This window comes from Liolophura sinensis, chromosome 1 (assembly GCF_032854445.1).
Source record: "Liolophura sinensis isolate JHLJ2023 chromosome 1, CUHK_Ljap_v2, whole genome shotgun sequence".
Lineage (NCBI taxonomy): Eukaryota > Metazoa > Mollusca > Polyplacophora > Chitonida > Chitonidae > Liolophura > Liolophura sinensis.
The window spans coordinates 45,419,435-45,563,613 of record NC_088295.1 but is presented as its reverse complement, the minus strand read 5'-3'; the positions used below and the strand labels follow the sequence as shown (position 1 = coordinate 45,563,613).

The 144,179-nt window shown below is 39.1% G+C and overlaps 3 protein-coding genes across 6 annotated transcripts in view; 1 reads left to right on the top strand and 2 right to left on the bottom strand.

Annotated features, from left to right (window-relative positions):
- The first annotated feature begins 674 nt into the window (after window positions 1–674).
- LOC135479320 (polyubiquitin-C) lies at window positions 675–3,997 on the top strand. Of its 2 annotated transcripts, none has more exons than XM_064759144.1 (2): window positions 675–777; window positions 1,873–3,997. In XM_064759144.1, the coding sequence occupies exon 2, from the start codon at window positions 1,881–1,883 to the stop codon at window positions 3,708–3,710; it is 1,830 nt and encodes a 609-aa protein (XP_064615214.1). In that variant the 5' UTR covers window positions 675–777; window positions 1,873–1,880; the 3' UTR covers window positions 3,711–3,997. The 2 variants fall into 2 exon arrangements, with proteins under 2 accessions (XP_064615214.1, XP_064615221.1); XM_064759151.1 differs by lacking the exon at window positions 675–777 and adding an exon at window positions 887–908.
- A 38,864-nt stretch (window positions 3,998–42,861) lies between these two features.
- On the bottom strand, window positions 42,862–125,806 carry LOC135476497 (SAM and SH3 domain-containing protein 1-like). Of its 3 annotated transcripts, none has more exons than XM_064756536.1 (16): window positions 124,987–125,806; window positions 67,907–68,044; window positions 66,437–66,538; window positions 61,692–61,762; window positions 58,768–58,817; window positions 57,557–57,595; window positions 55,421–55,531; window positions 54,483–54,586; window positions 53,844–53,906; window positions 50,762–50,861; window positions 49,468–50,084; window positions 48,940–49,015; window positions 48,097–48,230; window positions 47,174–47,389; window positions 46,579–46,729; window positions 42,862–46,143 (listed from the first exon to the last, which is right to left on the bottom strand). In XM_064756536.1, the coding sequence occupies exons 1-16, from the start codon at window positions 125,485–125,487 to the stop codon at window positions 45,065–45,067; spliced, it is 3,552 nt and encodes a 1,183-aa protein (XP_064612606.1). In that variant the 5' UTR covers window positions 125,488–125,806; the 3' UTR covers window positions 42,862–45,064. The 3 variants fall into 3 exon arrangements, with proteins under 3 accessions (XP_064612606.1, XP_064612622.1, XP_064612613.1); XM_064756552.1 differs by having other exon boundaries at window positions 49,537–50,084; XM_064756543.1 differs by lacking the exon at window positions 57,557–57,595.
- Window positions 125,807–144,143: 18,337 nt separating this feature from the next.
- LOC135478150 (general transcription factor IIE subunit 1-like) overlaps window positions 144,144–144,179 on the bottom strand; it is a 6,604-nt gene continuing 6,568 nt past the window's right edge. The window contains exon 5 of the mRNA XM_064758425.1: window positions 144,144–144,179. This exon is cut by the window's right edge and continues 2,194 nt beyond it. The gene's annotated coding sequence lies outside the window, so the exon portion shown is untranslated.

Sequence of the window (144,179 nt, the reverse complement as noted above, 5' to 3'; positions counted from 1 at the left end):
TCCTCTCCATGGAAGCCAGTCGTTAAGAATAAATACAGCAGAAACAATTAATATCCTATGTTCAGTTATTATGGAAAATCTATAAAACTGCTTGGGCCTACCAGTGTGTAGAAGCCTGCTAGCATATGGATCTATATACCTGTGAGAATACATTTTCGACTTGAGAGTGGGTTTACAAAGAGATACAAGCTTAGCTTACTAGGCCTACTGTAAGGTTAATTTGGTTATATTCGAACTGATAACATGATATCAAATCCACATACCGGTATGCATACATACATGTATCAAATACACACACTAATTTCTAAGTCAATCGTATCTCTCCAGTTAGAAAATTACCACAAAAAATAAATGGTAAAAGGTCATGTCGTTACATATATATTCCGTAATCTTATGCGATTAGCCTAAAAACTAGCTTAGGCTGAGTTGTGTATGTTATGCTATATATGTCATGTTTGAATTGGTGTGGGGCAGGCTTTCATAAGCATGTGAAAGTCCGGTTCACTGTTAACCGTTGCTAGACTTTGATCATACAGCTTGAACGCAATTGCCTTGGGTGGTGTATATAACAACTGGTAACGGCTTGGCAAACGTGTGAGGACGTGTTCAAACTTGTACATTTCGCAACGTCATAGGTGTAAATATGGAGCTGACAGCTGTTCTGGAAGTTTCCTCCAATCACAACCCGGATTAGTGTCACATGACTCTGGCTATATAACGCACCACACTGCTTTGTCGTGCATGATCCCTGTAGCTGCGGAAGCCAACGGACGAACGGTAAGCTCTTTGTTTGAATTACTTAGTATCTGGGATATATGTTTGTAGTTATCAAGGGTTAGTAGTGCCTCAGACACAAATTTTAAACCACAGATAGCGATAAATTTATGATACTGAAGATACAACTTCAAGTAAGTATGTTGTAACTTGTTCTTCTAGCCTGCACGTTTAGAGGCCTTTGTACTGGATATATGGATTGAATCTAGAATCAAAGCCATGGTTTAAATGTTACCTAGTATTGAAGAAAGAAAAATTTCTCTAGCCGTACACCGGATTATAACTTCAAAATTTAGATATGTGCGTCCGAAAGTTTAACGCGAATGACTTACCACAACCGCGACGTAGTACCACTTGTCACAATGTATGAAAATCTACCAATGAAAATCTATCTATGTACTAGATCAGTTTGGACGGATATGTCGACATTTCCTCCATTTTCTGGATGGAGAATTTTTCTCATTTTTTACGGGTTGTACATATTATAGTCTCGATGTGCTTACACAAAGCGCATTTTTTCATGATCGTGACTAGGCCAGTTTGCTAGTTTTCAAGATGGCGGTTACTGGCTTGCTCAATTGATCATGTGACCTTGTCATGTGATCGGTAATATATCCGCCCGGATACGATTTGCTGTCACGACACACGTCATGCATTAACATGTCCAGTTTATGATTTATCTAACATACAAGACGGTTACTCACCATTCTTGTGTCCTTGAAAAACATCCTTGTTTGAGTCAGTTAATTTTATATATCTTTTAAGAAAAACAAACCGGATGCAACGCAAACCGAACATTAAAAAGATACTCAGTTTTCTGACTCTTCACAAATTGAAATGAATTGTAAAATTTTCATAATTCAGGTCAAGTACTTGGATGAGTTAATTATGGCTGAATGTGAGACATGAATATACACCTGTGTGGCTGTAGATTTCATTTTTGGGGATTTCACTGGCTGTCCAAGAACCATGATGGATGATTGCTTCGCTATTCCCACATTTTAGAATTTTAGATGTTATAATATATCTATAGTTGTAATCGGTCAATACTGTACTGGAGAATGGGTTGACAGAAGCCATGCACTTTTCTTGTTTCAGATACAATCATGCAGATCTTTGTCAAAACACTGACAGGCAAGACCATCACTCTTGAAGTGGAGGCATCAGACACTATTGAAAATGTGAAAGCCAAAATCCAGGACAAGGAAGGTATCCCACCAGATCAGCAGAGATTGATCTTTGCAGGCAAACAGCTTGAAGATGGCCGCACCCTGTCTGACTACAACATCCAGAAAGAATCTACGCTCCATTTAGTGCTCCGCCTGAGAGGAGGAATGCAGATTTTCGTCAAAACACTAACTGGAAAGACCATCACACTGGAGGTCGAGGCTTCAGACACCATTGAAAATGTTAAAGCCAAGATTCAGGACAAGGAAGGTATCCCCCCAGATCAACAGAGATTGATCTTTGCTGGTAAACAGCTTGAAGATGGCCGCACCCTGTCTGACTACAACATCCAGAAAGAATCTACACTCCATTTAGTGCTCCGCCTGAGAGGAGGAATGCAGATTTTCGTCAAAACACTAACCGGAAAGACCATCACACTGGAGGTCGAGGCTTCAGACACCATTGAAAATGTGAAAGCCAAAATCCAGGACAAGGAAGGTATCCCCCCAGATCAACAGAGATTGATCTTTGCTGGTAAACAGTTGGAAGATGGCCGCACCCTGTCTGATTACAACATCCAGAAAGAATCTACGCTCCATTTAGTGCTCCGCCTGAGAGGAGGAATGCAGATTTTCGTCAAAACACTAACTGGAAAGACCATCACACTGGAGGTCGAGGCTTCAGACACCATTGAAAATGTTAAAGCCAAGATCCAGGACAAGGAAGGTATCCCCCCAGACCAGCAGAGATTGATCTTCGCGGGCAAACAGTTGGAAGATGGCCGCACTTTGTCAGACTACAACATCCAGAAAGAATCTACGCTCCATTTAGTGCTCCGCCTGAGAGGAGGAATGCAGATTTTCGTCAAAACACTAACTGGAAAGACCATCACACTGGAGGTTGAGGCTTCAGACACCATTGAAAATGTTAAAGCCAAGATCCAGGACAAGGAAGGTATCCCCCCAGATCAACAGAGATTGATCTTTGCTGGTAAACAGTTGGAAGATGGCCGCACCCTGTCTGATTACAACATCCAGAAAGAATCTACGCTCCATTTAGTGCTCCGCCTGAGAGGAGGAATGCAGATTTTCGTCAAAACACTAACTGGAAAGACCATCACACTGGAGGTTGAGGCTTCAGACACCATTGAAAATGTGAAAGCCAAAATCCAGGACAAGGAAGGTATCCCCCCAGACCAGCAGAGATTGATCTTCGCGGGCAAACAGTTGGAAGATGGCCGCACTTTGTCAGACTACAACATCCAGAAAGAATCTACACTCCATTTAGTGCTCCGCCTGAGAGGAGGAATGCAGATTTTCGTCAAAACACTAACCGGAAAGACCATCACACTGGAGGTCGAGGCTTCAGACACCATTGAAAATGTTAAAGCCAAGATCCAGGACAAGGAAGGTATCCCACCAGATCAACAGAGATTGATCTTTGCTGGTAAACAGTTGGAAGATGGCCGCACTTTGTCGGACTACAACATCCAGAAAGAATCTACACTCCATTTAGTGCTGCGCCTGAGAGGTGGAATGCAGATATTTGTCAAGACCTTGACAGGCAAGACCATCACACTGGAGGTTGAGGCATCAGACACCATTGAAAATGTAAAGGCCAAGATCCAGGACAAAGAAGGTATTCCCCCAGATCAGCAGAGATTGATCTTTGCTGGTAAACAGTTGGAAGATGGTAGAACCCTGTCTGATTACAACATCCAGAAAGAATCTACCCTTCATTTAGTGCTTCGTCTGAGAGGAGGAAACTAAATTCATCCTAAATAACAATCTACAATTTGTTCTGGGCATTCTGTGTTTTCTGTGCTCTATAACTTTGTCATTTGGCTAAAGTAAAGTGCATTCCAGTCCAATCATTGGTTTTAAGAAATAATTATGTGCTTGAGAAACTGTAAAACTAAAATCATTGACCATGTGAGTTAGTGAAAGTCATAATTTATGGGATTTAAGTTTTGGTTGAACAAATAAGGGTCTAAATCAGTAAAAGGAAACATGCTGTTTTATGGATGAAAGATTCTATTAAAAGTCTGTTAACTGTATACCTGACGTCTTTACATGTTACCTTTCATAGTGTTTAGATGCATTTTCTGAATTGTTAAAATTTTACCACTGATTCTGAAAGTTTGCTGCTGGATAAGCAGATATTTGTATTTGTTAAAGGTATAATGGTCAGTTATAACCAAGTTCATTGAAGCTTGAAATACTTCAAAGTAGCGGACTCATTCAACTTAAGAATTTGCTACACCTATCAGTCTCTATCGAATGAAGTTGTATTTTCGGCTATGGCCTGGTTCTGCGAAACTATCGGGTTCATAAATTGCTCAAGTCGTCCTCGCTAGTTCAGATCCATGTGAAAGATAGGTTTATTCAGAGCAGCTTAAGGGCGAGGGTGTACGCCAGTTACTCACTGACCTCTGTCGTGTGAAAAAATTAAATAATTTTGGTCCAGTCCAGCGGGAATATTTGTGTTATGGTAGGTAAATTGCTTCAAAATGTAATTCGGTGGATTTTAGAGTGATAAATCTTTTCTTGCTGCCAGCCAGCCGTTTTTGGTGTACAGGTGCATGCTTGGTATCAAAATGATGGAAATTTCCGAAGTTTTGGGCAGGTATGAGTTTTACTGATGAAAATTTGAAATTCTGGGCGAGAGGAGACAGACGGTGATGAGGCTGCGAGTGCCCCCATTAAAGGGGGTCTGTGGCCAAATAAAATGCAAACCAGTGCGTTGGTTTGACATTACCTCCCTTTATTGGTAACTGTAGATGATAGATGTAGAGTTGTCACGTTATGGTTTTCTGTTTACACCAGTAACAATTTCTAACGTTCAACCCGCACGTAGATACCGTAGAAATTAAATCCATCCCACTAGGTGAAGGAGCGGCGTCTGGATTCGAACATGCGAAGATTGCGCTAAATATAAAACAATGGCACCATACAGACCTACCTATACCGTATATTGTGGTGTCTGACTTTTAAATCGTAACTACATGCACATTTTTAATGTATAAACTGGATGCCAGGAGAGTGTTGGTTGGAAGCCATGCATGTCCTGTTTCCTCTAAAATTTGGAACAGGTAGTAGTGCTGAAATATAGAATATTATATTTCTTTACCAGTCTTTTGGAAATGTAAAGATATAGGTATGTTGTTCATTCGATGGTCTAACCACGTGAGGAAAAACAAACTTGGTATACCTCTTAGAATTACATATATTTTGGCTAAAATGAGCAGACCAGGTTTCCTAAATTTTAAAAGAAATGGGGTAACGTCTGTTGGGGGGTGTCACCGCAGTATTTAGAAGTTGATCTCCATATTCTGCATAACCGCAGATTAAGTCTACGTTGTACATGTATCCCCATTCATTCATTCGAGTGGAGTCTTGCGCCATGCTCAAGAATATTTCACTTGTCCGGCGGGAGCCAACATGGTGAGAGGAAACCGGTCAGAGCTGGGCTAGCGCGCTCACGACCATGCCACAGTGGCCCCTCGCTATGCACTAATGTATATTCCACTATATATTCAAGCACTGCTCTTTAGATCTGTAGACAAATGCAACGTATCTAAATTCCAACTCGGGGCCTCCGTGACTCAGCTGGTTAGCGCGCTAGCGCAGCGTTATCACCCAGGAGTCTCGCACCAATGCGGTCGCTGTGAGTTCAAGTCCAGCTCATGCTTGCTTCCTCTCCGGTCGTAAGTGGGAAGGTCTTCCAACAACCTGCGGATGGTCATGGGTTTCCCCCGGGCTATGCCCGATTTCCTCCCACCATAATGCTGGGCGTCGTTGTATAAGTGAAACACTTGAGTACGGCGTAGAACACCAATCAAATAAATAAAATCACCCTCGAGAATGAGGAGCTATAGCCTGCTACTGCCCTAACGAGTTTTGTCCATGGGTCAAATATTTCTATAGACTAGATTCATCAAAGCTTGCCGCCATGCGCCATGCTCTAGACTGAAAGGGGGCAGCGTTAAGTGGTCGAGCACTTTACTTACCGCAGTGTTACATGTAGCTGTGAAATAAGCTTGAGAAAAGGTTGTTACCTCCCAATCAAACATAACAATCGACGAAACTGTACGTGGGCCACTTTGTACCTTCGAAACTTCGCCCCAAGACAAAAGCAGCAAAATATTAGAAACAATATCGTGTGTATCCAATATGCAGTGATACGAAATGCTGTACGGCAATTTAAAATCGATCAAAAGTCTGACAGCACAATATCATTATCTAACAAGTGTAGACCAAGGCAAATTATATACATATTTATCATTATATAACTATAACGGATACAAAATCAGGGAAGCCCTGTTTGTTCCCACCTGTGACACAGAGATTTTCATCCTGAAAAGAGATCACAACATACGCCAGTCATATGAATGGGACCTCCGTGGAAGGCACGTGATACTAACGAACTTATGGTACACTACCTATACTGAGCTATATACACTCTTAAAATGCCATGTTTAATTTGAAAGAGCACTATATTTTTAGAGTTATAGCCAAATAGACCATAATTATATGTTTATAACTATTATGGTATTATATATGACATACTTGTTTTGTAATTTCAAGAATGTATGCTTTTGTTGATGTACCAAGGTATCCTGTTGATCATAACACAATATGGCGTTGAAGTGAGATATTAAATCTATTCTACCATCACTCAGAAAATAACAATATTATATGTAATTATATATTATGGTAAAGTGGGAAACAATGGAACAGTCAGTGAATAGTGGACATTTTAACTAGATACTGAGAACAATGAGACTTGTCGTGCAGACCACCTTTGGAAACAGCCAAATATGTCCATACCCACTGGGAAACATGCAAGGAGCTATATGAAGCTGCATTAGCTGCCTTGTGAATGAGTCATAAACGAAAAGATTTTTTTTTTTGATTGGTGTTTTACGCTATTTATAGAATATTTCACTTATACGACGGCGGCCAGCATTATGGTGGGTGGAAACCGGGCAGAGCCCGGGGGAAACCCACGACCATCCGCAGGTTGCTGGAAGACATTCCCGCTTACGGCCGTAAACGAAAAGAAGATTCGAAAACTTTAAAAAGCCATCTCTTACAACTATGAGCAGATGTTCAGGCTTTGTCTGAATATACATATATACATTGCAGCACAAAACTTTACGTTAAGATTATTGAACCATTTTACATAAAAGAGAACTTTAAGACGTCAAATTTCAGAAGTTTTTGTTGTACAAGAATAGCTCAGGCTATGGTCATCGTTCAACCCGAACATGTCGAAGGCGTGTTTGAACTCCTTTCTTGAAATCAACCCGTCCCCATCTTAATCCATTTTTGGTAAGTTGAACTTATTGAATCCATCGTCATCAATTCCTCTAGCTTTGTACAAAGCAGCCCATTCTCGGAAGCTGATTCTTCCATCTTTGTCGGTATCAGTGGTGTCAAAGCAGGTATTGGTGGAAACTAGCAAAAACTCTTTCTTAATGGAGAAGAAAATTTAATAGTCAGTCAAATACCATTGAAAAGAGTATGCATTTCCTCGCAGGTGCATACCATAAAAATTCTAATATGTACCTTAAGTTGATAAATTATAAATAAAGTCAGCGCCAAAATCCGCTGTGGGCTACTCCATTTTGCCTAAGAACTACTCCTGAAGTCTTCTGTGTTAGAAGGAGAATTGCCGTCGGAAACCGCCGAAGTGCAGTTTGTACATTTCCGGTAGAACTCTTCTTCCCAGAAGGTAGCGAACAGTGCAGTTCGTTTTCCGTTTGACGATCGGGAAATCGGAATGTTGGACGTAGGTTACGAGTTTACACGAACAAGCCGGGAGTTTTAACGACTCACATTGGCTGGGAGGCAACACATTCCCAGCATAAATTACATGGTGTTAAAGATGGAGGACGCCGTGGACTCAGCGATTTATGCCAACTTTGCCGTTTTCAATCTGTGGTCCGCATCTACCGGTTATGAAATTGTCTGGGTCAATCGTCATGGTGTTTGATGACATCCGAGCACCTTGAAGAATGCGGCCCCAGTAGCCTTTGTATACGAGTGCCACTGTAACACCGGGGTCTATTTTCCCGTCACGAATCAGTTTTAGAACATCATTTCTTCCATGGTCAACACACCGTCTTGTCCAATGTCCAGAAAGTCGAATACAAGTGCCCATTTTCGCTCCCGGTATGTTTTTGCATCAGTCTGAAATGTTTGCATAAAAAACCAAATGTCTGAACTGGTTGCATATAATGGAACATTTATAAATACATTTTCAGACGTACATGGCGAATGCTGGTGCTTTCTCCATAAACCATTCCCCTGTCGTTAAGTATAGTTATTGTTGATTACCCAGTTAAACCCCAGTGAAATTAAAATTGTGCACGGGGTCCACGCTTTTGAAGTGTTACCAATCTTGTGCATATAGAGTTTATGATAATTGGGGACAGAAGAATAAAGCATAATATGGATGGTAAGAATGAACAGGGATAAACTGGATTTGAACCTGAGACTGCTAGGTGCTCTATGTAAAAAAACGCGAATGTAAACCAGTGAAAACACCTATCAAATAAATAAATAAATAAACGAGTGAAAGGAAATCAATGTTTTCAGATACCGGCGCTATTGCGTTGATTTACTGCTGATAGTTTAATAGCCGATAGAAATGATCCACTGTTGCAAAGTGGTGTTGTGTTGGCTCGCTCCAATGTTGTGGTGATCCCTTGTTAAGTGAATATGAAAGGGCGAAATATCATTTTCATATCCGATAGGACTTTAATCACACAATCACATACAAACAATTTCCATCAGTCTCAAGTATATTCCCATACAGCAAGTCCCATTCATGTTGGCTTCCCCTGCGGCCTTACGTGGGAATGTCTTCCAGAAACTCGCGTATGGTCATGGTTTTCCATTGGGCTCTGCGGTTTCCTCCCACCATAATGCTGGTCGCTGACGTATAAGTGAGTATTCTTGACTATGACCCGGCGTTAAACACCAAATAAAACACCAGGTAAATAAGTAAATGAACACAGAATTGAGTGCAATGATATCGATAAATGATCGATAAACGATATCAATAAATGATTCATCAATATTGATAAATATTAATCGCTAAATATATATAAATGTATATCGCTAATTCATTTATCGATATCAATAAATGAATGATCATTATCAATGAATGAATTAGCGATATCGATAAATTGCAATGATTTATCGTTAGCATTTATAGATAAATGTTAAATCATTTATCAATATCGATACATAAAATAGCGATATAGATAAATAGTACTTCCTATTGGCAATGGAAATGACTGCTCCCGGGGGAGGGGTATATTTGTAATGGTGTGTACCCGCTCTAATTGGACGATTTACGCCAATGCCTGCTTTTCAGTGCGAGGTTAAACCTGGTTAAATCAGGTTAAAACCTATGGCAACGGGTAAGAAAATTTGCCACGGTTTGGAATAAACTGACGGCCAAAAGAAACTTCTTGAGTTAAATTTAACCAGCCTTTTCAGCAAATTAATACCAAATTATTGTAGGAAAACATTGTACGAAGCATATTCCCATGTGCGACAAGCGTCATATACGTCCACACGAATTTGTTTTGAGACAACGAAGAAAGTTGTTGACCGGCCCGGATAGCACAGTTGGTAGAACCACCAAAGTAATGCCTCGATTGACTCCAAAACAACGCGAGAGGGCCCTGGGTATGGTATCCATGGGAGCCGTTGGCAGCAGCGTGATTGGCAACGTGTTGTTTTCACGGATGAAAGCCGCTTCTGCCTGTTCCGAGCCGATGGCAGACAGCGAGTTTACCGTCGAAGAGGCGAATGAACGGCTGCATCATGCGTCCACGAGGTGATACCGTTTGGTGGCGGCAGCGTGATGGTGTGGGGTGGGATTTGTGGAGAGGAACGGACACCACTGGTCATCATCTACGGGAATCTAACAGCTCAACGTCACGTGGATTACGTCCTGTTGTCCTGTCATTCCTTCAACAGCAGCCACGTGGTGTCCTGTTCCAGCATGACAACGCCAGGCCCCATACAACTCGAGCTGTGCAGAACTTCCTGAGTGCCAACGACGTCAACGTCTTGCCGTGGCCTGCACGTTCCCCAGATATGTCCCCCATAGAACACCTTTGGGCCACACCTTGCAGCCAACCGACAAGAACTGGCGTTCGCTCTCCAAGATGAATGGCAATGAATCCCACGTCATCTCATCAGACGACTGAATTTTTCTATGCGTCCGAGAGTTTTTGCATGCATTGAAGCAAGGGGTGGCTATACGCGATATTGATTGGTTTGATATTGACTGATTTTAAAAATAATCAACTTTTTGTATACTCTGCCCATTGTTAACCAAGATGGAATGGCTATTTTTCTACCCCTGTTCTGTTTGTTTACTTGTAAAATGATTTGAGGAGTGCTTTGTCCTTTCTTACTCAAGACTTTCAATGTCTAAAGTCATTGGTCTTTTCAATATATTAAACTTCACTCATCCTGTTTTTTGCTTTGGCAAAATAAATTGATTTGAACTCTTTGTAAAGTTTCTTTTGGCCGTCAATTTTGTTGTGGTTGTCCATTGGATTTAGACTCGTCTCCACTGTAAACTGACGGATTCCTAACCTACGAAGACCAGTGTGTAAAAGACGACGGGCGTCCTGGTGGCGAACGCAATGCAGTAGTAGATGGGGGATCGAGTCTTCTGCAAGACACTCTTCGAACAAACCCGAGTCATGGTTAGCGAAGCGATACAAATATAAATTTTGGGGTAAGTGCAAGGATGAAATTCGGAAGACAAGTTTTTCATCTACACGATGATTAAGTTTGAGGGAATATTTCATACTAATCGAGGGATTGACCAAGTAGAAAAATCTACCTTTGTTTGGATTATTCCAGTCCTGCTGAAAAATATCAACGAGTTTGGGTTTGCTGTAGCTTAGCGCTTCTTGGATTGATAAGGGAATAGTGTGGGAGATACATGGCAAAGAAAGAGCCTGTTTTGTTAAGGTGTCAGCCAATTCATTGCCAGGGACACCGGTATGGGCTGGTACCCAGTCAAGTGAGATATCAACCCCTTGAAAGTTAAGCATAGTACACACGTGTCGTATTTCATACACCACTGGAGAAGACTTTGTCCACAAGTAGTTACACACCGCCTGTAGCTAAGACAAAGGGTCAGTAAAAATAATAACGATCTGGGCAGGTTTTAACTCGAGAAGAAAATTCAGGGCACATATAATGGCAGTGAGTTCAGCAGTAAACACAAAAAACGAGGTTGGATAGCCTGAAGGATCGGTTATATTTCGTTTCAGGGACGCAAAATGAGGCACCTACACAATTACTTTCTAGTGATTTAGACGTATCAGTATATACATGTAAGTTCTCAGACCAGTTAGACTTAATATGATCTTTAATACACAGCGACAGGGCGGGGGTGGGGGGTGGGGTGGGGGGGTCGTCAGCTTTCTTAATTTTGCTATGTACGCCTGTGGAAATAGAGGGAGAATACAATTTCCATGGCGTATAGGCATATAGGAGGGCTGAATGTTTAAGTCATTACATCGTAAAGACGATGATATCTCTTTGGACCTCAAGCGGAATGGCAAGGCATGATTATCTTTACCTTCATATAACCAATCATAATAGGAAGGTTTGGTTGCACTAGATGCGGAGTTACGTGCATCAGACTGTAACCTAAATAAAGTGCACATGCACCCCCGGAGATACAAAGGCCACTCATTACAGAAGACCTGCATAGTTATAAGTGATGTGGATCGCAAACCTCCTGTACACACCCGTAGTGCCGCGCACTGGATCTTAAGAGTATTGCATGCAGAATCATAACCTTTACAACAACAGCAGCAGTGTCTGCTAACAGTAGCAGACAATGCCTTTCCGTCCCCCAAGATTTCCTAGAAATACTCCTCATCAGGTTCGAAACTTTCTGGCACTTAGAAATGACATACTCAATATGGTTTGCCCAAGTAAGACGCTGGTCAAAGATAACACTCAGGCAACGGAAAGAGAATTTGACAGGGGAGTTACTGAGCCATTAGCAGCTCTACGGGTGAAAATAACGGCTTCAGTCTTAGCTGAGGAAAATTTTAAGCCCCAAGACAAACTCCATTTTATAATATCATCTAACCCCTGTTGTATATATCGAGTACATAATTTAAGGCTCCGGGATAGGAACCACATGCCCTTATCATCTGCAAATAACGAGCATTTCAGTTTAGACAAGATAGCCTTCTCCAAATCATTAATTGCGACATTGAATAACGTGGGGGATAGTACACTGCCCTGGAGAACCCCGTTCTTGACAGGGACAAACTATGAGTAGATTCTGCCTACCCGAACCTTAATCAGACGCCCGGTTAGAAACTCTTTAATCCATCCAAACATTTTCGATTAATACCATCCCCTTAATGCTGAACGCCAAGCGAGGAAGCTATAACTTCCTCTTTTACGATCTTAGGTGTGACCCGATCCAAGGTTTACCCTGGATCTACCGACTTCCAAGCGGAAGCTATACCAATTGAATATCACAGAACATTAGGTAATAATAACACATTAGGCCTACACTATAGCATCAATTACACAACAGACTTTTTGTTAAAATTATAACACATTCATTTTCTGAGTGTATGCATGGGAAAATGAAGTGCTTTATAATTATACATAAATTTGGCTGCACATATAGACGGCCATCTTCCTACCAGCAAGGTTGATACTGCGCTATAGGCTTCGTACGATAATGTTGGACATCGCTAGCTTGATTAAATGAAGATGATGGATTGAGGAGTGAGGTGCCTATATAATCATACGTAAATTCGGTTGCACATATGGATAGAGGAATGAGGTGCTATATAACCATCCATCAATTCTGCTGTTTATATGCATGGGGGAATGAGGTGCTAGATAGGCCCAATTGTACGTAAATTCAGCAGCGCATGTGGTTGAGGGGATGGTGTGCTATATGATCATACGTAAATTCGGCTTCACATATGGATAGAGGGATGAGGTGCTATATAACCATCCATCAATTCTGCTGTTTATATGCATGGGGGAATGAGGTGCTAGATAGGCCCAATTGTACGTAAATTCGGCAGCGCATATGGTTGAGGGGATGACGTGTTATATGATCATACGTAAATCTGGCTGCTTATATGGATGGAGGAATGAAAAGAAATAAAATTATATACGTAACATCGCAACTAAGTCAGTAATGAAGGGCACACTCTTTTCCAACCATCATGTTGATTCCATTCATTCATTATTTTTTTTTTTTTTTTTTTTTTTTTTTTTGATTGGTGTTTTACGCCGTACTCAAGAATATTTCACTTATACGACGGCGGCCAGCATTGTGGTGGGTGGAAACCGGGCACAGCCCGGGGGAAACCCACGACCATCCGGAGGTTGCTGGAAGACCTTCCCACTTTCGGCCGGAGAGGAAGCCAGCATGAGCTGGACTTGAACTCACAGCGACCGCATTGGTGAGAGGCTCGCGCGCTAACCGATTGAGCCACGGAGGCCCCCGCATTCATTCTTTAGCCTTATATTTTATATAATTATGTTTATAAGAAATAAAGGCTTGGTGTTTTCAGTGAAATGCCGTAAATGTGGGCCGTCTTCAAACTGTGCCTCCGTAGTTTTTTCCGGCATATTTGTTTATTTTTTTCTAACACACCCAAAATTTGCTATTATAAATAATCCCTTTCCAAAATGTTCAAGTTGTTTCTATCAGTGACGGAAAAAATATGTAACTTTCTATCAAACTTGTAGGCCTAATAATGCTTGAATATGGCGTAAACAACAATCAAATGAATGAATTAAACAAATTTTGTTTAGTTCTTACACGGCATCCATTTCGACAACTGCGTGTGTGTTGCCATTATGTTTGTAATTAAATTCAAGAACTACAACTCCTTATAAAAGCATGTTTTGTCAATGTTGTTGAATTACCTCCCCTGATATACAACAGTTTTAAATTTTACATATTGCGTAGGAAAAGAGGACATGTATACTGAAAGTGGAAACCCTGTGATTTGTAAGTTTCATAGGAATAACGGGACAAAAACGAGATCTGTATAGAATCATGTAATAGCAGTACAAAGATAAATCTATAAAATTATTATCCGTTATCGTACTTCAGAAAAAGAACCTGAAAATACTTACAACAGTGCATAAAACCATGCATGTTGAAGCTCGATTTGATCATTCAACTGTGAATTGCGTTCTGTACTGTGTTCAGAAGATTCCTTAATCTTTAATAAAATAAAATTGCATCTTTTTAAACATTTTGGGATATTGTAAATGAGAGAATAAGTTTACTGTTCTAGATGTAGGCCTAGCCAAACGCTGGTGGGGACAGTGTTAAACATGTCAATGAAACAAGTCCACGTTCGTATGATGCCCACTACAATGCTGGCCGCCGTCGTATAAGTGAAATATTCTTGAGTACGGCTTAAAATACCAATCAAATAAATAAATAAAATTCTTATACTGTGTTTATACACCAGGGCTCATGTAGATACGTGTAGCATGTCTTTTACCTTATGTCTCAACATGTTTTTATAGGTACCTTGATAGTTTGGTCGACAAAAAGCTTTTCGAGACTGCATGGAATTTACCTCATTATTGTTATTATTATTATTCCAGACGCATGCATACTTTTAGTGACATCATCAAGCCGACATCTGAGTTCTTGAATTAGAGGCTCCCCGGTTTTGTGATCATGCATTAATACGTTTATACGTGTTTATACCCATCATAAAACACCCTCCCACTTTTAAAACAGCTTATATTAATAAATATGTTTAGTTGAGAAGAAAAGTAAAAGAGAAAAAGAAACGCAAAGTCAGCAGTGAAATTATGTTACTACAAATGTTTATTTATTTCATTGATGTTTAACACAACGTATATAGGCTACATTGAAGATTTTTTTTGTTACTTAAAGAAATATACGTGACAGTGGTCAGCTGTATTGCCAATGAAAATTACCCTGACTAATCCCCCGCCCTTCGCCGGTAACCTGACAAAATACCTGACTTAAAGCCGCATTGAAAACTACTCAGTGAGGAAGGCCTATTTGCACTGTGCCTACATAGGCCTATAAAGTCTGTAATGCATGACTTCTGATTACAATATATACATGATAATGGAGGCCACGCTGAAAATGTATGGTCGACCATGTCACACAGAAGAAACCTGTGTACATCACGGCACAGAGACGTTGTCTTTTCTATTGATTTCTTCATAATCTCAGCAATTTGACTAGCAAATGACCGAATAGCGATCGACGTTAGAGAGCTATTGACGATAGCGCATACTTAACATCTCGGACGGCAATTTTGCTAATCGAAGGGGGAGGCCGAGCCATATAGAGATGATGACTCAGTGGCTCTGTAGTCGGTTTGACCAGTCCACTGTTTCCTGTGATATGACCTCCACTTCTCTTCGGAAATCTCTTAGATTTTCCTGTTTGGTCTTTGCTAATGCTGTGTAGGACGAGTGTGACATCGGCCCGTGACTGTGAATGCCGGCAGTGGATCTGGTCAGGGCGTTCGGCTAGCGTTCTGGGACTCCTCTATGATTAAACGGCGTTATGAAAGCTACCAGACCCTAAATCTCCCCAAACCCACAAGGGGACAAGTTGACTTTGACTCCATCCTCCACTGATTCCTGTGAAGACATAAAACGGATAGAATGTATTCTGTGCGATGATAGCGCTGCTTTGGAGGCCAAAGTCCAAGGATTTCCCCATTGCGAAGTGAGGCTACATGGTCCAGAAAATCGAGGCTTAATTGCCTGCCAGCCTGTTACTCCGCCGTAAACCTGTTACTCAAACTGATTCAAACACACCATTTCAATCATAAATTTTCTTTGTCCCATTCAGGTTTTCAGAAGATTAACACACTACCTGACTTTGAAAAATGCGTCATCTGTAAGTTAACCTGTGAAAAGTCGGTTGACTATCGCCTGCACTCCAGTTCCTCCACCCATAAAACTGACCGACATAGAATAAGTGAACAATTCTTGATTATAGCCCTAAACAATCAAATAATCAAAATAAGATCTGACACACACGGTAACATCTTGAAGATAAAGAAACGCAAGATGTGTAGCACGATATGACATATGCAAGGTTGGATCTGCCCATCAAGGAGACTCTTTCAATTTCATACAGTTTTATTTTCCAGAATATAAAGATGTCCATTGTTTATAGTAAATGTGTAGGCCATGAAATATACATGTACATATTTGTTATATTTACATGAATATGTATATTATTAGATGTTCAATATACACCGGAGAACGAACGGAATGGACAAAATCGACAGTCCATAACTGTCCTGTGATTGGAGTTAATGGTGAATCTTATGCTTGTCCATAAATATGACTTAATATGATATTCACAGTATCATGTACTGATGAGCAATCCCCGGAATTGATCAATGATTCAGTCTCTGAATTAGCAGGCGAGCGCGGCGGAATGACCCAGGAGCCCCTCACCAATATGGTCACTGTGAGTTCAAGTCCAGCTCATGTTGGATTCCTCTCTGGCGGTTTATGGTCTGCAGCAACCTGAGGATGGTTGTGGGTTTGCACTGGCTCTGCTCGGTTTCCTCCTACTATAATACTGGCCGCGATCGTATATATGAAATATTCTTGAGCACGGCATAAAACACTAATAAAACATCAAATAAATAAATAAATCACATGCAGTATAACCATTTTGTGTGTGAAATTATAGAGGTGACAGTATACTGTATATATGGTATTGAAAATTCCAGCGCTTAATGAAAGTTTATAACGAAAAGAGTGGACACACTCCAATATATGGATGACTCCCAGTCGAATGATTCTGGAAAATCGACGAGCGTTTGATCTATCGAATCTACTGTTGCATCTGTCAACTGAGATGGAAGTGCTCAGTTATCAATGGCTACATCAAACAAAAACATGCTTATACAGTATGGGCCTGGCGCCTTTATCGTGTTGGTCTCAGAAAAGTGGAAATAATGCTTATATGCTATTGGAGTCAAAGTAAAGTATTTCAGCCTATCTTTCTCTATTCCTCCATATGAAGGTGTTAAGTGATAAATACATCGATATATTGGCCCCCTAAGGGCAATACACTATACCAGCGATGAGACGTTAAGCCCTAATCCATCAATCCATCAAGTCGTCAATCGATGCCGAAGCTGAGCCACCAACGCGGCAGGGCCCTGAACGGTACCAAGAAGTATAGCCATCAAGGGAAGTTGCTGACGAGCCCACGTTTGGCAGGGTCTTTGATCGCCATTTATACACTCGTCCATTGGGAAGGGTGATCGAGCATTAGTCGTTTATCAATTACCAGGTCTATAGTGGGCAATCGTACCTCGGTCTGCTGATTTTCTTTGCCTGATCCCCAGTCCTGGCGCCAGCGAAGTTACCGGTCGGGCTGGTGGAGAAGCTCTGGGCCATTTCCCGCGGCTTACCTAATTGTTTTATCTCTTCACTCTTAGTCACTGACTCATATAAAACTCCACAGTGACAGTTGTTATGGACAATACTTCAAGAGCAGAGAAATATTGGTACATTGGATTATCGCTGGGCAGGTGATTTTCCGCAGCTTTTCCACAAGTTTATCGCAAACCTCATGGGACCTGTTAACTACGTTTCCATGGCATCTGCGGTGAGAACTCGTATGAGGTTACAGAAGCTGCGATTGGTTATCGCGTTTTGGGTTCAGATTGTCTAAACTCACGTTTACAAAACTATACATATTTTTTTACCACAAATCTTGAAGAATCATTGAAATAAATACGGCTATATAAACAGATGCATATTTAAGTTATCTTCATTTAGGAGAGAAGATAAGCTTACTACGGACGACTTGTCATTAAGCCATTTGGTTCATATTAACACCCAGCAACTTGCGGACGATCGTGGGTTTCCATCGGGCTCTGCCCGGTTGTCTCCCACCATAATGCTGGCGGCCGTTGTATAAGTGAAGTATGCTTGAGTAAGGCGTAAAATACCAATCAAAGAAAATAAATCATAGCGCAAAAAAAGAAAATTCTTTCGCACGTCATCTGTTTAGGACAAAGGTGAAAATATTGATCTCCTGAGTGATATGCTTTCTTTCAAAAGTTAGGCAAGAAATCCCAAAGTCATACTGATTATATAATAGCAGTATGAAGACTTTTTATCTGTACCTTTTTCTGTGGCATAGCGAGTCTTTATTGCATTTTAAGTACATCAAACGTGGTAATGAATGGCGATGGGAATTGCTTATAGAAACTTGGATTATAGTTTTCTCGCGTGAATTTAACTCCGGCAGCCTCTGTCATGTTTACGAGTGTCTTGTGACGGCGTTGAGACTCAAGTCTAATGACAATGGCACCGAAGGTCATTATGTAACAAGTCAGCAAGGGTCACGGGACACAGCATGAAGGCAGCACGAGCGACAAGAATAGTCCGTGGAGGTTTCCAGTCAGAGTTAACGGCCCTTGATTGAACTCTCCTATTTGTCGCCTGTCAAGAAGCTCATGGCGAATGACTGATGACCAGCGCCAAACCTGCAACGTAAGACTAGCGAGTCTCGGTGTCAAGGGATTGTTTGGGCGACTTGGAGTCTGCTGTCCTACACAACGGTATTGCCAGGCATTTATCATAATAAACGACCAGATGATTATTGGGTTAGCGCCCGTCAAAGCTCGCCATCCAAACTGGACCATTCCATCCATCAATTTTGACACAAGGGAGAAAACTCGTCACTCCTGTATTACGGTCTACTTTCAACAAAACTGTTGATCGCCGATTGATTTTGAACTGACTTTTTGGAGGAAATTTTTAACTGATTGTCTTAGATAATAATTAAAGTGAGATATGTAAACACCAGTTGAAGAATCAAAATTGATCAAATAAGTGTTGATGAACAGAGGACAACTTAATACTTGAATGCAGTTGTGCCATTGATTTTTGATTCTATTCAATTACCCAAAGATAATTTTGTTTCAATGGGTGGTTTATTTCGAAAAGTGAAGTATTTTTGCTTAATCTTTCAGTGATTCTGCTTATATCATAGTAGGAAAATGATATGCCCTTTCCGACATGTTAGTATACCTATCAGGCTTGCGTATGAGTCAGAGTATATGTGCTCAGGTTATTCCTGAAGTGTGTGATCTATTTATGTTAATATGTAAGTATATGACTACACAGTAAGGGAGAATTGTGTATATGAATCCCATCTCACACCCACTGATTTGGTTTCCTCATGAAGAGTAAGAAACATGAGGTGTTAGTCCAGTCTGGCACTTCTTGCCCAAGGCAATTTACCAAAGCTCAATCTCTGCCAAAGTACCATCTTTCCAGACTATGGAAGATCGAGTAGATAGAGCGTTAGACACCCGGGTTTCTTACAGACTCGGGTCATGTCCAAGAGTTTCAAATTGGCACCACTGGTGTTTTCACGTTTGAGACTCAAACTAAAGGCATAGGCCAAACAACATTCAATAATATGTTGACCCTACTGTCATCATCGCGTATAAGACGGAAACCTTAACATTATACATAACCATCTTCATATATGCCATATATTAAGAGTGCTTGCAATGCGCACGGCGTCACAGTCAGTGGCAAACAGTCACAGTCAAGTAGAGTTACAGTACCCATCGTAGTAAAACTGCCAGTTCTTGCGGGACGGGTATGGTCATCTCTGTCAACATTTCCAGTTTGGCACTCTTGGCATTCGATTTCTATAGCGTGATGCTCAGTGTGAAAGGGATAAGTCAAACATGGCTCGGTATTATACAGTATATATGGCGACGCACTGGGAAGGGTGTCTTGTCTGGTACTGTGTTCAAGTGGAAAAGAAATTATAGTCATGTCGGCATTGACTCTGGCCTGCTACAGACGGATATATTGGTGAGACAAAGTGAATTGGTGTTGAATGTGATGGTCGCTAGAGCCATTTAAGCAAATGAAATGTTATTTGAATGGTGTTTTACGCCGTCGTCAAAGATGTTTCACTTATACGACGGCGGTAAAATGCAATACAAGCTTGCTATCAACGTATCAGCTTATGCACTCACCTTTGCAGACAGTGTACATGATTGCACTACAAATACTATATAGCGCGCACAAACAAACCCCACCTTATTAAGTACCTGTTAAACCTCAAGAGATAACGTTGTAGCCGAGCTATCAGGGCCTGATTTTTAATTCGCTACTTTATTGCTCCAAGGTTTCCAATCAGTTAATATGCATATATCAAAGTAATAAGAAACATGTGAGAACCTAAACTTTCAAAATTTTCTGCGACAAAATATGAATATGGGTGGCGCTAGGATTTTTTTTGAGCCTGTCGATTGGGTGCAGACAGAAAACTGTGACTGACAGACATTTAAACTTTGCAGGAACACAATTCCATCAAGTAGCAAAGAAATTAACTGTCAAATGTCCTGGAAGTATGACCAGTGCTTGGGGCTTATGGATTCATGGTGCACTTTGTATCAGTATGTGTATCAGGTATATATTTTGATATTCTTTTGTTCTTTTCTCAGGATCTTCCACTGTTGAATCTACACCACGTCTTCTACTAATGTAAAAGGACATATAACTTGGTGAACTACAATGAAATAAAGAAAAAAGATTGCCTGGCTCATTTCCTGTGATGAAGATGATCTTGTTTCTCACCATTCGCATCGGCTTATAGATTTTTCAAATATGTATAAGCAATCATGCACGGTGCAGTTGATACCGCCTTTATAGAAACAAGTATACACCTTGTGCTCGAAAACTGATTATGACTATTATCGATTATGTATGGATTCGCCATCTATTTTATAGAGCTATGTTTGGCAAAATTTCTTGTACAGCTTGCCTGATTTTTATCGTAACGCCAAAATGACAGTTTTAAATTATAGCTATTGGGTGACCTTTTCAATGCTAAGATATCCCCTGTTTAGTACTGGAATGACGAGCTGTTGACAGGACTGAGTTTCGCTCAAAGCTTATAATTGATAACCAGCTGACGACAGACCGTCGATATTAAATCTTTCCGCTTAATTGGATTTTAATTAACTTGTGTCCAAGTTTCAATACAAATGGAATCCGGCAGTCTTTCTCATCGGGGGGGGGGGGGGGGGGATAATTGACGTCTATAATGGTACCATTAACATTCTATTCATTGTATTCTTTTATTAATTTCGATCTTGTAACGAGAACAATGTATGTGCATGTTGATTGCGTGGCTATCTGTCAACGTCTATACACTGGTTACACAATCCGGCAACTACAAAGCAGTTCAAATGTCCTGGTATCATTAGCCGAACTCGTCACATCGGAATGCCGGAACGAGAAACATTCATATGTTTATCAACATTTCGTCCGCCATTGTTTGCTTAAGGAGAGATGACTTCATTATTTCATATATCAATATTTGTGGCAAATACTCTGATAATTCTTAACTAATAACCGAGAGTAACTGGTCGTCCATTGTAGGGGTCACGGGCGGTCTGACTCGGACCTGGCCCTCATTATCTGGACTCAGACTGGAGAGACAAAGCCCTTGTGTGGTGGTAATGGTTAAGCAAACAACAAGCTGTTCACGGCACGTTAAGGAACATGTTTTAATTCATGGCGTATTAGTCACTGAGACAAAAGATTGCAGAGCAGAAGAGACGCGATCACTCAACGCTGTTGGCGGATTACTCGCCCAGGCATTATTACGGAAGCGCAAACAGACCACAAATTGCCTTCCTGCACCCGGCGACCAATTGCAAATCAGCGGTCTTTGGCAAACGAAAAAAATTCCGAGTAGTATGGCCCGTTGGAATGCTCAAATTTGTCATAACTTGCGAAACGTCCGGTTATTGCTGGAATTAATGAGTTGGCCGACATGTAAAGCAAATGCAGAAAAGATTCGATAACGCATACGAACCTGCATTTATTTCCTCGCTGTTTTCAGCTGTTGAAGAGGTCATTTGCATAGTTAAACAGCGCGACAAGTGTTGAAACTTCGGAATGGAATCGCTGCGGTTCCGAAAGTGATTCCTCACAAGATGGGTAAAACTAATTGGAAATGTTGTGTTTAGTTGTAGAGTGCAGAGCAGAAACGCGATGTAGAGATTAAGAGTTGACGGTTCAATAATTAAGGGCACTGGAAGCTAAACATTAAATTATCCCAGCATATACATAGCATTAGGTCATTAAACTAAAGATATCACTGGGTGAGCAATCCAACGTGTGTTCAGTTCGTTGTGTACGTTATTTATTTCCTTATTTGATTGTTGTATAAGTTCACATTCAAGACTTTTTCAATTTTACGATGGCGACCAGTTTATTTGGGTAGAGGAAATTGGACATTTGTGTATTTGCATACAGTATGCGTTTTCTCCTAATACATGTTCAGTGTATTTGCTCTCCCCTTTTTCGTATTTATCCATGATATTCTTTTTACTAACGGTTTCTTTCAGCCTTGACAGTAATAACAGTTTCCTCTACACAACAACACAGTTGTTGGCTCCTTTTGATCTAAAGTTTATCCTTTCGCCATGCATTTGAAATTTTTATTATATGGCCGTTTTCTAATGCTTTCCTGAAAACGGTGGGTTCGTGTTTTAAAAACGTCCTTGCACAGGGCATTGGTAGATTCATCAACGCTCCCAGATTTGTACACGAATGACCTAAGTGCACTACCAACTGACGTGACCACCTCTACGACACCGAGAACACCAAACATTACAGTAATGAACCATAGGGGTAAACATTCTCATGTTTACGTCTTTTTTCACAGAGGAAAAAATTCACTTTGTAGTCTCGTAACATGCATTCAATTGTTCGTTCACAAGATAGACTTTTGCCATGCTCCTCACACGAGGAATTAACCACCGTCCTCTCTCAAGTTATCAAGGTAAATACGATGAACATTTGTTAATGGGAAAATAAGTGTAGTCTTAATTCCTCTTTCGATCTTTACCGCACCGCGCACCATTCAGATACACAGGTAATATTAAAGCAGCAAACCTTCAAAATTCATCACCCAATTATACTCACTTCCTTGTTGCTTCACAAAGCTTTAATTGAATAACCCAGTGTCTGACTAATAACAAAACGCCATTTTATGTCATCGGTATTTTAACTAATTTGGATGGACACACATGTAGCTTGGAGGATGTTTTGAGTGCATTTAGGGTATTTTGACAGCTCCTGCATTCAGACACAGAAATATGGAATACTTAAGATTTTTTAAAAAATTCTAGAATTTCATTTTTTTGCCAGTAGTTATATTCATTATGGCAGAGCGAAACCCACTCCCAAGATCCAATTCTGACTGATGCGAAAGAAGCAGTTGTCACTGTGGGCAGAGGACACGGTAGGGTCTACACGGTTAAGACAAGACCAGTGTTTGACAAGGTGGGAGGAGGTTGGTCTCAAAGATCAACAGGGATACGCCAATCCCAGGGATGCAACAGCTGAGCAAGCCGACTCTCTCTGATTGTATTTGGTTTTAATTACCTGAGATAATATTTGTCGGTCATCGATTTCTGACATATTTGCAGAGATGTCCGATATCTAATAAAAACTAGTGACTTCCAAGACCTAGGAACGCTTTAAACAGATCAAAGTCCATCGACCGCCCGAGCGGCCGCCTCTACTGCCCACCTCATTGAGATTCCACAAGTGATCCGTGTATTACCCTCGCTGTTGTCTCCTGGTGACTAATCCGCTAGTACTTTTTGACATTATTAATCCTTGCTAGTTTTCTTGACTGCTGTTAATGGAAAAACGTTCTTGAAAGGAAAAAAAAGAAAGAAAGAAAAACACGCTTTCTTCTTTAGGACAGGTGTTCCGCCAAACTGGAAATAGTCATACTGGTTCCATTTGTGAAATATGTATAAATTTTTTTTTGCCGTACTCAAGAATATTTCACTTATAAGATGGCGATCGGCAATGCTGGGAAAAGGGAACCGAGCAGAACCTGACAGAAATCCACGACCAATAAATAAATAATAGCCAGTTCAGCTTTGACCCTAGTTGTCACTGCTCACGGAAAAATATTCAACTGGTATTTCCATGTAAATAGCCTTTGGCATATTTTAATAATACCTCGTCGATGTGATTGGTAGATGTTGTCTGATTCTTACGCCTTAAATCATTCAGTTTGAGTGTTCATTTACATGCAAGCAACAGTTATCAACGATTCCTAACTCCACGGCTCTTTCAGGCGTGTATAGGACTACTAAAACCATGTGCACATCCGCTCGTTGCCAACTTACTGTCGTTCTAACCCAGTTTGAAAACTGCACGCAATGATGGATTCCCATCGTGCTGACGGACAGACACCCCGTCGGTTTATGTTAGGTATCTCAGCTATGCGTGAATGGTTGTCCCGGAAACGTCGATAGACAAACGTTTATGTAAAGGGTCTTCTGTAACCAGAGGAAACAAACTATTTCCATTAGCGATTTTGTTAAACAGTGTCATTGTTACGTTAGGGTGTGTTTTGCGAATGCCAACAATAACATTCGTCATGGTAATCTGCTGATAACAAGCAAGCTGCTTAGACCTTGAGGCGTAGGTTGGCACACATAAATGCTGGAAACTTCTTGCCGAAGAATGTACAGCTTTCCAAGCTTTACCAATACAATTCTCTTTCCAGAGTCGTTACTACTCGTAGTTGTACTTGGCCAAAGATTGATCGTCTGTGTCAGATTTGTATTCCAGTTACCGATATCTGTTTCTTGTTAGTTTTGCTGACTGTTTAGGTTGTGTGACATGAGAAAGTACTCCAAAAAATACAAAATTAATATCATTTCCACATTTTTATAATAATTTCTCGACATTATTCAAGCAGACTCAAGGCGATATCTAAAACCTTGTATATTTCATGATTTTAATTGCCAGCGTAAACATGGTAAAACTATTACCTCGTTTTCTGTGATGCGTGAATTGACTCTGTTGTAAGCAGAAGCCAATGAATTGACTCTTTTGTAAAGCAGAAGCCAAGGACTTGGGTAAAAGACACTATAGCTGCTACTACATAAAACAATTTGTCTCATGCAGCATCAGAATAAGATTTGTTAATAAATGGATATAAACTTATGTACTGTAGAAACGAAGTTTCGGTGTAGGTGTTTTGACAGAATTGTTACCTTTTATACTCAAAATGACGAAGTCGTAAAGGTGCTTGGATATGTCGTTAGGACGCGAGTTAGGACTAGAGCTCAATCCGATTTTTGGACATGCTGAGAATTTTCTGGATTCCCCTGCTTCCATTTATCTCAGGACCTTGGTGGCAATAGGCGTTCGACAGTGCTCCCTTGTGTGGTCTTGCATGAAGATGAACGAGTCCTCCTGCTTTCCACCAATCTGACATATGTCACACGTGAAAAAGTGTTGATGCTTTCCTCCATTCACCCCTAACATTGACTGCATCGCGTAAGTAAAAACTTCTTAAGTATACCATTAAACAACAATCAAATACGTATATAGGTGTGTATGCTTTGTGTTTTACGTCATACTTGAAAAGTTTTCAGTCATATGACGACAAGAAGTCAAGGTTGTGTTAAAACATTGATGCTGGGATTTTGATACTATAGTTTGATACATGTAATGTTATCGTGGATGTTTAGTTCTCTGCGCTGTAAAAAGCAGGCTAACGCCACGAAAGTTTCTGTTTTAATAATGTTACTAATTTCTATATTACGCCACATTTCAATAATTACATTAAATAAAATCATTTGTGATTAACAAGCCAGTGTTAATAATGTAATTCCAGTCATTCCATTATTCGAAAAGCCAGGCCTGTTTAAAAAGGCTTACCCAACTTTTATCTCATTTGGTAAGTTTCAAAGAGTTCGTGCTTTTTTGTCAGCTTAACACGGTTTGATTTGGCACCGACTTTCGACTGCAATCTCAAAGTTGTTGTTTTCTAACTATGCGACGGCGGTGTTTAATAGTATGTCGGCGGTAGAAAGTCAAAGCGTGTGGAAATTAATCAACCAGCCCTAATGAACATCTGAGTATTTACTAGCCTTAATTCCTGGCCTGGCTAAGTCGAGTACAACACCATCGATGGTTGGACGGGTTGTTCAGATGGAAGAGAATCTGCTGCCAATAACAGGCCAGAAAGTTTGGCACGCCATTATGGTAATTGCGTTTAGGTGGGTTTTGTTGGGCGTTGGACTGAGATTAAAATAATGTCCATAAGATATTATTAAGTCGCCGTCAATACCTCACAAGCGATTCTTTTGCTTGATAATTGCGTTACCAAATATTAAGGAATCTTCCGCGAACAGAGTTAAACAAATACCGTTTAATTTCGCCAAAATTAATATAATTATATATTCTCTGAAAAATATACGGGAAATGTGGAAGTAGCTGGAACTGGTCACGCACGCAATTCTCACAGTCTTTGACTTGGATACTTGCCACACATGAACGTATTGACCATAGCAGCATGAGATGATCTCAGTGTATCGCTGATTTGTAGATGGGCCATCAGTAATAACCTGATTTTCAGCTGCGTTATATACGCTTCCATTTCTCATGTCAGCCTCGGTATTTGTGGCACATACTAAACTCAAGTTCATCAAGCTTTGTCAATGATGGTAAAAAGACAGTCACTAACAGCGAAAAGAGTTTACTCTGATGTGTGCTTTCAAGCTTTTTGCACTGTCTTCATTGAATACCATTGGTTCCACAGAAAAGTGATTATTTTTCTATCCACTCTATTCAACAAGATTGAATCTATTGCCTAAAAAATAAGAAATGTCACTGTAACAGATAACTTTCTCCTGTGGTATTTTTAGCCGTATTAGGTCTGAACTAGATAATGTAGAACGGGGATATGTAAATATATACTAAGCTCTTTGGAAACCGGAGCGATTCGTTATACATATAATTAAGCCTTGGAATATCATTTTGTCTTAATAACAACCCTTGGAATGGTTTCCTAACGCGGACAGCAGGTCATGTACAATATGTATCATCTACAACCTGAAAGGCGTGGGAAAACAATTCAGTAAACATAAATAAACCGTTTACAGGTGTTATTTTGTATAAACGTTCATGTGACCACACACACACACACACACATTAAACTATTGCCACGGTCTCCTTCAGCAATTGCCAGTTTATATGCAGATGATGTGTAAGCACAAAGAGAAGGTTGTGCGATGCTAGTGCATGAGTTCAGGGGGTATACGGCCTTGAAATTCTTGTTTATGTGTAATCTTCATGTGTAAGATTTAGTTTGTTGTTTTTTTTTGGTTTTGTTTTTTTGGGTGTGTGGACTTTGTAGACTGTATAGATCTGTGCCCTTCCATATAAGAAGGATGTGGTAATTGAAGGAAGAAAAACATCGCGATAAATTGGATTACTCCGAAGGAAACAGCTCAGTTCAGAGAGCCATTCCCAGTTCCAAATACCCTGTTTAGCTGATGAAAGTAAATGATCATGGATCCAGCATCTGAGCAGATTAATTAATTCTTAACATCACCGTGTTCGGTCAAAATCTGACTTCCTCTTGGTGCAGAAATCAAAGTCTCGGGCTGGTGCCGAGATCACGTCCCTGGTCCGGGAACACGTTCAGGATCGTGACATCCGGGTGTAAGGCGATCTCCGCCAGAGGGCAGGGCTAAGCCTTGGGGCAAGAAAACTTGGACAGTCCCGCCTTGACGTCTTGTACGGTATTGTGCTTATCGTGATGTTGTCTTGAGACAAACTAGCCTTCTGAATAAAGTCATTCTACAGTGGCGACCGTCCACAGGAAGCTGCTTCTCTTGTAACCGTCCATCCGGACATGTTCCCTTTTGTCACAGCCATGAGCGTCTGCATTTTGCAAAAGATCGACCGTCGAGATGAAACACTGGTATAATAAGAAAATTCTTTGGGAAAAGATATTATCTGCGCTTGTAATCAAATTAAGATTGTATGCTATATAACTGCACATGATTCAGCCTGCTTTTACGATTATCATTTGTGTCCCTGTTTTACAGAATGTCTTAAAATTCGCATTTAGATTCTCATGCACAAACTGCGAGTGAAAAAAGAGGAAAAAAAAAAAACAAGTGACGCAATCAAGCACATATATTATCGGATTCAAATCTAATGGGGGCCTCCGTGGCTCAGTCGCGCTAGCGCAGCGTAATGACCCAGGAGCCTCTCACCAATGCGGTCGCTGTGAGTTCAAGTCCAGCTCATGCTGGCCTCCTCTCTGGCCGTAAGTGGGAAGGTTTTCCAGCAACCTGCGGATGGTCGTGGGTTTCCTCCGGGCTCTGCCAGGTTTCCACCCACCATAATGCTGGCCGCCGTCGTATAAATGAAATATTCTTGAGTACGGCGTAAAACACCAATCAAATAAATAAATAAACAAATCTAATGGGACTGGACATATGGACATTTTATCCTGTATTCTAAGCCATTCTGGTGCTCACTCACGTCGGTAAAACACTTTTGAGAAGGGCCCATCAAACGTGAAAAAGGCTCACGCTCAACAAACTAGTGCGCGATGCATTCGTTAATTTATATAGCCGCGCAAAAATATGAGAACTCTGTAACTGTACTCCTAAAACAGGGGACAAGTAGTGTTGTAAAAAATAGCGAATTGCCTCATTGAATATCTAAGAAGTAGTCAGTGTTGTCTATTTAGCCTCATAAAGGGGGGGGGGGGTAATCAGTGCTTCCAGACTTCTAAATAAAACTTGTACTATATACATAAAAGTGAATTTTATATTGCCTGTTAAAGATTTGAATAAACCATCAGTAGCTAAATAGTTTTAGCCCTTCAGGAAAACTCGCTTGATTGCATCAAAGAAAGGGGTGATTTACGACATCTTGCTTTTCGTCACAGACATCTAATACTGTGAGAAAAAATGTCTTCAAGACATTACTGTACGTTGTTTCTTGATCTGTATTTGTTATCGATAATCTGATTTATTACATTTGCGTATGCAGGAGCATTATCACGCCGTATAAACTCTACTGATGATAAAAAATGTAAAGGCCTATGACGTTTTCAGGGTAATCTTCTTCACTTTTTTCATCTGTTATTCTTAATGGAACTTTTTTTATTGTTCTGCATTGGAAACTATCTGGTGTATTAATAAACATGGGATAAAACTAGCTGTAAAGCTTAGCGCCTCAACTGGCATGCTGATCGCAGGAAAGGACTAGTAAAAAGTGTATATGGCCTTGTTCATGTTGAGAGAAATCAACATATTGGAAAAGTGTAATCGCTTTAGAAGACATGCAAATGTTTGGGTATTTTGTGAAAAAAGGTGAGAAGCTTTGTTTGTCGCGCATAGCACTGAGGCAACTTAAACAACATTGAGCACAATACCAATTTTCCATCGACTTATCTCCTGTTTCTTTGCCGTTCATTTTGCCAATTTGATTGATTATCTAATATCCGGCCGATGGAAGTCCGATCGGTGTATATAAACACCCGGCACTATTTATCTACGCGGAGTTATTAGAGCTACGCGAAGTGGATCGGGGCGATCTTTTATTTCTGTCTGCTGGTTTTTCTCAGAGTCGATTAAATTCGGATAAATCACGGTTGAGGATTGTAGACCACTCCACTCGCCTTGTCTTATCTTGGACTGGACCAAATCCCAACCTGTAGGACACATCAGCGCGGCATGTCACTTGTCGGATGCCTATGATTTAGCTTGGTGTTTTAGTCGGCCATTGATCAGCGAGCCTCCCACAGAACTTGTACTGCATCTCCCAAGTCCGCTTATCGTCGACTGCCCAAAAGCCAATATTAATTGCGTTTTTCTGGAGATTTGCCTTCGAAATCCGTAACCATGTAAGGTTAATTAAGGGAGTTGGTCAAGATAGAGCCTATGTGACACTTCTTCGCAAAAGAAAAAAAAAAGATTTTCGTCTTCCTATGCGATCAAGGTTTTAGCTGTGCTGTGCAGTGTATGTGCAGAATCTGGTTTCCTATCGAATATCGCAGGACACCCCATCGCTTACTCGACGTTTCTTCATTATATCTTTGGCATTGATGGAGAGGGTTGGTCTAAGAGACCTGTCAGCTACTGACATCCCCAATGGCCTAGGACTGAACTTAAACCCTGATCCGGATATTTAGGAAGTATCTGCGTGATATTCTTCAATATACCTAACACCAGATATCTCAGAACATTTTTCGACCCAAAGGTCAACACGTTCTTTAGAAGTAAAAGTTAGGCTCTTTTAACTTCGTAATGGCTTGGCCTGTATTGACCATATAGCGTACAGCGCATAAGTAGATACGATTTCATATGTGTATACATACTGATATGTACCAACAGAGCGGGGTTGGCTCAGTTGGTTAGCGCGCTAGTGCAGCGTAATGACCGAGGAGCCTCTCACTAATGCGGTCGCTGTGAGTTCAAGTCCAGCTCATGCTGGTTTCCTCTCCGGCCGTACATGGGAAGATCCTGCAGCAATCTGCGGATGGTCGTGGGTTTCCCCCGGGCTGTGCCCGGTTTTTTCCCACTATAATGCTGGTCGCCGTCGTATGAGTGAAATATTCTTGAGTACGGCGTGAAACACCAATCAAATAAAGAAATAAATGTACCTACAGACCTTCTGTAGTAATATACTAGTACCACGACTTGCATTAAACCGGTACGGTATGCATATATATGTACGTCACACTTTGAAAAGTTCTCCAATAACTTTCCAAAGGTCGATGGATTATAGTATAAGTCGAATGCGACGTATATATAATGCGGCATGAATATACGGCGACGAAAATCGTAAAATCACGATGCTGTCCCCCGGTCAGTGCATGCATATAGTTGTTGGACAAATCGCGTGAAGGATAGGCTTATTTCACACCACAAAGTCATGAAAAGATTAATGTAAAGTACTCTGGGCGGCTGGAGGTCTTCATTTTGCTTTGGGCAAATTGGCGCGTCAGCATCACCGTGTCTGTGAAGGGACATCTTCTGCTCGTCCAGCAAAACTCCCAGTGTTGTAGCTGCCAACAATATCTTATCCAGAAATCCCACACGCAGCAGTCAAGTGAATTTAATACAAAGCCATCCAAAATGGTTATCTGTTTAAACGCTGTTGTATGTTTCATCTCAACAATATATATGGATGACCCATCTATGGCGAGGAAAATTGTTTTTACCAAGAGATAGGACACAAAGAGGTGTTTGTGTCCATGATATAAAAGTCATACAAAATACAGAGGGTCGATGAACTTGTCACGATTCCTACTCAATTCGACGTGTTTCTTTTCCCGACGGTGCATTTTAACGTAAATCATGGATCTGTTCGTATTAAGTTAGTTATGTATTAAAGGTACATAAAACCGAGTGAGAGCAAGCTATGCTCAAAAATATTGTACACAGATAAACCTATTGTGAGAAGAAACGTCTGTATATGACCAGAAAACCTCATTGTCGACAGGTACGCCTATACGTGACCAGAAACCATCACTGTCGATGGGTACGCCTATATGTGACCAGAAACCACCATTGTAGGCAATCATGCCCATGTGTGACCACAAACTATCAATATCGACAGAAACGCTTAAGTGTGGTGACAAACCATCAATATCCACACGAACGCATCTGATATTCTTAAGTACGGTGTAAAACACCAATCAAGTAAATAAATAAATAAACGAACGCATATGTGTCACTAGCAACCATCACTGTCGACGAAACGCCTCTGTGCGACCAGAAACTATCAATGGCGACAGATACGCCAATAGGTGACCAAAAAACTGCTTTTTGTTTGATTCATTTTGCACTAAGGTTCTCTGCGTCATAATGGAAAGAGTACATTAAACACTGGTATAGATCGAAATATTTCTCTACGTTAAATGGGATTTCACCAGGCTGTAGTGTCTTTGATGATTCGCTTTGATGAAGAGTCGAATGCTGTAAGGAGGCATGTCAGCTGTCCAATTTGTTTCATCTTCAGTTTAAAAGGGCCAAGCTGGCAACAATGAATCCTTTGCCTCCGCTTGCACAAATTCCGGACTTCATGTAATATCAAACACTGGGTTATGTCATTGTATTCCTTTCTCCTCTTATATAAACCTTCTTCAAACAGGACGCGAAAGCCAACAAATGTAAAGATTCTATTGAGATATCACGATGATCATCGTTCTGACCCGGTACTGGTTATTACCCAGCGTGGAGAGGAACCTGAGGCTAGGACTAAGATCACAAACCTGCCATCAGGACAAATACCTAAGCGAAACTGAAACCTCTCAATTTGGTTAAACACGAAAAACACTGGCCATCAAATAAAAAGCTTTTAGAGGAATATATCCAATAACACGCATGATCCTCCGTGCGACGATGTCCTATCTTCTTTGTCCGTATTGATCTCTGTCAATACAGCTTGTGCACTGTGATTCATACCCACCCAGATGTCTCAACGCTTTTCCTTATTTAAAAAAAAAATATGTTATAAATCTACGAAACAAATATTAAGCAAATATCCTCATGACTGTATCGTCCCGAGACAAAACCGTCCTATGTCTTGTTTAATCAAAGAATAAAGAAGCCTGGGGCCGTCTTATTGCTTGCCTGCAGTTCTCAATGCAATCCCCAGTATCGCAAAACATGATACATTTGAGGCTTAAGCCGCTGAAGCAGTATCATTTCAACAGATGAAAATGAGGCAAGCTTTACATCTTTATGGAAATCGGAAAAAAATTTAAAGGTGAAGTGTTTTACAGGAAAGAAAAAATGAATTAAGCCAAACCCCAAATCATGCATAAGATTATTTTATGGGTAAGGATTACTTCCTTCTTGTTGATTGCATTTTTTTTATATATATATATTTTTTTTTACTAACGATATCTGGGACTTGTTTTATAGCTTGGTATCTTAGGAGTTACAGGGTTTTGTAACACAATTATTGACGGGTAATATATTGATGGTTTTAATAAGAGCATGCTGTACTCAATGACGGACATTATACATCTGTCACACGTTAGATACACACTCGAGGGATGGCGATGCTTCGCTAACAAAACATTTGTCATCTCGGTTTATGTTTTTTACTGTTAATATTACACAATCCTGAGTAACAGAAGAGATCTTTAGTAGCGTCAGCGAGGTTATTGGTCTACCCAAGGCTTTTCAGAAACAAGCTGGTGTTACCGGATTCTTTGCAGATTTCATGGCGAAGACCTAGGCCTATATGCAAATTTTTGTAGCTTACATTACATGATACACAAACAGAAACTCCAAAAAACGTACTACTCAAGTCCAATCGCTATTTCGGAATTATATATTCCCCATTCTATGAGTTCAAGTCCAGCTCAAGCTGAAAGTTCCTCTAAAACTCCGGTCGTTTGTGGGAAGTTCTGACAGCAACCTATTCGTGGATTTCCCGCGGTATCTGCCCAGTCTTCTTCCACCATAATGTTGGCCGTTGTCGTATACGTGAAATATTCTTGAAATATGGATTAAAACACCAATCAAATAAATAAATATATAAATCTGTTTCGTCATTATAAGGTATAAAATACTGGTTTTGACATCATTAAACTTCAAGGCAAACATTATATACATTGGTAAACTCTAAGTTCCAGATTTGTAATTTTGGGTATAAGCATTATGGCATCGCCATAGAGCAAAAATAAATCGTGTGTCGTATTTGCAAATATACACACCTTTGATTTGTGACCGTGGTGCCATGCATATCAGCAATATTTCCTCTGTACAACCGAACATATAGAAAATCGATAACCAAAGATGGCAAGAATTTCTGTTTAAGACCAGCTGAGTGAAGAGGTCGAAAACACAAGCTTAAACTTCAGGCATATTAATTCACTAATAAGGTGCACACAACGCCTTCCAGAAACAGGTTTGTCATTTTGCCTAGAGCCTAAGGTTATTGATCCCCAACAGTTTCGTATATATTCTTAAAACACAAATCTATGTTCCTATACTTGTCTATGTAACTGTGTGAATGAGACAGTACAAGCAACCGCCATGTCATTCGGGAAAGTTATCAAATCAGCCTATATTAATGTAGGTTATTACGTGATACCTTGTTCTGATATGAAAAGCTACACATTGCATTATTTACACCGCTTAAGGCTATATATAATCTGACGTAATCAGGAATCAAGCCAGCTGTTATCTGCTTATAGCAAGGCCATTAAATTCCACACACGCAATTCCGTACAGCAAAAAAAAAAAACCCCAGAAAACCCGCCTATGGTTTTGTTTGGATCTGTCAGGCCATACAGAGAATCTGCCGCGTATAATCTGATGAAACCACGAAAATCATGTCCCAGTTCTATACTGATAAGGCATTCCCCTCGATGGATAGGAAGTTCATGATGTCCTGGGTAATTTTCCCAGAAGCGATGGCAATATATCTGTACATTGGTGTGTGAAAATCGCATTATATTTATACAAATCAACACCAGATTTCGCTTACAGGAAAAGTAAAAAAAAAAAAATGCTCTCGTTGCTTATTTGATTTGCATCTGCGAGCGTCGCTGCGACTAGAAGATGTTTTGCAATGTGTCTATTAACGCCTGTTAAGCGCTATAACATAGCAGTGCTAATGTAACTCATGTTACGCTTAAATGAACCTTGAGTGCGCTTCATGCGGTAACCAATGGAATGGCAGGACTGTCATTTTGTTCTGCTGTATTTGTGATTAATGACCAAAGCCAGGGTACCGTAAATTGATTTGTAATGGCCGATTGCCGACCGTACACTACGTTTGAGAGTCCGACACAAGTCATTACGCCGAGCAAAGCTGAGGCTTATGAGCCTATTGCACCAAACCCCGGCCTCCTAAATCGATAGTACTTAATTAAGTACAGCGCCAAAGACACTCACACGACAGAATTATCAGCGCATAACGCGCCAGTTATAATTTTCTCAAAGAGATACTTTTGTTATTAAAATGTTCCAAAAGATATTGGTACGGAACCGTGAAGACAATCTCCAGGGACGCCCCATAGGAATGCGTAGTTGCCTGCCAATTTGGGAATGTACAGGAATTTATTAACAACCAAGATTAACTCCGGAATTCCATCATTTTGGTGGAGAAAGTTTTGTCTTTTCCCAACAAAGTCTCAGCACCAGCGAACGACACACGTCATATCCATTTGACAGATACAGCCTTCTGGGGCATCATTAACTCACTTTACATATTCGGGTTAATTTGTGCGCAGGCGCATTATACCTTATGGGTTATCATATAGTTTGCCAACACGAACCAATATCAGAGCAATATGCTTGTTTGTGATGTACAGTTATAAGATGATACATAATTAATTAATTTATGCTTGTAAAGCTAATAATAGGCTGACTGCTCTGTTCCCTTCCCAATTATAGTTGCCGATAACTCGCACAGGAAGGAAGGTAAGTAGGTACGTAGGTAACTTGGTAGATGGGTATGTGGGTGTTTAGGTAGGTACGTTCTCCGATTGTCTTTATCCAGTCGACTCCACCCTTGCATAGTGTATTGCTGAGCATTTCGGGAAAATCAGATTCCAGTATCGATAATGTATGCAGATTAGGCAATGAGGACACTACAAGTCTGTTCAGTTGACACTTCCTTCGACATGCTGGGTTTGTACACAAAACTTCATATCTCTGAAAGGGCCTAATGCGAGTAAAACAGTCTCTTTTCAACGAACGCTGCACGGGGCCTCCGTGGCTCAGTTGGTTAGCGCGCTAGCGCAGCGTAATGGCCCAGGAGCCTCTCACCAATGTGGTCGCTGTGAGTTCAAGTCCAGCTCATGCTGGCTTCCTCTCCGGCCGTAAGTGGGAAGGTTTTCCAGCAACCTGCGGATGGTCGTGGGTTTCCCCCGGGCTCTGCCCGGTTTCCACCCACCATAATGCTGGCCTCCGTCGTATAAGTGAAATATTCTTGAGTACGGCGTAAAACACCAATCAAACAAACAAACAAACAAACGAACGCTGCATGCATTAGACATGCGGGGATGAATACATAATCTATATTCCTCAGGTATCCAACATATACAGTAAACAGCTTCTGATATATATTTAATAATTATAAAGCAAGGAATCCCTGTATAAATTGCCCATATTGTGCAAATTAGGCTATGATTTGGACACAAATAGTTTCAACGTTAAACTCCACAAGGTAACAGTAGGTTCGTACCGAGCCCGGAAGCCCAATACTTCCAAAAGTTACTAGTGGTACAAATTCCAAACAAAATCGCATCGCTTGTGGTACAAAGCTCCAAAATTGAGCAGACAAAGGTCAAACAATATTCGGAAGAGGCTCGCCTCATATATCGTGAAAAAACACCACTCGTAAAAGGAACAGTAGTCCAAATCTGAACTCTACAGAAGACATCTGATCGTGATGAATAAAAGTTCAATGACTTTGTGATTTTCTGGCAATTTATTCCAATCTAAATTTGCCACGAGATGGCTGAAATATTGCTGATATGGCGTTAACTAACCGTCATAATCATTCATCCCAAAATAACTATCAACATAAATATATTAAGATTTTAAATTCGAAACATCACATTCCTCCACATCGATCTCTAAAAGCAGATACAATTGCAAGTATTGTAAAAAGGGGATGAATGGGATCGAACGGGAGTATGGACCTGTCTAACCTGTGCTATACCTCCAGGCGGACATTCCCACGAACGTTTGATACAACTGACAGATGTAATCGTAGATCTCTCACAACAAGCCATCATGCGGCTATCTCTGACGGTTACAGTCACTATCTCCTGTTTCCCGGTGCAGCCACCATGGTGCCTCCAGCGGTGTTTTCCCGCCTCTCCACCTACCTCCTCTCTCCGCCCAGTTACACACAACACCTGTAGAGGAATGCCAATATTTGGGCAGCTCTTATCAAAGACAAACTTGTGTAAAGCATCTACGAAGTGCCCGGTTATAGCTTTTGCTGGTCTGGATCAAAGATGTGTATGGCTCCTATTTGTATCGGAATGAAGGGGCAAACCTCGGCACGAGTCCGGAATCCACAGAGCTTTCCTTTCACTGATGGTTACTGATTCTTCTAGATAGGTAACTGTAGTAACAATATGTTGTGTATAGGCAATCTTTTTATACTATTCCACACACAAAGACTGACATGTAGTTATAGACACCAGAAGCTCACATATATATACCTAGACCTGAATCTCTTTATATCAACATCTCTTACCCTACAGTCACTCTAACTCCGATGATGATAAATGTCAGTTTTAACTTTACGATTGTGTTTTGTTGGTAAAATTCTTTTCAACAATAGGCCTTAAATGATTCCTATTTTCAGATACTTTGGATTTAAACCATACAATTCTTAATAACGTTTATATGACATAGCAGAATGTTGTACAAATAATGAGGAAGGAGAAACCCAGTGTTATATTATAACGTAGTAAAATAGCTATTCAAAACAGTGCGTGAGTGAGTACTTAGGGTTTAATGTTGTACTTCACAATTTTTCAGTCATCTGACGACGAAGGAGTCCTTGGAGTCCATTTACGTGTAATGTGCCCCATTGTTGAGGAACGGACTTTCATCGCTCTTTTATCTAGTGCTGTTTCAATGAGACGACTTACCGAAGGCAAGTTAGTAGCCCTCCCGAGCCATGATACTGATACGAGTCAACCAAGGATTGACCCTGGATCTACCGCTCCCGAAGCTATTCAAAACAATTAACGCCCATAATGGTGCGTAAAATTCCACATACATTTGTGGGAAACTGACCGCTCTAGTGTAGCAAATACGGCAAAGGCATTCATCCTTTGTCATATAATCTTTATTATTGACGATAGAAATGTATGCATTCCTCTTATTAGTTCATCTTTTGTTCATTTTAAGCATTTCATGTAAAAGTTCGAATTCCCATTAAGTAGATTTGTCGCAGTCGCTCGCTACAGGGATAACTGCTTTATGATAGCAGGTTCTTTCCGTGTTCCAACTGAGGCTTGCCCAGACAAAACCGATTTCGACGGAATATAGCCATAGCAGATGGTCAGTGATCTGTAACTCATATAGTTACACTAGTAATATACATGTACTGCCTAAATAATTCATGGTATCTTGTCAGAAAGTAGTAAGATCACAGTCTGTCTGCATATGTTATTATTTTCTTGCGTGCAGACTGCCAGTCGTACAGTAATAAACTACTCATGAAAATCAAGATCCACACTCTTACAGGCCTCTTCAGACTATATGAACGGTCACTTAGTGTGGGGAAATTGCCTTTATACATTCTTTATATTGACTATTGAACGAATTTATAGGCATCCAGGCCGTCTCTACGCATTGCAATATTAAGGGACTCGAGCCAGAATCGCTGGACCATATAATATAGTATACACAGCTGCTATCAATAAGCCCAAATACCTGTCGTTAGCCATATAGCCTGTTTTATATTTCCAAGTGGTTTCTTGGGAAATAAGTGGTCGCCTAGTTTTCGGGCCGTGAAGCTGGTAATGGGCGCACCGAGATGACCAAAGATCAGCTTCGTTTAATTTGTTAGCCGCCGATGGACTATCAATCAAATCATTTGTATTGATCTAACGTTCTACGTGTTCCGCCGTAACTCCCTCTAGCTCCCCGGCCTCGCCTGAGGTATACTGGCCCGTTACACCAAATTCTATATGTATATTGGCCGCGACGTTTTGAGAGTTGTAGACGGCTTTTTGTCTGCTATGCATGTAAGTTCAGGATTCACATCCAGGGATGGGGCGTCGCACTATAGACAGGAGCAATAGAACCGTTACTCTCTTACACCGGACTTAGACAACACACACCACTCTTTCATGTCATATTTTGACAGTCACGAGAGCCGAGAACCTTTAATCGTGAAGATCTTTTTGGCATTGGTGGGTAACCGAGCATCCCCGTCTACACCAGAATTCTCCACCTCGAGGGTGTATATGGCTATTCCCCAAAAAGCGTTGTGTTCTATGAACACATCCTCGTGTCCTTTTCAGCAAAAGTCTTGTGTCATATTTGAACCACTCTGTTTTATGTGAGCACGAAAGACTACAGACCAGAGCGGATAACTTCCAAAGAGTATTCGCGGAATTGCGTTAAACGTGTTCAAAATTTGACGATTTTTGTTCGAAGCGGCATCGCACAAGTCAAACTCGTTTATTTAATTCAGCGCCAATATATTATGACGATGTTTCGAAAGACAAGTCATCGCTTCGTGGAAGACTTCGACGTTCAATCTATACAGAATGGATTTTTACTGTGATGTTTTCATGTTTCAAATTTTGCCTTTGGAATTCGATGTTAAAATAGGTCTTTGGTAGATAACGCATGATCGGAACCAAAACCTTACTGAATTAGCTAATAATGTTCAACAAGTAGTAAATCTACACAGTTGTTATTAAGTATTACTGCCTTCCTATGCTCATATACCCATCTCTTTTTTTATTTCTAAACAATGATGATCGGATTCCAAAAAGCGCTTAGTAAAACAGGACAGAAATCAAATAGCTAGCCCACATTTTTACGGAATACCTTCCTCGACAGATCAGGGGAACTTTGTTACGCGGCTGTCCCATTGAAATTTTCCCGCAAAATTTCCTCTTGCTATTTTGGAAAGTCGCTTTTTTGGCACCTCCAGTCAGTGGCCTGGTAGTAATTTGTTGTTTGTCATACTCTGTATGGTGATGAGCTATTCTCCAATGGTTTTACTGCGGAGCGCTAAAGTCTATCTTTCGGCTCAATTGAACTTAGCTGTGTAAATAGATACGGCAATCTGTATAGCTCCAGAATCGATTCATTCCTATCGAAATCCTGACATAGTGAGTACGCCGCTTTGGCTAGGCCAATACAAGACCAGCTACCAGTACGGCCGATTACCGTAAATCCATCATTTTCGGACCAAAAGCTTCTGTCATTGCGTTAGGCCACGGCTTAAGAAAGCTGCGATTTGGCGTTAAGTCCAACTTGACTGGCTTCCGGGGGCCACCTGCGGTGCGCTATCATATTAGAATTCCGCTGCAGTCATTCATAAATACCGGATATATCTCATATACACTCATTAGTCTTCTATCGATATTAAGTTGCCCGCAACACGCCTGGTGACGATCAACTCCTATTGCTTCGTTGGCTTATCTACGCAAGAGCGGCGTGTTTGTAACATCCCAGATCTTGTACGCATTGGTACCCCTTAACCCTGAACCAATACACCGGCTTTCGCTTGTCGTGTCTCAAAATGCAGATATAGCAGATACCTTAATAAATGGTCAGGGCTATGACAGAGTGTTTTAAGCCGGTGTGTCGGCTTCTACACGGGTCTCCCCTCAAAGGGATATAATCTTAAGCTATTTTCGGTAAATTCAATTTCCAATTTCTGTCACTATGGATCAATTTTGATCAATTTGGGAGTGATTGTCGTTGGCAGAGTTCTCCGTTATGCAGCCTTGCCACATAAAAAAAGCTGTGATAAGCAATTTCGCAGATAATTTCTTCTTCCCACTCCACTGGGGAGCTGCGGAAGAATAGGTCTTCCACCGGTTGCTTTCCCTGTGGGGGGGGGGGGTGAAATCGTGAAGTAGTATAGCGTCGAGTGAAAACGAGAGAAGAATCCAAGTAATGGACAGGAATTGCTTTGACAGTAGCTGGACAATTCACCGATACACAGCTGCCACAGGGGCGATCATCCATCCTTGGCACGTTTGGATTCACATCGAGGAGGCCTACTTTTGCATCGTATGGCCTTGAGCGGGCGTTTCCGCTAAGAGGTAAACAGGCCGTACAGAACGTGGAACAGCACCGAAAACAACACTCTGACCTTAATCTTAGCAATTAAAGTATAGACCAAAAGATCTGGGCCGATTCCACAAAATAAAGTTTTGACCGAGATGAAAATTTAAAGATTTAAAGAATTTGTATAAGGGCAAATAAAGGTCATAAAAGTTTACGTTTTTTCCACTAGGATACCATTTTACCTTTTAAACAAAGATGACAGAACTCTCAGAATGTAGCTCAATGACTAACCTAGATTCAGTCATGTTCGCAATGTTAGGTCAGATCAAGTAGTTCTCCGTGAAGTGACATACTTATAACCTACAAAGCTTAGTAATACTATAGTAGTTCTCTGTTACACTGTATGCTAAATTGCCGACATTCTAGTTCGGCGTTCTAGGCATTTCAATAATTTACGGCATCGGCTCCAGTCCAAATTCCTGTCGTTGCGCCCAATATCGACTCTGGTATGTAGAGCGATCCTGCTGAGCGTTTTACGACTTGAGCGCGTTTGGTTTTCGTCAGCAGCACTCAAAATATATCTGGTGCACCAGAACCAGATGCATATGCCTTTGTGACTTGAGTCTGTCTCCTTACAGGCCCAAGAAAATATACGATCCGGCCAGTCAAGGGAATTCACGATTGTAGAATACCTTGTGGATAAAGGTCCTGTTGGTTTGTCCACCTTGTGTTTATCCCAAAACATTTACATATGTTGTATCAGAATCCACAATCGCTGATATGCGTTTTTGATATCTTATCCAGAAAAAAAAAACATTATTAGAGAACGTAAGACGTTTATCAAATACATACACGCTAATCTTAATCTAATAGGTAACAGCCTATTGCCTATTGCATCAAAGTTGCTTTCAGCCAGCTCCGCTGGCGAAAAACGATCTGCTTTGAACCCTTTACGTCACTTGATGAGAGTGTGTGCTAATATCTTACAACCTGTAGATTCTTCGCGGTTAAAGTTTTGTAAAACGACGGTCGATTTTTTCTCGGCAAAGTAATCGTATGTCAGAATAGGCTTTTGGAGCTATATATCCACAATGTCCCTCAACTTGATCCCGACATTGTATGCTGACATAGAAACCCTAGTCGCTACTTTAGGACTGTAAGTGAGCGCAATGTCCAATCAGGCTCCAGGATCATGAAGCCATCTTAGACTTAAATCAAAATTTTAATCATTAAATTTGGTATGTTCCTTTCCGTTATTTTAGCTGAAATATGTGGTACAATAACTTAACTAGAATTTACGTTGTGCAGCAATATTTTGACTTTGTTACATCAAAAATAACAATTTTAGAGTGATTTAAAATTTTGACTTAAGTCTCAGATGGTTTCGTGATCCCTGGGTCCAGCACTAAATGTCATCAAGTAATTCACTTTCTGGATTTATGGCATGTATACATAACGGTTCATATCACCAATGTTGTTGTTTTGGCCTTTGTAACTTTTGAGTATTTGAAACATAAGACTGGTTTATTCTTTCTCAATATCTTGTAGAAAACAATATCTTGTGTTCCCAGAAATGGAAAGCACAGTGACTTTGCTTAAGAGCTACATCTCGACCAAATACATGCTGTGTTGTCCACATTCAGAAGGTGCTCCGCTTTCTTTCCAAGTTACATTGTTGGGGTTTTGTGCCAAGGACTGTGTGGGTTATGGGTGGAGTAAACTGATTGAACCCGACCGAAACATCCGTGGTTAGCCACAACTGATGGCTGGATATGAACAGGATCTGACTGGTTAACTGCTAGTGGTTCGGGTTTGTACATGTATACGCTAACTTAAGATTCGTACTCAGCATGTTTATGGTCATGAACCCCATACAACAACTTATAATACATATGACGGTGGTCTGTATATTGTAGATGGAGGAAGTCGATGTGTTGGCAGTAAATAACAGGCCATGGTATGTTATACTGACGAACTCTTCCACGTGACATACTGGCGGAAGGCAAGGTCTCCAGTTAACTTCATGTAAGACTACACGAAAAAGCTCCATCAACCGCTTATTCCACCGAGGGCTCTTGGACAATGGAATAGGAAAATCTTGAAAATTCCCTGTTCCAGAGTGGTAATGAACCCACGTCTCGTTTGACCACCATATTATGTTCATGAAAACACATACTAGAATCGACCAAAGGGTTCACCGATGAGTAACACCTCAGAATAAAGAAGAAGAGTCCCACATAATTGTTAAAACGTTTATTGTTCATCCGTGCAATCACAGATAGGCACGCCTTGCCTGTATAGATATGGAAGAATTATGTACAGAGATAATCTCGTGTTTTCTCGTGGCCGTATTCGCGCGATACAAAGCCCAATGAAATCACCAAGAATATAATACACATCTTCTGTCATACGTACCAACAGTACTTCGTCAATACAATATACAGGAACTTCAATATAGAAAACAGAACAAACTTGAAAAAAAAAATCCAACAAAATAATTAACTTAAAATCTTTAAAAACGAACACTCATCACATCTCTTTCGCAGGATTATGCTTCCCGTAAGAAAGCGGCTTAACTATATATCTCACAGCATTTTACAGTATAAAGCAAAGCATATCAAACCTTACCCTTTGAACCTTTCTAATCATGCGCACAGGCAAAGCGGAAACGCACTCACAATCGTTCTACCTCACTTCTAGTCACAGACAAAAGTATGGACAACCTTTCGGTAAATCGGAGAAATCAAAACTTCGGGTCTTGTTTGCGCAGAAAAAATATGCGTAATACTTCTATGAAAATGAGAATAAATCTTGAGTTTCACGTGAGCGTTTACGTGGTTCACAACATTTCATGCCATGTGCCTTCGGCTGCTATGTATCAGTAAGAACTTAAAGTCCTTGAATGCCAAAATTGTTCGTCAGCAAACGTTAGGATTAGGTAAAAGAACACCGTCAGTTTGTAGCGTTATAAAGGTGACCTCTAGCAGCATACACATTTTGATTTGTGTTAAGACCAATGAACTAGAGCATGTATATCTAGCCACGACTTAACAATATTTTATAAAGAACCATTTCAATGTGAAATTTTACTTTATGTATGGACTGCTCATAGCAAAAGCTAAGGTGAACAACAATCTTCTATCTCCACATGGTCGATGAAAAACGTGTCTCCTAAATTTATCCTCTAATAGAAACACTGTTATTAACTTAGTTCCATTGAAAGACCATTTGCAACCTCTGATACGACCATCTGTGCACACCCTGTCTTCTGTTATTTAGCCCATCAAGACTTTCCGTAAAAGTGCACATTCGCAATAACCGCGACATAGTACAAGAAGGAAGTCGTCCTGTATTCCAGCCCTTTGTTAAGCGAAAGGCCGAAGCTAAAAGATAGGATGTAAAAAGTTTGATCAACAGAGTGACTTCTATATCTGTTCGTCGCAGCTAAAAACATAGACGCATATACTATAGGGAGGCAGATATATTGCAACTATGATAAAGCATGGTTTTTTTCTGTTAAAGGAACTTATAGCGTGTTGGAAATTGTCCAGTGATTTTGTACCACTTTCCGTCACCTTCCCCACCCTGTATAACAGATTTGACATTCGCACAGTTAAAACAGCAAAGCAATGGCGCCGTTCGTCATTCGTTCCAAAGAAAGTTGTTCTCTCCAAGGGTGATTCCTGTAAGATATAACATTACAGGAATACTCCAGGGGGATTGTTTATAATGTTACAATCTCAGCAGCAGTCGACCACAAGTGACCATTCCGCCTGAGCCACAAGGCGTTCTGAGCAGGTTACCTCTGCAAGGTACCAGTGTTTGGTTGTCATGGAGACATGGCAAGATGCTTTTTGAGCATATATGGTATATATCTTCAGTTAAATTCTCTGAAATATAAACCATTTTTGTGTGGCACCAACTGAAAAGGCCTCATAATGATTTCAACCTATTCGAAAAGCGATAAAGCTTAAGTACATAATTCAGTTATAAAATGCATTTGGGTAAAATGAAAAACCACGACCGGATAATATTTGTCCTGATCGTATGCATGGTTTGCTCGCAACGCTTTGAAATTATTGAGGGCGGCATTAAACAGCCCACTGGGAGGTAGATATATGGACCTCAAAGGAAGAGGGTTGAGTATGGAAAATCGCTCACCTGTCACCGAGGAATCTGAGTTTGAGACTTTCCAGTTTCCTCTAACAACCCCTGCCAAAACCACAACTAATCATACTACATTCCACAATACGCTGTCCCAACTTTACCAACACAGTCATCAAAGTATCTGGTTGACATCCATCTCAAGTCTGAATTTTCTACACATTATGAATGACCATGGAGTCATATTATTAAACCTGTAGGTATATCTATATACATATCTAGGGAAGACTAGAAACACTGGGTTGTCGTTCGGGCACAAAACGTCTGACCAAAACTTTCAAGAACCAAGTCAATTGTTTCAGGTAACTAAACTCTGTCCTGCAGCACAGGAACCTTTTGTAAACGTGTTGGCGAAGGGAATTTCGTTTTCTGAATCAGCCAATCAAAAGCGTGCAGAATTTTTTTCAAATGTTTGGCTTCCGTGATTCCTATTTTGCGTAGTTCTGGCTCTTTGAAATAGAGGACCTGAGCCACAGACGAGACTCCCTGAACCGTGAAGGTGTCCGTGTAATTTGGCAGACCGATGCTGGAGAGGAAATCATGCATCGTCAAGAGACGGATGTCATACGGCCTCTTGGCCTGGTCGGCCTGATTGTCATTGGTAACTTTGCCTTCCGAACCTCCACCTGCTTGTGCACGAGTGTTCTCAGCAGTACTACTTCCGCCATCTTTTTTTAATGTGCCCGAAGATGAGGTAGACTTAAGTGAACCGTTGCACAGTTTCTTAGAATTGTCCACTTGTTGGGAATGACCAACTGTATTGCTCTCGTTGGAAACTCTAGATGCCGGCACTGGTTTGGGTTTTTTCTTGGGCGACGTATCTGAAAGGTCACTGGATGTGCTCTCTGAGATGTCAGAAAATGCCGCTTGGCCATTGTTCGTAGAGCCTACATTTAGGCTTTGTTTTGAATGTTTCTTCACATCTTGTCCAGACGTGTTCACTGTGACAATGTTTGTGGAGGCATCGGCAGTTGCGACGCGTTGCCGGCGATTGCTCTTGTTGGCACATGGCGACTGTTCCCCATTGGCCGTCTGAGCACAGCCTGACGTTATGGCACAAACTTCTTTATCTTCTTCTGTGAAATCCCTTTCTTCTCTTGACCCTTTCATCTGGCTTGGCTGCTTGCCTTCCCCAGGCTTCGTCTCACCGGCCAATCTACAGCAGGCCACACGGCTCAGTAGAGTTGTACTTTTCTTACAGGAATTGTCCTTGTGAGGTAGGTTGTCATTGCTGTCATAACATCCAGAGTCTCTAGAAGCAGGCTGTGAAGGTACCGTGGCCTGGGACAGTGAGGACACCGTAGCTGGGGACAGGCTGGATGGGGTGTCAGACGGGGTAGGGCAGGAGGCATCACTTCGAGTAGCACCATCTGACGCATCTGGGGCTGATGGAACGGAACAAGACAAATCAATGAGATATACACTAAACGATCAAATACAATAGTGCTTAGACCTGAGCAACGTGTAAATGTATAAATACTGACGTGATACCACTAATGTTGTCAAACTACTGGTTACCGTGTAACAATGTTTTACAAACTTAAACTCAATTATGCTTTGCAATTCTGATTTTTTGACATTTCCATTACTGTAAGCGATTGCACATGTACAATTTATCTTAAAAATCTATAAAACAAATGGAAATTTACAATAGCTGAAAAGGATTTCCTCGCATCTTGCACTCTCAAACCCAACAATAAGGGAATGGTTCATGTTAAGAGATAGAATGCCAAAACTTCGCCCAACAGAACGGCTTAAAGAGCTAAACGCGTCACCAAAACAAATAAGCAAGATTTAAAAACATTATCTAGACAACTTACAGTCATAGTCTATAAGAAGTTCTGCCGCAGTGAGCAGCTTAGCTCGTTGTTCTGGGTCATGGATGTTCAGCTCGTTCAAATCATCTTCAACAATGTCCACGAACGTTTCCAGGTGATCGTAACCATTCAGCAGAAACACTGCACTCAGGTGCTGAAATCAAACAATGACCACTTGATACTCTTATGATTAGAATATATTTACTTTTATCTATTTATCTTATTGACGCTTAATGTCATACTCAAGAAGCTTTGACTATGGGAGTTTAACCCTGGTCATTCAAGAAAAAATGTTTATACCATAATATTTTTCCTGAAATTGCCTTCCAATACCTTGTATGGTTGTACAGTTCGCTTTGCTCAATGCTGAGCTTTTTACGTCAATTCAGAATATTTTGCATTTAAATAGATGTATAAAGAGTAACCAAGACACGGGATGTGACCCAGACTATCCCTCTTCCAATATCAGCCATTTAGAGTGGATTTTGATTCCTCATAACACATACGGTATAATACTACTTTCCACTGAAATATAAAGTTTACAAAACGTAGTGTAACACATATCAGCCCCTGAAATACTGTTAATAAGGCTACCTACCTCTAATCCGATTCTCTTCAGCAGCTCTTCCACAGTTTTGGGTTTGGGCCTTTTAGAATTTCGTCGTCTGGAGCCTTTCTCTTTCTTGGGACTGCGCAGTGTTTTGTCTGTGATCATCTCCACATGGGAATAGCGGAATGAACCCACGCGACTGTCTAACACACCTCGACACAAACCCGACTGAGTGATAGTCAACACTTGGATAATGTCCCCTGACTGTAAGTTAGATAAAGTTTAATTAGATCATTTCCATTCCATTCTTCTTGTCACAGAGTCCGTCCAAGAAAAAACACAAAGAAAAGAAAAAAAAACAAAAGAGAAATGACTGCACAAGGAATAAATTCTTTTGGGAGTAAAAACGAAATGGTATTTTCAGGAAGAATTGATTGATTTTAAATCGCTTTGTGGACCAAACCATGTTTTTTTTTTATCATCTAATGATGGGATCAATACATTGTTCTTTATTTTGTTAAAATTAATGAACATTACTGATCTAACTTAATTGCTGTCATATGTTTTCAAACCTCTGAACAACTGGATGGTGACATATTTTTGAGATTTCTTTTATGTACATGGATTTATGTTGAACAAATTAAGCGCTAATTTCTGTGCAATACTTTTTCTTTATGCATGAGATCTGCTATGTCCTGGAGATACATGTAAAGCTACTTGGTCTCATGGTCAAGAAACTAAGCATAATGACTTTGTGTCATACAAATGTTGTATCTTTAAAGGTCTGACAGTAACCTGCGGATGGTCGTGGGCTTCCCCAGGGCTCTACCCGGTTTCCACCCACCATAATGCAGGCCGCCGTTGTATAAGTGAAATATTCTTGAGTATGGCGTAAAACACCAATCAAATAAATAAATCAAATAAAATCTTATCTTTATTGTAACATCAAGAAAAATGGACATGCATTTTACCTTGAGTTGGAGCATGTCCCTTTCCTCCACTCTAGGGGAGTAGCCACGGACGGCCCTGGCAAACCCCAAGAAGGGGCCCTGGGGAAGGTGGATAGGAGGAACCTTCTGCCTGGAGACTGTATTAGTCTTCAGGTCTGCAAACACAAGGAGACAATCTAAATCACATTGAGATGCAAATAAATAATGCTATAACAATAATAATAATGTAGCTGCGACATCTTAACCAAAATAAGACTTTGTAAATCGGGCCCCTTGTTAAGAGAACGACAATGTTAAATGGTAAGACAACTTTAAAAGTTAATAATAGTAAGTTTAATGAATTTGATTATGGAACTACATGTAATTTTTGACTGTCAAAATTCTATGGCTTCTCTGATTGAACTGGGATTATTTGTTGATCCAAAATACTTATGAATATTGTATTTTATTTGGAAATTATTATGATCAGTGCATAAAAAAAAAATCACTGATAGCAGAATTTCACTGTGGAAATGGTAATTGCTATAACATCTGTCCAGTAATAACAGAATAAGGACAAAAGTCCTATCACATCTCGCAACAATCCTCCAGGATTCCTTCTGAATATTTTAATATAGCACATGTAGACCAAATCCCAACTGTGAAAAATGACTATCTAAGAATGTTTGTTTTTGTTATTTCAATTTACTGAACCACCATCAATAAGGAAACAAACATGCTTTGCTCGAGGTTTTCAGAGTTATGACATTGATTTATAGTAATATGCCGGTCATTTTGCAGGTTCTGCAGCTCAGAGGTCATCTATCATTTATTCACAACAGTCCTGTGTACAGCATACAGATAAAATACTGCAGCCTGACTTACTTGAGCCACTGTCCAGACTGTCCAAAGAGCTCCCTGATTTGACGGCACTACTCCCAGAATCCACCTCTTCTACAGTCTGCGAACAGCAAGGGTTTCTCATCATTGATTTATTCAGGCAAACAATGAAACTTTGTGACAATTTGTTTAGGCATTTTAATAATATCTCAGTGTTATGCTGCAAGTATTTACCTTCAATCTTTGAAGCAATCTTTATTTCATCACTATAATTTCACGCACGTTTCCAACAACTTGTTCATGTACCAGACAAAATGGTATATTTGGATCTAAATGGACAAACTGAGAATTTTTGTGTGGAAAATATGAGGTACAATTTATGGTCAATACATGTATGAAAATTTCAATCTACAAATAGTATGCTGTTTTAACTGGGAAGCCTCCAGTTATGGTTACTTAATACAATTATACAGATACTGGGCTTACACAAACAGGCCTTTCACCTTTCACAATTTAACACCTGATGATAATGAGTTAAAATAAAAATGAGCCTGTATGCTAATAAGGACTTACAGAGCAGTTTCTGGGTTTGTTTTTGCCACATCTGAAGGTGGTCATGGCTGGAGAAGAATCTGAACTCACAGACACCGTGGAGTTGGTGCTAGCGTATGACATATCCCCATTCCGTGTGACAATCACATCTGTTGGGTAGGGCCGCGTCAGTCCCGTGCAGTCCAGGGACGCGTCTGACTCCGAGGACACAATGGACGACTTTGAAGATGTGCGCTGAAGCATGGCTTTGACTTTGCCGCAGGGTTTCGTCTTGAGCCTCTCTGGGGTTGAGCAGTGTTCCTGGAGACTGTAGATCTGAGCAGGGGACTGTGGGGCGTAACGTAGATGGGAAGGGGAGTAAAGCCATGCGGGAACTGACGTCGGGTAGTGGTTTATTGGGGAGGCTGTGTTAGATGGGTGACCCGCGTACGACCTGCTGCTAGGGGAGCAGGACATGGCTCTGGCTATCTCAGGTGAATGAGGGATGATATTGTGTTCCATCTGACTGATGCTGTGATAGCGAAGGTAGTGAGGGTTGTGACCGCAGCCTGTTGTACTGCCGCTGGAGTTACGATTCACAGGCAACTCGTAGTCATGAGGGAGGCCGCGCAGACATGCCTCGCACTTCCCTGCCGAGTCTGCGACACAGATTATAATAATATTTACTTAATGGGCAAAAGAAATATTAATCAAATTAAATTTCAAAATTAAAATTTTTGTCAAGGAAACATATACATATATATAGCAGACAGTTCAGAAACAAAAAACACTTTTGTTATGGATTAACACAGAATTCAACAGCATTTCACATAAATGCTATCAAATGATTCACTGACCCAGTAGGAATGATATCATTAAACCTTCTGAAGTTATTAAACTGCTGAGTTTTCATGCAAGTTGGGTTTACTGCATGATTTTACGGAAGTCATTTAGTAACTGACATGCAGATATGCACACTAAACCGCTGTAAGACAGGTGGTCTTCAACACATGTTAGATCATGCAAATGACCGCGTTATCAACTGCTCATTGTCACCAAGGTCCCACAGTGAGAGAAACATGGAGGGATTTTACGTCATACTCTCTGTTGGTTCTCCAAAATATACTCCTCACTGTCCTTTTTGCAGTACTTCACTACATAAAATGCCATTATTGAAATTTTATTAGGCACACAGGTACCAGTCAAATGCAAATGTATGTGCTTACATGCATAACAGTATGATCATCTTGCTAGAGAGAATAACAAAGTTGATCTATTTTCCACTGATCAAGCCCTTATCAATATTTGATTACCCAACATATAAGTATAAACACACCTGTAGGATTTCCTGGTTGAGATTTGCCTGATTTGTTATCTTTCTTCTTTTTGCCCTTCAGGGTCTTATTGTTGTCTTTGGTCTCACCTTTGGCATTCACCTACAAACAAAAAGATACTCTTTTATTTCTGTTTATTTGAACTTGCTTTGTACTGAAATATTTCACATTCATCTTTACCCTCAAGTAAAAGTGGAATACATGGGACACTGTCTATTAAAAAAAAAAAACCAAAAAACATTTCACATTGGATAACAAATACACCGAGAGAGAAATATATCGATATAATATAACTAAAATAAAGAGTAGAAGTTTGTTTTCATTGAAAATCATGTAGTTAGAACAACTACACCCTGGTGCAAACCTTTAAAATGCAGATCATCCAAAAGCAGTGGTCACTGTCTGATGATTTTGAGCAGCTACATGTATACTATGGTGCAAAAAGTGCTATATGGTCACTGTCTGATGATTTTGACAAGAGCAGCTACATGTATACTATGGTGCAAAAAGCACTACATGGTCAATGCCTAATAATTTTGAAAAGGACAGCTACACTGTCGTGTAATCTTTTCGAATGTGGGTCAGCAAAAACTGATGGTAATTACTTGACGATTTCAACCAGGAGAACTACACGTAGTCTTATCGTTTAAACTGTGGATTAGCAAGAAAGTGATGGTCACTGCTCAACGATATCAATCATGACAACAGCACCGTGGTGTCAGCTATTCAGTCGCTTCCATGGGAGGAGACTGGGATGTTTGCTCACTTAATCACCACTGTTTACCCAGATTTGCCTCAAGGGTTGTAACACTTGGAACACTTACTCGGGCTAACAGCAACAAGTACTGCCAAAAACAAATTCTCCTTTTTTTCCCCTGCCCAACATGAAATTGGGCCGTGGCACCAAAAGGGCAAGGTAATGTGTCTCTAGCATGTTTTAGTGCTCAAAACCTTCTGGTTGTCAGGTCGGATCAATAGAGGTTTACAATTCGGCCATGGCTGCGATCAATTACACCCAACCACCTTTCACGTACACCATGGAAGGGCTTTGTTCCATCAAGTATTTATCCAATCACTTGCATTGATGCAATTTTCTCCTGGCCGAACATTCAATTCAAATGCAGATGATCTTCAGTCAACACTGTATTTACAGAGGGGAGGCCAGTAGCAGAGAACTGGGCATGTTCATTACACAACCACGTACCATGCCGACTGACAGCTCCAGCCCGCAGCCAGAGAAAGTACCGAAGAAAGTAAATACAATATTCCACCTTGTCAATTCAGTTCCAGAATAAATCAAGCTTTTCAGGCCTACCGAGACTTAGCTGCTTAGAAAATCAATGGGCATCTACTGGTCATTTATAGATGCCGTGCTCTATCCTTGCTCCGTGTGGTGTGTATGTATCTGGGAGATCTCCCAAGAGGGAGGAGGTATTGGAAACTTTCCGTGGGTAAAAATGCCAAACCTGTCAGATTGGCAGAAAGGTCTTTTCTGGTCACTGGTGATATAGACTGTCACTGAATAGCAACTCTAAAGGTCAGTTTTCATGATTTGGGAGAAAAGAAAAGGTACATGTACGTACTGGTATATGTTTTCTAAACTTCTCTATAATCCTGATCAACGATATACCACCACTTGCAAAAAGGATGGATGTCAGATATGTATCTTTCAACAGCCTTTCCTCCTACCCCATTTAGGAGATATTATTGTTTCTTTATTCTTTTATTCAGTAATACGGCAACCATAAAATGACATATGACTGTGGTCACATCCTTTCACCATTCTGCTTTATCCTTTGTCTACAAAATAGGCTGCGACAGAAATCTGACCGAATCACTTTTTTTTTTTTTTTACATTCAACCAACCAGTACAACTATTGTGTTCAACTAAACAACTAAATGTTCAAAACATTTTACCAAAATAATTCCTCCCTCAAAAGGGGGAGCCATAACTTTCAACCAAAACCCACAGCACAATTTTACCTCTTCAAAATTACCCCCTAAAAAAAATCATGCAAGTAAAGACACTACAGTAATTTATACATGGCAGTAAAAGCAATCAATGGGAACACTGTCGGATATTCCAGAAATGTGACAGAATGTGTCCAAATAGACCTTAGGCCATCTCATTCGAGCAGCGAGTGTAGAGAGCACTTTTTTTTTACCATTTTTACCATGTTACAAGTGCTGAAAAGAGAGAGTTTGCAAAGAACAAATTTTCTTTGCACTCATCCACCTGAAAGGGTAGCTGAATAACATAACCCTATGTGGGTAAAAAAAAAACTGCAATGGTTTCAGTTCTGGAGGGCCCGTATTCAGAAGGCTGAGCTGACCTTTAGCACTATTCCTCCAGACATCTGCCAGACAAACGTACAACACCTGGATGATTTATGTGTACGTGAGCCAAAAAACCCCAGTGAGACATTCCATCCCTTGTCTGATCGAGATAACATGGCTGACATTCTCAGGCTCCTACGGCAACCTAATATTTATCTAGATATATTTGGCACCTGATGCCAAGATGTGGTAGCTTTATATATATATGTGTGTGTCTCCGAAATAAAAAATCACAGACTGTTATGTAATCCATGGTAGTCTACTTTCTGGTGGTCATAGCACACGCAATGGGAAAACTAGAAAGAAATGTAGAGTACTCAAACCCATTCAGTAACATTAGCAGTTCTTATCTTCTGTGAAAGAAAATGCTTCTTCAGCCGTTTTCAAGGACCTAACAGCTTCTGTTTTCCAGCACGTTTAAGAACCCTTCACATGGAGATTAATGAATGCTATCTTTTGCAACTTATTTCAACGTAATGCAATACAATATTTAACACTGAGAAATAAAGAACTCTCCCAAAATATATCCCAAAATAAACTCTATTGCAAGGACATTCAAGGCCTTAGAAGCCTGATTTTCAACAAAAATTCAAGTAGATCTTAAGATTTTATCTACCCTGTGAACATTTAATTTACCATAGTGCTCTTGGTTTACAATTCATCAGCAATTTATAAAACACCTTGTTAATCATTCAATCCTGAACTTAAAGTAAGTGTGCTTATTACAATATGACTACATCGACTTACCCCATAGGGATCACCTTGTTGACTTGAAGTCTCTAATTTCTTGTCAGCTTCAAAACGCTTCACCTGAAAATGAATAAATTATGTGCTTTATTGAGCCAAATAACAACTAACAATATGAAATTTTCATACAAGAGTTGCAGTATTATATAATTCATCATATATTATTGTCACTTAGCTAAAACTGTCGATCAATTTTCAGGTGAGAAATTTCTCAATGAACAATGCTTCTACATGTGCAGTGCTTATACATGTGTTTATACGAAGATAGCATACATTTACAAAAGTGCTATTTTAAGAGAATTAATATGAAGACCATTTTCCACTTAATACTGTAAGTGTTTGACACACGTATGCATGTGTAAAAATAAAGTTTTTCCAGTTTGACTTAGAAGAAGTCAAGAGACATTTTCCGAAACTACTTATGATACTTGTAAATATATGCTTCTGGTGTTATACATTATATCTACAAGACAAGTCATTTATGGCGAAAAAATCTCAACATGAAGCTTCTGCAAAAGTAGCCTCATTAATCTGATCAATTTTAATGGTCTCACACTCCCCTTGGAAAACAATCTTCCAGATTTTACAGATTTCTTTCACACATTGGTACAGTCAAATAAAACTTCTAGATGTACTTACGACTTCCACGGCAGTCTCTGTGGATATTGTGCCGTCCTTGACCATTAACATGAGAGCTATCCTGTCCTCATCACCCATGGTGATCTCACTAGCATTCAGGTCACCTGTAAATCCACACAGAGCTTTTGTCAGATGAAGCAGAGGCACTATCAGTAAGACACACGAAACCACCTACAGAACAACTTAATAGCATGTTTTCGTTCCAATACCAAAACAACGATGGAGTGATTTGAGCATAGCATGTGATGCACTAAATATTATTGAGAAATATTGTAACAGTATCAGAATTATACAGATGTGCATAGAAGTCAGTATTCAAAGATAAGGGCAATTTCGTTAAAATCAAAAATTAAATTAAAATCAAATACACCTAAACCTAAGTAGTTCTTAAAGAAAATGTTACCAGAGGTCTTTCAAGGCCCTAACACCCTATGACTGTCAGCACTTTCAAGGCCCTACATATCACCTTATGATTTCCAGCACTTTCAAGGACCATTTAGTTTAATGTTAAAACTTCATGTGGAGACTAATGGGTACTAGTTTGGTAGCTTATTCATAAAGCTATATGATACAGAATGTTGAAAAAGTCAAGACTTTTCAAGGATTTGTCCCAAAATGGTCTTGTCCAACATGTTAAAGGATTTTCAAGGTCTTAAAAATACATTTCCATTCATACATACATTTCCAATCGCTGAAACCTTCGTTATCTTGGGTAAATCATGCTACGTGCTCATCCACCTTCAGGCAACTTTGGATGTGTGACACCTCTTTAGGCGAGTGACACCTTTTAGACGAGCAATACCACTTAGGTGAGCAACGAAGTTTTAGTGACACCCCTTAAGGTGATTGACACCCTGTAGGCCAGTAACACCACTTTAGGCAAGGGACACCCATTTAGGCAAGTGAAACCACTTTAGGCATAAGATATCTGTGCTAACCTCTGTGCATTTTGTATCCGGCTTTCTTCTGTGACCTCCGCACTGTGTTGTTTCTGGAAAACCACCCTTTTTTCTTGAGTGTTCCGGACTCCAGCAAGCTTTTGTCACCAGCTGCAAAGCCAGACAGCAAAAAGCATGCTGTATATATACATACACCTACTGTGGAGCTAAAGCTTCTAAACACTGAAGAGTTGATCACATTAGTGTTAAATCGTACTAAACTGGTTAATTCATAAAGCTCTGTTAAGTTACATTCACTATAACTATTATAACTATAACTCAGCAAGATGCAAAGCCAGATAAAATCAGAGGATGATAAGCCTTTTGTACAGCAACCACAGTGTTAGTAAAAACATAAACCCATGTCCATATAGTGTATAGTTAAGTAGTTTTTTTTTTTTTACCAACACATTATGGAAGAATCATCTGGGGAACGTAACAATGAAATCAACAGTCACCACTCTTTCCAGTTTTAGCCATGTTTACAAACAGGAGGGATAATGGGCACTAGCAGATAAATGGTGTCAGATATAGAGGTGGGTACAATATGGTCAGTGGACAGGTCTCAGGGCTTTTATCTGCTGAGGCAAACTCCATTACGGCGAGGAAACGAGGTCTCGGATCAACCTTACCCCATAAATCATGTGTTTATATGTGGTAGGAAATTATCTTTGATAACTCCTTCTGCAGTGCATCGTGTAGGAAGCCAATTAAGTCTTCCTACCAAAGCACAGACACTACTGAACACTGTTCGTGAAATCGTTTCATATGACTTGATGAATATTCATTGCTGTGGCCAGGTTATCTGTGGTACATTTTTATCAGTGGGGGGTATGCCAGGCAGTCGGCCCACTTATCAGGAATGGGGTATAAACGGTAGTAGTCTGAACGCGCTGTGATTATTACACTATGATCACCTGAACCTACAAGCCTTTAACGCCACCTTGTGCTGCTGTAGGTTAGACCAATCAATGCCATGAATAATGGATTTGATTGGTGCACATTTACCATGGTAAATTCCCATCTGCCAGATTATAACAGGATGGATTCCGAACTCGATGCACTTGTTACAGCTATATCTCTCTAAGCCTTCACTCGAGGAACGTGTCCCTTCCCATTTCAAGGCCTTACACTTACATTTCACAAAGGTTCAATCTTCGAGTTTCTTTGAACGCTGTACACTGAATTATTAGCTGCTATTAATTCTGCCCACAAAGCTTTATTCACATGAATAATGCATGTTAATAGGGAATTGATCATGTTACTTTTTAGCAAAGTGTGACATGACTTGCCGAAATGATACATTAGTATCGGAATAAATTGTTTGTGACTTGTATCTCGTGAGAGTTGGCAAGATGAAGTTAGTCGATGATGAGCCAAACGGAAGGCAATGAGAAGGGCAACTGGACAAGTACCTTATTAAACAGGGCATGCGGGCTGACAGCAAGACAAATTTAATGTAATACATGTACATATAGTAGCGGTTAATGCTGAAATAAGGTGCCTAAAATGCTAAAATGTTTTACTGAGCACTTGCAATTTTTGTGATATACGTAACATGAGCAATACATGAAGCTACATGGACTAAGCTTGTTTCACCTGACTTAGTTGAAGTTAAAAATGGAGAATAAAAAATATAAGGGCAAAAAGGTAAGTAAAAGTAAGGCATTACTCATTAAAAAAAAATTATGTCATTACTTTTTTTCAAAAATTATCTTAACTATGTACAATAATCTCATGTACATATTCAAATTATAATTCTACATGTATGTTCAAAAATATTAAAACCATTATGTAAACAATATATTTAGGTAAAATATGTGTTGAATCTTTACATAGATGAGTTGCAAGCAGCGTATGATGGGACAGCTAGGATAAGGTTTACAAGTATGAAAACATTCATGTAGAAAACCAGGTATCAGGGACTGGAAGTGTCAGTTATCCCATAGCTCATCAAACAGCTAGCACATCACCTCATTACCTCTAAGTAAACATGGAAGGTAAGGAATAAATGTTGAACTATACATACTACAACATACATGCAAAATAAGACATGCTACTATGCATCTACATTAACAAGTATATTAGAGAGAGAAAAAAAATGACAATAAAAAAAAAACTACTAAAGCAAACTACCTGGACCTTTGATCTTTCTTGGAAATATGCAACACATGCCTGAGAAATTAAGGAAAGAAAGAGCAACATATAGACAGAGTGATGAGGCCTTGTCATCAGTGGGACGGCACGAGTTATACATGTACACACAACACCGTGATTAAAACTCACTCTATCTACACTTCACCCCTTCTTAAATGTCTATACAGCTTCGCATGCAACAGCTACTAGGGAGCCACCCTCATAAAGATTTATACAGGAAATTATACGTTTTCTCTCTCAAAGAATTCGTAAACACAATCAATGCAGACTGGCTGCTCTTTGAGATAGGCAAGTGTATGCTACAGTGAATTATCAAGCTGTGTACATTAACATCAGTTTGCACTCAAGTGTAACCAAGACAGTAGTTTTTAACATTTGATCTCCTATCTCATGTGTCAAAGCCAATCAGCTACGACTATGCAGGATTCAAGGAGGCTCAAGAGAGGACCGCTGCGAGTTTTTGGAGAGCATTATCCCACAGCCCAAAATTTAATGAAATCAGGCCCATCTTTTAGAATTTTCTAAACTAGCCTTAGCAATGGTTAATCAAATCTGTTTACATATTCCAGTTAGTATAATAAATCTTACAGCTGTGCAGACAAGTTCCAGGGTAAAGTATGTCACAACAATTACATTTTACTTTTGTTAACTTTAATGTTAAGGAATTCTTTCTTCAACTAAGCAAAACATGTCCTTGTTCATACATGTTTTCACTTTTGTCATGTGTATGCAAAAGTGCATGCACCGCAAGTAAACTCCGACGGAATTTAAAGATACTGCAATAACATTACTGTGAAATTTCATTTTCATAAACAAAATCGTTGAACTCTCTGATACATTAAACACAGCTTCTAAAAAGGGATTTACAGAAAGAATGGTTTGTGAACCACATATATTTGGGGTATCCAATTTTAATTCAAGCCAACAGATATCATTATTATGTTTTTTATGGACTTTTGACATTCAATGTTTTATACACAAAAAAGAAATTTGCAACAATAAAAAAATGATATTTACACACGACCATTGAACATAATTTCATGCAGAACTTAATAATCTCATCCGTGCAACACGTGGCAGTTTTTCACGTCACTTCACATCTTTGCGTCCTGACATTCTTTACAAAGATGATGTAATGTGTTTACAAACTTGTACATGTAAAACTTCAGAAAAAGTTAGGAAATTCTTACCTGAGGAATCTATAGAGACATAATTCCCTGGTGATGGCTGAATATCCGACCTGAAATATGATCATAAGCATAATACATATTATATCAAAAACCGTACCAATATATTCTAATCCTAATCTAATCCTGCAACATGTCTGCAAAGAAACAAACTCCAGGGACCCCCTGTGGCTTAGTGGTTAGTATGCTAGTGCAAGAAGCTCTCATCAATGCCACCGCTGTGAGTTCAAGTCCAACTCATGCTGGCTTCCTCTCCACTCTGGCAGCAACCTGGTGGATTGTTGGATTGATTGTTGGATTAGAAAAAAGAGCATGAGATACCTGACTGAACAAGTGCTGCGCACATGCAGACAATATGTTGCTTTAGACAGTTCTGTGTCTGTACAAAAACGGGACAAACAAACATGACTGATGTTCATAGTTGACAGGTTCTAGGATATTGATGTTGGATTGAATTGTAGTTTACATGGATTAAAAAGTGGACTGGGTGAAGTGACAAGTGTTGACAGGATTTTGATATATCAAGGGTCTGGTTATCACAGGTTAATTGAGGGGCCTGTGTGGCTTTGTTGGTTAGCGTGCTGTAATGACCCAGGAGCCCCTCACCCAGGTGGTTGATGTGAGTTCAAGTCCAGCTCATGCTGGCTTCCTCTCCAGCAGTACATGAGAAAGTCTGCCAGAATTTTGCAGATGGTCATGGGTTTTCCCTGGGCTCTGCCCGGTTTCCTCCCACCATAATGCTGGACACTATCGTATAAATGAAATATTCTTGACAATGGCGTAAAACAACAATGAAATAAATAAATAAATAAATATTCAATAATTGCGGGCCTTTTTGGCTCAGATGGTGAAAGTGCTGGACCACTGCAAATATCAGGCCACTGGCCCTATGATATCAAATTAAGCTCTCTCTGTCTGAAGTCAAGAGTTTGTCAGGTACCTGGTGAAGGTTGGCCATTTAATCCGCATTCCTCCACCCATAAACCTGACCAAGGTCATACAGGGGTCAAATTTGCGAGCACACAGTGAATTTCCATCAATCAATCAATGATATCAATATCGGTTTTCTGCTGTTGTCAATAATATTTCAACTGTATAACGACGACTGTCAGGATGAAACTACAAGGTGACAGAAATAACGCAGAGCCTGGAATGAACATTTTAATGTCATATTACCCTAACATTCTTTTCCATTAGCCGGCCATTTCCAATTTCATCAACTCATAAAAGACAATGTGCAAATTATCTCAGTATTTTGCCATACATGCCATTCTGTAAAATCCGAATTTTAAAAACATCAAAGTTATTGAAAATTGTTTTTCCTATTTATTTAAATTCTGATTAAAGTTCGAAATGTCTAATTTCTACTGACAAAAGGAATAACACGCCAGCAGCTTTTTACCGTGACAAGTCATCAGAATGCTCATATGATGTAAAGAGAACAGCACTGATAACACTGTCACAGGATTCAATTTTAGAGAATACCAATGAGGTGATAAAGGCAATGGGGTGATAAAGGCAATGGGGTGATAAAATTCACCTCCCCAGAGATTGGAACCGCGCTAAAAAGCATTTTATCTCCAACAGTGCTAAAGGAGAGTTATTACTTGAGATGTTGCTGCTTCATTGGCTCCCTTGAGCTCGGGAAATGTATCAAGTTTGTGAACAGTTGGGGGAACAATGGACTTATCCAATGGCCCATTGTTAATCCTTTCATTATCGGTTATCTCGCAGACTAAATACCCTGACAGCTATATCAACAACGGAGGTATTAAACCCAAGACTGACCGTGTCCATCCCAATCAGCACAAAGGACTGGTCAAGCTTAAGAACAAAACATGGTCTGCAGAACAGGGTAAAGCTGGAACGTCTGGACGGGCAGAAAGCCATGACAGACTTCAATGTCCAAGATTTATCTCATGCTCTCATCACTCTAAAATCCTACTTGAATTTATTACCATCTGTCTGGAATAATAATGATTAAAAGAATCGAATCTTGCGTTTTTGCCAAAATTGTAATTAAAAGGCACGTGTCATGGATCATAATCAGAAAGTAGCTGAATATTCCAGAGATAACAGATCAAGTATCTCATGCTATTAAATGAATTAAATGACTCACCCTAATTAACAAAGTTCAACCATTTGGAAACGTGTCAACATGTTTATAGTAAATATACAGTTATGTTTTTGTTTTGAATTACTTTAAACCAATTTTATTCTCTTGCCAGTAATGGTGGCTAATGCTTATAAGAAGTGATAATTTTAATGTTTCTACTGCTGTCAATGCTGAAGAAACTCTTGGAACAAGTTGCAAAATAGATGGGATATTATCAAAAAGAAACATTTTGCCACACAAAAAAATGTCACACCTACTGATTTGTTAATATTTTTTTATATAAAAGGGGCAAATACATTTCACTAAAAATCATGATAATGAGCATCTATCTTCAGGAACATCAGCCTTGAGACAACAAAAAAAAATCAGCTGAAGGAACTGTAAATTAATACATAAATCAAGGAATGTTGATCTTTTGCCTACATTGTCAAATCATCCCGAGTATTGTCAGGAAGTAAAAAAAAAAAGGCCAGACAACCAAACAGATTCCATTATGTTTGACAGTTATCCAGAGCATGGGTATATCACCAGGTCAGAGAGCCATTCATGCCTTGCGGGATATGGCATCATACTGGATGCAAATGATGGGGATACGTACATAAATGAACTGGCACACATTCCAGCCAAACAATTTCCCCTAAAAGACGAAGATCAATGCTCCAAGAAATGTTAATTATTGAGGGTCTATTTAGAAACTATTTGACTTTTTATTGTTATGAAAAGAAATTCATATATTTGTACCACAGATGTACATGTTTCCGAGAAGACTAAAAAATTTCAATCCTTCATGTCAAAAGACATGAAATCTTACCTTATCTGTGCATCATACAGATACTTCTGGATGCTGCCTCCATAAATATTGTCTGTGTAACTGGAACTTGGCTGAAACAGAAACAAGACTACTCAACATTCTTAAGACATGAGAGATACATCTACTTGTATGTATAAACACCTATTAAATCTGACTATAAACACTGGCAATTTATTTAATCTTCAATACTTGACGTGACTTAAATCAATTAACATGATGTAAACATATTTTGAAACACATTTACATTAAAGAAATCATCGGGTTCAGACTGTTTAAAAACCTGTCTCAGGGAATATAGTATTTTGAAATTAGCTTAAAAGAAAACAACATTCAATACATGCCAGGAATAATGAAATTATGAAAAAATCCATGGTTGAGTACATTAGCCTTAATAAGCAGTGACATTTATAAAAGTTGACAAACTATGTTTTTATTTATCTAGTATGGCATCAACCTTGGCAGCACAGGCCTATAGCATGAACTTGAAATTCATGAATTCTCTTTGTTATAAAATGTCAATCTCTCTGGGGGGCCTCCGTGGCTCAGTCGGTTAAAGCGCTAGCGCAGCGTAATGACCCAGGAGTCTCTCACCAATGCGGTCGCTGTGAGTTCAAGTCCAGCTCATGCTGGCTTCCTCTCCGGCCGTACGTGGGAAGGTCTGCCAGCAACCTGCGGATGGTCGTGGGTTTCCCCCGGGCTCTGCCCGGTTTCCACCCACCATAATGCTGGCCGCCGTCGTATAAGTGAAATATTCTTGAGTACGGCGTAAAACACCAATCAAAAAAAAAAAAAAAAAAAAAAAAAAAAAAAAAAAAAAAAAAAAATCAATCTCTCTGTCTGCATCTATTACGAGTCTGTCACTGTATCAATATGGCAATGCTCGAAGAAAATTCTTGGAGAACTTCTGCTGAAAGCTGTTCTGTTATTGAAAACATATGTGAGGGCCATTCACCACATCTGTGCAGCATTTTCTATTTTGCATGGCAGCACTTAAACCAGCTAAGCTAAGTTTCCCCCTTTTTATTTTTCTACCGGCAGCTAGTCTCAAACTAAACAGAGTACGCAAGGGCTTACGTAATTCACAGACAAAACAGGGAGGTCTCTGTGTAGTCTGAGTGCAAGCGTCCACAGAAAAAGGTGGCTGGTTTACAAATCGTGAAGAAGACCTAATGAGAATTTGACAGCTCATAAGGTGTGTTCAAGCAAGGTGTAGCCAAACACAGCAGAAGTAGTTTTTACCTTTGTAACCGGCAGGAAAGCCAAGTATAAAAAAGTGAGGATATCACATATGTGGGATAAAATGTCAAACTTCTTCTCAAAACATTCACAGGTTCTGGACAAACACCAGCTCAGTATGTGGGTGGGATACTAGCCCGGTTGCCACGCTGGATGGTCGGGTGTCTTTGTACTCGGCTATGATCACATTAATTACCCCCTCAGTTTGGGCACTTGTATACACCTGAAATTTTGTCTCCTTGACAAGCATTTTACATCAGCTGACCAATCACCGAAATATATCATTTCTATTCTTCAATTGCCAAGAATCTGCAGGTAATTGTAGATTTACTCCAAATAATTAAGTCCAACTTGCAAACGAATAGTAAATTAATTAAGTCACAGTGAAGATTATCTCTTATGGTACATATTAAAATTTTTTTAATGTTTTAAAATTTATCAATAAAAAGCATATTGGATTACATGTCAATCCTTATCAGTTCAATTACTACACAAACTTTACGTTAGAATCATATGTAAATAATATTATTTATAGAATTGCTTACTACTTCCTTCCAGGATTTTAATTCAGGATATTGAACCATCACATCATATAATATCACTTTCCTTCACCTTTTTTAAAAAAGACAGATTTCATGAAAAAAGATCAGGTAAATCCATTAACTTCCATTCCAATGAAACTGTAAATTCATAGACCATTGATCCATCAAAAAGATACAGGTAATAAAATAATTTCAGCTATTTCCTACAGCCATGTTATAACACGGTATGTCAAAAAGGATAACAGAACAAATGCCAACAAGCACACTTAATTCCAACTACTGTGTTTCATTACCTCATTACTGGTTAACGAACACAAGGTAGCCACAGATAAGTACCTACTGTAACGATTGACCCGTGTACGCAAATCTGTGTTCTGATTGGATTTGTAATAAAAACTACTAGGCACCATCGGAAACCCTCAATCTGGCAGCGACAAATACTAGTGATTTCCCTCGAGTTGAATCATTCCATAGTTCTACAAAAGTACCGTTTTATTGAGTAGAAATCAATACTGCAGTTTTCAGACAGGCCAAGTCACTTTCCAAATTACATACAAATCGTCAGCAATGCAAAAAGCAGCACTTGGCTTGGAAACACAAATTGGACTTTTTAAGTCTTTTTTTTTTTTTTTACACCGTTCCTCTTTTCTCATATTTGATGAATTGGTGATTTTTTCCCGATAAACTACTTCAAGACAAGACTGGTTGTGGTGTTTTTTTTTTGTTTTTTTTCTAGGTGAGCTAGAAATAAAATCCAATGGCAGGTTTTGAGGCGAAGAAATTTGTTTGAATCTCTCATGTCGGAGGAACCATGATGAGCAGTAACACTCCAGTGGTGTCAACATCTCCATGAGCATTCATCTTAATAGAGAGAGCATGTCCAGCTAATATGTAATTACACGGCGGGGTTATTTGTCAGGCCAGTCATGGTACTAAAGCTATCCCCCTACACCCGAGGGCTCTTCTCATACAATCCCATAATTCTTACAACTATATCCTCCCAATATGACTCACAAAACGCTGCGCACATCCATAAATCCATGTAAATATTTACACACTAATCTCCACTTTGCTACGCAAATCTTAAGCCGGGAAGAAATTTAGCATGAAAAAGACAGATTGTGCAGCAGGCCTTTTGAAAGCATAGCAATCCCAAACCACAAATGTTACCAATGAAAGCCAATAACACTTTTAATGATGGTATTTTTTTTTCTCTTTCATGCTGTTATAGCCAAAGTAAAAACAGAAATCTCAACTTTTTAACACAATAATAACCTGAATTAGAGAGGCACATTTGTCAACTGTAACAATTCTGATAAAAAAAAAAAACTTTCGTAATCTTGTTTCAAATTAATTCTATTTTAACAAGGAAATTAATCTATAATTTGATCCCCTAACTTTCAGGAAATTTATCTTTGACTTCTTGAGTTGTATTTTCTTAATCCACTGATTTCTTTATTCCAGTCATCATTGATTCATATTTCTTACAGCTGAAAACATAACATTCTCTCAGCAGGAAAGTTGGATAGGCGTTTATGAAGTCTCAATTTATTTTAACACTTCAGTTTAATTTCATCATTTGTATTTCACATTTTTCTCAAAAAATATCAAAACAGATAATTAATATAGCCCTGCATTACAACTTGCATAATTTTCTCAAGGATGAGACAGTGCCTAGTATTCAAAATATATACATTACGTTTCAAACTCTCAGATTTTCTGACTTCACAAATCATTTTCATTATTTTTTTCATTTTCATTAAACACGACAGCATAGAGAGTTAAACTAGAGCAGCAAATGGCAGTGTGGTATTTGGCAAATAGTCACAAATATTACCAATAAAATTCAGACTTTCAATGACCTATGCTAACACTGGTTTTCTATATACTTCTAATTTTTACATTTAATAAGTTTTGTGGCTTGACATTTAACAGGTGAGAGATATAGGGAAATATCAGAAACACTGAAAATGACTGAGACAATCTGCTTTCAAAATCTGGCTAAATCTATGCCTTGATGGATATGTCTTAATGCCCAAAGAACTGTAACACAGACATCTCGCCTCAAACTTCTGGTCTTCACTCCTCTAACCACTGCCTTGTTAAGTAGTACTATACATCTGTGTTAACACTGCTCCTGACCGCTTCATTTCACAGCCCTCCCGCCTTGACCGTCCATTAGCCTAAGTGGTAAAACTGGACGCATCATCACAGCTATTTCCTTTCTCAAACAGCACCGTCACAGCCACTCAATTCACCTCTTAGAGATAATGATGATTCCTCGTTGATACCTATCACAACTATGCAGGTTCCCCATCAGTAAATATTTGTAGTTGATGTAGACACTCTAAAGCAAATAGAGATCAAAAACTGTCGGAGTGGTCTTTTTGCTAGAAACTAACAATCTATCATTTATTAAAGTCAATACTAGTGAAGTGACTGTCAGTATCACTTGTCACATCTTGATGCTTATTAAATTAATGCTTCCATAAATATCACACTATTCATTTTATGACTAAAATTCTTAAAATCATGAATGAGTTGATTATAACAGATAAAATATAAATTTCAAATAAATTTCCAAAATATGGTAAATAAAGTAAGCAAGCGTATGCATCATTAAAAATTCCCTAAGGAATGAGGCTGACTTTTTCAGCATAGTGCAGGATTTTGTGATGAAATAGTACTATAACAACCAGTAGACTTATAACTATTTATATCCTTCGCTATTGGCATAAATCCTGGCAGTTTGAGAATAAATGTACAGCAGGCCTTCATTGTGAACATTCCAGCCAGAAAAGCATGAATGACATTGTTTACATCAGATTAAACAGACAGCTGTCATCATTCACTTTTGTCACCAGAAAGGGGGAATAACTCCTGTCAACACTAGACCTTGTCACAGTGTCAACGACAATACTTTAAGGAGAATTTCTCCAAGAAAAGGTAAATTTACTGTGGTCTTACCGGAGGACATGTTGGCAGGGGAGGGGGTGTGGCTTTTCCTGTGTGACTTCCATATATGGGGCTCATGTGAATATTTCGGACTGGGCTTGACAGAGATTTTGGCTGAAAATTAAAAAATAAAAAGTTCATTCCTTCTTTAGCAACGAGTGACATGAATTGAGCTAATTGCGACACTTTTATGTTTTGTGGCAAAGAAGACTGCAAAAAAATCCATAAACCTTCCAATAAGTGGCCATCAGGCTATAATACATGAAGACAAAAGTGAAATGACACAGAACATTTGCCAAGTTTCCCTGCACCAACATTTAACCACAAATGGCATTTTACAATGCTTTTACATTGGGCAGCACCATCTGCAATGAACAATTCAGTACCCAAAGTTAATGAAAGAACTAGCCATGTCGTAAATTGCTGGCAGTAGCCATGTTAGTACCTAGCAATATCCCTTCCATTATACAACACTGGCAAAGCTTCCGCCGTCATGTCACATTTTATTGGCCCCCATTTCCCCCCTACTGAAGTTGGATTTTGTCAATAACTGAGTTAGTGGCATGGACCGAAAGGCAGGGTCACGATTGTAGGCCTCCAGCTTTGCATTAGTCTGATGAAAAGAGAGGCTCTCTTTCATTGATTTAATCCATTTATGAGAGATTACGACAACAACCAGGGGGTTCCTCTACTGGGCTGTTTTTTCCCCAACAAAATCTGATGCATTTGTCTAGCTGCGAGGCCCTAGACAAACATCATAAATGTCATAAATCAGGTCTACTTGAAAAAACTGATTTGTACACAACATAACCAAAATACAACATCTCCCTTTGCACTTTAATTGAGTTAAATATCTCTGCTTTTGCAACACACTGTAAAATATTCTCTGTGATAACTGAAAGCAAATCAACTTTGCTAAATGTAAATGTATCTTCGTTATTAAAGAAAATAGGGGCAAATTAGGATGCAAACAACCTAAGTACATGAAGAAAGCTGTGACCATACTAATTTCACATTTCATGCAAGTTTTTATTGAACAATCTGTTATTAAGTTCCCATACACAAATGCTGTGGTGGAAAGCATATCAAAAAGCTGCATGTACTCTTGAGCTTAGGTATGTTTGGATATGATTGAAAGAAGAGCCAGCTCAATGAATTCATACTTTAACACACTGTATAATGCATTATCAGGCCAAAGTGTTGCAAAAGTTCATCAATGATCCAAATGATTTTTGTTAGAAATAATGCAAGATCAGGGGGTATCCAATTATCGACAGATTAATCATTATTAATTTTCAGAATACATATAAATATTTGTTTATTTTTTTTTTTAAAGCTTTGGGAAACATACTACATGTATCTTTCATATAAGAATTTTAAACTACTACATTTAATTTGTGGTACATTTTATAAATTCTAAACACATACATATACTGATTGTGCTATTATGAAAACAAACACAAAATGGAGATATAACTGTACCGAGTCAGAGTCCTGGGCCAAAGTCCAGGTGTATCGGAGTTCCTCCAATCTGTCATAGACATCCTGTATGTGTGTACTAAGATCACTCCCATACTGCAAGGCCAATACTTCCAGGCTGCTCTTCCCTGCCTGACCCTCCTAAAAATAGAAAATAAACACTCCTTTAAAACAAAATATACAAACAGCCAGGGGCCTTTGGGTTTACCTTGGCTAATGCCACTTTTTAAGTGTTAAATTCTGAAAACTAGTGATAACCCCCTCCCCTCCCTCCCCCCAGATTAAACAGTTTGTATGCATGCAAATATATCACAGTGTTTTAATACAATAATTGAATGTCACAATAACACAAACAATATACAGTTAAAGGAATATATGCATATTTAATTGGGAATTGAATAAATTGGTATCTACCACTAAGATGCACATTTATCTTAACCTTCAAGGGGGTCTATGTAAGTGTTACAAAGTGACCATTGGACAATTTAAATGTTGTATAGAATTTCACTTTAATACTTCAAGGGAACAGACATATCTGTGCTCATTAATTAGCATAATGTGTGTTTAGCGTTGAACAGTTCAAAGTGATGTGTACACCACTCGACCTGTGGTTGTTTGTCCCCGTGACATTATCCTTACCAGGTGTACTGCTGACAAGGACACTGTGAAGTGTGGCACATTTAGCACCTGGTCTAAGTCAAACAACCAGATAAGAAAGAGGCTTGAGGCCTCCATGTGAACACAGGTATGTGTAAACACTGGCTAATTGGTGTCCAAACTACAAGACTTTACAGCTGACCATCTAAATACAAGGATATGTGGCCAAAAACAGTGGTATGAAATTCAGGACAAATCAGATCGTGGGTACAGTTGTACAGGTATATGGAGCTAATACAAGACCTACTTATTATGAGCCTGTACATATGCCCTCACAGGCCCTGCCTGATCATTAACACATTAAAAATGCATAACCGCTACATGAATATTGAAATGCTCACAGTTATAAGGTATATAAAGTAACAATTTATGTGTAATCATATAGACATTATACCTTCCAGTTACACATATTTACAATGCATGTATTCACATGAATCGGAATGTTTCTAAAAAAACAGGGCTTTAAATTTACTGAATCTTTTTCAACTTTATTTTATACTTACTATGAATGAAGCGCATATTTATTATATAATTTATACACAATGGAACAAATTATTCAAATTTTATATACACGTAAACCTTCACAACATATATGGATTATAAAAAAAAAACCCTCCTTGCTGGTGATGTAATGTGTTACATTAATATTTGCACTACCCATCAGATATTTCCTATTAATATAACTGAATAATCTCAATGATTTGGGGAGATTTTAATCAAGGAAGATGTTTATGTTCTGCAAACTCAGATAACATGTAGTTGTAATGTCCCTAAAAGGGCAAACCATCAACTACAATTTGTATGATGGCAACAGCCAGTTTACCTGCTATTGATTAGATTACCCCGATGGTGTTTACAAGTCTACGTCTAATATTTGAGGTGTCGAGGGAAATGAAAATAGTCCGCCGGCATGATGCCATCTACTGTATTATTACAGCAAAAAACAGATCGTTAAGTCTTGAATACTAGATGCCCCAGTGTTTCCAGCAAAGCAAACAGGGTTTGTCCTACGTCGTTTAAAAGCTTGCAAGATTCACTCTCGATAAGTCAACACCATACCGCATATTTAACAGGCCCACGACAAACATTGCCTGAATAAGAAACCTGACATTATTTTGCATCTTTAATTACTGCAATAGCATGATGACCATGTTTACACGATAACAGCAGAGGAATCTTTATTAAAGTGGAAGATGTGATCAAGTGTCAGAATTTCTGAGGATAGCCCGAAACATTGTTCTGCAGACCGGTGGCAGGCCTGGGCCAGTTTTAATTGGAAGGCGAATAAATAATGAAGATCTAACAATGATAATCCCATCCGTAAGGAAATTGAGCTGTATTTGTAAGAAAGACCAAGGTACATTGGGGTGCCTCGGGCAAGCTCCAATCTCCCAATTTCCTTTCTTAATGAAGGTGCATTTAGACGACTAATCTGTAGGTCCGATAGAACAAACAGAAGGACATGTCACTGGCAATGCTTGGCATCAGGAACAAGTCATTACTGTACCAATCAAGATTGGTGAAAAAGAAAAGAGCTGTATTCATTGAACATGCATTGATTACATGTCATTGATTAGTAACAGGTTGCCTTGGTGAAAATCTTTTTGATTAATTTCTCCTAATTCAGTGAAGCTCTGTGTTGTACATGTTGAGGTGACTGATCAAAACAAATCATATCGACAACTGTCAGGAATTTTGCTTGAATGTTTGATTCCTATAAGAATAATACAGAATCTCTCAATAAGCATTTTGGCAAATGAAACAGATATACACGTACTTAAAATTGCTACATGTACATCTCAAATTACAATGTATGCACAATAGAAATGTATGCATGGCATGCAGCTATCCTACAAGGACATTACTGTATAACAATCTTGATCACATGACATTTAAGGTAATTAAAGGCCATTATGAAAATATAATTTCCTGATCAAGTCAAGAAATTTATCAACTAATATGATGGAGAAAAAGTATATTTCAAAAGGTCACAGAAGGATCCAAATATGCCTGGTACACATTCTCTGCCTGATAATGAATGATTATGGCTAAACGCCACAGAAATATTTCAACCATATCCTGACAATGTTGCCTTTGAAGTCGACAGTAATGGCTCATGGATGTAATAGCTGTGTGTAATGCTATCATATCATGTGAACTGAATACCAGATTCTCATGTGTGCTAACTGTCTGGTCACTCAAGAAGTGTTGGGTTAAGACAGGCCAATAATACACAGAATTTTTTTTTGCTTTTCCTTTCCTGAAGATCAGTCAGGTCAAAGGATTATCCTTAATCCACAGCAAATCCGCACAGGTGTATCCACAGATTTCTCAAACAATGTCCGCTGTCTGCTAACAACTGTGAAGCCGAGCAGACCGACACTCTCTCCCCCAAGGTCTAGCCGTCACTCTGGACATAATCCCTTATGGGCCCATGACCAAAGCTTTGCACTGATAAAAACAGCCGTATGTGCATGTAAGTATGAAAGGCCGAGAATGTCTGGCGGATTAGCAGTGGCTGTCTAATTCATGGCCAAACAGTTCACGAGAAAAGCACTGGAACTGTTCCGTCAGATGCTTCAAAGTCAAAACCAAGGCAAAGGACATTTCAAATGCTAATGACATTTGTTGATGCAGCAGTAGGCTGCACTTTTAACTCATACATAGGTATGTGAATACCATTCCAAGTGTGTGAACACATACATGTACCATGGAGCTATAAAGATGTGTAAATAAGCTTCTTTGAAAGATAAAATCTAAATTAACTCCTGAGCTATACTTCAATCTTGATCCCAGCCTTTTCTTAAAGAAAAAAAAAACAAAACAAAAAAAAAACAACATAAATCAATATTTTAGACTTGTATACATGCATCTTATATCACTGGACAAGGCGCCTGTGAAAAATACATGAACTCTAAATGACGTCAAATTTTGCCCACAGAAGTGCATTTTAAGAGGCAAATAAATGTCAAAAAATTTTATGTTCAGCGCTGAAACTTCCAATTTTTCAGTTGAATATCATCTCTTGTTACAAGCAAACCTCAATACACCTTTCTAAACTCAACATAACTCTCAGGATCGGGAAAAATGGGCAAGTACGTCATAGACAAAATTTATGGTCATTTATGGTATACGTCATCTGATTAAACATGTAAAAGGAATTTTAAACTGGATATGAACTGACCATCCACTCAAAAGTCAACCAACGCTTTCCTTAAAATTGTTATATGAACACAATCTTCCATTTTCACAACCCAAACACCCAAATATTAAATCTACCATACGGCAGAATCTCAGTCTGTGGAAGGTCGAAAATGTTTTTTTCTTTTTTCACATTTTAAATGGAAAAAGGTTTTGAATAAGCCTTTGTACCGAACACACAGGATAAAATGGAATGGAATCAGCAGATGTGAAGTAATACCTGTAACAGTTCAAAGGTCATCCAACCTGCATCAACGATTATTATTTCCAGGATATCAAATTACATGAACGATGATTACCTTTAGATGCACACGTTATTAAAAGCTTTACATTTGTGACAGTAACAGGTGAGTATTGTATTTTTATTCAGCTAGATCAACAGTGACTAGAAAAAGGTTACACTTGATACTAAAAGTGGGTGCTTGTTTTGGTATTGTTCAGTCTCACTTCTCACAAGATGCTCAGGAATGTTCCATTGAAACTGGACAAAAAGGCCATCTTACAAGTTCTCGCGGCAGCCAACAAAGGAGCTTCTGATGTTGGATTTGTCGTATTAATCAGGCTGTCAACTAGTGATAGTAATCAACAGCGTGTATCAATCAATATCCACATCACTTCTAGTTCCTTTCTTGCTCGCTCCTTATCGGTATCAGCAACAAGTCGGTCCGAGCCCAAGGCCGATGATTCTAGCCATGTATACACAACCATTGTTCTTGGATTCAAGATGGCCGTCTCTTGGGAGAGGGGCATAAATTGATGGTGGGACTATTATTCTGCTTCCATTGATGGCAGGAATCAGGCCAATTGAAGATGGGACAACTCGCGAATACCAAGTGAGGGATTTCCAAAGGTGCTCTGACAAGAGTTATTGATAGCTTTAAAATGGTTCTCTTGTCTATCAAGCCTTGGTAAAGATCTTCATCTCTTTGTAGGTCATCCCCAAATTACCAGGGAGTCTGAGTAGATTCCGTGTTAAGCTCACCTTTCTACTCCACAGCTCTAACCCATGCCATAAACTTCTGCCAAGTACACCATCACTGGCCTCATTTCAATGCTCCCCATTCATGCTGGTCATTTGCTTCACAAATTATCTCCTACTTTTCCTCCAATAGGTCTGACAGACCTGGTTCATCCTAGATAAGCTTAAACATGTTCGTAATAAAAACCATAACCCATTACAAATTACATACTAATAAACCCTGAAGGCAGAGAATGATATTCTACTGAATCAAGCTATTCATAAAGTAATGTGGACTCCCAAGAAATGGTTAAAATAAAGACATTTGTGCCCCATGCATTTAAGCATTTCTAGCACCAATTAACCTATTAACTCTTATAAACCACATTTTTTCATGTTCTTTATGTGGTAGTTAGTTTAATTTCACCTTCTTTAGGTAAAGCATCATTCAAGTAGTGTCTCGGAGAGACACTATAAACTGACAAAATAGCATGGGGAAAACATAAGGAAAACTGTAAATGAGACTCCCTGACTTTACGCTTTTGGCTACATCTATGTAAAAGCATGCATTACTGGTACAGTGCAATGGCATTACAACACCTTATCAGTCCAGTATATATATATATGTATATGATAGTGGACCCTCAGGAGTCCCACACTTGGAATGTTTCAAGATTCCAACCAATGATTATTTGTGTTATATCAACCATGTCTAATATAGCCAATAGGGTGATTTGTAAAGGTCACTAGGAGATGTGTCTAATAGGCATGATATCTGCCAGGTTCTTGATGACTTGTAATCCATCATCACCCCGCCAACCTTCATGCTCTTGGTCAGTTCTCCATGGTGAACTACAAATCAACAGGAGGAGAAAGGGTGCCAAGTTTGAGAGATCATGTTTATGACTGGCCTCCTATATTATCTCATACTAATGCATCGCTGCCTGTTGCTGATTGACACACCCCATAAACTAAGTACCAACCTCTTACATATACAAAGCAGTTCCCCTTTTCATTTATTTACATGTAGGTCTGTTAAGAGCTGTGAACCAAGGCTTGTCACATTCAGTCTAACACTGATATCTACGCTGGTTTATGTGTGCTACCTGGACCTGCCAATCATTATGTCATCAAGAGGACTGTTCTGGAGTTGTAATCACTCTCATTGGTGTAAACATCAAAGACAAGACCTACCCTACCATAGGGAAATAAAATGGCAAACCCGAGTTACATGATTCACAGACATACTTCAGCAGAACATTTTCTTAAATTGCCTTACCATAAGTTTTATGTTTGAGACAGGTGGTAAAAGTTTTCATTTTCCAAATTACCTCAAGGCTAAAACATCAAAGAATATACCAAAACAAAGCCAAGTGATAGAAACTTTAGAATCATTTGCAAAATTATGTATCACCAGAACATGGTTATTTCTCAAAAATATAGTTTAACAAGTTTTTCTTGCTTTTCTTTATTTCAATGCACATTTTATAATGTACATGTATCTTATACAAACCACAAAGCCTTAAAAGCTTGAAACTGTTTTTTTTTTCCTTTAAAGGTCATGCAGTAAACCACCATCTTGCCCATATTTGTTAGAGGTATGAAAATGTCTCTGCTTTCCAAAACACTGTGCATGGCTACTGCAGTACACTGTTCATGGAAGTGTAATGAAGTCAGCGTATGGCTTGCGTACATGTAGAATAAAAACCTGCTTTACCAACATATATCTAGAAATTCTCCATGCTGTCCATTTAAAATAATCAGTTACACGCAGCAATTTGTTAATTATTATGGCAATTAATATTAACAGTCCTACAGGAATTAATATCACTGGTGACATAGCAAAACAGTGTAAACCGAAGGATTATGGCTTAATACCACCTCAGTGATACACTTGTGTATAGCATGATAACTTTATTGCACCATTTTTCTCAAGGCTATAAAATTTCACTACGAAAATTACCCAGCTGTGACCATTATACAAAGTATTGCTGAATGCTACTCCCATATGGAAGAGTTGAAAAACGGCCAAAAAGCAAACGACAACTGATAAGCAACATATCAAATTTCTTGCATTGTAACAGCCTGTCTTGCAAGGTGATTCCAGAAGTCTCGGCCACCCATACAGTATTCAAGGAAAAACACTTGTCACAAGATCTTGTCTAGTTATGCTTGGTAACTGGTAACAATGGCAAAACAAGGTAACAATTCTCAGAACACCTGTAGATAATTTGGACAAATCTATCAGATAATCAGCCCACATAGCACTTTGATCCTCAATTACAATTGTCATCATTACTTAGCAGTTTTTCAGGCAAAACTGTTTTGCATTGTTGCCAAAAAGCTGCGAGAACACACATGTTGTGGCGAGCTGTATCCCGAAGACAACCAATTTTTTTTTAATGTGCGTGTTGAGAAATTTGGAAGCCACTTTAAAGGTGCACACAGATTCACAGCTTGGCCATTCTGTGCATCACTAAACAGATGTTACAAAAAACAGAAAGAACCATTTGCTTGGTCTCTTTAAAAAGGCATCATCCTTTCACATTAAGATCAATAGCTACATGCTTTTTACCTTTAAGGCTTTACACTGAGCATGTGTTATAATGACTACGCAAACTGCTCTTTGTTTCGTAGTTGCAAGTTTGTATCAAAGCAACAAGCTTTTATACACAGTACACTGAAGTCAATAAAATAAATCATATATCAAACGTTCACAATACTATCGCAATAAAGTCCTTTAGTGTCCAAACTGCTGTTTACCAGGGTTCGCAAATCTTTTTACATGGATGACGCAGAATATTACATTGGAATTTCCAAAGCATAACACTCTAATACAGCTGCAGTATATTATTTAACCTTCACTCATATGCCATATTAACAAAATACCTTCACTGAGACAAGATAGTCTTTGCTTAACACATACAGAAAAACAAAGATCAGAGGCAAAGTTAGCAGCTGAGATCTATTCATGATCACAGAGGGTTGGAGTGCCCCAACACAGGTGCTAAAACACAAACGAGCTTTCAACAGGTAAGAATTTCCCACCAGAAATCCAAGGCAACAAATGTTATCAAACTGCGTCAACAAATACCCGCAGGACGAGGAGAAACATCTGTTGTGTTAGCAAAGTGTAAACAGAAAGCTGGATAAAGTTGAGCCATCAGGAAAATTAATCAGATAGGCAAAGAACCTAGTGTCCATATGATTGCAACAGTACTGGCTGTCAGAAGGTTTTTGTGCCAAATTTGTGAGCTTTAGATAAATAAATATATGAAGGTGTGATGGGCAGTCCGCCCACTGGTTTGATCACCTGTTACCATGCTGGGGGTCCAAGGAACCTGTTATCATCAGGCCTGACTACCTATGATAACTTACTAGATAACCCAGGCAGCTAAGGGCTTGACTGAAGCCAATTAAGGAAGCCTGGTGAGACCTGTTTATTAAATGGTACTAAATTAACTGCAGAAAGTGTATTAGAAAATACATGTACTGTATTAGGCCAAAATTTCGCCCAACATTCTATTTCTATTTTTTTAGTTGTATTTACCATAGAAAAACACTCTGATGTTAGTTTGAAAGGTAGTAGGGCTTCCTACTGAAAAAATATAAATGCCTATGCATGGAAACAGACCTTTGCATACCAGCCATCAACCACTGTAAAAATTCCCAAAACGAATGCAGTTTTTGGGGTGATTTTTAGAGCAAATACTGTCCATGTGCATTTGGGGATACATTTAGGAAACTTCATCTTTTTCTGGTCAAAAGATATAAAAACATTTTACAGATAACACAGTATTGCTGAAATGTTTCTTTAACAGTTGCATTGTACAAGCTTCCAATGTCTACACTTTAGCTATGCTAAACACCAAGCAATTCTTGGCAATCCAAAGGAGAATATTTCCTGTGGGTGTTAAACATGTTTAAGGGGCAGGCTTATAATTATGGTGGTAATCAAATAACTGAAGTCTGAAAGTATCCATGCGACCATCAAATTGATACAAAATAATCACAGTGAAAACTGACATAAAAACACTGACACTCAGATTCCTTCTCAATCAGACAGAATTACGGAATGAAAATCTAAAACTTGATACATTCCACATCACAGATTTGACACTTTCCAATCTTTCTTGGATATCCAGCAGTCATTTAGTTCACAGACAGGCTTAGGAGGGTTTTGAAAAATTTTACAAAATTGGTCTCTGTTTTATGCCAGCAACTGATGGAATTTGATTAGGTTCACTGAACTCGATCTTTTTATCTCAAAACTGATGTGCAAGAACAAAAAAAAAGGCAACCTTTTGGCAGCAGCTAGTAATGGTGAAGGGAATTTCTGATTAGCTGGTTGCATATGAGTTTTGCTCTACACATGTACATGTTAATACATGAAAATGGTAGAAATTATCAGGACTCTGCAAAGTAGTAATAAACCTGAATGGACTCAGCAAGTAGTATCTCCAGATCAATGTCAATAAAGCCTGAGGCAAATGCTGGGCTAAATTTTGTTGGCAATCTGTTGGTACAACACCAGGGACTAGGTTCAGGACCTGTAATACAAGCAATGTCCGCTCCAGGATGGCAGAGACCTTCCAGATACCTAATACAGGGCCCGAGGCGGTACAACCAGCTCCATTACTCTGCTACAACAATGAACACATGGCTGGCATGAGTAATACAGTGGATCAGTTCTGGGTCCTTGCTTAGCTACCTGGGGCAGGGATATAAGCTGTGGTCAGCCAGATGATCAAATTCTTCCCTACATATACTCATATGGTTTCTTTTTATATCCAACCGGCCAACCGAGGTGTGAATGCTGGCTGGGTCAGTGGGACATTATCACACCTAAGCTCAGTGTTAACGCAACATGACATGGCTTGCCTTTTAACAGAACAAGATCTTGGGAGAGAGAGAAGTCGGTCTGAGTAAAACCCCAAAGCGCTCCAGGGCAACACCCAGAAGACTTCCTGTCAGGATGATTATTTACCCAATGGTGGCTGTAGATGGGCAATCACCTTCCTGAGTCGTTATCTGCTCTGCCAACCTTTTGATGTTGTCTGATATCATTTCCTCATAATGATCAAGATACTGTGAACACTGATGGTACTGCTTAAGTTAACACTGCAATTTGGGCAGGCTGACACCCACCTTCCCCACTGGGTTAATCCCATGCCAGACCTACCCCTTTACCCATCAGGGAGCCCCAATTAGAAACACAAGACATTGGCACTTTCCATAAGTACACAGTTCTAAGTGTCCCATCATCCGAGATTTTATCTTGATGCTGAAATGCTGATAAATTGTGATGGCTATCACCACAGGCTACATTCTGGGAAAGCGATCTTTCTCAGAGAGTTTACATAGCATGGGTCTTCCTTATGACCATTTCGGACAGGTCATGAGAAATAATAGCGGTGAGAAACATACACATGGACATCAGATACCATGCCTCCAGGCATAAACACCCATCACGCTAGAAAATATTACAGAGCTTTGTAAATATCACAACTTTTGGATGTGATGTGCATCAAAATTCTTTTAAAGTATAGTTAAGACAAATATTTAAATTGCAATCTACCAGTTGGTGGTAATATTTAACATGGGATCTTGAGTCAATTTGTTTACATACATGTATTTCCTGAAAGTCAAAGAGAACTCTCCCATAAACAAGTATAAAGCTTTTTGAAATTTGGGGGCCCGATTGTTCAAAAAAGTTACCCAAAGGTTACATTAACTTTATTATAGATACACTTTCAGAATCGCATAAAAACCCTAAAATGATACTTTTGATGACAACCATTAAGTTTTTCTGCCAACAATTTAATTAAACTTCACAAAAACCCCTGAAGTTGCCCTATAAGTAGGATGAATCAATAAGGACAACGCCCAAATGTGTGACTTGAAAATGAAGTCTAAATACTGCGATCATCAAAATGAACTTATTTCTGAGATAATTTGTTTATGTATTATGTGATTAGCTGTTATCTGTTTATTTCTTTTACTATCTGTTATGCATGTATAACATTTTTGAACACTCACAACCATTTTCATACATATACTTGCTCATTCCAGCCTGAAAATAATATTGCAGGTCATGTGTACAAGTATATATATATATATATATATATATATATATATTATATATATATATATATATATATTTCAAAGTGTGACTGAAAGTCCCATTTATCTCTGCACATAACCATGTCAAGGGTTGTTACACCCATGCTCACAACTCAGATAAGGAACTGTTAATTTCCATGTCAATAGTAACACATGGCTTCATAACTATGGCTTAACTGCCCCTGCTGTTGACATTTCCCCACTTTTATGCTCTCTGCACCAACACCCACAGGGCCCTAAGATAGGGTACATGTGGGACTTTAATACCAGGGGAGGGAGGGGATGGGGGTGGTGAGAAGTATTACTGGATTCACACCACCATCTCCACCCATTTCCTTTGAAGTGTGTCTTTTATCAATGTTAACTCATTAGTCCCTAGTCATCTTTAATAGCCTGTCATGATGATGCTAACCCCACCCTCTAACCCCCTCAGTGGGGAACAATGCCATGTTTGCACCAGCCTCATTATTTACTACTGGGGTCCCTCCCACAACAGCTCTTCCCCAGCCTCTTTCACCCACAATTGTTCAAGGTTTCCACTTAATGTCAAAGCATCTGTACATAATTTGCCACACATTTCACACAAAATTTTCCCACTTTACAATTATAAACTTACATTTTTGTAAAGAGCAATTGAAGTTGGACAACCCACAAATGACATTCTCCAACCTTAAAAGGAATATATAATTGTATAAATGACATCTAACATAGTGTAGCTTACATATGACAGAGTCTAGAAATTAGGGTGGCAGCCACACCACCGGTGACTTATCACACTTCACTTGACTGACATCCAGTAAGAGGGGGGAAATCCACTCTTGTAGTATCACTCAGTCACCCATGCTCCATCACCCCTTTGCCCTCATCAACATTGCTTTGCCATCTGGGCTCAATTGTAACTTTCTACCATTTCAACAGAGTCCCCAGGATACAGTCAAATAGCCACTGCTAGGCCTTGTAACAAATGGTGGGCTGGAGGCCAGTTTGAGCAATGAACCAAGGAAAACAGATACCCTACTGGGACGCCAACTGTCACAGGGGGCACTTCTACTTGTATGGTCCTAACTGTTCATGTACAACAGTTACTTTGCTTAAGCTCTCAAGAGATAAAACAAAACCTCAAACCATTTGTACACAGAATTGCTTCAAGATGGCATGAGCAACAATCCATTTTACAACACGAGACAATAATAAGCCTGGCATCAGCGTCTTAACTGCACAACATTACTTCAAAGCTCTCACCTACTGAGCTGTCACTATAAACAGTGTTTAAAGAGTACTTGACTCAAAAGTAGCTAGGCCTTTTAAAGTGCCATTGTGTTTATTGTAAAAAAAAAAAAAAAGTTACAGGACAAATTTGGAAAAAAAATGACAGGACTCCCTTGTGTCCGGTGTCAAAAAATTTTAAGATACAGTTGCTCTTTCCTTTTTTTTGCAGATTGCGAACAAAAGTGAATCAAGAAAAGGAACAAAGTGAAATGTCTGTACAGGAGCATTCTTCATAATGCATAAAAACAACAGTGGCAAAGTGGAAGCAAATGCCAGACCATTCCCTTCAGTAGGAGCCACTACATATCTAAGGCATACCAAGGATACCAGTCAAGTTCCCAGACAATCTCAGCCCAGCTGGGGTATTGCTGGGGCTTTGGAATATTAGCCAGTTGTCCAAATAGTCACCGCCATACTGTACTAATCCTGACCACAGCCGCACTCCCTGATGATACACCTCGGTGCATTCACTATTATTTACCCTGTCCTGGTTTCAATTAACTCTCCTGCAGACATTGGCTATTATTTTAACTTTGCCTATGAGCACCGAGCAGATTTTGTACAAGGGAAAGAGATGACCTTTCAATTCACAACCGGATTCGAATACAGAAACAGAAAAACTTGAAAGCAATCTGTTGACGGTTATCCGAGATTACATCATCCTCGGATCATCTGGGGACGGAGTTAAGAGGGAAATTTAGAGGAAATGTCTGCCATCCATCCCACAGAAACATCCCAGTGCCATCTGGCAGCCCTTGTCTACCACACCATCTACTTCTATTGTAACAGCTTCACATGCTCATTTGAGATAATGCTTAAGAGCTCTTTCCCACCCACCTTTTTTCTTTATTCAACTCTACATCGTAAACCTTGGTTGACACTAATCACCTACTTCTTAACGATGACATTATGAGACAATAGTAAAAATTCAGGACCTTTCACTGATTGTTCCCAAGACACAAGTATACATGCAGACTCAGAAATTCACAAAAGGCAAGCTGCCAGCAATTTCATAGTTTCTAGCTCCATATACATTGACTAGAAAAACATGCTGCACCAAGACTGCAATAAGGTCACCAAGACGACTGTTTCTCATTTGTTCCCAAACGAGGAGAAGGCCCCCTATTGAGTTGTATGTCCGCTCCTGACTGGGACACCAGCGGCGAATCTTTGAGCAGTGCCAGAAGGGTCTTGAGGGTGTTTCAGCTCAACCAGGAAGAAACCTTCCTTGGAATTCCAACAGAGCCACAAAAAAATGTGCATCCTCTGCTGAAAGTATTTAGCAGTCAAAGAGTACTGTCAGTTTAGATATACCAGCCCAGCAGGAATGACAAACCATTCAGTATTATGTAATACAAGACGACAAAAAGACGCAAATGATCCATTCCTTACTTTATCTTAAACCACATCTACTCTTCATTCAAACATATACCTTTTCACACAATTAACCTCATTATACACGTTTCAGAACTTAAGACATTTACGGCTACAAATGATATTCAAGATATTGTGTTCTGTGAAATTATCCTGTAGAATTGGTTATGCTAGAATCTCATCATTAACGAACGCAACAATTTTAACGCAGTAGTCCGAGAAGGAAGGTCAAACTGACATGCTCACCTTTATGCTGGTGTACAAGCAGATAACCATGACATTCTATTAACCACAGCTGTGGGATACCCAAGGCTACTCACAACTGCATTATTCCTGATCATTAGAAACAGGTGCATGGCAGAATTCTGCAGAAACCTAAAAATTCATTACATAAAAATATCCAGTAAGTCAAACTTATCTCCCATGGACGTCTGTTTCTAACAAATATTAACTCTATCTTTCAGGCATCCAAGAGTATCATTTTAAGAATTTTTATGTATGGTCATAAAATCAGTAAAAAGTTGTCTTAATCTTCAAAATTCCTGTAGAGTTAAGAAGAAAACCATTATTTTTGTCTTTCCCAACGTGTTCTACAAATACATTCACAAAAAATTAAAGCTTCGGAAATTGGAGAAACAACAAATTAAGACAAACTATGACTACATACAACTACCAGTGTGCACCAACAAAAAAATCTAATTACAAAAAAAAAAAAAACATGGTTTTTTTTATTATCTTCACATGAAAATTTCTTTATTAAATAGAAAGCTGCTCTGAGACATGGAGGCTGTAAACATGACTTGCTGATAGTGGAATAAATATCGATACATAAAGTCAAAATGAAGCTATCGGTTTTCCAAAGTATACTTGTAAATGTAGCGAAAATTTTATCAAACAATTTCCCACATCCCGTCAGCTATGTACAGCACTAACAAAACACACGGGACAGTGACACATAGGCCAACTGCTGACTGTGTCATACATTTTTTTCAGTCACAAAACACAGTTTACATGGCACATAGGCCCATATATTAAGAGGGGATAAGTGAACATTGTGTAGTGAGGATAGCCTGTCAACTTCCTGACCTGTCAACAACTAGCCCCCCCCCCCCCCCCCTCCCAAATCTCTGAACATGATCCTGTCTAGCCTTCTCACCATCAGGTTCTGAGTGATACAAACAAGTGTTACTGTAGCTTTAGCCAGATTCCTGCCCTGGGTATAGGCTGTTGTATTAATCCCACAGTACTTATCCAGTGTTACCTATACACCCATCTACTTAGTGACATGTTTAAACACTTATCCACTGGATAACAAGCGGTGAGTTAAAATAGACCCTGTGCTGTCACTCAAGACATGGATATGTATATACCTGTGTATACACACACACCTACATGTAGCCAGACAGCCTTGCTGAATTTCAAGAGGTGTATAATTAACTCTTCAAGAGCCCACCTATAGCCATAGAGATGAGGCACCCAGAAGTCAGTATCAGTACCATACTCCTTACAGTGCACGTTTATTATTTATATTTAATCAGCATTCTTCAATAAAATTGTTTCAAGTTTTGGCTAGAATCATGCTGTACATACTCTAGATAAAGAGCATTCAAGTGTATAAAGTACTACTAGAGACAAAGGTTGAGATGGATAGTTTGTGTTCTTTGACAACACTTCCTGCCTCATCACCGTGACCCCAGTGATGTAAAGCGATAGGTAGAGAGAGAGGGTGTGAACGGTACCTGAAAACGCTGGTATTACCAGTACACATTCGGTACACTGGAACCTGCTTCTTATTTGTTGCATCCAATACAACATACGTCAGTCTCATGACAATACTGCTTGACATGAATTCATGGCAGCACTAGTGAAACCTAGAAACAACCAGCAAACAGATATTAGCTAGAGGGCATACTACATTGGTTATCCATGCTACTAAATAAAATATGAGACAAAATGGAAGGCCTTAAGCTCTGTTTCTTGAGAGGGGCATAAGTGCATGTATACTAACTTCTACCCACTTCCTTAAAACAATTTCGTAGATTTCTGTCTGTTCTGTGTGATTAGCTAAGAGAAACACTAATATTTAAGAAAGTCATTGTTTTTCAATTTCAAAACACATGAGGTGTGGGTTCAATTCCGGCCCTGGAGAGCTGTAAGGAATTTGTGGATTTCTGTGCTATTCTAGGGGCTTTGGAAACAACAATTTTACCACAATTAACAGTTATTTTGTCCCTAAATTGCATTAACTTTGTTTAATCATTTACCAACATATACCCTAATGTTGGCCATAGAGCAAAGAGTTATATGTACATGTAGATGACATGACAACTCTGTCGAACATTTTATTTAAGCTAGGCAGGAAACACTTGCCAGTCTCCCTCACAGGCCTCTCCTAACCTGTCCCCTCATAGCTGTGAGTGATATCCTGTAGACAGCTGCCAACACTGGCTCCACTCGCACTTTTTACAACCCACACTATTGTTCTTCCCCTCAGCCTCCTCTTTCTGTGGGGTGTTTTTTCCCCCGGGTTTTAAAATGTCAACTAGTACTTCACGAAATAAACAAGCAAAAAAAAAAAAAAATTCCCAGTTAAAAAAAATCAAACCACGCTACCATCTCTTTCTGTTGTACAAGTGGCACACAGAGTCCCTGAAGTTATAAGGCTGGGCATACTTCTGTCATCTTGTATATAGGAGATGTAAATCGCCTTGAATTTCGACAGGTACTTTTGACCAGGGCAATCATGTAGCTTTTGAAACTATATGCTCACATTGTGTATGACATCTTGTACTGAAGGATTTATAAACAATTTTCTGGGATTTGGTCTTTGACACTGCCCAGGCCGCACTTCAAAGTGAGAATTTGTTTGTAATTCGGCTAAGATCTTTCAAGGTGGTCACCAGTTTAAAAATATGCCATATTTACATTCCCTGATACCATAGTCAAAACACAACTATGCCTGGCACTAAACCGATAATCTGTGTAGACTTAATGGAAAGAGAGTTCCACCAGCATACTTATATTACAACATGTATACACATTCTGCACGGTTGTTATAAGCAAGACTATGAAGTCTTCATGCTGTTAAACAAGTACTGTGTTTCTACACAGAAAAACTTTCAAGCAGTAAAGTGTAAAGCGAGCCATCTATTAGTTTTCTCTATATTATTCTTCTCACAAATATATTGCTATGCTACAGTTACATTCAACTGTGACACTTGCATGTTTCTTTTTTTGTTTTTTTTTTTTGTTAGCATTTTCCATTTCTGGATGTAAAATCATGCTAAGAATGCACACAGAAACAATATGGCAATATAATGAATACTTCACAATAATGAATTTTGCAGCATACACATAATAAATATTACACAATAGTGAATATTTCAGCATAATAAATATCCCACAGCAAATAATGGATATGGCAAATGGCAAGGAGTGAGCCTTTTCATTACCCTATCAAGCTATGTGAACTTGAGTGACGGAGTGAGTGCTTGGGGTTTAACGTTGTGCTCAACAATTTTTCAGTCATGTGACGATGACTACGTGAACTTGAAGCTACCTAGCTAATCTACCCCATCATAACCTTACATAAGTCACAAACTCATGCATATGTTATCAATTTCCTTGACAGGGTCATTTGGATATATCCTCCACCCTATGACCTCCACCTTCAAAAACAGAAGATGTCAACAGTCATTAAAACAATGAAGAGTGTTATATTGTAAAGCTTGTCATGTGTGAAATTAGATACTAGACTCCGGTAAAAAAAAATTCTGCACTTTGATGACAAGTCTAACACCCTGACATGTCGTCCGTCAGCTCATTATATCACAGTAATCAGTGTCAATAGACTGTTCTAAATGACCCTGGTAGCCTTTGATGTTCAGGTTTTGACTGGGATTTTTTGGTCTGGGTCATGTGACTGGGTGTTTTTTTGGTTTTTTCTTTGGGTTATAGAGTCTGAGGGCAGACCTGGATCTGGTCTATACCTATGAAAAACGATGACTGATTGATTATACATATATATAAGTACTTATCACATGTATCCATCAATTAATTAAACAGATGTATATATATATATGTATTTGAACACTAGCATATTAAGCAATTTTTATGACAGTAGATTTGGTAAAAGACAATTGTCTTTTGAAGGACAAGAAGATGCTCATCATATAAAATATATAGTTACATACATCAATCAGACATGACCTCATCTATACCACGCAAACATATATACTGCAAATAAATGTAATTAATAATGTTTGCCTGATTAATTGAATGATAAGAGCTTCAGCCAATGCCAGCCATCTTTAATCAGTAGTCATCTTGTCTGTCTTCTCAGCAAACCTGTCCAAGTTACATTCCCTGGGCTGTCTCCATCTGCATCCTTTGACCTTGTCCAGTTGTAAGGTCAGCTTTGATGTAGTGCTCTATGTAGTACACCCTGGTCACAGAACTTTCTTAACTCTAGTTTTCTGGGTACTTTCTCCCTCCTACCCTCCTTCACCACCACCCAGCATAAACATTTCCTTCACCACCCATCTGTGACTGGCCATGATTTATGTCCCCTGTCTACAGCCTAAGCCAGTCAGCCATTGCTTCTTGCCCTAATAGTCCTAGGGTCAGTTTATTTTTCTGTAGCTCGGACAATAAATCAAAGCTCTTTTTGAAGTTAGCACCCTGTAGCTGGTCTGGAAAAGGACGGCAGAGGTTTACCACTCCAAACATGAGATATTAGAAGGTTGGGCAGCCAATGGAACACTAAAAAAGCAACGAGAATAACAGACTCAATTGGTGCCCCCTTAAGATTGTACTTTGCTCCTCATCCAGAAATTGTGCATGTTTTCTGTACCATGTACGCTGCAGTGGCACACCAATGGATACAACATGTATGGATGCATTTGGCTTAGAGCTGATATCATTGATGGGAATGTAAGATAAGCAACAATCTGTCAATCAATGACCCACACAATTTATCCCTGACTAAGCAGAAAGGCAACACACAGGCCAACAAGAGCTGCTTTCTGGAAGCAAATTTTTCTACACCAAGTTTCACATTTCAGATTTCCGATCCTGTGGCATGTCATGTCTCAAAAACACAGCAGGCAACAGTTTGACCTCTTCATCTCAAGCATGGACTGAAATGGGGGAGGTAAGCAAGACAGAATATATATGTTACCCACTTAAGTAGAGCTGCTGTCAATGTGCAGTCATAGATGTAGGGAAGAAATACACTGCCATTCCAATGTACATACATGGGTGGGCGAACTTGCCATAAATGCATGCAACAGCGGGTTGGCTTCTACACTGCTATAGATCAAGGTCCAGGCATCTACTATATACTAATATAAGCATGCACTTTAATACAAGTGACACAGTTTGCTTGATTCTAACTGATTCATCCACCTTACAGAGACATTTCTGAGGGCTTTCTGTGAAGTTTTATTAATTTCTTAATTTGGCATCAAAATTATCACTTTAAGGTATCCTTCGGAAAATGCATTTTACATACTACCAAGTTTTATGTACTTTCAGTTAAGTCCACATAAGAAAACAGTGCAATATAGCAGGCAGATAATTTGGTGGGCAGCAGTATTGCATAATGCACTAGCAGGTGCTGACTGGTACAAGAAAAAAGTACTTCTTCATTCCAATTTTCTCTATCAGCACATTTTTTTGTTGCCACAGAACTCAGCCGCTCTTGCACACTGGCAAACAACCAGATAATTATCACACATACGGAAATGAGGAATGAGAAGAAAAACAAAGACACCATGTCTACATCTATAGAATCCAGCAGGCAATCAAAAGAATGGTTCGGAGAAGACGTAAAGTTACCCAATTCTTGCCAAGCCTTTCAACAACAGACACATGCCAGGCCAAATAAACGCCTCGCCCAGCCAGCATGCCTGCAAATCCAGATGAAAGGGAGGGGAATGCCAAAGAAACATAGTCAATGCCTCGGAGTGTTGGGTTTACTATATATCTTACATCATAGCATCCTGGAGAAGCCTGGTTGATCTCCATGCTCAATGTTTTCAACAGATGAGGTTATGCCAACATTCAGTAAAGGACCATAAGGAACAGGGAATGTGCCTTATTGCCACCAAGAACAGAACAACCCCTCGGGGCAAAACAAATCTGCATATTTGTTGGAACTTGATAGGTCTGTCAAATTAAAGTCAGTTCGAAAGTCCACTTAATATATGAAATGTTATGTCCATCTATACTTTACTACATCGAACTGCATTGGTTATTTCATTGAAATTTTCACTTTGGAATTAAATGTAAGTAATCGATTCCTTTAAAATGTGAACCATATTCAACATTTTAAAGTACGACTGTATCCAAGTGCATATACACATGCACAATGTACAGTGTACATGCTGGATAGCAGAAACACATACTCATTTTCCGTTTCACCATTTTCCCCGATACAGCCACAATAAAATAGCCAAATGTCATGTCGAATGAAGTTTTTACTGTGATAGTTTTTTCATACCTTCCAATAGCAGTAAAGCTTTATGGGATAGCTTCACCCATTATCAGTCTGCACGCCTGACCTTAAGCATGGCAAATAACAGCCCTGACCATCTATACACATCAAAAGAAGACAATTCCAAAAATGAAAACAGCTATCAAACCCTGGGATATCAGGCCCATGCTCGAGACTCTGTAGCTGAGCAGTTGCTAACAAACATTGGCCTCCCCACAAAGAGCAAGACAACCCTAATGTCCGTGGGTTGGCGCCCTTAATACCAGGGGGTGGCAAAATAAGAATCGCTCAAATAAACCTGCAGAACTATTAGATTTCACCGTAAGCATGGACCCCTATTGATTGGTGGTGCGTTTGATCTTTAGGGGCCGGGTCAAGAGTCAAGTCATCGGTCAGTCCACAGGAGACACTCGCTAGAGGATAGTCTCTCATCAAAACACCTTATGTCTTGACCATAATGACCACTGGTCACCACACTTGTATACAGTTCCACCAAAAGAAGTGTTTGGACAGAGGGTGGTCATCCCCGAGATTGGTGTGGAGCCAAATGTCAAGTTTATCCAGAAATACAATTGTGGTTTCCACTTTCTTATCTTCAGTCTAATCGGTTTACAGACAGTTAGGTTGTGTTTAAGGGCTGTCTAAACTCCACAGCAACAAAAATCAAACATTTCCTAAAACAGTCTAATAGCATACACGTGTCACCATGGTTCAACCAAAATAAGCACATGGTTTGGACAAGGCTAAAATAACATATATAACTCAGAGAAAAATGTGAAACAAGCCTCTCTACACAGCCTACTGGCTAGTCAGTCAACACTCTACTTTAGAAATCCACAGTATGAAATGTTTGAACTGCTTGATTTTAACATCACAGCAACAAAACATATGATTTTAAAAAAAATCTTTCCTCCTAATTTTCAACAGAATCTTAAAATGCATTTTACATTTATTCATTAATGTCTTCATAAGGCTTAAGCCAAACATTTGGCTTACAGTAAGTCTACTAATTAGGTGGAAACCTTTCGTTCTACCACATTTGACAAAGTATATACTTTAAATGCGAAAAGAACTGTTACACTGACAGAACTGTAACACTGAGAGAATTGTCACTGAGACTGCAGCTGTAAAATTTCAGTCTACAGGAAAGCAAAACTCAAAAAGTCTTTTTCTTTTTTCACAAAAGACTGTTAAACCATTACACATAGTCCTACAACCACATCTTGCTTTGTCACAGAACTTAAAAATGTCAGGTCTTAAAGTTTTTCACAATGTCTTCCAGCTATCAGTGCACCTCGGTTCCAGAGGCCTCCAAAGCTAGGCATCCATCCTGTCCGCTACAATCATTACTTCATTCCTTAATGGCATGTGGCAAGTTTCATTCATTAGGGTCCAAAGTAAAAACAGTCAAGCCTATACAGTTATCACATTTACTACTGCCATGTCAAAAAATAAAAACAAGAAAACGTATGGTCTGGATACAGCACTACCATGTTTTTTTAGCCAAGTCTTGGCCAATCGAAAAGCAATCCTAGAGAATTACATAGGCATGCCATACATGTATCCCAAATTCGTAACACGAGATACAACTGTCTCTTATTATTGCAATGTCATATCATCTGGTGATCTGAGGACATGAAGATGCACTTACACCTGAGGTTCATTACCACTAATGACATAACTGCTCATGTACCCTTTAGAAGGCTGATCTGTTTATTGTAACTCTCTAAGTGACTGGGTGACAAACTGATTGTGTACTGAACATTCAGACCTAATGGCCTGGACACATGCATTAGAAACATTATCAATGTTACAACAGGTAAAAGGGAAATAAATCTAATATATAAAAACATATCTATAAATGGATTTTCCAGACAATAACATATTTGTCACAGGAATGAAATAGAGATATTCCTAAATGGTGGGGGGAGGGGGGGGGGAGCTTTATATTGTAAATGTGATAAACTGGATTAATAATTTTCATAATTTTTATGACTTACTGATGCTCAAAAAGTTTCAACAACTGTTTGAAAATGATAACTGAATGTCCTGCATGTCCTTTACGAGTCCATATATTTTCTACGTTTTACTTTCTTGATGCATTAATGTGTCTGTCACACACATATAACACAAGCAACTGAGAAAAACTTTCGTAATCTATATACCAGATTCCTGAGTACTTCATCTTGAGCAACTCATTTGTTACAATCTTGTGTGTAAGTATAACATGTCATGTAACAAGCCAAACATGAAGGATGCCGGCAACAACAAAACACTTGAAGCTTTGCAACAAGTCTGCCGCCAGCTTAGAAAAGCCAAAAACATGGCCCAGAGTCCAAGGCCGAAAGTCAGTCGTCTACAGAGAGAAGATCTGTCTTATTACCAAACAGCTGCATCGATACCCCAGCAGTTGTCACAACAACGCTCTGCCGCTTGCCAACGGCCAGATTGCACATCATGGTAGGTCATTTTTTTTTTCAGGCTGGTGTTATGAACTGCTCGCATTTGTTGTGAAATGCCACTCCTGGCCACCAAGGTTTCTCAGTCAGTACATTTGCTGTGTGACCACGACGAAAACACACTGTTAACCATGATGGGAAGCCAGGGCTTTCTTTTCGTTAGTATTTCCCAGAATCTAAATACATGTAGATTCCGGTAAACTTGCTTTGTGGGAATCCATGAGAATCTTGTACAAATCTAGTACCACCACGAACATTTTGATTTAACAATTAACAGATATTGGGGATTACATGTTTCTTGCTTTTATGATCTGAAACAAAGTGTGCATGTATTTTATGGTAATAAAATTATGAACTTATGTCATATGTAAATATGACTTTTTTTAAGGGAATCCATAGAAATTTTCCCAGTTTGGGATTAGAGTTGTCATGATGAATCTAAATCCGAGTTCCCAGGTTGCTGTTGAAAGAAAAGCTCTGGAAACCACATTTCCAGACACTTTGACCAGATAATACTAAACCAGCAGAAGTAACAATGCAACAAAATAACCTTCAAAACTGTCCAGGGGGTGATTTATTATTGGAGGCCTGACTTCCAATGTTATCTGCCGGTATTCTGGCAGGCAAGGAGAAAACAGCATGGAAGAAAGATCTACAACATGTAGTCAGGGCTGAGCTGAGGAGTCAAAGTTATTTTGAGCAATGTTCTGGAATAGTTTGTCGAGGTGTTCCCATAATGAAAGCAAATGTGTCAAACACATTTAGAGAGCCCTAAAAGAGTAAAACAGGTATGTAAGAAGTAGTTGCAAACTAACAATTAACAACTGGAGCAGGTATCCTGAATTCACCTGCATGAATTCAGGAGTAGGTATCCTGAATTCACCTGCATGAATTCAGGAGCAGGTATCCTGAATTCACCTGCATAAACTAATTAGTACGTGAATGCCCTCACATCTTTAATGGTACATGTACAGCATCTACATGTAGATGGTCACCCTGAATACCCCCAGCCCCAGGCTCAGACTCATTGGCAACAAGGTCATCAAATATTCTATCTGATGGCATACTTTAACACTGATTTCACATTTGTACTCCCAGTTAGTTGTTATGTAGATATCATCATCAAAAGTGAAACAAAACATCATAATGTGAAGCCTGAGGTGTATGCGTGTATGCGTGTATGTGTGTGTGTGGGGGGGGGGGGGGGGGGGGGAGGGGGGTCAACTATGATATATTGGCAAAGCTAAGTAAATATGTAAATATTTCAGTTATTTAAGAATATGCCTTTAATAACCAGTGCCCACTAACTGTACGAGTATACACTTATATACACAGTCATCTTATCAAGCTTTCCAACTTTGGATATTATAAGTACATGTAATTCAATTAAATTATGTTTTTTTGTAAGTCTACCTTTGATCTACGTCAGTGCAAGTACACTGTAACAACTGCACCAGAGGGTGGCGGAGACTATATAGAAGAGTATACACACATATAACAAATCTGGCTCTTGGGGCATTGCCAACAATTCTCAGTCCTGTCTAGACCCTCTTTCTTCAGGCTATGTGTTTGTCTAGGATGTAGCAATATTCCCCCTCAACCAGACAACCTTGTCACTAATTGCTTCCTTTCACGTATATCAATTCACCTATGGGGACACAGGCTAATAAAACAGAAAACAGACCCATAGCCATGATTATACTGCACTAATACATGTCATAGGAACAGAACTGCTCTGAACAATACCAGAATTCCACTTTCAGATGGAAATTCTTAAAGTTCAACCCAAAACGGCATGGTTTCATCATGTTATATACTCAGACCAATACTGGTATAGCTATGCTTGAGGTAATACACGTCGCAGGAAATGAACAGTCTCGCTGTTATTGGCTATAAACTCTGCTTGACTCCGCTGAACAAAGCCACTTTGTGCAGTAAATATGGAAATTCTCATAGTTTCACTCAAAACTGGGTGGATGTTAATGAAATAAACACTCGGACCTACTGGCAAGGTTATACCTGGGTGAATACATGTCACAGGAACTGAACAGTCTTACTGGTATTGGCTTTCTGCTAATTGACTGCTCTGAAGAATGCATGATTCCGCTTTATACAGTATATATGGAAATCCTGAAAGTTTCACCCAAAACTGTGGATGATTTTTATGAAATTATTTACTCACACATACTGCTATGGTTATACTGAGCTAACACAGGTTATAGAAATTGAGAAGTCTCACTCAACTAATGGCTTCCTGCATGACTGCTCTAAACAATACCAGGATGCCACTTTCGTGCAAATGGAAATTCTAAATGTTTAACCCAAAGCTGAATAAAAAAAATAAATACACTGTTAAACAGTCTTGGTGCTTTAGTCTATAGTGAGATTGCATCACCAGTATTAACACTTTCGTCTTTTCATTATTTTTAACAAATGACATTTTCAGACACCTGACATATAAAAGATGAACTTCTAAACAAATTTAACATTTCCCCATATCTAATAATGTAATGTATTTAACAATGTAAATGTACACATATGTACAAGCTGTTTTTCATTCAGCTTATTTCTCCAGTAATCCTAAATACATAGATTACAGATCCTAGACTTTGTATGGCTTGGGTACTTTTGTAAGGAATGTGATACTTGTTTTATCAAGATCACACAGGGAGCTAAAAAACAGTTTGTCATCACAGTTAGATAAAATGTGATGGATCCCATGCATGTGTAACACATCTATACACCATTTCCTCTTAGCTGGCATCCACTCTGTACTTCCCCGTTTTTGAAGAGCATTTTTGAAGAGTGTTCCTTAAGCCATCAGGGCCAATTTTTAACTTCTTATATTTTACAGGAATTGGGCAACACTAGTTTTGGCTCCCAAACAAGCAAAGATAATAAAAACATAAGAGAAAGATTTTCAGTCTAAAATAATTGGCTTTATTTGGTGTGAAATTGTTCATGGCAGACTTCATGTGCATACATAAGATCAGTTTGATGTTATCTCTATCAGATATGTGGAACTCCCTTGTGAAACAAACTTTTATGCGCTGGAACATATTGTACGGGCGCCCCAACTTTAATCCTATATCAGGCCATAACCAGGGTGTATGCAATTAATATGTCAAATTATTGCAATAAACTTAAAAAAAAAAGACATGGGAAACACATCTACCTGTGATACTATGTCTCTATTCCAAATACAGTGTTCATGTGATGGAGTTTCAGATATTTGACAGACATAGAATCAATTCACGTCGTTAAGATGTTAGGCTGGAGAATCTGACAAAGTACAAAGCCCTACTTCCTCATGTGCCCACCACTGGGTATTGGAGGGACAAGCAATAATATCAAGGTGCCTATCAGATCCTGGATACTTGAAGCTCGGCCAATTGGTCGTGATGGGGTAGGGGGAAGACCCTGACCGAGTTGAAGTGTGAGCCACTATTAGTGATCCCTGCAACCGGACTCGTCTTTATGGACAATCGATATTGTCTACTTCGGGAGTCAATAATGCTTTGACAACACACACAACAAGCTTGATCCGTTTAAGCAAGTGGGTCTTGATCTGCTCTGATTGCATATATGTGGGTTCTAACCTGAGAAAGTACGACAGCCTTAGCCTATACCAGATCTATTTATCTATCAGTTTACGTTGATAATACAAGAATAACGATCACTATTTATAGGCTTGTGGCCCCGGGTAAGATTGCCAATCGGGCTCTATAAACATATCCGACAAATACGTCCCAGGCATTAGTTCAAGTTAGCTAAATTACATGTCAAAGAAAATTGTTTTTCACATAAAAGTTGTGCTCCTCTAACTTTCCAGATGGACAACCCAGCCAATTAGTTGTAGGCACTAATGCAATTGCAGGGTTTTACGTTCACAGACAGATAGACAGTTAAACTTTGAATTTATTGTTATTCTACCAGGCTGTTTTCACTGAACGAGACTGAGGGAGGCCGAGCTACAACAGAGGTGAATGTGCAGGTATAAAAGAGTTCATGTTTGTACAATAATGTAGGGCAGAAGCGTCCAATGCCATGTTGATGATACGTGTTTGTTGGAAGATTCCAGCCTCTTTACTCGGCACACATTAGCCCTACAATTCTATTTCAGCACCACTTTTTTTCACAATCTTATTTTTGCACCTTTGAGCAGTTCACACTATTGGATATACCGATCTAAAAGCTGCTAGTTTCAACAGTCAGTATAGGATAAACCTAGAGTACAATACAGAGGTTCAATCTGGGTGTCCTTCGAGTCTTATCGTTTGGACTAAAAACTGAGAAATTGTGGAACTATTAGGCTAAATATGCAACTCAATAATATGGATATTGAATAAGAAATGATATTCAATAGCACATTTTTAACATCAAATTGATCAAAATACACCCATTTTGAAATTCCCATCTCCTCTTTGATTTTTGCTTTCTTGGCATTTGGCTCTAGTTAGGGAATTCATTAAAGCTATGAAAAATTGCCTAAGGTAATATAGATATATTTTAGGAAACAGTTACAAGCTTAGAAAGTCGTGTACAATTCAAATGTTATGAGAGATTTTACTGTCATTTCAATCCTAAAAATATCTAACCCATGTACTGCATGACTACAGCTAAAATTGTACTTATCTGCTATTATAATTATAGTTGTTATCTAATGAACTGGCGTGACAGAAATGATATTTCATTTCATATTTCTGGATTTAAGGACATGACACCGCACACAGAATCACTAATTAATTCTCCTTTATCATCGACATGTATATTTAAATCTTCAAATTTTATCACATATTTATTATCACATAAAAGGCCACGTACTTTTGAATGAGTAGTTTTACAGTAAAGATCAGTAGCCTAGCTATCCAAAAAGATCATATATTTGAATCCAGCTCTGATTAGGACTGGCTCTGACATTTTCTCAGGAACTTTGCCACAGCCGATCACTACATGCATTAGTTTCGCTTACTGCGCAATCCTCTTAGATTCCTCCATTCATAAACTAAACCAAGCCATTTATGTGATAAATTTCAGAAACAGCAGACTACACTGCATTTGCCACGTAAACCAATTCAAATCAAGTAATTAAAGCATATATTCTTTCACATACATGTAAAATATATGTTTAAATGACAATCCATGCCATGCTATGTGTAATCATGTCAAGATGTCTCGTTAATTTTAACTCCGCCTTTGATGAGTCATTCTGACAGGACATTAAAGCTTTTTTAATAACAAAAAAATTTAACTTTAGAGAAGAGATTGATTGTGCTTCATCTATTTTATTTTCTGGATAATTGGGCATATTCCGTCATGAACATGACTATCTCCAATGACAGGTCACGCTAAAATGTCTGACAACTGGCAGACAAAAGTATTTTGAAAACATGTCCCTCCAGACTAGGTCACTAAGTTCGTTGTGTGTTTAAATCCAATTCTTGCAGTCCAGACATGCATCAATGATCAAAGATTTGAGCGCAGATGAACCACTGCCTCAGGAACAATAGTCATAAATAAGGCCTTAACTCTTCTTTCCATCTGATTTTCACTCTCAGTATTCAGACATTAGAACCAAGTCATGAATGTCAAGGAATAAATGATACAAGTGTTTATTTACATGACATTACACGTAAATATTAATAAAATAAATCTAAAACTTGAAAATGCAAAGTGGATGGCTACTACCTGGGGGCAATTTACCAACACCTGTAATCTATTTTACACACCACTTGGATTACTTAAACCTCTTGTTTAAATTCAACCATTAAGCGTATACATACAATTGTATCAGGCGTTTTATCAAACAAATGTATTTAAATAAAATGTTTTGTGGGGGGAAATATGGTAATTCACACTTTAAAATCTAGGACCCAAGTTGATAAATTCACGCCATCACAATCCTTGAACAAATTAAGCAATTAACATATAAATCACCTGCACAGGTGAGCTATCTCTGGGTTATGCGTGTACTTGTAATTAAGGTGTGAAAAATTGAACACCTGGGTTTTTACCTGTGTATATCACACATTTTAATATTGAGTTAACAGTTATAAGGTGTGAAATCAACTTTTATTTATTATAAACTGAGTAGGGAAACAAAATCCACTTGAAGTGAACTAAAACATGTTTGTCAATTTTCTCACACATCAAGCCGTGTGTACATAAAACATAACTCAATGGGTTTGATATAGCGCCCTTCCTAAAAAAAAAAAAAAAAATAAACAATTAGCACACACAGAAAATTGAACAGGTTTGCAAAACTGGTGTTTTTGCCACAAGACACAAAATGACGCAAAATTGATCAACCCAGAATTTTTATGAACACGTGTTGTGTTTAAAAGTAAAAATTGTGATTTTCCTAAATGTTGTGGTAAAGTGGTTAACCTTACGAAGATGTGCAGATATTGTCCTAATAAGAGAATTTACAGATCAAAGACTTTGCTTCAGTAAGCACGCCTTTAGGCATTAACAGGTTTTGAATCCCTAGACATCAAAAGACTTCAGCACACCGATTTTTGCAAAAATGTATTTATCTGAATGATAGATTGTTAAAGAAAAAAATGAAACTACGGTTAATGTTAAGGCAATGACCCTACAGAAACTAAAACTGGTAAAGTCCCTGAGACAGTTTAGTAGAAACTGGAATGCCAATCTCTTTGCCACTAGTTATCCCCTGACAAAAGAGGTTAGGAATTCACAAGACATCTGCTTAGTTAAGCATGTTTGTGGGGGCAGAAAATATAGAGAAAACTGCAAAAGAGAGACAAAAGAAAACAGACCAGGCTCAACATTCCATCTGACACTGCCCCCTGACAAAAACCCATTCAGCCGACTTGCACATTATTTATCAATTACATTTTGGGCTTCATGGCTCATCTTTTCTGACAATCTGTATCACTAGCAGTTAAGAAGGCGACTATACAGCGAAGCAGACGCTCACAGCCTTTCGAAAGACAGCTCAATCCTGCATGTAAAGCGTGAAATGAGTCGCACAGTTTGCTAACAGACTTGATGTCTCAGCCATTCCACAAAAGATACAATCGGATGTTTGGTCGTGCCAGTAGGGACACCTTCTTCAGCCAATCAGATTATTACTTGAGATCCACCATCAAGAATGGCCAAACTAATAGTTTATCATAACTCCCAAATGACGATATCACACCTTTTCAGTTAGGTTCACGGACATGGGAAATTGCTTCTGCTTCAGTGGACTCTTTCAAACTGATGGCTCCTGGTGTCTACCATGTCTATTTGCACTCCTTAATAGCACTACCATAATACTAGTATCTGTATAACACCGTGTTCTGTGTGAAACATTCACGTGAATTCAGAAAGCTATTCCGGACAAATGAAGCAGAAGTTCAAGATATTAGAGGGGGGCTTCGGACAACTATCAAGAATGTTAACTATGCCCAAAAGCTGAAAGTAACAAAACATACGTTCCACCACAAACCACTTAAGAATGTCCTAGCTTCCTAATGCTAGAAAAACTTTGAAAAATATGGATGAATCATCTGATATGCTTTCTAAAGTCTACATACATGTATCTACATGTAGATATACAAAATGACAAAGGGAATAATATACAGCCCTCTTAATATTTGACAACTGACAGCTGCATTGAAAGTGAACAAAACCAAGACATCTGATTAAATCCTGTCTGGAAAGTGGCTGCTTACCAAAAAGAAAAAACTGGATTGATGTCATACTTCATTACCCCTAATATAATTCATAATAAAGGTAGATTTTTTATTAAACCCTTGGAATAAAATTTATCTCATTACTCAGCATATAACGTATCTGGAACGAAGATAAAATTTTAGCCAAAACAATATTTGTACAAATGATCTTTTAACTAGAAAATAAAACAAGTGTTTTTAATAGTCAATGTGTAAACTTCCATGTGCATAACAAAGGTTATGAACTTTGACGTTCAGGCAAATACCCATGAAGAATGTACTAAGATTAACTGGTGTAAAAATATATACATGCTCTCTGAGGACATAAACAGGTCTGGTGACTGTTTCAGATGATAGGCTAGATTTACCCAGAAACTTGTGTTTTATCAAATGGCTCATTAATCAGCGATCATGGACAGAGTATCAGCTATTGTTGATGAGAAACAATTTGTCCTCTGTGTTCTGTGAGAAGATTAACATCAAACACAGATCAAAGGAGATATAATGCAAAAAGTAGGTATAACAGGTAAGACAGGAAACACACTTGGTTATATGACAACCCAAGTACACTTCTAGACTATCAACAATAAAGCACAATCAAAACTGAAAAACTCATCTGTACATGACTGGCAGGTAAACTGAACGAGGTGTTTTTAAGACTGCAATAAAAACATACACTGAATGTAGATCACTTCTGAAGAGTGAAGACATACTGGCATTGGTATCTGTTCAGCCTTTTATGGTCTACTTATTGGAAAATTAATTTCGTGAGCATGTAAATATATACAGTTCATTTACAGGCTTATAGAGCTAGAAGATGAATACTCCATGCCTACTGTACAACTGTATCTCATAGAAGAACAGATATTAATACTGTGTATCTACCAGTCAATTACACTGAAGTGGAAAGCTGAAAGATGTATAGGCCTTCAGAAAAAAACATGCATTCCCCATATAGATGTGTATATACTGTACCCATGAATGAGTTCTTGTTACACATGTTTATACACATAGCCATTCCCACATATCTAACCCCAATGCCTTATTAAAAGACCTTACGAGCCCACTAACCATGCTATGCTTACGATAACACTGCTTTCAAACACTTTAAAATTCCAATAGTAGTAAATAAACAATGTTGAGGCCAGTTCAATGAATCTGATGTTTGTTCTCTTTTAAACATGGATGAAAACGTAAACAACTGATCAGAAGGTGGATACAAAAGTTTATTTCCACACCAATTCAGAAAGTAGACAGCATAAGTTTCAACATCAACACAGAGAGTGGATGCAAAAGATCAGAAAGTGAGTGATGGGTGTTCCATCAACAAATCAGAAGGTGGAATGCAAAAGTCTGAATGACAAATCAGAGAGCAGATTACTAAAGTTTTGATGAGAAATCAGAAAGTGGATTGCAAAAGTTTGACCATCAAGTCAGGGATTGGATAACAAATGTTCTGCTGCCAAATTAGAAAGTAGATTCCAAAAGTTCTAATAGCAAATAAGAAAGTGGATCACAAAAACTATGAGAACAAAATAAAAAGCTTACATACAGGTTAATTCCAATAACAAATTAGGAAGTGGATTGCAAAAAAGTTCAGCTGATAAACAAAAATGTGGCCAGCAAGAAATCCCCCCTCTCAAGTTTAGTTCAGAAATGTCTGGCTTTTGGTGTTTGCCAGCAGCTTGAAACTCTCCTGAATGGGCCTCAGATTATCTTTGTCTTAATATTGGAGTAAAGGGTTTAAATAAAGTGTGAAATGACACTTCATGAGTGTGGGATGAGGGAGGGGTAGTGGGTGGGTGCAGCCAGATGATCAACTCCCTATGACTATAATACACAGTCTGCAGGTTTCCAAACTGGATGACTCCCAGGAGACCCCCTGCTAAAGACATCTCCAATTTCACCCCATCTGGCCACAACACATCGCACACTGCTCATCTCACTTTGTCAATGCTCCACTGCCCTTCTACAATTAATTTACTAAATAACAGAGAAAACTAGAGAGGGTAATTCATCTTATGGCCAGCTGGTTCGGGGCCATATGACCAGGTAATAAATAATGGTGGAAAACCATGCTTCAATAAGTATGGAAACTCTTTGGGATTTTCATCGGAAAAAAGAAAAAAACAAAAAGACCTTTCATATTATTCACAGTCATGGATTTAAAGTCTGCTTTGAATGATTGATTATTTCAATTGAGTATTTGGGCAGGTGAAGGAAAAGGAGAAAGAAAGAAAAAGTCAACCAATGGCCAAGAAGAAATGTTCTGGGCACAAAGTGCATTTGGTACTATTTCAGTATTAAACATGTCTGCTAATCAAGCCAGGCTTTGGCCAAATATGGAAGTCAGGACGGTTTCTGATGGTGTCCCAAAAAAAAAATGTTACTTTAAAGGTTATCTTTCACATGATGAGTTGAACACAATGACATATAAAAATAATTTCCATAAATGGGACACTCTAGTATTTATACAGATTTCCCAGTTCAGATAACCTAATTGCATGATTGAAAACAGTAAAGTAACCCCCCCACCCCCCCCCACCCCCAAAAAATGCATTGATAGTTATCATAATCTTCACCATCATGTCAAAAAAAATGCAACATTACATCATAATGACAATATTCATGCAGACATAATTCATTGCAAATTATGTAGAAAAAATTACGCAGATTCTCCAGATAACAGTTTGGCTTCATGGTACCATATACAAATATGATGTCATTATATAATGTAAACTGGCACTCTACATTAACATAAATATGCAGCAAATGCACAATCTTGACTTTTAATTACAGCACTATGTAGTTCAGACTCCAACATTACCAAAAACATAAATGCTATAATAGCAAAGGATTGCCACATAGTGCAGTACATCAAACAAATAAAATCAAAATTGTTTCTGTTTATTTCTTAACAATTACCCTGTTTGTCTGTTGTGCCCACATTTTGGTTATAATACTGGAATTGGCTGTTTATAATACTGGAATTGGTTGTAGTTGGCTCATCAACAAAAGGTTATTAATACAGCCTGGGGGATAGAAAGCAGATGTACCAGGCCCTAACTGTACATGTACATGTATGTCCTTGGTCTCTTTATCTGATGGGGTTAGGGTGCCTGTCCTCTAATGAAGGGTAGTGATTAGGACAGCAGATAAGAGGCTCTTATTTACATACCCCTAATTAGACTGTAGACTAGCAGGCCTGCATGATGAAGCACATTTATAAGGAGAATGTAGCTGATGCTCCAAGGGAACCAGCCATCCAGCTTATAGTACAGTTCAGGGGTCATGTGGAAATTTAAAACCAGCATTGGTTGGTGTTGTCAACACTCTTGGGGACAGCATGGATAACACACACTGCTACTGTTCGCATGACCTTGAACATTGAATATCTGACCTTGACAAAGGCCTGATTCTGCAATCAACAGCAAGCTAATGAAACTTTGGAGATTTAATCACATTAAGCTATATCCTTCATAAAAAGTATCAGGAACAGGTAATGTCCGTTTCAAGAAAATATTAACAAAGTCTACATCAAATTCTCCTTGTAGCTGATTTCCAAAACCATTAAATCCTGACAAAATATTGCTTTCCCTCGTTAATGCAGATAAAACACAACCAAATCTTTGGCATTATACATTACATAGATGTACATGTTGTGCATCAATTATTCATTACTATAGCCATTTTTATCCATATCTCTGCTGTTCCAATGCTAAACCTTCAGCCTTTCAGTTCTTTGATGTATAGTCACCAAATGGTTCTGAAGAACTCCATTTTCCACATCCTTATCATTTACTGCCAGGTTCTATGAAGTCTCTGATATAAACAGATGGCAGATAGCAAGGGTCAGCTGAACATCAAAAACAGTCAGCACTGATCGTGATACATCTGGCATTTTATGTCCTGCAATAAAACTTTGGCATGGCTTTCTGACAATGGCTTAGACAAAATTTCTCTCTCTTTTTTTCCTGGACTGTTTCGGATTAACCAAAGCCACTTATACAAAAGCACTTCAACCCAACATTTAACTACCACTTGTGACTTGTGGGAATATGAAGTGCTCTCCAAAAGGGCATGCTGTAGAATGGTACTGTAGAATTTATTCAGTCTATATTAATTTATATATATATTACAATTGTATTAGATTTTCCATACTTGATGAAAATGCAACAAATACCAGGCCAAAAAAATACTTTTAAAGAGTGAGCAGTGCATATATGCAAACAAAATAAACTAGTTCAGTGTGCAAAGATTGTGTACATGTATTTTGTTCTGCTGAATGTAAGAGTGCTCATTCTTTTGATATATTTAATAACAATGACCCCCTAACTTCAAGTCTTTAAACCTCATCGCGTTGTTTAATCAGAGCATGGTCTCCTTCCCAGGCTAACTGTACATTACACCAGGTCCTGTCTCCCATCTTTGGTTTGAACAGTGCAAGAGCATTCCGGCCATCTAATGCAAATGACCCTTAAACACTGACTGCTTGGGATGCAGACTCTGACAGAGACAAATATTTATTCTGGTTGACCAACAGCTTAACATCCCAAACTGAGACCAGTGGTCAGTCCAGTGATGTAGGGTTGATGGCTAACAAGTGTGGTGGACAAGACAGGGTTGGTGTATTGGGCGTTAGAGTGAGAGGTCAACATTGTCCAATCAATGTCTTAACAGTCGGCCCAGTATGACCAGCCATAAATTACACTGACCAGTGGATTATGTCAGGTCCACACACACTGACCATCATGAACAGCTGAAGCAAGCATGTGCCAAGCAAATCTGATACACAGGCCTATAATTAAGTCAAAACTGGATGGCTAAATGAATCTGAGAAAACCACGCTGCTAATAAATAAATTGCAACTTGCTGATTAATGAGAGACCTGGGCAATATATATATATATACATTTCTTGTAAAATTTGGGACAGATATTAGTAGTGTTGAAAGTAGAATATTACATTTCTTTACATGCCTTATGGAAAAGTAGATATGAGTATGTTGTTCATTAGATGGCTTAACCATGTGAGAAAAAATAAACTCAATATTCCTTCTAGAATTACACAAATATTGGCTAAAATGAGCAGAACAGGTTTCCCAAAATTTAGAAGAAAAAGGGTATGTCATTCAAGCAGCAGATACACATATTTACACGTTAAACTACATTTGCAGTGATTTGGTTTAAATATCTTTGAGGAATTATACAGCTCATTAAATGTTAGACAAAACATTCTCCAGTTAGACATTTTCAGTGAAATCTGGGATATCACAAACTATTTTGAAAATCAACAACAAACTTCCAAAAAGGCCATAAGAAACTTGAGCAAATGATTCCACATTATATGTAAATGTAGCTAATTTAAAACAGAACATTTGAGCTGCATGTATTCATTTAACAAACTATCAGTCAGGAGTTTGGTTATGTGTAAATGTCAGCAATAATATGTTAGTGCCACATGCACTCTCAAAAATTATTCATCTCAAATGCACTCTGTGGCTTTAGAAACAGGAGGAAAGCCAAAATTTTAATAAATGTTCTGTAATTCATCACTACATGTTTGCAATGTAACAAGCTCCAAAGGCAGAGGAAAAAAAAAACAAATAGATGTCACATCAAATGCATGAATTTTTAAATCTCTGGAAAGCAAATGGAAGCACTGATTTAATTTCATATGGAAAATGCCTCAGCATCTGTTGCCATTAGTTTTTAATTTACACTACTTCCATAAAATCCTACACTGCACAGGTTCATAATGTTAAAAGGCAATAAATCACAGACGGCAGATGGCTGTCATATGGGTACGTAAAAACTACACCGAGAAATGGAAATCATGCAACACTCAAACTGCAGAACTTTATTAATGATCCCTTTTTCAAGAGAATTTTAAAAATCTGCATTTTGAAATTGCTCTCAAATCAGTGACGATCAAAATATGAAACAGCCAATACACCTTTACACAACAGTCAGACCATTCAGCTAACACTCTAATCTTTACTGAGCATTTTTAAACCCATATTTAAATTCAATCACAGCTGTCTATTTTCATTGGTTAAATTGCTTAAAAGTGTCTTTAAAGGAGAAAATCACATTTCACAATTAAGTGTAAGATTCAAAAAGCAGTGTTTGTTAAGAACAAGTGTAACTCAGATTAAGAGCAGATGAGCATAGTACTGTATATGTCTGGGTAGAATAAAAAAGATGTCCCCTGCCTTAGTACATATGAACATGTTCATTCATTCCTGTATATCAAGTTAGTGAAAATCACACCAAAAACCTAGCTGGAGTAAGTCTATATGAACTCATGAAGACTAGAAGCAGAGAGAGAGAGAGAGAGAGAGAGAGAGAGTCAAGATGTTATCTTGACAAACTGCTAGCCTGCTGGCATCGGAATACTGATGAGATTTAGGGTCAAGCTAGTCTTGGTGGAGACACCAATACAAGGCCCCAGAAAACTTTCAAAAGTCTGGCAATACATCATAAGCTATTTAGCTGCAATATAAAGTGTTACATGTAGTAGGTTTGGATACACAACCAGCTGACTCCTAATTCAAGACATGTGTGGACCTCATTACCTCATGCTATTAATCCGATATTATCTGGTCTACATGAATGGCACCATCACTGACTCCAGTCCCTGTAAGCCTAAGCACAAGATACAGCTAAACCACCACAGGCTCATTCTGTATGATAAGAGCAGGTCTTCCTTTCAGTCTTTTGAGGGGTCTTTTGAGGACAGCTTTTAAATCCCACTACCATACCAAAATGAGCAAATGTGCGTACATGTTTTAATATTGGACATTGCCTTCTGCGGGTGACTTTCATATCTTATGGTCTGCCAGCAACCTGTGGATGGTCGTGGGTTATCCCTGGGCTCTGTCCAGTTTTCTCCCACCATATTGCTGGCTGCCGTTGTATAAATGAAATATTCTTGAGTACGGCATAAAACACCAATCAAATAAATCTTACAACCATATAAAAATGAGCTAGTGTACATGTAATGACATTGGACATGTAATGTACATGTAATGACATTGCCTTTTGAGGATATCCGGCAGCTCACCAAAACAAACAAAGAACACTGTCTTGAGGATAACACAAAGTACCAAAACAATTTTCTAATAAACCAATAATATTGGCCATTGAGGTTAAATACAACAATTGACAAACCAAAACAAACATTATCAGGTAATGTGTTTTGGTCATGACTGTCAGGTATAACATACAAAAATAAGATGATTTAACAAAAGCAGGTCTTGCATTTCCAAGACAACCATGCTAAAATTGTCAAGGCATATGTATAAAATGATTATCTGCAAAAGGCAAGGTCTCTAAAATCTCAAAGCCTGTACTCTCTACACAAAAAGATGTGGAATGGTGCAATTACCTAGGTAGTGTAACTTGATTATTGTACTTATAAAAAATTAGTTAGATATGCATATTATCAGATGTAGAACACGATAAACTGGTCTCCTTGAGACGTCACACATCAACCAGGTCATTTTTTGTACATGGCACCCTCTAATAAACGCAGTGACAAAACAGGTAAAGCTAATATACATCAAATAATAATATTTAAGCCCTTGTTTTCTTTTTGGAATAAACTTTACTTAATTATGTTTCACTATATTACCTGAAAAAAACCTGACACCAATAACAAATTAATGACAAATGACTGATGACATGCCCAGCATCAAAAGCCATGGTTCACCTTCTGAACTGACAAGACTGGTCTATCATCTTTTATACATTATTTTATATTATGCGTGCAGCAAATAATTGCAAGGTGTTAACTGTTAATTTCCTGACAGACAGTTTAACACCAATAAAATAACTTTATTCCAAACCAGAAAAATTGTTATTGTAATTTGTAACCTCCTTAGCATTTAATAGGCGAGCACTGGCGAGTGTTATCTCTTCCTTATTGTCACTATCAGTAATCTGACTTGACTGAAGAGGGTCAACTATTTCTATTCCACGTTTTATTGTAAATAGTTTCAACAGTCAAGTTTAACACAGCATAAAGTTAAGTTTTCAAATGACAGTTCAGGCTATCAATGGGTAAAACAATATCAAAAGTCAAATTCCTAAGGCCTAGTTTCATAAATACAATTAGCGTCACAGCCTCCTAAATAAATATATAATACCTATCACATGTTACAATTTTTCAAGGAGTGACTCAAATTCTACATTTTTATGACCACAACACTGTGCAAGCCCCTTCCACAGTGTCTGTAAACTAATATTCGAAAAAAGCGAGGTCTGGTGAGTGAGGGGTGATAAGTTAATTGGCAGAGGGGTGTTACTGGCACAATGCCCCCAGTCACATAGCAAAACTGTGAGTTTACACACAGACTAAACACTGCTAAGACCTGATCCTCATTACAGGCCCTATTACTTCATGTTACCCAAGGTTTATTTAGCTCTAAATCACTTAGGATGCTTCTGTCCAAACAGGCTTGAGGAGAGCTATTAAACCTTCATGTTACCTCGTACTCAACGGCCTTCCTTGGGGAAGCCTATATGTGTGCTAATTCACACTAAACAAAACTGTTCCACAATCTCATTGGGTTAGCTGCCAAGCAGAAAATGGTAATACAAATGTTTGTTTTTCGTCTTTTCATTACAGGATTTTGAGACATGATATATGTGCGCACAGCAATATACCTCAGGGCTAAAGGTATAACTATTAAAGTCTTCAGCTAAAGACCTTAGGGAGCTTAAGTAAACTTCATAGGGAGGTTTTGAGCCTTTACCAAATTTTGCCCAGAGGGCCATATCCCTGTTATTGTCCTGTCACCATTCAAGGAGTAGATTCCTACCCTCACTAATCCCTACCCCTGCTGTAGTCACAGGGGCCAATAAGACCCTCTGTTTAGGAGACAAATGAATATTTACCAATGACAACAATACGATGTCATCGTGGCAGCGGTGGGATAATGAGACGGTTTGACCCACAGAAGAGATGGTTAATGATAAACAAAGCTAGGGGAGGAAATATGGCTGATCCTGGACACAATGGATTTCAGCTCCAAATCCTGTGCCTTATTACAAGAGCATGATCTATAATGTAATGAGGCTATCAGTGACGAAGATAGCCATCAACATGAGATAGAATTTCCCCGTAGCTTCTGTTAAATGCCCTGTAACATAATACCATTGTGACAGGACAAGTATTGTGATCTCAAAGAACAAGAGCCAATACCGATTTCTCAAACACAGCCGGCAAGTACAACATTGTGGCACCAAGTGCTTTCGTAGAGCTGCAAGTAGCAACATGTCCTCTTAGTGCTAAAAAACCCAGTGTGACTTTTTCATTTTTCTAATGTTACTTTCAACTACGTTACCATTCCTACTATATGATGAAAGAACCCAGTTATGAAGTACACACATGCTCTTCATGTGAATCATCTCCAACATGTCATCTCAGAGAAATTCTTCACATGTTTAAAATGCAAAAAAAAAATGTAAGACCTGTAATTATTTAAAAGTTGTAATTAAAATGGCCTCTCCCAAAAAATAAGGCACCGGTGAAAAGAAAAGCATAATAAACCTATGGATTAACATTTACATTTGACATCACAAGGTCTTTATTTTCATTTTTATTGTTAACATCAATTTTAAAGATTCATATATGTCTTCTTTACCTCACCTAAAACACTTATGAACTATTACAGTTCAATTCACTACTCCCGTCAAACACCAAAAATTATAAACTACCAAGAGAGGAATGTCTCCACCCCAGGTAGGTTCCACAGAGGACAGGGGAGCCCACACATCAACGAGCAGAGGAGAAAAAAGAAGTGTCAAAATTGACTCAATATGATGAAAGGGATTTTCCTCTGCCAGATACTTGTTTACTCTAGCTTCTAGAGTATGTGTGTGTTTGCTTAACCATAAGCTTCATGATAAATAGCACTGAAATGTCTATAGAAATGACATGGCTCTGAGCACAACTGAATTGGGCTCTAACACTGCTGAGTCAACCTTAGGCATCCAACCCAGCAATGGCACTCACAAAAGTTACACCAAAGATGTCGCACATTGACACCATAAGAATGAAGTTCACACTCTGGTCTGGCTGTTTGCCCTTGGAAAGTGCCTTCACAAACCAGAAAACAGCGTGAAAGCTCAAAGAGACAAACTTGCCACCTTCAAAGAGGTAAACTTAATAGAACACTTATATTCTAGTCTGGTACACAGCACAAAAATTATATCCACATGTCCACTGTCTCAAGTTACATCTCCGAGAAAATTAGCAAATATTATTTTTCTAAACTTGTTGAACAAAACTGTTTCGTCTTGTCAAAGCCATCAGTTTTCTCTTTGAACTTCAAAAAACCTTATCTTGCCGATGGTCATCAGCAACTTCTCTGGCGTCAAAACAGAATGAATCAGATGTAACAACATGCTGACCCATGGATTTCTCAACGGATGTTACGGAGCAGCAAATTTGCAGCTTGGATGAAAAATAGCTGAAAAAAAAAAAAAAAAACAAGATGTGCCAAATGCTGGACAAGCACACATTACTGCCAAATCCTTATGCACTAATGCTAGTACCCAGATTAAAGTAAGAAATCCTTCCATGCAAATACTTTCATAGTTCGGAGTCCTTATTAAATGACATCCACGCTGAACAATTAAATCTGCTTTTCCTCAAAACCAAAAACACTGCTTTCAAACATGTTTATGAGAACTTGTGTTTAAATGGGGTTTATGGAGAAAAGAAATACTAATGTAAAGGGTGTCAGAAGTGGGATGTTTAATGTCACAAACTATGGCAGCCTGGGAGGAGAGAGAATAGCAGCCATAACACTTAAGGGCAAAAACTAACATGTAAATCCAAAGTTGAATAACTCAGTCAAACTAACAGAAAAACCAGGTTAACGTCACTGGTACGAGCTCATCTGTCTTGTGGGAAAGTAACTGTCCTTGTTAAAGTATAAAAGGCAGGAGAATCCTTTAGACCATTATCAACTCAACAGATTATCCGATGATCTTCATCATGATAAGGAACTTCAACAGATCTAATTTTCCGAAAGTCACAGGTATCTTGAGCGTTGATAACTCTATCTAGCAAACTGACGATAGCTACATGTAGCATTAAAATTCTACAACCCTCAAATTTACTCTATATAGGCTTAACCACCACATACCTCAATACATCTAACTTTGCGATACCACTCACACTCAACTGCAGATGCTAGTGCTGAAATGGCTAGTAAGCAATTCAAACAACCCATTCTGTTATACAAAGCATAACAAATATACGTTTATACTTGACAGTGCAGGTTTATTTTCTTTTCACCATGCCTGCTGTACCTTGACTTAAACAGTTTTCGAGCCAATTGTCTATTCCAAATGGGTTTCTTTTCTTTTGGGGAATGTTTGTTTTATTTTTGCACTAAACCAACAAATGTGCTATTGTGCACAGTTGCCATATATTGCAGTTCCTGTCAAACGAATCCCCATGCCAGCATTAACATGGAGATAGTGCATGGCCCACTGGGCACGCATAGATGATTCCCACACACTGCATCATTACCATTCAGTGACATTCAATGTACCATGCTGAGAGCTAATGGTTAGATCATGTTAAAAAAAGCATGGGTTAAAAAAAAACTAGCCTTGAGAGAATGACTGGGTGGCAACATCCCATCAAAGAGACATTCAATAATGCCTTCAACCTTCAAGCTAACCTTCTTCACGCCTTGCATTGCAACAACAACAACCAAAAGAAAACCATAATCATAAGTGGAGACTAATTTAACCTTGCTAAAAAGGCTAATATTACCGTACACTTGATTTGACAGGATATACTTTAAAGCCGACCGATAAAGAAGCTGTCTATACTTAACAAGAGAAGAAATCAGATCTCTATAATTAGTGGAAATCTGCACTAGAGAATACAGACAGGCGACCTGTTGTATGGCATAAGCTGTGAACTCGGACACTGGGACCTTTGTGGTATATAGTACTGTCTTCAATTTCTCTGGGAAACAGATCTGGGTAAAAAGAAAAAAATGGTCTGACTGGAGACCACCCACTGGGGTGTTTAAACAGTGACACAATACACAAAGTAAGGAGTCAGATCCTTCAGAGTCTTTCCCTGAAAATGTACTATATACTGTGTAAAGAAAATAGTCCCGTTTTTATATGTTCAAGCCTGTTGAAGCATACTCAAGATACTTTGGAATTGACTTTCACTGGAATAAAAAAAAATCCTAAATTAATCATATATTTGGTACACTGGTCACTGAATGTGCAGTCAATGATATTGTCCGTTAATAAAATCCATGTTTAGAAAATTTGCAAGCTGCATTTTAAGATTTTTTTTTTCTGCATTTACATATCTGAAGGAGCGCTTGTCTCCTGAAATGACAGTGGGCGTCCCAAGTTTTTTCTCAATTACGAACTTCATTTCTCCCATTGTGGCAGTTAAGGTTTTGCACACCACGACATCCTCGTTTCTCGTTATATCAGGAGATGCAATTCTCCATGAGTCTGACAAAGGTGACAGGCGTACCAAGATTATTTTGGTCTGCTTGACAGTGTCACATCAAAAATAGCATCACTGGAGTGTCCAAATTGGATTTGAAGGCTACGTGGTTTAAGACAACCTCTACTAACTCAATTCCACTCCTAGCTGTGGCAGATGGAGAGTGGCGGAGACATTTTGGTACGCTAATTAGCCTGCCAATTAAACCTGATCTTACTTCTGATCAATAATTTAGCTGTCCATGTGCGTACACTGTCTGGAGGAAATAACAGATCAAACTCATACATGTATATATATCTCAAAGATATATATATATATATATATATATATATATATATATATATATATATACATAGATCCGTAATTAAGACTAAAGCCAGAAGACATAGGTTTTGATTCGAACTAAAAAATAAAAACATTATGAAACATCAAGAATCGCAGACTCCCTGGATAGCCAGGCAGCCATCCTGAAATATTGAGACTTATGTCACATTATGCCATAATGTGAGATGTACATGTATTTGGACAAAGAATCTGAGACTGCAACGAAAAAATTCTAATATCATTTTGAGAAAAAGTGCCAGTTACACTGAAAATTCATAAAGCCATAAGGTTTTATTAACTTTCGTATGTATTAATAACCCAGACTATCCCATTATCATGGGCAAAACAGAACTAATGATGTAGTGTTGGCTGTGCGTGGCTTTAAGGAACTTACTTAATTGACAATAAAATAGAAATGGCACAGACTGAGCCCTACACGCAGTTTAATAATGCCATAAATAATGTATGGAGGTACAAGTCTCATTTAACACACACATAAGATATGCTTAGCCATATTGATCCGCACAAATATAGTTTCATTAGATTCAGATTATGGACATTTGTTTTGAACGCTTCTGCCGTCAGTCACAATTTTAGTCTGCATCACATTTCTTTATTTATTCAACTGGTGTTTTATGCAGTACTGAAAAATGTTTCACTTATACAATGGCAGCGTCTACATTATCAATATCCACTATATTTGAAGTATTTGAAGAAATCCACTTTGTTTTTATTAACACTTTAATAGTAATGTTAAATGTTGTTAAATTAACAGCAACCTTTCAACTCTGGACTCAGCATGTGGATAAATTACACCATGTTTTGTATACAAAAAGAGCCGTCAACAGCTTAATCTATATAGTTATACTTGAATGTGTAGTAGACCTTTGATTACATCTAATTCTCAATAGTTAACCAAGCTGAATAGACAGGATGGCTCCACGCTTGATACATTAATGATGAAATTCCCATCAAAGCTTTACCTAATGATACCTGGCCGAGGCTTCTGCGTTATATGCCTGGCAACAGGCACTCAGTGCTCCCACGATATATCCTATATGTACTTTAACTTGTCAGTATGTATAGACACTAGAAACAAGAATCATCGATTAGCTGTAATATCCCAGCCATTCAAGGCCTGTAGCATTCAGCGGGTTATTCAATTTGTGCTACATCTGCAGTAACCCTATATCCTCTTGATCTTGTTACTCAAGTGTAAGTATTACAAACACGGATTAAGCTTCGTCGTAGTATTAATTCCCATGGTGCTGACATGAACTTTCCCAAGTACCACAACGCTAGTTTCTGTTTAAGACTACATTGCCATTGTGCTCATCCACAACAGTGAGTGAGTGACCGAGTGATTGGTTTAATGTCGTACGTGATAATTTTTCAGTCATATGACGACGAAGGAGTCCTTAGAGTGCAGGTAACGGATTTCCACCATTCTTTTATCTAGTGCTGCTTCACTGAGCCGTTATACTGATACGAGTTGCACTATCCTTTCATGTTAACGCCAAGCAAGGAAGTTACAACTTCCACTTTTACCGTCTTAAATGTAACCTGACCCAGGATTGGCCCTGGATCTACCGTTTCCCCGATGCTCTACCAACTGTGCTATTGGGGGGGTGAGGGTGGTGGGGTCGAGAGACATCGAAGACTAGGTTGTCAAAGTTGTATAAGAAGTTAGCCTTAGACCAGAAATCCAGACAGATGATGAGTTTGTATACCACTGCTACCCAGTACCAATTTACCCTTCTTAACATGTGATCAATAGCGTGTAGGGCAGCCTGAAGAGAGTGCGCTCCGGCGGGATTAAAAGCCAATTGTGAGACAAGTGCTCAACCAATTGAGTTCTGCACTGCAGCATATATATATATCACCCTAGCTTTCCAATCAGTCGTTCTGTTTGGCTCTACGGGCTTGTATCGATTCTGCCAGCCACTAGAAAAAGCTTTGTACGGTCGCCGGCCTACGAAAATAACCATGGACGATACACGGCATGAGAAACAAACCCGTCAGAGTTTTCCTGTCGTTTCCAGTAGCACGGTCGTTTAATTTGCAGTATAGGTTTGCAGCTGAGATTGTCCAACCCCGAACAATTTATCAATACACATGTAAGAAAAAGTTCTATGTGAATCACCAGTCGGAACTCCTAACTCTTCTTGGGTTACGCATCTTCTGGGCTTTTTTCCAAAGGTTGACTGCGTGGCTATCTCGTTAATGGTCCAAGCTGGACTGGTTTATGGAGCTTTTGGAAGTTTTCGCTATCTAAAGCAGGGTGTCCATCAAAGCTTTATGCCTCTAAATCTGAACTAAGCATTACTCACTGGTGTTTTTTGTTCACAAACTTCACAGTAAAACATGTTGGTTTTGCACGTTATTTGCTGGTTATCTAACTTTACATTTGTCCATAAAATATCTTGCTCACAGAAACTGAACATTGAAAAATTAACACAAGTGCCCAAAGTGCTGCCTTAATTTACAACTTGGTTTACGCCCTCCGTAACGCAATGAACATATCAGTTACATGAAATTGGACAAATAACATAAATACATGTATGGCATGAAAGAGGTGTCATATAATCTCGACATCACATTTAAAGTCCACCCAAAAAACTGCATATGCATCTGTGCATTTCCTCCTCGCCAATTTTATATATGATGTAAACTGATTTCCTAAACGTAAGTTATATGAGCACACTGGCGATTTACGTTACAAGGAAATCTGGTAAGTAAATGAGGACTTGGTAATTGATGACTACACAAGCGACCCTCGGAACCTAGCGCTTATCAAGCACCTTGGCTCCCATATCTGTAATTGCCTGGTGTAAAATGATCATTCTGTTGACAACATGTAGGCCTTCCCCAACACAATATCAGTAGCAGTAGCAATGTAAATGTTTGTATGTCATAAAGAAACAAATGTCACTTCTCTGTATAATCAGAAATGAAAACAATTTTAATTTATTTATTTATTTATTTATTTGATTGGTGTTACGCCATACTCAAGAACATTTCACTAATACAACAGTGGCCAGCATTAAGGTAGGAGGAAACCAGGCAGAGCCCGGGGGAAAAAACAACTTTAAGCACAAACATTGTGAAAATATATGTATTCCATGTTTCAACATAATCACTTTCAAAATGTTCTTAAACAATATTAATCCTTCAAGAAGCAAAATCCTTATCTCCAAGCACAATTCTATGATTATACTTCGCAAGTAAATGTAAGAAATCAACTTGTGCAAGTCCTTTGGCAGGTTAAGATATATCTAGCAATAGCGGTACATAACAGTCTTGCTAATTCATTATATGTAGTAGGAATACATTTACAACATGTTATAAAGATCTGGGAGGAGTAAATGCATTTGTAAACAGGCAAATATATATACACCATTTCAGGACTGCATACATTTCATGCACATGTACATAAGGCCAGCAGAAAATCTATTACTCTGCCTAACTTAATAGAGCCGAGAGAGTCATGTCGCATAATAATCATCATAAACCGATCAATTATCCAGATTAGATAGTGACCTATGGAATATTCCCCTTAGCAGCCGTCTGGCTGTGTATTATGTAAGGAACATTAGGGTCGCAAGGATAAACGGTACAGGATTACGGGACATACAATACTCAGACAATGTTGTTACTTGGATATTCTACAGTCGATGTCTATGTATTAAACTACAGGGATGCAGAATGGAACAATTACAAACTCTACTGGCCAGCAGCCAGCAGACTTCAGCCGTTTTTGTAAAGCAGCCTTGCTGTAAACTCAGTAATTGACCATGAATTCTGCTGGGGGTTTTTTTCGTAATGTCCAGACTTGCCCATTTATAACGTTTTCTCCTTTTTTTCCTCTCTTTTCTTTTTTTATGAGCACAAAAAGTGCAGACTTGTCCATTTATAATAAAAACACCCGTGAATCATGTTAAGAGCTAGGTTTTGAGGGAAGGGGGAATGGTAGGCGCTTTAATACTAGGCTCACTCGACACAAAAAGATTTTCCGTTGATCAATTGCTTGCCTAATTTGACATTTAAAATCAGTATGCTGCTTCTAGCTCTATACACCAAGCTGACAAAACTCAGTTTTATATGGTGATGCAAATGATAATAGCAATAAGCACCCAATGTATCATCTAGCTAGTTTGTATTCTAAAGGCAATCCATATTAAAAATAAAAGGCATTCAGACAATAAAGACATTGTGGACTAACACCAAGAGCTTTTTAGCTCTTAATTCCTCTTCAAAAAAACAATTTCAATTTTAAATTTAAATTTTAAAAAGAAGTTTAACATCATTTTGTTTTTTGCTTGTACACTACATGTATTGACAATCATCTGACTGCAATTCGCAAATCTTTATTCAATGTTCACACACTGACTGACAATTATCCTTGTAGGTCACATATTTAAGATATGTAAGATTTACTGGAGTTTTTTGGATGTAATTACTTTTTTTCATTTTTCATAGATTGTAATATATTAAAATGTTCTGGGAAGAATCATTTTAAATCCAATACATTACAAATTATGTACATGTAAATTATTGTCAGACATCTGCACAGCACTATCACGATCCAGGAAATGTTTTCTGCATTGAACATCTCAGATAATTTGACAATTGGATGCGGATTTCCAGTGACAGATGGTTCAACTCACCATTGTTATGACAGCTCTATTCAATATGAGACAGTACAGTTTGTCTAAAATCTGGCTAACTATTGATTACTTGCCATAAACGGCCCGTACGGTGCCCCATCAAACGAGCATCAGTCGAGTCTTATTAGATTAAACCTGTTTACCTAAAAGAGGTCCTAACGCATCTTCAACTCTTTCGCATTTTTCAATTATGACTCGCAGGACATTGAGGAGGCCTATATTTGCCCTGGACATTCCTCGATACCTCATCCCTGTCACTTCACCGATTCCAGTAATTCTCCCCAAATTTCCCAGAACAAAGCCCTCAAAGCAGAACTGAATACAGAAGCTTTTTCCGACAGCATTTTACAAAAAATTACATCCTGCTTTTTCCAGGAGTAAACCACAACAGCTAAGATAAAGATATTAACTCATCAGGTGTGTTTTCCATCTGTTCCGTTTTTCATCTCTTATGGCTTTTCAGAGAGTTTTTTTTTAGAGAGTTTAGGCCACTCGTACTCGCCTAGATGTGAGCAAATTGACGAACAATCATTTATACAAACAGTGTTTGCCGAGAATCAATATGTCACGTTCCAGGTAAAACATATGTGGAATGATCCGCCAGATGTTTCAGCACTTCTCAAACAGCTCCTTGACCAGTTCATCCACCAGGCTATTCCCGAATTTGGACAATCCCTTGCTATCGTCTTCCTAAGCCTTATCCAATATACTCAAAAGTGCTTTCGTTTCTAAAAATAAAGAGCAGCAGTAGCATAGATTCATTTATTTGATTGGTGTTTTACGCCGTACTCAAGAATATTTCACTTATACGACAGCGGCCGGCATTATGGTGGGTGGAAACCGGGCACAGCCCGGGGGAAACCCACGTCCATCCGCAGGTTGCTGCCAGAAACAAAAAAAAAAAAAAATGTTATCCCATAATTCAATGAAATTGTTTTGATGCATACAGCAGTCACAACAATTTAATAATCATTTGATATATATTTCATTCTGACCACACTAAGTGTTTGTTCAATGTTTGTGCAAGAATATGTGTGTGCAAATACACTGCAGATGTACAGAAGACTCAGTCTACATATTTTATCTTCCTAAGCTAAATAAGACCAGTAAGTTAAAGCCATAAAGAGTTAACTTAATGAAACTACTGACATTAAAGTAGCTAATCCACCTGTATGTAAATAAAAGCCAGGTGCAATATAACCAAATTAATTAGGTACTTACTAAAACTTGATGGTACTCAAATGCAAATGAGCTAATTAATATGTACATGTAGTGTTCGGCACCTTCAAGAAATAAGTATACAGCTGATGTATGATTATTAACTGACAAGACTGCAGAGGGGTTTGACTGATAATCAGGGACACTTACATTCATGTGAACGTTTGTATTTTTTTTATGACATAAAGCATTCTAGTTAAGTCTAACAGTAAGTAACTTGTCACATATATTTCTCCCCTCGTGTTGTTTTTTGTGCATGACAATCGATCCCAGTGCTACTCAAATAAAAAAAAAAACAACAAAAAACAACAACAACAAAAAATTATAGTCCATTGAGAGGAAATGTGATAAGAGAGAGGTGAATGCAAGTAAAATAAAAGTATGATAATTAGGTAATTATGTCAAAATCAATCATCATTAGAGTCAGCTATCGTAGGTTTGTTTGAGGGGAGGTTTTTAATGCCTGTTTTTATCTGAGCAGAGATTTCCTGTGCTTAATGTGTTCCAATGAGTTTCTTGATGAGTTTCTTGAGGTAAGCCTGATAACTGACAGATTGTCACCTGACGTTTTTCAGCGGGAAAATGTTTACTACTTTGACCGTGTGTTTGATGACAGATTAGAGAGATTTATCTCTGCTGGTCGAGCGATCATCTGCGCGATACCATCTGTTGATCGCTTTCTTGATAACATCTGTTGATCTGCACCCTTCAGGTATGTGCTACCTGTGACAGGTAGCCTTCAGGTCATTGAGATGCCGTCAGCTGCAGGAGAGGTTCACAAAGCCAGGTAGTAATCCCAGGTTTTATGTTGTCCAGGGCACACACCACAATCACTTTGATGACAACAAGAGCGGCTCAGAAGAATTATCAGTTATCACGTGGATGCAATATTTAATATTAAAAGTAAATAATGAGCTTGTCACAGCTGTTCTAGCTTACTTCCAAACAGAAACGAAGAAAAAGAACTGTGTCTGAATTAACTGCTCTTAACGGCAACCTTCGGTTTCAGAACTAGTCTCCTCTTTTAATTTCTCTGTGCAATAAGCTTTGACTGCTGCAACTTACCAAGTGGTGGTTAGCTACCTTCATGTAGCAATAAATACACACGCTAATAAAAATGTCTCTGACTCTGGGTTAGAGTGCTGAATCCCTAAGTTAGGCTTAGGCATGGGTCAGGCTGGCTCACACATTATTAAAGCCTGAAAACTGACCACTGTATACTTAACACATTTCGACAGCCTTGCTCCTGCTAGGAACAACAATGGGACGCAAATGTGAGTCCACTGTGCACAAACCAAGTCTGGTGTTGCTTAAGCCAGCTAATTATAGTGGCATGAGGCGATGCTGGGCTCAGCTCCCATGAAGGCCCTTGGGGCATGTCTTTGTCAGAAGCGAAAGAGTCCAGTGAAGGGTCCTGTGTTTTTTTGTTTTTCTTTTTCAACCAAACTGGACAAAGTGTGATAAACAGTGGTCATAATGGGACTGACCGCTGGTCTGCTGGAATGCCTGTCATCTTGACACAGTCAATTTGCTGCAGCGGTGATAACAATGGTATCAAACTACTCACAGTAAGAGCCAACTCAATGATAGGCTTTTATGAAGTGTGGCTGAGCTCCAGACTAGAGCTCACACCTGCCATGGCCCGTGCCACTCTCCGAATCATAAAGCACATCAAAGCCATTTCACACCTTGATAAGCTTTGTAATACTAGAGTCCAGGTACTAACAGCAAATATTTGGCACCTGACTTAAACCTAGCCTTGAGCAATACAACAGTTTATTTCGGCGTTGTTTGCGAAACATGTGAGGCTCTTTGCCAGTTAAATGCATACCTCGAGTTATATAAAGCAAATAATCCACTGTAGCCTGTGCAAAATATGGGATTTAAAGCTCCCTGCTGATTAAGGATTGAAAAAATCAACTGGTAACAGGTCCAACCTATATCATATACATTGTATATAATTCAGAATTTACAATAGATGTGAATATATGTACGTCCAAAGCTGCAGTTTTAATGGGAAAGTAACTGCATTTGGGCTGCATTTAATTCTCCTCTTCAGCATCAACTGCAGTTTGAACATCAATCCCTGCCACTTTCTTTAATGACAGGCCTTCATTAGCTTGTAGCATGGCCTAGTATCTATGAACTCTCATTATTATTTGCTAAGCTTTGAGGTCATCAAGGTCTTTTAGTTGAAATAACAAGTACCTTATCTGGTAACAGCCTCAGGATACTGCATTACACAAAATCTGATCAGAGTTAAAACAGAATTTTCACAAAACTTACTTGGTATATTGACATGAACACACAGTTCTTTTAAGTATGTAACGCATAGATATTCTAACAAAGTTGTTATATTTGCTAAAAATTATAAGGTTCCACGTACAAGTATCTACATGTTTAAATAAAGAATTCATCATGCTGCAATTTCAAATTAATACTGAGTCAATGAGAATGTTAGAGGGATAGTGTTTGAAGGTGTATCAAACAGCAGAAGTTGTTTAATTGTGATGTAATTTAATTTTATTTCTAAACAAAACAATCTGTTCAGATTAAACTTGCATGAAATCTTGTCCTTTATTACCAGTTTAAAACTGATGCCTAGTGCACATTTGTAGTCTTGATTCCTCTGCATTGGGTGACAAGACTGCAAAAAGCCATGCTGAACTTCCTTCTTGCCAACAACCCTGCATGACAGCAAGGCTAAGATAGGAATAATGGGGTGGAGGTAGGGGGAGGAGGGAATTTGTGGTTTCCAGGTCCTGTTATAGAACAGCACCAGAGCTCTGACCCCTGCCTGTGTCATCTGCCCTGATAGGCTTGCCCCTCAATGTTCCAGTCCTGGTTGAAACCTCAGCCCTAGTCAACACCTCTGCTGGCACCACAGTGCAGCGGTCACAGACTCTCAGCAAATAGGGGGGCCTAGTTTTGCTTAGCAAATATCACACCACAGCCACAGCCGAAAACATTTAAATTTAACCTTAACTCCAGCACCCGCAGAAATATTGACAACAACAACATCTACGGCCACCTAAACAAACTTTTAAAGCCGGCCTATTCAATGAAACACCAGCTGCCTCTTATCTAAGTCTGTTTGCAGAGGTATTCAAATTTCGGAGAGAAAAAGGTGATTTCAGATCTGTGGTGTCCAGTCAAGCTCCTTAATCTGCCGTCCCCTAGGGGGCTAATCCATCTATTGATATGTCGTTGGTCAATGGTGACCACTGCTAGTTTTGTCTTGCTTGACAAATATAGCCGGAGGATTCGAGGTATTAAGTGTGGTGAAGTGTGTCTGTTGACTAAATCCCCCGAATCTCAGTCACCCCGGGCTAGTCCAGCTACAGAAAACTGATTTTCCTCCATTTTCCGTCCAGTTTGTAGGCAGATCATTACTTAAATCATCTACAATAATCTAGCAGACGGACTCGGATGAGGGCTGTATTTATAGCTGAGGGCAGTAGGACTAGTCTTGTAACCAATGTCTCCGGCCTGTACAATTGGGCGGCTAGTCCAGCCACAATGTACCAGGTACAGGATAAACCAAATCACGAGCCAAACACCATAAATCAGCTTACACACGAGTCAACTATAAATACATCTTTAAAAACTTGAAGTTTGTGTGAGTAATAAGTGCATTGTTTTAAATAGATGCTTCTAACTGCAGTCATCACATTTTCTTTTTTTTTTTTTGTTTAGCACAAACATTCAGATTTTTAAAGCTATCCAACTGTCTGCATGTACGTGTTGTTCAATTTCATAAATACTAATTAACTGCATCAAATCACACCAGATGTATATGAAGATTATCTACATATATAGTTCTTTTTGGGGAATTGTATGTACATTTTTCATCGTATTCACCACTGAATAGCATGCTACACCGTTCACCGAGGCAAACACTAAATGAAGTTTAGTACATGACGTGTGAAGTGCAGTTTAAATGGGAATATGACAGGTCAGGCATACATGCCTTGGTGAACTGCACAGCTGGTAGCTTAATATGCCCTATATATTACATCAGGTCAACCAACGGTAAACATTATGTATCTCATATCATCACATTTTCTGTTTGCATTGCAAATCCAAAACATCCCAGCTCTGATTTTCATTTTTGATGGAACAAGAGTAAAGCAAACAAATGCCTGGAAATGACACTACATGGATGTTTGCTCCAGTTAGATAGGCCATACAATATCCATGCTAGATTGAGTACCCTAAGGCAAGTGTCCGCCTCTGCATGTTTCTCGGTATTATCCAACCAGTATTGCCGCACTTGCCCCTTCTCCTCCCTCGCTCAAGACACCCCACTCCCCTATTAGCCATGCCCTTTCCCAGACCGGATATGCACACCAATATTGTGTTTTTTCCCTCAGCAGCTTGTGAAGTCAACATCTGCGTGCTTTCGACCGATCGATTCGGAGCCATGGCAATGCAGGGTGAACTTATTTCGCTGTCAGTCTGCGGGCCTTGACGCGACACTCCAGCGAGGCGAGCACGTGTAATCATTGATCTCGAGACGCTACAACGTCTCATCCTCATCCCGCGTCCCAATACTCCGCTGCCGCGCATTCATGGGCCCACAATACGAATCATTACCGCTAAAAGGCCCGATGATTCCCGATACTATAGATCCAAGCCAGTCCAACCCACAAAGGCCTTATATTCTTGCCCTGCTGGGGGGTTGGGGTTTGAAGTAAAACTTCAGTCAATAAATGTACATGTATCCATAAACGGTTTGCATACACACACACAATAAGACTAGTGAAGTACAATATCCTTGATCACACGTCTAGGCTGAAGTTTAGTTACCTTAGTTCCTTGTCACCGTCACTATTTCCTCCTTGTATCTTATAGACAGAACCTTTTCATCCTAAGACTGTAAATGTACAGCAGTAACCATATCCTTACCTTACAGTACATTCGAGCGTACAAGGTATCCTTAGATTCATACATTTGTATGATCATATGAAACGACTTTCATTTACATAAGTCCACACCAGCTTAATTTTGCTTAATTATTGTAAGTTTTCTTACTTGAATTGGAATCAATGGTATATAAGCAATCCTTTTTATAAATGAATCCGAGAACAGAGCACTTTTTCAGTTATCTATCTTCCATTAATATTGTGATGACATTTGTAATGTAGAGAAGACAAACATGGCCATATTAAATTTTGATGCTGGATGACACAGCTATCCAACATGGACTTTACTAAAAGTATACAGCAGAGGTACAGCCTATTTGGGTAAAAATGGTTACTCCATTTATTACTCTATATAAGTCCATCCCTCAATTCTATACCATTTATCAATCCTTCACATTTTACCAGTGCTGCATTTACAATAATCACTCAAAAGAATCACTGCAATGATTTTTGTACCTTAGTGACAGGGTGGGGTGAGGTGGAAAAAGGGTTGGGAAGTTGACAGCCTTCTCCGAGATCCTTATCTAAGCCGCTGACTTTAAAGAAGTTGATGACACTTGAGACCAAGGGTCAGCTTCAACCTTAACGACTGAGTGTTTGTTTCAATGTGCAAAGGCCACATTTTTCAGGTGAAGTTGACAAGATGTGACTAATGACACTTATCGCACGATCCTTATACCTGTCAGAAAATCCATTTTCCCCAAAGCACTGACAGCCTAGTAGTATAGACTACCTGATTTCCTCAACACAATAAATCAGAGGGCACAACCAATAAGTCTAAAGCAGATCAAAGACTGAAGCACATCACTGTACTGCATTAAACACTCGGTTAACAATGGTAACAATACTGTGCAAACTCCAACCGGGCATCTACACAGAACTCTGCTTTCTCAACAAGAAGCTTTTGTTTGAATTGTTTGAATTGTTTGAATTGTTAATTTTTAGTACTTAATTGCCGTACTAATGGACACATAGACCAGGCATGTATATATGCACCTCAAATAATAGTCAAGATGAAATGTATATGTATATATAATTACATATAATATACACCCAATTACTGATACCGAAAAATAATCAATGCTATGCTGGGAACAATGAGATCTGTTTAAATATCATACAATACCAAAAACTGAGAAAAAAAAAACACATTTTCACGACTGCTCCTCTTAAAAATGAATTTAAAACAAAAAAAAAAAAAAACTGCAGCTTTATGAAATGAAGAAGAATGAAAAAACGGTCGTTTCCAAGAATCATTCCTTTCGGGACTTGGAGAAGTTTTTTGCCACCTTTCCAAGCAAATGCCATCGTTTTGTCCTCTCCATCACATTTGTTCCTACCATTGCGGGAACAATAAAAACTGAGAGCAGGTCTAATTGTATTATAAATCGTAGTGGATGAGATTGGATGCTGTTGTACTAGAGGCTATCCTCATACCCACGCAGCAATTAATGGATGGGTATAAAAGGCAGGCAAGTTTATGGAGTGTGGCTTGGTCTCTCACCCTGACAGGGTTAGCATGACACTGTGTTCTCATACAAGCTCGGACCCTACAACCCCAACCTGGCAGAATTGACATGTTTTATAGTGGCATCTAAACCAAATAGCTTGCAGCCTACTGAAACACAATACACACCTCTCTTACTGCCAGGATATCAAAGGTTTCGTCCCAAGTAGCTGACAGCAATAAAAAAATATATATGTGTGTAATCAGTACAGAATATATCGGTAGAGTTGTTTATTATGATGTTTCCCCAGTAAGAATATTAAAATGACTTTGACACGTTTAATATTTATTCATGTATTTCATCGGCGTTTTAAGCCATACTCAAGTATATTTCACTTGTACCACAGTGGCCAGAATTATAGTGGAAAGTAACCAGTCAAGGCCAGTAGGGACAGAATAAATAGGTGAATTCTTATACACGAGTATTTTATAATACATAGAAAAATGTTTTTAATGTCCACCTATGTTAATGAACACTTCATTTAGATTTTTTTTCAGGCGTTCCAGATGTAGATTTGCACTGCAAAGCAAGCCATGCATTATGCTGATTACGTATAAGTCTGACATCAATACTAATTATATCATCATCATCATCATCATCAATGCTTTCTAAACGAGCCTGTAATAATTACAATGATGCAAACGTGCCCATGCAGCCACTGAATACCAACAAGAAGCACCACAGGCCTACAGCCTCACAATCCGCCTCACATACTTATCAATGCACTATAGTTGATTTATACGGATAAAAACATCAAGTAGTATATAAGTGATAATGCTGCACACTGTGTTATCTCTGAAGCACACTTCAACTGGCAACCTTTAATACCTATGTTATCTGTACATCATGATCAACTGACCATGCCAGCTGGCATTTCCCTTCTCACAGCTAATACCAGCTTAGCAGGACACCTCTCATAGTCTTGCTATTGTGGCAGGTCGGACAGCCTGTTATATGGGCACACAGATTCCACAGTAAAACTCCCAGCCCCCCAGAGAAGTTACATACACCACTAGTCACACACACAGAGTACTTAATCCCTTGCCTACTGTGTCAAGTGAGAAAGTGTTTTATCTCGACACAACAGGCCGCAGATATCAAAGGCCTCCCAGCCTGTAAGGTAGGTGTCAATGCTGGATGCATGGAAAGGGCTCTAAGTCCCTACAGCATTAAATCATTGGCCTAGAATACCTTTCCCTTTTTCCTTGTTTATACCAGTATAAAAACGTTTGTACAACTATAAGTAAAACAACCCTACAGCTGACATCTGTAGGCTACTCATTACAAAGCAGAAGAAAAAAGCAGTATGGTAATATGTTTATGATGTATCTGCATATCTTGGGTATTTATATAGTCTGTGCAAATGAATCGGTTAAGGTATATTTAGAATATACACAGATTACAGTATGTACACATACTCTGTGCCGCTTAGCTATTCCATTCTTACATGTTGACTGAATTCATTTATACATGTCAGCACAGTGAGTGTATCAGTACTACAACAAAGTTACACAAATGTTAACACTTAAATCTGTTTAAGTATCAGTTCCACATATTATGTGTGTCGTGCCCCTGAAGAAATGTAAACACTATATATTACGTGTGCAAACATGTGACGAAACATCACAACATGTGTTGACAGTTTTAATTAAATTGAAAGCTTTTATGAACTCTGTCAAATTATAAGAGTGAAATTCAATATAGGCCTAATGCTATACTTACCGGCCCGGTATAGGGGCAAGCTGCCAAGTTGATACCATCTTCTAATAGTTTATCCCTTAGCAGTAATTTTAATTGAACTTTGGGGTAAATGAGCAGGGCACATTTGCCCTCTTCTTGCGTTTCTAGGCGCTGTGCTTGTGACAGTCGCTGCACTATTCCAACACGCTTCTGTTTCACAGGGGAGGGGGGAGGACTTGTAAACGACCCGACGTCTGCAAACACAGAGTCGTCGTCCCCATCCGTGAAATTCTCGTGCGACTTGCCGTCTTCGAGGGTAAAGTACACGGCGGTCCCGCCTTCTTCCTTTAGGATACGCACGGCCTGTAACAAAATCGCTCTCTGCTCGGGTCGGATCACTCCGATCGCGTCCAAATCGGGCTCACCGATTTGTTTGCATATTTCCAAATCGTCATAACCATTGTCGAGAAAAGATTGCGTGTAGATGACGAGACCGAGTGAACGAAGCCACTCTTCCACGATGCAGTCGCCCGTATCCGCCATCTGACACTTAAGAGCACGTGGGGATGCAGTTCACTGCCGTACAACACACCTACGGTCGAGGTTCATGTACACGGCGCTAAAGTATCGTGCCCGCCCCTGAGACAATGTCTCCTGGCCACAGCACTACTAAGGCAGCCAGCGCACGTGGGGTAATTCCTTCTGCCCACTGGGCTATTCCGGCCACAACTGATCACCGCTGCTGTGACTATTGTAGTGGTAGACATGTGCCAAGCCGTCTTAGCCTGTTTTCTGTAAGTACTGGGGGACGCAGAACTCTTTAACTCCTCTCCCCGTCTCGTTCTCTCAGCACAGACCCGTGTGTTTCTCTCTCCCAGTCTCACCACAGTCTGAACTCATTCAATGAACACACAACCCACCCTCAGGCTAACCAATCAGCGGGCTGCGCGCGCAACCGTCAACTCAACCACGTGACAATAACAAAACCATGTGCTTGCCGGCTAGCCGACTGAAAAATGGGTCAGCCTCGAAAATCCTTTGTTTGATGCACAATGGCGATCCATTACACGGCCGTGGCTTTTAATTAATTAACAAATATCAGATAAATTATGCGTTTCGAAGTTTTTAATCGAAGCCACCGCCGCAAGGCGAAAGTGATTCGATGTCCTTTGGCTTTAATTGGTAATAATTTCTCGTGGAAAGACATTACATTTGCACCCCAACACGTGATTGAATAGAATGTCGGTCGATTTAGTTTGCATGTCTAAACATTATAGTGGGATGTTTTTGCAATAAATTTATATAATGCAGTTCTATATTGCTCACTGATGTTTTCTTACTTTTCTCGTGCAATGATGATTAATCATAGAATATCAATGGGACATTGTGCTATCGGTACCTTTGTATAAATGTAATCAGAATCAGACCGTATATATTTATATTACTGAAGAGGACTACATACGATCTTATTTTGAGTAGATTGATTTGGTGAACCTAAAGTGATAGCACCGTGCATATTTCACTGTGAAAACGTATTATTTCCGTAAATGCCCTTCGTGCAAAAAAAAACATGTCTTACCAATTTCGAATTTTGTAAGTTTTCCCACATGCTTATCATGTATTTGAAACGAAACCCCACAGCGTCGTCTTGCTCAAGATGTTACTATTAAAACAACAATATACAGCGGAATTTGTTTTTAGAGAAAGCACTGCCATGCCACTCCAACATCTGAACTATGTCAGTTTAAAGAATGTCAGTATTGATTGACACAGTTGCACGCAGCGTAGGGAGGCTATAATTTATTCTTAGACATATCCGAATTGGTGTAAAAATACGACTGTAGACATGGGTATAGAACGTGTACATGTATGTGAATGTACATATAAAGCCATCTTAAGGACTTTCATGTCAAGTGTATTCATGTATATTATAATAGGCTGTTTACCTGTCGTAAATAAAAGGGATTGGCTTCAAAGTGAAATCCAGAAGGATAATACGCATTGTTCCGTATGCATAAAGTATCAGGATGCTTAAGTTCAAACGATATGCAAATTTGCAAGATTTACATGCTGTATCATGCATGGCGCGTTACGTACATTGTGGAACTATGCATGTATAGACTACCAACTGCAGAAGCTGCGACAACTCCATACACGCTGCCTTCACCGCAGGGAGCGCCAACCACAGCGTTGACCGACAGGGAGACAGGTTTAAGATTTGTACATTACAGGTGAATAAACCATCTATTCACATTATATCTTCGGCAGCGGCGCTTTGAAGTCCCCTTTACATACATTGTGAGAGAACATTCATCGAACGGTTCAGCAGATGAACCACAGCTGCTTTTTGTGCGCCTCTGCACATGGCGTTTATGGTTTTATTGACATCATGCAAATGAATTGTGAGGACTCAAGGATTTAGACGTGTATTTAGCTCACACCCTGAAAACATCAGTACATACGCCTGTGCAGAAGCACAACCCGTGCTATATATTTCCTTTATACGTGCACATATCTGCTCACCGATATGTATTCCGATATGTATTGTAAAAAGTGTATATATTTTGACGGTGTTCTTCAGTATGCCTATGAATTATTGAGTTATTCCTGTGAAAGCTATCGATGTCTTCTGTAATTATATGTAATTATGACCGTTATGAATTCACTGATTTCCTAGATAAAGGAAAATATAAGATGCGTATATAATATCCGTTCTGAACAGGTGAATTTTAATTTATGAGCGGGGGCCTCCGTGGCTCAGTTGGTTAGTGCGCTAGCGCAACGTAATGACCCACGAGCCTCTCACCAATGTGGCTGCTATGAGTTCAAGTCCAGTTCATGCTGGCTTCCTCTCCGGTCGTAAGTGGGAAGGTATTTCAGCAACCTGCGGATGGTCGTGGGTTTCCCCCGGGCTCTGCTCGGTGTCCTCCCACCATAATGCTGGCCGCTGTCGTATAAGTGAAATATTCATGAGTACGGCGTAAACCCCCAGTCAAATCAAAATCAAATAATTTATGAGCATATTATTTATTTATTGATTTATTTGATTGGTGTTTTACGCCGTACTCAAGAATATTTCACTTATACGACGGCGGCCATGATTATAGTGGGAGGAAACCGGGCAGAACCCGGGGGAAACTCACGACCAACCGCAGGTTGGTACCAGACCTTCCCACTTACGGACGGAGAGGAAGAGAGCATGAGCTGAACTTGAACTCACAGCGACCGCATTGGTGAGAGGCTTCTGGGTCATTACGCTGCGCTAGCGCGCTAACCGACTGACATGAGCATATTATGATATACGTGTATGTAAATTGTATGCATACATGCCCCCGTGATGTTTGCTTAACAATTAATAACATAATCATGTATATACCATGGACTGACATATAGTATAGATGGATAGATTTATATACATTTATATATAGACACGAAGTAATTATCTGTAAGTCATCGAAGGTGTGTGTGTGTATGTGTGTATATATATATATATATATATATATATATATATATATATATATATATATATATATATATATATATATATATATAATTATCAATTTAACCCGCCAAAATATTATGACTGCAATACGACTATCAATGTAAACTTTTCTTGTTTCCCTTTCATTTAAATGTATATTATTTCCATAATTGCAGAGTATACTTGCATATCATTTCACGTCACATGTTACTATACCGTTCTATTAAAATCATGCATGGCAACGTTAAAGGTGCATGTGAACAAGCTTCTTGGCTATGCATGGCAGATTGTCAATAATTGCAACCTGTTTCTGACACAGCGGCAAAAATTATTTCCGAACGGTTTTGTGGATAATTTCCTTCACACGATAATCGTTGTCGAAATATTTGATAGTTAAACATGCCGTGGACACACAAAGATAACTTCATGTCAGCTCAAAAAATGATAACAAAACGTATTTGGGCATTTTGTTCCCATCGAGTCACGTGTTCCGAGATGAAAAAATAACACTAACGTGATTATGCATGCAGCAGACCTGACCCCTGCACGCGTTGGCCACATGTTCCGCGAGAACTCGCGATAATGTGTGCAAAGTGACGGCACGTGCATGGATTAAAGCCCTCCATCGACGAAATCCGCGACAACTGGTATTATGAGACAGATGGGAAAATTTGATATTTCAAGTGGTTTGTAAATCTCTTCGCTGGGCCAATTATAATGTAAGAATTTAGTGCATGCGACAGGCGTGAGGGACGAGGCCTTGCAGCACTTGAATTTGGTTTCTTTTTAGTCATATAGGCCCTGCATGTACGTCACAATTCCCTCAGTACTGCACAAGGAACGTATATATCCGGTGTCACAATTCCCTCAGTACTGCACAAGGAACGTATATATCCAGTGTCACAATTCCCTCAGTACTGCACAAGGAACGTATATATCTGGTGTCACAATTCCCTCAGTATTCTCTCTGTTTCCTGCATTTTTGGACGATTTAAGGTGTACAAGAGACGCAAAAAGAAAGTTTTTTGTTACCTTATAATCCATAGCGATAATTTAGTGTACTGTACACAGTTGTACAGATCAAAAATCTATACATATCAGCTAAAGTGAAGGGAGATGAAGGTGATATGGTTTTCTATCTGGTTGACATGCAGGACCCCCATGCTTATAATCAGTGAAATTCATTTATCCGTTTGTAATTCGGCTATCACTTTCCGTTTTGCTTCGCGGTGAGAAAAACACTCAGGGCTGTAATTATTTTATTTGCTATATATATATAGGACATGGCAAAAAATGTGGAGAAGCGGTCTCTTTCATGTTTGTTGTAATAAATGGCTTTATTGGTTTATCATCTATAAAGCGGTGCAGTTATATAGCCTTTGAGCTCGCCGCCTCTCGAACTGCCGGAGGGACACAGTCATTTATCCATAAGCCCAAGCGTAATGAATGCATGGTGGATGGCCACAATTTGAGACTACACAGTTATAAACTAGTTACCGCAGACTCATCTGCTTGAATTTTTTGACAGTTTTGATCGATGGTAACAAAAAAATTTTGCCATGTGGTTGTAAAGAGCCTTTCAGTGGTTGTTAGATGGGGATATTGTTTGAATCTAGATATCACGTATTTGTCACCAGGTTTTAAACATAATCAAAAGTCACAAATAAGACCAATACGTCCCTTGTAATGAAATTTTGTTCGGCCATGGATGGCCCAAAACCAACGTCTGTATATACATCTACATCGTATAAATTCCTCAGCGAAAACTTTCACTACCATTAAATGTTTGTTCAAGTTGAAGTATCAAAATTTGTGAGTGTTTGACTACGATTCCAGAGAGCAAAGCTCGCCTAAGAAACTCACGTTAAATAAACTGAAACAAGTATTACTCAGAAGATGAGACAAACTAAGCGGTTATTGGAGCTTTATACATATCGTATATTTAGCCAGTATTGTACATGTATGAGTATGTCTCGCTGTGCATTTGTATCATTGCGGACTGTACAGTTTTAGCCACCGTGTGATTTGGCTTAACGGCATTTCGGTCATAACACCTATGGGCGCATCAGAAAGTGACGAAGACATCTTGCTGACAAGTACTTGAGCTCCAGTAGAGATAACACTATACCATACACTATAATTTAAACGTCTCCGACTGAACTCGCGACATAAAAGACATGCATGTAGTTATCATGCAACTGTCACGTGGTGCATCAACACAGAGAATAAGCTGAATAAGTATACGCTAATGCGATGATGTCAAAATATGCGTAACGGTAAAAGTTACTGGAGGTGTCGTGCACCAGACGGAGAAGATCTTCGTACGTTTAGATTTCTCTAGATGCGAAACTTTGGGGACCGGAAAGTGGACTCAAAACGACCGCCGTTTTCAGAAATTAGACAGCTTAACATAAGAATTTTATTGTTTGGCGTAACAAAAACGAACAAAAACTGCATGCACCGAGAAGAGACCAAATCCACCCTGGGTACAGATAAGCTTTTTTTTAGTAGACAAAGAGATCGAAGCAAGCGAGGCTATAAATCCTTGCACACCATGCCAAGCGGCTGATGGGAACTATCTTCCTAATGTCGCCTCAGTCTCATTGTTGGCTTTCTGTTCTCCGATGGCCATTGACAAATAACCATATACCGTTAACTGTGGTGGTCAGCCTAATGAACTGAACACTGATTTAATGCAATGGAAATTGGAAACGCGGTCACTAAGGGCACAGAGACAACAGTTTGGATGAGCTAATTGTCCGCGCGCATGCAGGTACCGGTGATGCAGCAAAAGCCCTCCGTTATTTTAGGCCGTCGCTGGAAATGCCAAAGCGAGTTTCGTTGGAGTAGCAACAATATACCCAACAGTTGGCAGAGGCCTTTGTTTAGGATCAGAGAGAGAGAGAAACACATCATTTGCTGCAGCAGTAATTGTGACTCGGAACAGGATTAACGTGAGGCTAAAGAAAGAGATCGCTTAACGGTGCACTACACCTATAACAATGGTCATGTTACGATAAAACTGATTTAGTCAGAGTATCGCGGTCCCGTGGCGCCAGCCTCGGGTCGAGGTTCGCTCAGGCGATCCACTTGGCTAACGTTATAACCCTCAATCAAGACAGCAGAACTACATTTTTCAGTTCTTATCGGTCGTGGAAATTGATATAACGTTAAACCGTGGTAGAGTTTATCAAATGTCTGTACTCCATCACGAACGCGTGGTCCAGAAACATACATCATCGCACCTGGTGCAGAATGCTGACACGAAACCGACAAGGTGTTTATTACCGACACCTGGCCTGATAGGCCTGCTACCTTAATCCAAGTAAATTTATGCCCCAGTTTGTTCAACTTGATCTGTTCCATGTCTGCCCATTTTCTTTCTACGATTTCAGAAAGCTTGTTTTTGTAGCCCATGTACATAGAAGTCATATCGAGATATATCAATGTAAACTTGCGCTGTTTTCGTAACCATCTTGCATCGCGAGGTTTTATAGTGGTATAATATCTTTCCATTTATAATATTTACCTTTTATAATATGTACCATTTGTAATATTTACCATTTATAATAAATCTTTATATTTTCAAACCCTGTACCATATATAGATTGCCAAAAGTTTGATTCGACTTCCTGCACCTAATTTCATTATATCAGCCATTAGAATTTTTAAGGTATACTGGTATTTTATGACAGCATGATCAAATTGGCTTTAGTGTACAGATCGGTGGTCTTCAGCCGCCATCTTGTTTACTATATAAGGTCCTGGTTTACATTCTCTAAAATGCACAATATTTTAATTCTGGTTAAGTACAGTGATATCGCGTCCTCCAGTCCAGCTCTTAGTTTGTTTGGCTGCGACGTGAAGTCAGAAAATTTATCAGAAACTTGGCGAAGAGGGGCTCTTCGGCTTCCTCCATCCATAAACCTCTGCGCTATTTTCCCTCCAGGGAATGAAATTTGCGGATGGGCAAGACTGGTCGGATTCTATTATCCGACCAGCTTCTATAAGCTGACATAGGAATACTCGTGCATTAAACATTCTATGTAACACCATGGGTAAGCGAAGTGTGAGAACACGTATAAGAAACCGAGACGAACTTTTGGTGATTTGAGGTTTTATTCCCCTATTATATTAAGATAATGTGCATGATTTGCATGCATGGTGATCGAGGTGCGTTTCGTATTTTCACTTTGTGCGTATACATGAATTCCAATAGGGCCTTTAGGCTCTACTGCTAGTTAGACATAACGCCTGCAGGCTATACTGTGCATGGACATACGTATAAGTATCATATTATCCAATATCTATGCAATATCACATTGAGCTGAACCAACAGTGCCTTGATTATTATCTAGTGGAATACTTAACTTTGCGACAGACACCCCGTCATGTATTAAAGCTGAGAGAAAACTTATACCGTTATTTGATGTCGTTATACGGATGTGCCGGAATTAACAGCTGTGTTAGTCCGGAAACTCCTTAGAGAGACCGGCTATTGTTGTCTATTATTTCTCAGCACAGTCGACCTATTAACACAAAGCTAAATTTGGCTCTACGGCCAATTACCGGGTTATAATGCATCAGTATATGGTACACGGGACATCTATGGCTGTGAACTGGAAAACGGGGCTATAAACGGCTATTTGAATCAATGGATGGAACTGTTAGGTATCTATTATCCCCTATGCCTGGATAGGGTAGAATTACTGCAGAAGTACATATAAATCAATGCTGCTCCGTGATTACAAAGTGTTAAATCTTAAGTGCTGGTGATTTACGTGTATACTTGCAGTGATTAATGTATGTTATCGTGGTGATTTACGTGTATACTTGTAATGATTTACTTTTGGAATTTGTGGTTGTTTAGGAGCGTACCTACAGTTTAACGACTTACTTAATTATACGGCACCCTATATTGCATGTCGTGGTTTGGTCACCTTGAGGAAAAACATATCTAATTCAGTAGGGCTTGGTTTAATTCTCATTATCTAAGGCTATGCAGAAATCGATAAAGGATGTGGCGTAAAACACCTATCAAAACAAAAAAAAAAACAAAACAAAAGAAAAAACAAAAACATAGAGCTCAATAAAATTGATTGGCGTGAGATTCGAACTTATAATCTGTTACACTCAATCTTCAAGTCGATTATGATTATAACTACACGTATTATGTATAGTATATAATACTTCTCGGGAACGATCTGTAGCCATATGTGTTCGACTGCGCATAAACTCTTTTGTGTGATCTTGCATGAAGTTCCCATGTAATACGACTTACCTTCGAGCAGTTTGATATACATGTAGGTCTATATACCACACGTGCATGGCGGAGTTCGCCAATGATGGTTTACTCCGCTTTCATCAACTCACAACACTGGCCGCCATCATCAAATGAAAAGTTCTTACTGTAATTCTTCATCCTTCTCGCATGTTTGCACGGTGTTATTCAAGCACATTCTTAAGGCATTATTCTGTATAGACTGATCAAATTATACCTTTTGTGAAGACCTGAAATTGCAGGGGATTGTAAGCCACTCAATGTAGTTTTGTCTCCAAAATTAAATTATAAATGATCATCAATTGCAATAAAAAACACTCTTTCATTTGCGAAAAGGTTGAGGAGTTATATGGAACAAGGCGTTGGGTTTATAAAGAGTGATTATAGACTCCCCCCAAACATGTATAACTTGCAGCCGAAGAATTTCTGTTCAGAACAGGTGTTCAATGGGCTATAACGTTTTCTCCAACATACTGCATTGCAACGTTACATGACGTTGTCTTCTTGCAGCTACTCGCGGATACATTATAATACATGGAGTCTGGCTTATCACTATAACGACGACACCTGCTCGATAATGACGCCCAGTTCCGTCAAAATTCCTTTCTTGACACCGAATCGAATAGTGACTGGCTTATACCCTCTGGTTCATGCTCATTGCAAAGCAAACAAGTAGCAAAATTTCTAATTTCTTCCAGGCATGATTTGATTTGAGATTGAACCCCGGTTTACCGCTTATGAGATATAGCCAATACAAATGCGATTTAGGTGTACGAAAACCCAGACTGCTTTACACATCACTTTTATGAATAAGTATCACAAAACAAAGCCAAATGATACTTTAAAAAAGATAATTAGGATAAACATAATTAGTAATTACACGCGCTCCATAACAACTGATTCTCTTCGACATGTTAGTTTTTTTTTATTATTATTTTGGTAGAATTACCCGGAATCTTGCTAGAATATTGCAAGAATGGGGATGTATATTGTGGGCATATACCTTTTCATTCGAGCCTTCTCCTGTACAGTCAGCCTCAAAGGTTTTGGATCACCTCAGATAAGGGCGGTATAATATACGCCAGACGAAGTCACTGCTATACAGAAAGATCTTTAGCAATTAAATGAGTATTTTATTCAGTTGGGTCGCCTTGGAGGATTAAGTAGGCCGATGGCCAAATCTCGTGACAGTTCCAGCACCAATACTGTCTAGACTACTCATTGGTCAATATTCAGTAGCGCCACCTAGACCGCTATCTACGTCTGAAGTGAACTCGGTTATACGCCGGCGTTATTGCTGAACTGAGGTTTCCATTGAATCAGGGGATTCAGTTTAATGGCGATACGCTTTTGCGCCGGGTTTAACAAGCTAGTTTGTAATCAGATTTTCCCCTTTGTTAGCGCTCCATGGTTTTGGGTCATTACTAACACAGGTGCCTTAAGGCAAGTTGAAGAATGTCCGAGACCCAGAAACCTGAATACGCCCGTGAGATATATGGAAACATACAAATGCCAGGCGACTTTATTACATTGAGTACTTACATGGGTTTGCTGATATATATAGCTAAATTAAATTACATGTGAGAGTTCATTATACAAAATACACGCCAATTGTGTCAACCATATACTACAGGTCCCACGATGACGGAACGCTCTATACATGGCCTTGGTCCAGACATTTATACCTTGATCATTCAGGTCGCCGGTGCAAATCACCTCCCTGACTGCTCATTTGTGGCTTTACGTCAGGCCGACCGTAGCGTATGCCTGTTAAGGCGCAGATGTTTTTTCCTGACTCCTTGACGTATAGCAGTACGTGGTCGCCTAAGTGAAATGTTCTTAACAGATATGAAGGAGGTTGGGCAGTTAGACGTAAATACTTAGCCCACTAAATTAATGTCAACGAAGGCTACTGAACATTTTTCACATGTCTGATGATTCAAGTATAGGACTGTTTTGCCTTTCTTAACAGAAGAGTTCGAACTTGAAACTCCCCTGTTACATCACGTGATCCAATCCAGTCCTGGGTCGTTCGCAGCTTTACTCTCAGGAGGTTTGTCAGGCAACCAGTGAGTGGCAGTGGCTTGTATTCGTTTTCTGCTGGTAGTTGCCATCATCTTTACAAATGAAAATATTTTTAGATCCGGCATAAATCACAAAAATCTTCCAGGGGTACATATCAACAAACTTCCAGGGGATCCATGCAAGTCCATCGGAAAGGAGATAAATAGCATATAAATTGTCGAAAATAAATAGCTTACATGTGATACGAATTTTGAAAGTGTCCACTACAAAATTTGTTAGTTTCTGAAGCTTCCTTTATTAACAGTACAGTGAGTGAGTGAGTGAATACTTATGATCTAATGTCTTATCTAACAATTTTTCAATCATACGACGACGAAGGAGTCCTTAAAGTGCATATATACGTGTAATGTGCCTCCTTGTTGCAGGACAGCTTTCTACCGCTCTTTTATCTAGTGCTGCTTCACTGAGACGACTTACCGAAGGTGAGTAAGCTACCCTGCCCGAGCCATTACACTCATGCGGGTCAACCAGTCGTTGCACTATCCTCTTAATGCTGAACGCCAAGCGAGGAAGTCACAACTTAGTCTTTTAAGGTCTTAGGTGTCACCCGACCTAGGACTGACCCTGGATCTACCGTCGCCCGACACGGACGCTCTACCAACTGAGCCATCCAGGCCGGTTATTTACAGTAGAAAGAGCCGCATACAAACCACACAAGAACCAAGCCTAAAACGAAATAAATATAGGTTGTTCAAACTTTTTGCCTAATTGAATATGTGTATCGTTACACCATTTGTTGCATCTCGTCCAGTTTGTAACATGTTATATGTAGAGATACTGTTGTTGCATGCAATTAAGGTGATGGTCTTTGACAGTTTCAGCCCGACTGCTCATGCAGTCTCTGATGGCGGAAATTTGATTTCGCTGAAAAGAATACTTAATTATCGCACTGTGCTTTTGACACAACCTCACACGAGGCATATTACTGGGAATAAATTTCCGCTGTAAACGATCGCCGGCTTTTATTATGTAAAAATTGAAATCTGTTTCGGCCCCGTCATATTGTCCAATAATGCGTCCGTGTGCTAGATGCAGAGAATGATTCAACTGACAGAGGCAATTCATTTCGCAATTCAGAGAGAGAATGCGGGCCTTAGCAGGCTTTCTGCACTGTATTCCAGATGGTAACGGATACGGTTACCTTAGTGAAAGTGTATTGTGCACACGATTGCAATTTAATCTCGTAACCTGGATGAGAGTTTTAGATTTCAGGTGCTCTATTGGAGACCCGCGGGACAAAGCAGCCGCGAATATAGAACCCCCGGGGCAATGAACCGTTAATAATTCGAACAGAAAAAATTCGATTGTTGTCATTTCAATTTGGATGCACGACCACGACAGGTTGTCCATCTGAAAACAACCGGCCTTAGGCTTAATCGCGTAAATTGGATAAACGCATAAGGCAAACGGAGTGAGACGTTTTGGCGGGCCAGAATGACTGGACCTTGGTTCAAAACTAATATAATAAATTATAATAACATTTGGGAGCATAGTAGCAGTCAGAAGCCATGTATGTATGGTGACGTTCGTTCAGAGGCAATACCTTATAACTTAATGATTGATTTGAATGCTTCATTGATGATTGTTGGTCTTTGAATCAGCATGGAGCATAATTAACATATGCTTTATAGAAAACAACTGTTCTATTGTATGGTTGGTTGATGGTTCAAATATAACTGTCCTTCAGCTGGTTTCCAACTGGGGATTTCAAGATGACTATAGGAGCCACAGATCTGATTGCTACAGCAAGTTTACTGTTAATGAAACCAAAGTGGAGTATATATCAGCGAGCCAAATTTCCATGAAAACAAATGAAAAGAAACAAAAGCAAATGAAACCAATAACAACTTGTATAGCTTACAAGGGCTGTACCCTATAGCATGCACATGCGTAGCTAGTCTGTTTTCCCTTCCTAAGGTGCATACTTGTATATACATTTTTCAGTTATCTGGCAATTTCTAAGCGTATTCTTTCTCTCAAATCGACCATATATCAAGTATTCTGGAGCAGACAAACATGGCGAGGCAGCGAGTACCAATTAGACCAAATCAAAAGTCTTTAGTCATAATCGAAAGATTCCATACGGGAACATTTCAACATTTTTTTTTTACCATAGCAGAGATCATTTCGGGTGTACCATGTCAATACTTTGAACGATTGAAGAATGTATAGACATACAAAGAAAGCGTGGAGGCTCTATGGTATTACTTTCCTTAAACAAATGCTATGTAATGGGATAATGGTGGATAATCTTACACAGATTGGTGGTCATGTTTCGAACAACCCACAGCTAAGAAGGTCATAAAAGACTCAGGTACTGGCACAAGGTTCGCGGAAAACTGATCTTGTCACATCCTGTTATGGATGACTGAGGGCTTGTATTGCGGCGCCAGCATGGAGCCAAAATGCCCGTCTCCCTGTTCAGGCACGGATCGGTTAAGTGCCTGGCACAGATACCCTGCCATGTTCTATGGTACCAATCTCTCCGAGACTTGTATAATGAATGGCACAGCTACATCAGGCAAGAAAAGAAATTTCCGTTGAGCAGACGACACTATACGCGTGGATATTAAAAAGTTACATTTCCGCTTTGTAATTCAGGTACCGCTCAGCCAGACGAACTGTCGCCTGCGAAATGGCTACCGACGTATCCGATCCAGTCTTACTAACAATAAAAGTTTATAGTAGAATCGGAAATGTTACTGAAATCTGCTATCTGTTCCCTGACTGAAAATCTATATTTCGACTGTTTTATGATGGTCCCTCAAAACAGAATAATTTACTAAGCACTTATGATGTCAAAGTATATGTACCTGAATCGGAAGCGTTAAATTTAAACACGCAATTGGTCATTGCCTTCATGACAGATAGTAAAAACAGTTACTTTTCTTCCAAATTCATAAGATGCATTTTCAGACCTAGGCCTAAAAGTATGAAGCGGTAAATAAGGCGATTGTGAAATCATTCCTATGGTTGCAGTTAACGAGAGCGTTAATTGCTGAGGCTGATTATCTTTATGAACGTTTGAAAACAAAATTTGAAATTGCCGTTTTTTTTTTCTACTTATGGTCAGGGTCCATGGATGTCGTCAAAACATATTTTTGTCATGTTGACCTGGCAATTTATCGCAATGTTATTTTACGACTCAAGCAATTACTTTGTACAGGTGCCAACATGTCCCCACACTAAATGCACTGAAGGTTTTCCTTGTCTTTAAATTGCTAGGTCACCCAAGGCGCAGTGCAGTCCCATTCTCACGCAGGGGATTCCAGGTAATTCTTCTGTTCACATTGCTTTGGAGCCTTGGTGGAAATTCGTGGTCAACAGCGCTCTCCTGTGTGGTCTTGCATGAAGGTCACCCGAGACCACTCGCTTCCACCAATATGGTATGTATCACATGTGCATTGGACAGGGAAGTAACTCGCCAAAGGTCGGTGGTTTGGCCGCCATCGTAAGTAAGTGAAAAATCCTTGAGTATAGGCCTAACAACAATCACATAAATAAATAGATAAGTAAATAAATAAATACACAGGTATTATGTGAAACAACAATTCCCTATATAGCGTGACCGAAATGTTCTTCTGTACGCGTTCTAAAGCTTGATGTGTGGCCATAGTCCCGGATTCTGCGCATGCGCTTCAACATCTTCATGTCTCCGATCACTTCACAACATGCTCGTTACCACCAATGTTTCCCGGTCGTAACAAGTTGCTCTGCCGTATCCCGTTACGTAGAACCTTTCTCCCGCTCTAATTAGTCCCGGCAGTTTATGTCCGTATTATAAGGTGTTGCGTTTTCCACCTGTGGTGATGATTTCAGCTCGTCCGACTGATTCATTCCCCTCCCCTCCCCTCCTCTACCCCAAGGTCTCAGTGCCTTCAGCCTGTTCCACTCAGACCCTCCTTCTAACTCACTGTGTCCAGGGAACACAGAACTGTTACCACGCGTGTACAAGCGGTAATCTGAACAATCAGTACGAAATTACCATGGGTTGGAACATGTCAAATCCTTATAGTCATACAATCCGGGGTCATTTTCAGTTTGCCGGAAGTGAAGACAGTTTTAATTATGTGAACTAATCTGCGGAGTCACGCGAGTCGAGCGTCCGACCTTCGAGGTTTCCACAAGCCGATCCTCGCCGCTCCGTTCTTTAATTGACGCGATGATGCCAAGGCTGAGTATTATTGGTCTGCTCCTATAGATACTCTCGCTGGTTCGCGCATAGGCTAAGATGGCTTTATTGGGATACTGTGAAGTAAGTCGTTATAGTTGAGGTGATGATGATACATAAGCTTGCACTTCGCCACATCATTATTATGAAAATATTGGTATTCTTTATTCAGGCAACAGAAAAATACTGCCACCTAGTGACCACCAAGTTGGCAAAATACGCATGCACAATAACATTTTCGCGTCGTTTGGGTTTACCTTTTCTGCGTAAGATATTGACCAATAGCTACCCTGACATCATCTTCTAAAAACCTTTCCTGGGCTCGATTTGGTCCTATATACTGTATATTCACTCAAATACTGCACATGAAATTTCCCACGCATACACGCATGCACACATTGCCTTCGACCTCTAGATGGTCTAGGTGCTTTTCTCACGTGACTAGATTGTTTTCTCACTTGTGTAGATCCATACAAAGGTAATCCACAAATAATCAAGGATTTCGTCCAAAGCCAACAGGTGATTAGTACATGTATATGCAAATATACAGGTAAAACATAGTTTGGTATTTTTTTCGTTTTGTTTTTAAATACTATTTTAATACTGAAGAAATTTTCATTTTGACCTCATCAAACACCTGGCAAACATCAAGACCACAGCCGAGACACGAAGCGATAGATTCATGAAGATCCCGCAACATCATTAATGATCGTGTTCTTGTTTTGAGAGTTATTCATTGTCTCGTTTTACCAAGCTGATGGTTTGAAACAAGGAATTGGGGCCACTTTTATATAGCTTGCTGATGTATAGAACGTGAGTCATCATGCATTGTGTTTGACTGGCCAACTCACTATGAAATGTATACTTTGCACAAGGATGTCTTGTCGGTCTATAAGAAAACAACGACGCAGGTATATATATGCGTCTGGCCAGAAACGTCGTTTGTCTGGGCAGCATGTTAATGTAACTAAACAAGGCAGTTACGTTTTACAACATTGCTTTTAAGCAAACTGATGCATTTTTAGACAATGGTGTATCTAAATTACATTGTTTTCTGAGAACACTTCGAACTGAGGGAAAAAGATAGCCACCCTGATAAAATGGGTACCTTCAGACCCACTTGAAATTCGGCTAACAAGATATTGTATTGGCGCTCTGCTCAAGTGGATTTGTAAGCTTTCCACCTGACCTTTGACCCCGAGAATTGCCGAGACTTGGCAAACAATGCCGAAACGTGACCTACGCTCAGTGGCCACTACGATAGATTCTGTTAAATTGCCGTAATTGTTTAAGGAATTACTTCTCTTTCTATTGCTTCTTTTACAATCGCGACAAGCAGGCGGTCTCTGTCTTCGATCGGTACAATTTCTGACTCATTATGCAAATATAGCCCATTCTTTCAGGCCGCGTTCTCCGGTGTTCTTTCGCGTTCCGTCTGTGAGCTTTCGTTCAACTTCCATGTAAAATCGCCGGCAAAAGCCGATCAGAAAACCGGTAAAATTTTTCGAAGAGGACAATGGTTTTCACGAATTGGGCTTTATCGCTTGTACATGAGAGATTTATACCCAATGGGCTGTATCAGAACACGAGATGCAGAACACATGAAACCTCTTCCGCGATCGCTGCCTAAATCGTGTTGCAGTTTCGTATAGTGATGTTTGGACACGACCCTACTTCGCCATCCCGTGTTTTGTGAGGTTATCGGACGCATACGGCCTGATGTTAAATGGCCGTATAATTATTGTCGGTCCAAATGTTAATGTTTAATGGCTGTGCGGGAGCAATTAGAAAGGATTACTGATTCTATATCCTACGGCGGTATAAAGATCAACATTGGGCAAAAAAAAAAATCCCAACGGAGAGCATAACGGCTATTAATTGTTCCACTTGGCATTTCTACGTAATATGCAGTGCTATGATGTACTGGACATTGCCGTTGCTTGTGCCAATGTGTGCAGTGTTGGAATTTGTTGCAGCGTTATAGATTTTCCAACTTAGAGAAGAATATAAATCTATGTGAATATATAATTATTTCTTAGACCAAAAACATACGAGTTTACAAACTGAAGAAACCATGCACACTATTTATTATGAGTATATACGTGGATGTATATTTATATGAAAGGTTGCACCGTTTGACGTACGATTGTGCCGGCTTAAAGTAGATGTATTTATTTCATCGTTATCAAATGCCATATATATTTAAGAAGTTTTCACTAACGGCCATGCAGTTCAGTGGTTGGTGAAAACCAGAGTGCCGAGAATGAACACCGACGAATTACTAGTAAATTCTTATACGTGTGACGTGCAGATGTATTGTCACATAGGTGAACGGGTACATGAATACGTATCCTTCAGAGAATTTCATACAAGACGACACAGAACATAAATGTCGAAAGCTTATGGTCGAGATCGGTCAATGATAGCAGGGAAATCCAGAAAAATATTGGTACTTCGTTCGTCTGAGCTTATAGTACAAGGGTGTAGGTCTATTCGTTAGTTGCAATCATTTCTCACTTGGATACATCGGTTATGCCCCATGTGTCATCCATACATGCAGCGGTCCCTTCAGCCTTTAGTATACCTTTCGTACATCCTTTCATGCGAACTAAATCGATACTGTATAGAAAGGATCACCCAGCCATTATGAGATTAAGACCAAGATCTTTTTCAGAATACAAAATATTTGAAGCTGTATCTGTAATATGGCTTAAAGTGTATAATTTACCAGGACACAGAATCAGTGTTAAAAATTTTATCGCTTTAAAGCATATACCGGTATTTAAGGGTTTAATTTGATAATATTTGGCTAAAGCCGCTATGCATAGCGTTGCGGCCTGATACTTTCACTATTGCATAATTGGTAAAAGAACCAATAAATATGAGTCTTCACGGCATATATAGTACGTATAATTCAAGCATTTTATTCTTTTTATAGTTGGAAAGACAACGAAAATAATGCTCTCTGTGTACGTGTATCTACACGTCTTCCCGACGAAACCAGAGTTTCCACTGTCACTGCCAGGAGTAATCATCATCGGTAATGGTCATTTCATCTGAGACATAAATTATTACATAATTGACGTCGTCAAGGGAGAAAAATTTTAATGAATAAATACTCTTATAATGCCGTATGACTCAACAGATAATTTCTCCACACAATGCGATAATCAGTTGAAACGCTCCGTTTGAATTAATGCATGTTTTTAATATCAATTAATACAAAGCCGAAAAAATACACGAAGAAAAAAACCAAAAGATGCGTCTGGTTATTGCGCAACAGTCTAATAGCGAACAGTTGTATAATACTGATCCCTCATGCCTAGTCATTAATGTAACGTGCTATAAGGCGATGAACCAAAATTCATGGGGTAACGGGTCGAGAATACGAAACGATGATATATCGTTTTTTGGGGAGGAGTTTCTGAAGAAATGGGTGTGAAGACTGAATTTGTTAAACTCAAAGAAATGCGCTTACGGCACGCTGAGCACTCCGTGTACTACACGCCCAATGGTTCTAGGAATGATTTTGTCCCCTGAAAATAATGGCTTTGCTGACACCAGCATAAGAAATGTTTTTGTTTAGCCACGCACAAGATGGTCTAACCATGCATGCATACAACAAACTGTGTAACCCTGAAGCAAGTAAAGTGAACTGTTTTGGGGCATATTCACATTTAGGACCTAATAATTATAGGATGACTGGTAAACAGTTTAGCGTATTAAAAAGGTAAGCTTTGTGTATTTAAATATCACAATCATACCTGTACTATTTAACGCCTTAAAATGATGCTTAAGTTTGAAAACCGCTATCGGCTCTAAAAAGTTTAGGAGCTTTAGTACCTATTTTGAAAGGTATCGCGCGCAGTCGAGTCGGATGTTTTTGTGAAACGTAATTATTTGGAGTATTCTAAAGTAATATTGCAACAATTCGATTGGACTGATCGATTTTTGGCCAAAAATCTCTGGTATAGTCGTATATGTAGAAATATTTTTTCTTACTATACCTGAAAGTGAAAGCAATGGTTGTTTAATGTCATTCCAAGAACTGACAAACTTGATGAACAAATTTCTTCCAAGTAATAGAATTCAGTCAAAATGGGCCAGGCGAAATTTTCCTATCTGGTGCTAAAAACCCTGTAAATCGTGATGGTGTTAACCTGGTGTTAATCCCAGTGTTAGAATTTGTCCACTGTCTCTCTCTGTTTTACCGAGAA

What these genes read in the sequence shown, in the direction of transcription:
- LOC135479320 (XM_064759144.1), top strand. Translation starts at nt 1,881, where the DNA reads ATGCAGATCTTTGTCAAAACACTGACAGGCAAGACCATCACTCTTGAA.
- LOC135476497 (XM_064756536.1), bottom strand. Translation starts at nt 125,487, where the DNA reads ATGGCGGATACGGGCGACTGCATCGTGGAAGAGTGGCTTCGTTCACTC. An exon ending in CTTGCCCCTATACCGGGCCG is followed by an intron (nt 68,045 to 124,986) that starts GTAAGTATAGCA and finishes TTCTATTTTTAG; the next exon opens with GAGGGTCAGGCAGGGAAGAG. An exon ending in CGGATACAAAATGCACAGAG is followed by an intron (nt 54,587 to 55,420) that starts GTTAGCACAGAT and finishes GTGGATTTACAG; the next exon opens with GTGACCTGAATGCTAGTGAG.